General features: G+C 43.7%; 2 protein-coding genes and 1 long non-coding RNA gene across 4 annotated transcripts; 1 reads left to right on the forward strand and 2 right to left on the reverse strand.

The window, feature by feature from the left end:
- Positions 1-2,779: 2,779 nt before the first annotated feature.
- LOC129334252 (complement component C6-like) lies at positions 2,780-41,434 on the reverse strand. 2 transcript variants are annotated; one of them, XM_054986194.1, is made up of 18 exons: positions 41,324-41,434; positions 38,217-38,376; positions 36,679-36,835; positions 36,160-36,304; positions 33,202-33,343; positions 32,136-32,268; positions 27,671-27,871; positions 25,552-25,792; positions 23,248-23,370; positions 22,104-22,270; positions 20,863-21,088; positions 18,903-19,074; positions 13,590-13,701; positions 10,702-10,834; positions 10,329-10,520; positions 8,239-8,329; positions 6,879-7,120; positions 2,780-4,114 (listed from the first exon to the last, which is right to left on the reverse strand). In XM_054986194.1, exons 2-18 carry the CDS (start codon positions 38,357-38,359, stop codon positions 3,933-3,935), a joined length of 2,802 nt encoding a protein of 933 aa, XP_054842169.1. In that variant the 5' UTR covers positions 38,360-38,376; positions 41,324-41,434; the 3' UTR covers positions 2,780-3,932. The 2 variants fall into 2 exon arrangements, with proteins under 2 accessions (XP_054842169.1, XP_054842168.1); XM_054986193.1 differs by having other exon boundaries at positions 38,217-38,432.
- Positions 41,435-41,476: 42 nt separating this feature from the next.
- LOC129334250 (complement component C6-like) lies at positions 41,477-87,079 on the reverse strand. The gene is made up of 18 exons (XM_054986192.1): positions 86,985-87,079; positions 81,691-81,862; positions 78,672-78,828; positions 77,647-77,791; positions 76,319-76,460; positions 75,176-75,314; positions 73,140-73,340; positions 68,579-68,819; positions 66,413-66,535; positions 64,892-65,058; positions 61,388-61,613; positions 57,008-57,179; positions 54,465-54,576; positions 52,573-52,705; positions 51,952-52,143; positions 50,287-50,377; positions 48,674-48,915; positions 41,477-42,846 (listed from the first exon to the last, which is right to left on the reverse strand). Exons 2-18 carry the CDS (start codon positions 81,834-81,836, stop codon positions 42,671-42,673), a joined length of 2,805 nt encoding a protein of 934 aa, XP_054842167.1. The 5' UTR covers positions 81,837-81,862; positions 86,985-87,079; the 3' UTR covers positions 41,477-42,670.
- Positions 86,279-108,322, forward strand: LOC129334253 (uncharacterized). The gene is made up of 2 exons (XR_008597499.1): positions 86,279-86,319; positions 108,266-108,322. It is a non-coding gene; the product is annotated as an uncharacterized LOC129334253 (long non-coding RNA).
- Positions 108,323-109,218: the final 896 nt, after the last annotated feature.

The raw sequence follows: 109,218 nt of genomic DNA on the forward strand, positions 1-109,218 counted from the left end.
AGCCCATATGGTCTGAAACATGTTGAGCATGTGTGTTTGTGTGACAGTGAGAGAATATCCATCTTGTTTTCTCCAAAAGGGCCCAGTCATAAGTTTAAAGAATTAGTCTGCAGAGAAAAAAGACAATGGTTGTTGTGGATTTTCCAGGCTGTATTGCCGTGGTCTTGGCATTGTAGTTCCTGACGTTTCGCCAGCAGCTGTGGAGGCCTACAACAACCATCGTTCTCCGGCCGTGAAAGCCTTCGACAAAAAGACAATGCTCATGAGGAACAGTATTTTACCCAAACGTCACTGTCCAAAAGCAAGAATTGAGCACAAATGCATCAATAGAAGAATTTATCTTTGTAGGAACAGTAGAAGAATATTCTGGCTGAAGAGCCTGGCTTTGCCCTTCTTCCCACGTAAACCATTGTGGGATTTTTCTGACAAGGTAATAAGAATCAGCTTGTTGTGTCTTGCCTTTCAGGTTTTCCTTCAGCTCAAAAGCTGGGCTTAGCTTTATTAATGCATTTGCCAATTTTCCATCACTTTACAATGACTGTTCGTCAAGTAAGCCATCAGGGAAACTTCTCTGCACAGGAGAAATGGGTAAAACGATCAGTCCAAGGTATTTTAGCTATGCTCTTTATCGAGGGAAGAAAACATTGTCCATGCTGAACTAATGCTGCGGGAAGTGTCCCGGGATTTCTGTAGGCAGAACATTAGGGAGGGAGGGTTACAAGAGCAGGAAGCCTTGCTGCAGAAAAGATGCCTGCTTGTTATACAAGGGCAAACAATAAGCTCCACTCTAGGGCATTCATTGTAGAAAGGAGGGAGGGGCTTTCTCTTGGAAAACTTCTACTAACCTGAAAGGTTGGACAAAATAGTCTGATAGAATATGACCGCTCATGTCCCAGATGTTGTGATTTTTCACAGTGAGGACATCTTAGCTTTGAGGGAGGGAGCCAGCCAGAATTTTCTCTAGGAAGAGCTTCTTCTGAATCACAATGCAATGGCAGTGACAATGTCGGGACATGTACTATGGGATGATGCTTCAGAACATCAGTACAGGGTATGCTGGTAGCCCCTCCCCATCTTCCTGCCAGTTCACATATATTTTGTACATCTATCTTGATGAAATATATGACCCATCTGTTTTTTCTGCAAATCCCACACTTCCTTCACCTCAGCAAGGCCCCATTCCCTTCCGATATACAGGGACAGGATATATTGGGTCATAAGGGAAACACAACTATACAGTTGTAATAACCTCCTCTAAAGATGGGGTGCCCTGACTTGGATAGTCCAGGCACAAGCCCAATCTTGTCAGATGTTGGAGGCCTTAGATAGCAATTCAATGGGAGACCTCTAAGGACGACCAAAATTGCAATGGTAACCCACCTCTGTTCATCTCTTGCCTTGAAAACCCCAGCAGGGATTGCCATAAGTCAGCTATAACTTTGATGGCACTTTCCACCACAAGAGAGAGGGTAACATGAGAACCAGCATGGTTTAGTAGTTAAGAGTGTCAGAGTAATTACAGGGAAAAGTTGGGTTCAAAGGAAGATTCAAATTCCTCCTTTGCCATCATCTCTCAGTGAGTATCTTTGGGCCAATCATCTCTCTCAGCCTATCATACACAGCAAAGTGGTTATATGATAGTGGTTTCACGCAATGATTCTAACATTTCTAATATTTCTGTCTGCTGGATTCCTCTCTAACTCTGGTAAAGCAAACAGTCACAAAGGGAAAATTGTACCTTGAGAGAAGTATCAGTAGGATTACTGAAGCATCAATGTACCTAACAATCAACATAGCCCCATCTGTGGATACTTAAATCTGTGGATTGGGGCCAAGTAGACACAACAAACTTTGGGGAACCCCCAGGTTTGCATACAAGTTTGAAATCTGTGTACAGGGTTAACCAAAAAATGCAACATTTCTCCTTTGGAGCCATTGCCTTGAAAATGAGGCATCAAGGCTACAGGTGAGTATGGGAAGGGGGCAGGCAGGCACAATGTGCGAGCAGACTGATAGAAGAGCGAAATGGCAGGGAGTGAGGTGGGAGGTGGGACAGAAAAAGACGGGAAGAGGAGATGGCAATGGAAAGGGTAAAGAAAAAAGGCTGGGGTCTTTGTCAGAGGTTAGAGGACGATCTGGAAATTTCTCCTTGAGTTTCTCATGGCTTCTTTCCTGTCACTGACTCAATACTTGATTTATTTACATTTGAAGTCAGGCCTGGGCTGTGACTCAGCCATATACTCTAAAGATGCCTGATCCTTTAACCCAGGGAAATCTGTCTTCAGGAAAATAAACTAAATCAAACCTTTATGCCAAGACTGTCGGTCCAACCAAACAAGATGCAAGTAGATCATTGATTGTGTATTCCCAGCATCTTATTTATTTATATATTTACTTCATTTGTACTTTCCTCTTTTCCTAATGGGGACCCAAAGCAGCTTGCATCATTCTCCTCTCCTCCACTTTTACCACTCAACAACCCCATGTTAGGCTGAAAGTGTGACTTTCCCAAGGTCACCCTGCAAGTTTCCATAGCCAAGTAGGTATCTGAACCCAGGTCTTCCAGATCATATTCTGACATTCTCACCACTATATCATATTGGCTCTTAAAGCTTAATTAGAACCCTATGGGCCCACTTCAAAATAGAAGGGAGGGAGCATGTATAAACCAGAAAAAATCCATTTAATATATTTTATTGGCCCAACCAAATTAGCAGAAAATTGTGCAAGCTTTTGAGCTCACCATAGCTCTTTGTCAGGCTTGATATTACAATATTTTAAAAGACAGGGTAACAGAATCCTCAGGCTATAATGCTAACATCTGATCTTACAGGCATCCTTTGTGAAATTTATTTATTTATTTCATTTATACCATGCCTTTCTCCCTAACGGGGACCCAACTCAGCTAATGTGGCCCAAGGTCACCCAGTGAACTTCCATTGCAGAGCAGGGTTCAGTTCAACACTCTAACCATTACACCACACTGATAGACAATTAGCTTCTTTACTTTGTTGCTAAAATATAGATTTATAGCAGGGTCTCTTGGAGGCTGCATTAATTATAAACACAAAGTCCATCCAGAAATCATCTCAGTTGCCAATCGAGATCACAGTTCCCTTGTAGGCTGAGAGCCATAGGAAGTACTTATAGTCTCGATATTAACAAATGTTTAATTTAAGGTGCTGCACAAGGTAATATAGTCAATTAAAACCAATTTAGGTAGTATTATCTTGTTTTGAGTACACGTCTGCTTTTATTCCATTAACAATTCCCTCTCTTTATTTTGGCTGAACTTAGGTATCCTTGAAGTAGAAAAAGTTGTACAGCCATACTGGTCCACACAAAATCCAAAAACAAGAACAAAAAATGTGTAATACTTTTTGACCTCACCCCAGAACCACAATTTGGCAAAAAAAAAGAGAAACAAAATTTGGCAGTTGTCTTTCCCCCTTTTAAATAGCTAATAACACTGTGAAGTAACTTCTAATTAACAAAACTGAGGGAACCAAGGACTCTTCCAATATTTTATTATTATTTGATTTTGATCCTGCTTCTCCTCCAAGGAAATTGTACAGGTTTCTGCCTTCCCCTTCTTATCCTCACAAGGTTAGGAAGATTCAGAGAGAGAGAGAGAGAGAGAGAGAGAGAGAGAGAGAGAGAGAGAGAGAGAGAGAGAGAGAGAGAGAGAGAGATGAGCCCAAGGTTGCCCAGATCAAATGCCCCAAGTTTCCCTGGGTCCTAATCTCACATGCTAACCACTACACCACAGTGATTCAGTGCCATTGGAGCATAAAAAAGAATATATATCTTTCAATAAGTGTGATAAATACATAACCAAGTGTTAACATTCACTGACATTTATTCTAGAGAGAATGTTACTGAAATACATTTGTTTGTTTCCTTCTGTAAGAGTGAAGGCATTCAGTTCCATTTTAAGGCAAACACTTCCCAGGATACAACACTTCTGTCCTCATCTTGGCACATTTCATCGCCCCCAAGGTACAGAGGGTGGAGGTCCTCTTTCGACGCCCAGAGCCAATCTGGATACAGTAGAACTGGCCCTGATCCTTTGGGCACTGGTTTGGAAGTAAGCAGATACACTCCAATCGGTGTTCTGTGAATAGAGCAATTTTAGGGTCAGCTGTGAATTATTTGGCTTGTTTTCCAAGGTCAGTATTATAATACGAGCCTATGATCCTATTAATAAAACAGCTATTAGGCTACCTCCCCAGCCCCAGTCTTTTTGATACTTCTGATTGAATTGCAATCAGCAGCAGATGCTATCCAGCCCTTTTTCAGGTTGCCCACTGGCCTGAGGATAAAAGAGTGAAAATGGGCAGGTGCAGCTTTTCATGGGATGAAGGTAAATAACATTCCATTAGGCTTTTTGTTAAAGGAACAGGACAGGATTCTCCAGGCCAGCTGGCAACTCTAGGCCTTCTATCTATGGCTGCCTCATCTTGAAGCCGTCGCTTCTGCCAGTGGCTTTCACATGGTATACAATTTTCTTCTCTTTAGTCCCAACCTATCAATCATTTTTTGAAAATCAACTCCAGTCCAGAATGAATGGTGTTTATGTGGGTGTACTTGTTGCATGGGTGAGACGGAGAGATACAGAGAGATAGAATTTTTGCTTCAGGTGTGAAAATGTCCTCTTCTTAAGGCTAAAACAGGGATGGTCACATCAGGAATAAAGGAGAGGAAAAATTAAACCAGACAGGCCATCTCTTTCCTGGCAGAAACTTATCCGTGTGTTTTCAGCCAAGGCAATTTATGAGAAAACCCACAATTGTTATCACCCCAGTTGTACAGTAAAACAACAACTTGCATAACAGACACCGACATGGAGTTTCACTTTCTCGGAAACTGAACACTTAACAGCATGTCTCTTACTCTCTCCTTCACTGAAGCCGTAAATCAATATGGATGTCATGCACAGACTTTTCGTTTTGCACGTTTCACCCTTTCAAGCCAAATACACCAGTCCAATTCATCTCAACTCAAACATTAATCTTTGTTTTTCAATGGGACTTCTTCTCGAGAAGTACAGGGTGGCAACCCAAAAAACTTTTTACAAAGGATATTTCATAGAGTTGTGGTTTCATCATTCTTGAACAAAAAAGCAAACCAAAAAAAAAAGTTGTTAGCTTTAGTACCAAACCTGATGCTGCAGAGGCAGAGCTACAGAAGCCGGGGGGGAGGGGGGGGTGAAGGTTCTGATTTGAACCACCAAGTATGTACAGGTGAGACATGAAGAATTCCACTCCCGCTGAAAGCGTTCTTCCCTGCAGCCCTGTGCCATAAACACCCTGTCTTCATTCACTTCTAGAAGATGAGACTAGTTGAGCAAGGAGATAGGCTGCAGGGAGTGGGAAGCATGAGGGTAAAGCGCTCTTTGATCACACACCACCTTTCGCTTCTAAAATCCACACAGAGACTGGTTTTGTTGTGATTGCTGTAGATCCAAGTTTAACACACAAATCCCAATGGAAAGGTCAAAGCAAAGCCCCTGCCCGCATGGTTGCAGCACGATGGGATGAATCAACAGCTTCCCAGAAACTAATGAAGGGATGTGAAAAAAACAACAGATCTCTCAGCCTTCTTCTGAACTGATATTATGGGATGGACACAATAAACCCAAACCCAGAAGTGAACTGGTTTGGAAACAACAGGTCCTAAGAACATGGCTTTTACTATGGAAATTAGACTTGCTGATTCAATATATCCAGTCATTACAATCTGATATATTAGGCCTCCACCGAGGTATTTCTTTGTGCTATCCATAGCCAAACAGGAGTTAATTTTCTGGTACACAAAGAGAATACCAAAAGCCAACAAAAATACTGTTTGTTCGCTTTCAGATAAATTGAGTAGGGGAAAGAAGCAGAAATAGAAACAGCATCAGTACCCTCTAAAGTCAATATGCCCTTGCAGGTCCCCAGGGCTACTTCTTGCCAGCTACCTCCAGATTCTTTTTCTCCAGACAAATTCAAAACTGCCAGCTTTTAAAGCAGAGACACACAACACAAATTCTATCATATTGGAAAACCCATCGACCATCAAAGGCCTTGAATCAGAACTAGATTGGGGCACGAACTGGGAAAATGCTGAACTGTGAGGTTCATGGTTCGTTGTGTTTCACGAACCACAAACTTTCATGAACATGCCCCAGTTCGCGAACTGGTTGGTTTGGTTCGTGAAGATGTCACTTCCAAGGCAGCAGAAGGTCTGAAGAAAGCCCATCCTGCCCCCCCCCATTGCCTAGGAAACAGATTGATCGGTGCCAGGCTGTCTGCAGTGATGAACTGAAAAATGAACCAAATGAACCGGCCTAAAGTTTGTGGCGGTTCATCAGAAATGGGTTCTGACAAACCACCAGTTTGCAAACAACAAACCAGCCCAGTTCATGACGAACTTTGGTTTGTATTTTGGTTTATGCCCATCTCTAATCAGAACCTTATTCACCATTATCAAGTGCCAAGCTAAAAAAAAATGTTATTAGGCAGAGGGGCATTTTGCAAACACAAAGATCATACTTACATATGTGTGTGTGTCTCTGTGTATGATCTGTTATGAAAATGGCCCCTGAATTAGTTGAATCATGTCATCAGTTCATGCGGGTACTTAACACTGCTTAATCTGTTGGTGTACAGGGCTGCCTTTGGTGTGCTCTGTGGAAGTGACACAAGGCCTGTAGTTTTAATGGTTGGGTTCCCTTAAGGAATGTATCCTCCAGTACATTAGACCTCAAGTTTAGACCACAATGAGATATGAATGAGATGTGTCATCATTTGGAAAATTTACCACTCAAGAAGACCCAAGTGTCTGTTCATGAATCTCTGGAAACAGGAATCAGTCCACCTTTTTGTTTTGCCTACCTGAACATGTTTCCCATTCATAACACTCATCATAACCACAGGGCTCCTTCCTCGTGCTGTTTGCTGAAAGACTCGCCCTCGCAATGGCCCAGTTCAAATCGGCGTTGTCATTGCAAGGGCCAAGATGGAGGAAATGGAGCCGATCCTCTCCCCTGCACTTCTCTGCCAGATACTGACAGCCAGGTTTTGTAAAGGCTTGATCCGATGTGACATTCAGTACACAGATGTTTTCTGAGCTGAGACTGTCAAAAGGGAAAGGTTAGCAGGCAATGGGATTCTGTTACATGGTCTTCCTGCCCAGGTGACCACCTGATTCCTCCCATGCTGCACTACTGCGAATTCCAGTAATCAATAAATGTTCTGCGCTTCATGTGTAATGATGGCTTCAAAAAACACTGACCCTTTGTGTTAATGTTATCTTCCGCTCTGCATTGGGTCTCTTCTTGCTGCTCTGAATGCAAAGGCATTCACAGCAGCAATATAGCACCCACAGGGCTACAGTGATATGATAATTCCTGATTAGGGGCTACACTAATTAAGGGCTTCAGATTAAGGGCAACATCCACAGGGCTACAGGGATATGTCAATTACTGATTAAGAACCTCCCCCCTGCCCCAGCCCTTCACCAGAATGGTGGGGATGGCAGCCACAGGCGGCTGGGATAGGGGAAATGGAATTGACATGGGTAGGACTGGGAAAGATCAGCACTTTTGCTTCTCCATGGCAACCACCCTGTTTTGACTGTGATCTTTCCAAAAACGTCATAGGAAAATAGGTTTAGGACAGATCACAGCAAAGCCAAGGAAAAGCTGCAAAATCATGAATGCAGCACAATGCCATGTGGAAGTTTTTTTAAAAAGCTTGCTGCATATTACGTCTCAAACTAGACCAAAACATCAAGATGGAAGAGAATGAGAGCCAGAGGTATGTCCCAAATGTTTAGTCTCCAGACAGATGTTCAGGTGACATGAAGGATGGAGAAGAGACAAGGGCCGATTCCGCACAGCTTACCTGAAGCTGGAACGTTGCGGAACATGCCAGGAAAAACGTGGAAGATCACGTTTTCTCGCGCGACATCGCACAAAACTCACGCAAGAAAACGTGATCTTCTGCGTTTTTCCCGGCATGTTCCACAACATTCTGGCTTCAGGTAAGCCGTGCGGAATCGGCCCAGGTATCATTACAACTCCATCTTATACAGCCTGGCAAAACTTGTGACCTGCCCCAGACAACCCACCCACCATGGAGGGCTTGATATCCCTTCTCTTTGTTGCCTGCCTGTATTTGCAAAAAAAAAGAAGGCTACCCCATTGCTGACAGGTTAGAGGCAGGCAATATCTGGCTCATCCTTCCTACTTACTCACAGTCCTCCTCGGGAGACATGCACACACATTGGGACTCCACCTCTTTCTGTCCAAGCCTGCAGTTACCTCTGGAACTGATTTGCTCACCTGAAAGAGAATTTGGCAATCGTCACACTGTGACGGCTTGGCATGAGCTGAACCATATATCGCTGGCATCACTGCCTTGTCTGCAGGCAACGAAAAGGCCCCTTGCTTTCAGCAAATTCAAGAGGTTGCAAAGGGAAGCAAAGGGTGGCCTCCGCCCATCTTAAGAGGTGGCGGCCCCTGCTGGAAAATCAGCTGCGCTTCCCTTTGACTTGGTGACCGGCAACATGTAAATATGTAAAATTTCATCTTCCCAGCTTGCCAGGAAGATGAGTAGACTGTAGGATCATAGATAAGAAAAAAAAATGGATGAATGAGGTTTAGAACAGACCTGCTTAATCTGTGATCTACCGAGTTTTATATGTCACCAATCATGTGTTTGTGGCCTGCCAGGGAACTGGCAAACCTTTTGTTTTTACAGTCCCATGAAGGGGAGGTCAGGAGGTTTATTGGAGAATCATAAATTCTGCAAGTTTGATTTATAAAGTGATACCTGTTCAGCCTTATATGGAGTATGAAGCAACCAAATAGCAAACCCTTCCCTGGTTGTTGTGGGTTTTCCGGGCTGTATTGCCGTGGTCTTGGCATTGTAGTTCCAGGAACTACAATGCCAAGACCACGGCAATACAGCCCGGAAAACCCACAACAACCATCGTTCTCCGGCCGTGAAAGCCTTCGACAAAACCCTTCCCTGTTCCTTCTGGTGGCCATGGGAGGTCAGAAAAACTCCATGGCTGTTCCAAATCTCCACCTGGTGCCGCCACTTCTTCCCCTCACTCTCCAGCAGTGCCAAAACAAATCTGCTGCCACCAATGACTCGATGAAGCCACATCTCTAGCACTCTGTGTCTGCACTGGCATGTACAGGTTCCGCCTAATTGCCACTCCTCCCACTACACTCCTACGAGCATGTGCAAGAGAGGTCTATCACAACTTTGTAATTTAGAGCTAACATGCTCCAGAGAGGGTGAGCTTTTCTGCTCCCCTTTGCCATTACCGCACTTCAGATAGCAAGATGGAATAGATGCGGTGTTTTTCCAGAAATCAGACCTGGAACATTTAAAACATAAGGAAGTTGAATAAATGAACAAAAAGATTGCACATGCCCTGTTCAAGCATTTTAGGTTGAGCAAGGGAACAGAGAAAAGGTGAAAACACATAGCCCTCTTTCCATACACTGTATTTCCTAAATGATGTTTATATAAGACAGGTTAGCTTTACCTGAAGTAGCAGTATTTTAAAGTTCTTCATTACTTTGAGCCCTGACCTGGATAGCCCAGGTGAGCTTGATTTTGTCAGATCTCAGAAGCTAAGCAGGGTCAGCATTGGTTAGTACTTGGATGGGAGACCTCCAATCAAGACCAGGGTTGCAGAGCCAGGCAATGGCAAACCCCTTCTGATAGACTCTGATAGACCCTCCGCCAAGGGTTGCCATAAATCAGCTATCATTTGAGGGCACCACACAAACACATTATCTTAGACCTCCTGGTTGGGACTTTTCTCCATTGTCCTTCACTGCATGAAAGACTGAGTCCCTAGAGTCCCTAGATATAAGCTTAATCTATCATGGCTTGTGCTCCCAAGTGAAGAGCATGTTGCAAGAGAACTTCTCCTTTGTCTGCTGAGTTTCAGTAACCTGTCTCTCCCCCCCTCTGCCCCTTGGGATGACCTTCTTGTCCCTCCCTGTCTCAAAGAAAGAGTTTTCCTTCTATCACTTCCGATTTCAAACATTATGGTGTGAGGTCAAAAGCTATTGTCATGCTACAGCTAGTTCCATTGGTGCAACTGTTTGAGTGCTCTGTATTGAGAGCTTGATGGCTCCTTTCTTCAGTTCCTTTCCCTCCAGTACCTAGTAGTCAACTCCTGTACATGGACATGGAGCAGTCACAATGGTTGAAATATTGGGGAGAATTCTTGGATGGATGACATTTCTCCACACCAAGTACAAACCAAATGAACTATCACAGATGGAAAATACATGACAAGCCATATCAGGTACGTACGTTTCTTGCAAGACAGTGATTCCAGAACAGGAGGGTTCCAGGAAAGGTCATCCCCACAGGTGTATTTCTTTGGTCCAGTAAGAATGAAACCATCTGGGCAGCTCACCTGGATGGTTTCCCCAATCTGGTATTGAAATTTAAATGGGGAAATTGAGATGGCATCAGAAAACAACGGCCTGGAGCAAGCTGACGCTGGAAGTAAAGAAAGATCAAGTTAAACTATTCAAGTTAAATAAGTCATGCTTCATCTTACCAACGGCTTGCATGACAAGAAATAATGTAGGGAAGCACTGTATCTTGAACAAGGTAGGAAGGAACTGTGAGACAGATTATATTTAAAGGACTTTATTAAAGCCATTGTTCTGCTTCTTACGTTGGCATTCGACACCATGCTGATTCCATGTTTTGTCTGGAAGGCACCTAAGGAACTGGTACCCTACGAGGTCATGTCCATTCAGGCAGATGACTTCGGCCTCTTCTCCAACTGAGTAGTAAGTTTTCTCATTCTGAAATTGAAGCAAATAATGCATTAAATGGAATATTCCATGATATGAGCTGAGTTAAAAAAAACCTAAACTTCTTTTACTTGCTGAAAATATCTACACTTACATGTCCATTTACATCTGCACCACCAGAATAGTTGTAAAGCGGCAACTGGGTTTGGCTTAAAGAAGAATGATCTGGGATCATCCCTTACTATACCTTTCCTTAACATAGTGGATATCAAGGTGTTGCAGACTTTAAGGTTAACTGGATATGCTATTTAAAATGCTTAGCATAAGCTGTCTGAGAAACTTTAAAAATGCAAGCATGCATTTTTCCTCACTGCTCCAGAGATTCAGAGTTTTGGCCAGGGAGAGAGAACTCACATACAGGCAAGAACCAGATCTGCTGAAAACTATTATTACATTGAATTACGAATAAATTGATTCAATGCCCAGAACAATCCTAGAAAGGACTATACAAGGTTTGCTGCAAATATTCAGCTGAGGTATGCTCCGAGGAACCTCACACCTTTAGAAGGTAGGGATCAGAAAGCTGAATAAAGTCAAACATTGGCTCATGTAATTGTATTTATATGAGCTAGCAACACCCTTTTAGCACTCGAATATCTCAGATTTAGAATTCAGTGAGACTATCTTATCTTTTCTGCAAAGGCTCTGGAAAGAATCTTAAGAAGTTGCCATTTTAAATTCAAGTTTAGAATAAGAAATGACATGTATGCCTGTTTACTTTGACTTATGCTAGTGTTACCTCTACATTCGTGGTGTCTGAAGAAGGCAGCTTTGGCTCTCGAAAGCTTACACCCTGAAAATCTTATTGGTGTCTAAGGTGCCACTGGACTCAAATCACTGTAATAGCTTGAGGGTTTAAGGCTGGGGGATGGAGTGGAGATCCCTGAGGTAAATTTCTTTAAGGCTCAGGGATTTCCACTCCTTGTGGAGATAAATTTACTGAGGTAAATTTTCTTAGGGCTGAGGGTTCTCCTCTCCTCCTTGTATCTGACTCTCAAGCTTACACTCTGAAAACTTTGTTGGTCTCTAAGGTGCCACTGGACTCAAATCTTGCTGTTCTACTACAGACCAATATAGCTACCCATCTAAAACTATTTGTGATTCTTGTTCACTTAATCAAGAATAATTAGATTAATTTTAAGTAAATGTTTTAAATACAACACAAACTGATCTTTGGCTGGGATATAAGGGTTTCACCCAGTACCTAGAATAAATAAATAAATTTCTGATCTGCTTGGTCTGGAGACTGGGACCAGTTAAAGAATGATCATTAGCAGGAATGGTCATTCTCACATAGCACTGTGGATGAGTGGTTAGTGCATTGCCTCAAGACAGCCAAAGAGACTTTGTTTACATGTGGCTGGCTTGAAATAATGGCTCCTCACAAGAGGGTTTCTTAACTGTCACAAATGTTGAACTTGGACCTTTCAGTTTTATTCTTTAGAGGCATAGGAGACCTCCCCCCAAAGAATTAAGCCATCAAATATGGCTTAATCTTTTCCAGAACCATATATTCCTGTGCAAAGTTTTCCCAGCCTATTTGAAATGTAGTTTATTTTTAGCTTTAGTAACACTGCTGGCGCCTCCTTTGAGGCAACCCCAGCAATCGCCTCCAGTGCTGAGGCGCCGGAGGGGGCGCCAGGGGTGGGGGCATGTGCTGTGGAGCTGGCGGCAGCAGCGTGTGGGCAGCTGACCGGGAGGGATGGAAAGATGCCCGCGCGCTGCCCAGGATGCCTGCCATGCTTGGCCCAGCTCTCTCGTGCTGCTGCCGCCGCCAACATGTTACCCCAGCCAGGAGCAGCAGCCACGGGCCAGGCATGGCAGGCATCCAGGGTGGCACGTGGAGCAACGGAGCTGGAGGGCTGAGAGGATGCACACACACCTCCCCAGCCACCTGCCATGCCTGGCTGGGCCAGCAGCCTCTCAGCCCAGCTGTCCACAACCCCGCAGTCTGGGTGTGCATGTGCATGCGCACGCGCACGCGCATGCACAAGGGGGCAGGAGCAGTCCTGAAGCTGCCCTCCCCAGCCTTAGGTGCCAGAAACTCTGGTGCCAGCCCTGTTTAGTATTATGCAGTCCTACATTCATACATTTCAGTCATAGCTGTGCTGCATCATGGATTCTGTAGTCAATGTAACTAAGAAACCCACAGAGCAGCACAACTGTGAGTCTCTCTACACAAGACATCTTACACAGGGATGCTCAGGTGAAAGATCTTACACTTCTTTTCCCATTGCGGACACAATGCACTGCTAGGGAGACAGAGTACACTTGAATATAAGACCACACAGAAAGTAAGTCACTTGATTGTCCCTGAGTAAGATGTCTTGTGTAGAGAGACTCTGTGAGAGAAGTGTACATGTGCAGTCAAGTTCTGAAGTGGTGGAATCAGTTCAGATATTTAATCCTGCTCCCTGCCCACATTGGCACATAATTGTTAATTCCTGAAGCCAATTGCAATTTGTCCCAATTTTATGAGAGCCTTTTTAAAGTAATCATCTTGTAAGTGCATGTATGGGGAAACATAATCAAAGTGATTACCTGTTTCCCTGGAACAGAGCTGTGAGTGAGTCTCAGGAACAGGTGTGCAGCGTGGCTAACCGGCACAATATTTGTTTGTACATTCTCACAAGAATATTTATAAAAGCGATCCTAAGATTGCAAAACAGCTCTTAAAGATTGGTGTTAGGGGCTGGACACACTAGGCCTGTCTCAAACCCTTCTGTAGCTGGCAAGTGCTCCTCACCCGGATAAATCCATTTTCTGGTGGTATTGGCGTCAGACATCCAGATTCAGATTCAGGCTCGTACATTTCTATCTCTCTTCGGCCTTCATCGTCATTTACACACGGAGCCCCCCTGAAATGGTTGATCTTCCAGTCAGGAACATGGTAAAAAGACTCTCAAACAAGAGTCACAACAAGCCTGAAATTTGGAACATCTCAAAACCTTTCAGAATGCAGAGGGTGGGGAGGTCAGCAGCTGCTGGGACCCTGTGACCAGCCAACCACCTCGCAACCCAATAGCACAGCCATCCTCACAATTCTTAAGCACCTAGAAAGGTAAGAGGCAGCAGTGCAGAAGTTCTTAGCTTGTACACCCCATCTCTTCTAAGTTAAGAAGCTCACTAAGGGACTCCAAAGTCACAGAGCCAGTACAATTCGAGCTGCTTCCACATGGCAAGGCTTCTGTGTTGCTTCATCACCACTGTGAATGGAGAGGAATGCATGTTTGCAACAGAGAGTTTTTGATATACTTTCGCCAACTTTTTTTCTAACTTCTCCCTTCTACACATACTCCACAGTGATTCTGCATTACCTCTAGGGACCTAATTGATGAGCCATTCCCCTTTTTGATTTGTTTTTTTACACATGTGCTATAATGCTATAATACCTCTATTAACATTTGAAATAGATGGGGAAATGGATTGTCATAGAACTATAGCAATTAATGATTTTTAAAGACTCAGAAGGAAAAAATGCTTGGAAAATGGTGACTGCAAGAGGGTAATGGTAGGGAAATGGTGTTGATGTGGACGGGATCCTCACAGGGCAGAAAAATGCACACCACTCCTTTCAGACAGCATGCTAATACAAGCTAATGCACTTGGACTGTGTTCCTTTCAAAAAGGACAGCGTAAAGCAGGTTAGGGAAAGAGCATTGTGAGGATGGGGAAAACTTCTAAACAGCAAGATGATTATTGAATGACATCATACAGAAATGCAAAAAAAAAATGTGGCCCAGTTTGGAAGTCAAGGTGGGAGAAAATGTCTTTGTGAAAGTAGTCTTAGAGCGGAACCACAAGTGACAAAAGGCACAGGTTGGACACTTGTCAGCTTCCCTCAAGTTTTGATGGGAGATGTAGGCAGCTTGGCGGAATGTTGGACAAGTGACAGTTGAAAAGTCCATTGGACAGCAGACAGAGACCCAAGCTGCAAGACTAGGATGCCTACATTTTCCATCAAAACTTGAGGGAAGCTGACAAGTGTCCAATCTGTGCCTTTTGTCACTTGTAGTTCCGCTCTTAGAATGCTTCAGTTAGGTTAGCTTTTTAAAAGGCTGTAACAGTACAAGGATGTCAGTTTTGATCTGCAAAACCCTGCGGAGAGTAAACCCGGAGATGAATGATTAAACAGCATAGTATCCAACAACATGTGGATCTGGTCCTAGACTCATCCAATCCCTGCCTGAACCACACATGCACAATCACATTCAAGACCCGAGGCAGTAAACACAATGTAGCTATTGCAGCCCCCACTCCCAACTTTTTAAAGTGATCTTAAGAACACATGATTTGTGACATTCATACATATGGAGAAAAACCACGTCATGTGTAGTGACAATGCATGCAAGACCAAGGGGGAATGTGCAGTCTGTGAAAGAGTCTAGCAAAGCAGGAGGGAACGCTAAAGCCTTGAATTTATTTTTAGTTACAAATCATTGAGTAGTAATGGAGGGTCCCATTGAACCCAAAGGAGCTGAGTTCCATGTTTGAATGAATGTCAATGTCAGATTTTAAGAGAAAAGAGAAATAGAGCACTTGGGGTGGTACTGTGGCTCAATGGTACAGCATCTGCTTTGCTATCAAAAGGTCTCAGGTCCAATCCCTGGGACTAAGCTACAAGTGACGCCAGACATGTCAGGGATGCAATTTTACCTGGGAACTGTAGTTGAAAACAGCATTATGTCCCTAGCGTGGGGAGGCAGGGGAGGGGAAGAGCTTTTCAAAGACAGCTGCGTGGGATCACTGGGAGAGAGCAACTTTGCAATCTCGATGGAAAGATGAACTACCAGCTCTTCCACTCCCCTGTCTCTGCACTAGGGACAGGGTCCTGTATTCCTCTCTCCATTGAGATTGCAAGAAAATAATTTTTAAGTTCGTCTCCCCCTGCAATCCTGCACAGCTGTCTTTGAAAAGCTCTTCCTCTCTCCTGCCTTGCTGTACTAACACTGTTTTTAACTACAGTTCCCAGGTAAAATTGCATCCCCAACACATTAAAAAAATGTGTCTATGCTAAAAAATACCTAGCTTAGCTCCCAGCATCTCCACTTAAATGGACCAGGTAGTAGATGATGTCAAAGGCCTCTACCTGAAACCCTGAAGAGCTGCTGCCAGTCAGAGTAGACAATGCCACTGGCTCTGAAAGATCTTGAATGATCTGACTTTAGGATTGCTAGCCCCTCCCCCATCTTTAAAGCAGGGGTCAAGAGGGCTCTCTAGGAAGACACATGCGCCCCAATCCATATGACTCGTGTGCATGTTCTAGAGACCCTGATGACATAGTTCTGGTTGAAAACCAGAAGCTATGGGGTTTCAGCAGGGCCAAAAGTGGCCCTAAACTAGGGATGCCATTCCCCCACTGGGGACGGGGGACCCCCCTCTCCCATCCTCTTCCCCCTCCACCTCTACTTGTCTGGCAGGGAAGGAAAGGTGGAGGAATGCCGCCCCAGGCGCGCTCTCAGGAGCAGTGCAATAACATCCCTCCCAGTGGTGATGTTATCATGCCACCTGCACTTCTCAGCAGTCCAATATTGGTTCTAAACAGGCCAAATTGGGCCCATTAGGGCCCAAATCAGCCCACTGTGAAGTGCATATGTACTCCCATGCCTGCGTAATGACATCGCATAGGTGGCAGAGAACACACGCTTTGCATGCATGAGAGGAGCATCCGGGGATGCCAAAAAGGTAAGTGCCAGGTCCCTTGCCCTCCTACCGGGAGGTTAGGGAGAGTTGGCAACCCTACCCTAAACAAAGCATTGTCAATATGTTTGGGGACAACTTGGTGCTCCTGAGGACCCATAGCTTCTGGTTTTCAACCAGAAGTACATAATGAGGGCTTTTGGAATGTGCATGCACCATTTTGCGGCATGCTCCAATGGCTCCAACTTGCCTTCCCTACACATTTCCCACTCACCAGCCAGGAAAATGGGGGAGAGGGGTGAAAGGTGGGGGTTGGGGATGCCCTGCTCCCAGCAGGGGGCAGGCAACCCTATCTGATTTAGCTTACTGTGTTCACATGAGAAGGATATTTTTAGAAAGGATATCTTTCTAAGTGACGGAAAGAGACAATTGCTGAAATGGATGCAAAGACTGGCTATTTAGCCGACTAGAGTGAAGGTCATTATACTCATTGCAGGGGTTTCAGAAACAGAAAGGCAGCCTGTTAACATAGTATGATCAGATAAGTTATAAGCCAGTTTTATTCCAGCTCATAGAGAATGAGAAGATATATAGTGCTGATAGCAGTAATATTCTAAGGTTGTATGAGTGGCATCAGACATATTTCCTGCACAATACTCAGTTTTGATTGTTGGAACACACAAGTAAATAAGGCTGCCTTTACAGCTGCCTCCCCCCTCTCAGCCCCTGCACCAAGCTGAGAGTTTCAGGTGCCAAAACGAGATTGACCTATCTCGATGCAGCATCTGTTTTGTCAGACTGCCCATTCCTCCACACTGCCATTTATGCCTTTTCCCCAGTATATGTATGTGATTCAACCCCTCCTCAGAATGCATCTTTGGCCTGAGCCTATAGTTCTCATTCCAAACCAAAACAAACCCTTAAATACAAAAATCCAGGCAATCATTTGCCACTAGAGCCTGTACTGGTAGTTTGATCAAGGAACTGAAACGGGCCATAGGCAGGTTTCTTTCTCTACTGCCCTGTGTGTCTAGAACCAAACAACCTCCTCTGGCTTCTTTAGGCTGTAAGCTGTTTACAGGACTAAGGACTTCTCAGTCAGAAACTTGAAGGACTGTCTCCTTCCATATGTTCCTGTGCACCAAATACGGTCTTCAGGAAACCATCTGTTTGTGATCCCACCTCTTAAGATGGGCCCTAGAGTTCTCTGGGGATTACAATTGATCCCCAAACTATGGAGATCAGTTCCCCTAGAGAAAATGGCAACTTTGGGTGGCAAACTCTATGATATCATATCACCGCTGAGTTCCCTCCCCTTCCTATACTCATCCCTCCCCAGGCACCACCCACATACATCCAGGAATTTCCTAAAACAAAGGTGGCAACCCCATAAGGTGGCCTGTCGGTTGTCATCCAGAGCCTGAGCCTTTTCCATTGCAGCCCTGCTCCATGAAATGGCGTCCCTGAAAAAAGTGAGGGAAGCTCCCACCTTGGAGCTCCAATGATTGCATGTTTGCTAGGGCTTTTGAGGGAGTTTGAATGGCATACATCTTTTAAAGCGGCGGGAGAGATTTGGGAGTTGCTATTTTATTTTAGATTCAACTGTAAATGTTTTTAATCTGCTATTGTAAGACACCTTGAACTTCAAGGAAAGGTGGAGTAAAAATAGGGGTGCCATTCTCCCGCCCAGGGCAAGTGATCCTCTGCTTCCACTCACTTGGCTGGAAGGGGCATGCTTCCTGGGGCATGCTCAGGTGGTGTGTCGCACCCACAGCAGCCCAATTCTCCCCAAATTGCACCCCACAGTGGGCCCGATTCAGGCCAAATCACGGTCCTTCCCATCTCAGAAACTCCAGAACATTACATGTAGCCCACAGCGGGCTAATTCGTCCCCCTGGTAAGCACAGGAGTGCTCGGAGGCTTCCCCTTGACCCATGCAATGATGTCACTTCCCAGAAATGACATCATTGCACAAGCCAGGGATGCAGAAACACAGCAAAGGTAAGTGCCGGGTCCCAGATATCCCATTGGGGGAGTCAGGGAACGTGGCAATCCTAGGTAAAAAGGTTTTAATAAACAAATTTCTCAATCAAGTATCTCCCGGAAGAAGGGGGGAATATCTCCTTCTGCTGAAATCTCCATCTCTATGTCCTTCCAAGCTAGTCGCTAAATATCGGGTTCACACACACACACACACATACACACACACAAAAACCCCCTACAATTGCATCCTCGTGTAACTATAGGCATTTAAGTTCCTCCTCGACTCCTCTGGACTCTCCCATTCCGTCCCTCTCTTTCTCTGTCTCCCCTGCATCAAAATTAAAATCAGCGACTCAAGGCTGTCTGTCTCCTTTGTCAGAGTATTCTTTAAAAAGCTGTATCAACCATACGCTATAAATATAGGTCTCATACTCACCTGTCTGCAAGTAATGAGACATAGCACTCTTCTTCCTCTTCCCTTTCCCCTTCACAAGGTTTTCCTCCATTCTGGGGTGTGGGGTTGTTACACAGCCGGGTCCTTCGCCTCTTAAAAGTGGCATCACAGGGACTCCAGGCAGACCAGCAGCTCCAGTAACCATCTACTGCAACTAGAATCCAAATAAGACTAATTTAAAGACCAATGATATGACCAGAAAGTCTCTAAGGGTTGAATAATATACAGCATGGATTTGTCTAATCCACTTTCTGGATTGGTGGTTTCCATATGGGGAGGGGCTTGTGTGGTTTCCCGGTTGCTGGTGGGGCTGCAGATAAAGTGCAACAGCAATGGGGCTTCCACATGGCATGTTTCCCCCCCCCCCAGCTTTCAGGTCCACACACCCCATCAGGCCTTTCATAATTAAAAAAAACCAACTCTAGAATATTATTATACTGATATACTATAGTGACAGTAGGCATAGCAGGTTCTGTCAATTCCTAGCTTTCATTTTTTAAAGTAAGTCTCTAGAAAAGGCAAAAATATGCCTTTTCCCGTATATCTTTTTTTTAACGAAAGCCGAGAATTCAGAGTACCTGTTACACCTATTGTTACAATGGCATATCAATATAACAGTAGTTATAACAGTATCAGCTAAGTTTATGGTGACCAGTTTTTTTTAACCACATTCCATGAAGGCTAGCATCTTCTAAGATGTCTAGTAATTCTTTTCTTTATTGAGAGGAGTGTATTCAAAGATCTTGGTCAAATGTAGATGTCGCATGTAGATCAGACTTAATAAAATTGCTTAAAGTGCAGTCCTAAGAACATTTTCCTGGGAATAGGCCTCAGCGGAATAGACCTGGTTGGGAATCTGAGTTGACCTACTTAGGATTGCTCTCTTAGTAGGGTGGCCAGTCTAGATTCTCTCTAGATTCTGGTGAATCCTAAAGCATTCCATGATGTGGTGATGTCACTTCCAGGTATACTCTCAAAAGCAATGTAGTGGTGTTGCAGGATGCCATCTCCCCATTTCCCACATGCCACTTCATTGAGGGTCTGTGGTGGATGGGGTAGTACCAGTAGCAGGTAAATGGTTATCCTGTCTCTTGGTCACCTTAAGAGTGCATTGTACACAGCTATCTCAAAGTCTCTGATTATAGGGTAAGTTATTCAATGGCTCTTACTGAGTGTTCAAATCAGTTCATGAACATTTACTCAGGAACTCTTATGCCAGCCTTGTAAGGTAAAGCAGCATTATTAGTATATTTGCACAGCAGTGGAGGGCTGAAGAAGAGAGATCATAAGCTGATGAAATCATGGCCAAGGTGATATTTGAACTAAAGATTTCCTGGCTCTTTTAGAGTAAAAATACACGTTACTAAGTACTTAGGGACACTCAAGTGAACCTCATTTCACGTGTCCCCCCTCTAATTTCCCATGCACTTGCTTTCACAATCACACTTAAATTTGTTCCATATGAACACGTTCAAGTGTTCAATATCAGTTCCTCTTCAACTGCTAAAAGTATCCCAGTTTCCCCCACGTCCATTCATTGAGGTGTTCATCTTGACACTTCCTCACACCTTAAAGAAATGCAAATTGGCAAGTCAAAGGAGCCTACAGTACTTGTTCTTGCAGCAAAAACAAAGCCGAATTGGCACTTTGCCCTCTGGAATCACTTGCAGATGCAGTCACGCAAAGGGAGCGCCTGTGAAAGTGGCAATCACATGCGCCAAGCAAAAACAGCTTGCATGTGAATTGAGGACTACATATACAATCCTGCACTTGAACATTCCTGGGTACTTAGTAATGTGTATTTCAATTCTCAGTCACGACCTTATACCTTGGTAGACAACTGAACTATAATAAAACGGGGACAACTCTAAGAGGTACTACTTTTGGAGTGTCCTTTGTGGGTAGATAAGATGAAGCATGCTAGAAATTTTACTGTAAATACCTGATGTGTGATCCGGTGCTCGTATCTCACAGTTATCGCCATAAGTTCCAGCCTGACACACACAGAGGCATTCAGTTCCAGACAAAACAGGCTGCCCATTGTTGGGACAAGGAGCACACCGACATGGGTCATATCTCTCAGTATATTCTGAAAGAGCCCTCCTGAGATTTCTGCGTTTTGTTACAGCACACGGAATGTTCTTTACCAAATCCAAAATGGAGGCCACCTATGAAGAAAACGTAACAGGATTCTCAAAACCTTACCATCATGGTAAACAGGATTGCCAGCCTCCAGTGGTACCTGGGTGAATTACAACTGATATGTAAGCTACAGAGACCAGTTCCCCTGGAGAAAATGGCTGCTTTGGAGGGTGAACTCTATGGCATTATACCCCACTGCAGTCCCTTAGCTCTCCAAACTCCACCCTCCAAAGGATCTGTCCTCCAAAATTACCAGGAATTTTTCAACCCTAAGATTTGGGTCCAGTAGCACCTTAGAGTCTTTAAGGAGCTACAGGAGCCAAATCTTGTTCTCCTATTGCAGATCAACTTTACCTTACATCCCCCTGTTCTTAGAACAAAGTCTTGAACAATAAAACTGCAGACTAACATGACTACCCACCTGAAACTACCAAGCCAGTGTTGTCAACCCTCCCTAACATAAGCAAAAAGTTGTATGAACTGTAGTGTGATATAGTGATGGACATTTACTGGGGGAGGGGGCTAGGCTCAAGTTAGGGTTATCAGCCCCCCTCCCAGGGGGGCAGGAAATCCCTCGCTCTCTGTTTCTGCTATTTTACACTTTCCCTCACAACTTTTCCCTCACCAAATATCACCCCTAAGCTGCTAAAAAAATAACTTAAAGGTGCTTGTAAATTTTCCCATATGGGAGGAAAAGCAGCTTGGGGATTAGAAATGTGAAGGGAAAGAGCTAAAATAGCCCATTTTCTTCAATGCCTGTTTTCCTCTTTACGTTGTAGCCCCTGTAGATGAAATTTACCTATCTCACAGAGTTTATTGTAAGGAGAAAATTGAGTAAAAGACAGTAATGTAAGCTGCTTTGGGTCAGCATGGGGGAGGAAGGGAGGGTATAAATGAAGTTAAATAAGTAAATAAATAAATAAATAATCTATACTTTAAAAAAACTCAGAGAAAATTATCACAGAGCTACACATAAGCTCCAACTCCACCCTAAGTTTCTTTCTCCTCTTTACTCCGTAGGTTTTGTTTTCAGTGACTTACCTCAAACTTAACCACAACTGGATTTTGCTTTGTTGAGCCCAGCCAATCAGAAAAGACAGTTTGCCCTGGGAAAGACCCTTTCTTTTGCCAGGCTAAAGCTGCAGCATATTGAGCCTGCCCTCCTTTTACCAGGGAAATAGACCGTTCAGATGATTTCAAAATGGAACCTGAGAAGCAAAAGAAGGCAAAGTCATTCCATAAACACAGCAGCACAAACACAACTTCCAGAGCAACTGCGTGCCCTTTCTAGCAAGCTCCCCTCTTGTTTCATTTTTTAAAAAAATGATGATTATATCTAAACCCTGTTTGTCCCAGCAGTCTCTTACCAAGATTACTTATCAGGTCCTCAACAATTCTGCAGCATTCATCGTTCCCATAATACTCAATCTTGTCCACTGACGTTTCATTTCTTTGATTTGCCCCTATCCCCTTGCTAGAGAAGAGACAGGGTGGCATAGGAGAGCGCAGTTGGGTTCAAATCCCAATTTTGTCATGAAACTAAGAGCAGAACCACAAGTGACAAAAGGCACAGGTTGGACACTTGTCAGCTTCCCTCAAGTTTTGATGGGAAATGTAGGCATCCTGGTCTCGCAGTTTCGCTCTCTGACTGCTGTCCAATGGACTTTTCAACTGTCACTTGTCCAACATTCCGCCAAGCTGCCTACATTTCCCATCAAAACTTGAGGGAAGCTGACAAGTGTCCAATCTGTGCCTTTTGTCACTTGTGGTTCTGCTCTAAGGGGATGCCTTTGCGACAGTTACTTCCTCTCTCCGCCCAAATTTCCTCACAGGGCTGTTGAGAAAATAACATGGTGATGTGGAGAGCCTTTAAAATTATGTAATTCCTCCATAGTCATTTGTCTTTTTGATGTTCAGCTGTAATCCTGCTTTGGCACTTTCTCCCTTAAACTTCATCAGTAGTCATTCGAGTTTTCATTATTTTCTGCCAATAATGTGGTGTCATCTGCATATCTCAAATTGTTAATGTTCCTTCCACCTATTTGCACTCCACCTTCTTCATTGGCTATGTCTTCAAAAATAAATTTTGGATAAAGAAATCTCCCTCCCCATAACAACACTAAGTCTAACAAGATTTCATAATATATAAAGCAGAGACTGAAAAGCCCTGAAATACAACAGTTACCTTCATAGCGCTCTGTCATTTGACTCTTGGAGCAATGATAAGTGACCTCTGTGTTCTTAAAAAAGAAAGTGTACTTTTTTGTTTCTGTCCGCACACACTCTTCCCTTTCTTTCTCTGTTAAACCTAGATATTATTCAACAGCACAAAAACAAACAAAATTTATCAACTAAAGCTTGATCTTCCAACATGCAAAAAACTAAGAGCATCTGAACCTGACTAGATAGCCTGTTTCTTTTTTACAAAATGGAACATGGAAATGACATCATGGTGTCAGGGCAATGCTGATTGGCCCCTATTCTCCCCTCCCCCTGCCCAACTGAGCAGCAGCAGGCGAAACAGATGGAGGGCAAGAGGTAGTTTCCCCAATCCGACCATTTGTCTATTAAAGTCAGTATTTCCTGCTCTGGCAATGACTCTCCAGGGTCCCAGGTGAGGGTCTTTCCCATCACATATTTCCTGCAGATTTGTTTCTATGCACATACAGACGCTCTACCATTGAGCCATGGCCCCTCCCAACAGGGCTGCTGAGAGCCACTGTGGGCTTCCTCATACCACATGTGGGACCCTGCTGCGCAACTATGTTGCTACTCTCCCCATGACAGCTCATAAGTATTTTATAAACCTAGTCCCTTGCTTGGCAGCTCTCATGCCTAAGACATTTCTGCATTGTACAGTTAGAATTCTGGGAATGTTTCCTTCCATTTTCTTTTGAAGGGTATGAGCTTATCAATGTTAGTAAAACTGAGTGTGGTCAAACAAGCTATGTACGTACAGGCACCAGATAACATTGAGATGAGATACTGGTCTTTTCTGCGTGGGGCTTTTTCATCGGTTCTGGCCCCACACTGCATTGACTTCTCTTCAGAGTTCTGCATGCACTGCCAAAATACCCTGATTCAGTGTCCAAACTACTTCCCAGACTTTTTTGCATGACATAAAATTGATCTTTCCCAGGCATTTCTTCAGCTTTTCTCCCTGCACACATACCCTGGCTTTTTTTTTTTGAAGTGCAGAATGCTTTCTTCAGTGTGAGCCCTGTCCCTGCCTTTCACCCTCCCCTTTATTCCTCTGCGTCATGATTGGTTGAACGACAGCCAATTCAGGGTTTGGGGGTTTTTTTGCGCAATGTTGGTACCTTAAAAAAAAAACTTGTAACTGCAGGAGGGAAAAATGCTGCAATATGGCTAACACAAAAACTCTGCAGAGAGCCTTGAATCCCACTTGATATCTTAAAAGTTTTCACCTGTGATTCCTGTCCTTTTTTGTCCATTCTTTTTTGGCGTCTTTTTTAAAAAAATTAAACCACAATGTTGCAAGGCTGGTGCAATAAAACACACATGCGTGCGCGCACACACACAGGTTAGTTTCCTCAGGGATCAACTGAGGAAACTGACCAGTCCTCAGCAGATCTGCTAAGGAAACTAACATGTCCTCAGCAGACCAACTGACTAAACTAATGTGTTCCCCAGAAAGCATGCAGCGGACATGGCTTTTTTCTAATGCAGAAATAAAAAGCAGGCATTCAACTCCCTCAAAGTGTGGAATTAAAGAATAAAGTGGCTCCGATGCTCATGGGTTGAATATGCAGAAAGCCTGATGTAAAGTTCACTACGTGGAAGAAGCCACTGACTGGTCGTATACTGCTCTGAGTTCCTTGGAGGAAGTGAAGAACCCAATGTTTGAAAAATAAATTACAGCATTGTGTCCTGAAATGAAAGATAAACATAGCCAACTGAGATTTCTTATGTTTTCAAATAAGTGTATAAAATGGTCCTACCCGACCTATGGCCAGTCCGTTTACTGTGCAATCCCAAGCAGACTCACACCCTTCTAAGGGCCAAGCTACACATGACAAATGACACTTGAACAGCAAGTGTATTTCTCCCTGTTCACTTGCCCTCCACTCAATCCACTTGCCATTCAAGTGTCATTCGTCATGTGTAGCTTGGCCCTCAGTCTATTGAAGTCAATGTGCTTAGAAAAGTTTAGTTCTGCTTAGGATGGCACAACTAGCCCTACAGTCCATATATTACAGGGGTGGTCCCATGGAAGCACCAAAGTGAGGAATGATGGGGATAGCAATCCTTATACCTAACAATAGGAGTATATGGCAGCTAAAGATGGAGGCTCTATTTTTGCTACCAACAAATCGTCACTGCTATCCCCATTTTCTAACCATTTGTCTGATTCTTTGATTTTATAGCTGGTTACAAAACTCTAAGGTTCAAAGATTCCCAGAATTTGGGGGTTCTAGTTGCTGAAAATGGCCAGGTTTCTACTGAAGCTATAGATGCATACACACACCTGAGGTTTTTGTTTGCTCTTCATTAAACTGATAAAGAAGGTCATATTTGCCCCCCAGTGACCCAGAAGTGTAGTAGTGAGTCCCAAACTCATCAAATATCCGGCTGTAGAGGGCATAGTTGTACTCCAGAGGCAGGCTGTTGAGGGCCTTTAAGAATACGCCAGACAGCTGCAGGTCAGATGGCTTCACTGTGAAGTTGGACACTGCAATCACCTTATGGATCCTAATAAAGTTTGAATTCTTAAAAAGAAGCCAAAAAAGTGTCATGGGTCATTGATGTTTTGTCTCTCAACCTTTTTTTTTTCAGTAGAAACCAAGTTGAGTACTATCTCTAGCAGACAATCCTGGCTATTTATAGAATCATTTAGGCCATCTTCCAACGTTTGAGGGGATCCAAAGGAGCAATGAACCTATCCTATCTTCTATTGCTGCACTTCTGGCCAGGAGGGGGAAAGAAAAGGATCTTTCAGTTGCAACTGCAAGCTGAGCTCTCTAAGCACTCTGCAATCTGCTTGTTGCATCACTCCCCATTCCCTTAGAAGAAGCAGAAAAAGTGACTGTAAGGCAAAATATGGTACCCCAAAAGAAATGGAAAGGGGACCACTCATAAAATAAAGGGAAAGGGATGGCAAATCCTGCTGAGGGAGAACTGCGTGCCAAATCAAGGAACACTGACCCAGGAAAGTCAAGTAGGCCTTGATCATGGGAACCTTTCTTCTGTCTCAGTCCCAACAATTGAAAATGCCTGTGAGGAATGTTGTAGGAACTCAGAGCCAAACTACAAGTGACGCCTGACACAGGTTGGACACTTTTCAGCTTCCCTCAAGTTCTGATGGGAAATGTAGGCATCCTGGTCTTGCAGCTTGGCTCTCTGACTGCTGTCCAATGGACTTTTCAACTGTCACTTCTCCAACATTCCGCCAAGCTGCCTTCATTTCCCATCAAAACTTGAAGGAAGCTGACAAGTGTCCAACCTGTGTCAAACGTCACTTGTAGTTTGGCTCTAAGTATCTGTCCCAACATAGAAATGCCAAGTTTCAGCTGTCTAGTGTATTGTTGCTGCCACTTTTCCCTTTTCTATACATCTCAAATTCCTTCAGATCTCCTAAACTGCTTTGCTTTGCTTCCTTCCTTTATACCAATTATGACTTACAACTGGTTACAACTTTGAGTTATACTGTGACTGTGGTATATACATGGATTTCCTCTCCCCTTTGTTTAAGTAAACAGTAGCTGCCTGGGGAAGGGAGGGGAGAATCAGGGTTTAGGCCATTATGAGGTGGGACAGGGTTCCTGTATGTTTTTCTCTCCTCTTGTATTGTCTAACTCACCTGTTAAGGTTCTTATCTCAGGCACTACTTCTGATTCCCCTGTCACAGAAGTAAGTCGGCAGTAACTAAAGATGGGGCCTTCTCTGTGGTAGTGCCCCCATCATCATTAAAAACTTACTCTTTAGTGCTATTACCAATACCCAAATGAAGTCTCCATATATCAGTTGTACTGAAAAAATGGCAATACTGTGAAGATCTCCTCAGGGCCAGCGCGCCCATAGAGGCCAAGAAGGCAGTGGCCTCAGGCGCGAGGGCCCTGGAGAGGCGCCGGAGGGGGTGTCGAGGGCAGAGGCGTGTGCCGCGGAGCTGGCGTGGCTGGCCCGCAGCTGTTGCAGCCAGCCAACCCCGTGCTGCCGCCGCCACATACCCCAGCTGGGTGCAGCAGCTGCGAGCCGCTGCCGGGGCGGCGTGCAGAGCCTGGAGCAACCTCCTCCCAGCCATCTGCAGGTGGCTTGCGCTGCATGATGACGTCATCACGTGATGCACACGATGACATCATCGTGCAATCTGTGGCACACGCGCGCTGTGCACGCACACGCCGGGGGTTCGCCATGGGCATCAGAAACCCTAGCGTCGGCAGTGTATCTCCAATGGAACTGTTTCACACAGCCATTGTTTCTAGGAGCATGTCCACAGACTGGCTTGGCAGATGTATTTCAGGAAACAATTTTTAATTCTGAGTTCCTCCAAGTCAAGTCCATTTCTAACCCAACCACATTTGCTTTCTTTGCCCATCATTCATATACTTCCAACAATATATTCTACATAGAACGATATACATCCTTACCATTGTATGGGATGCTTTGATTGCTTCACGGAAGGCAGAAGATGAGGTTGATTGTTGGTTTTGGACTGTTCCCCAAAAAGGTGCGAGTCCAGAAGAGCCTCCACTGCTTTTTGCAGAATAACTGTTTACGCTTTTACCATGTACAAAGGATTTTAGGTCTGAATAGTAATGGGTTATCAAATCATCTTCTTCATTTTTCACCTGGCAATAGACGGAGAATGTGATAATCATGTATGGGAAAGTATTTGGCACGAGGGCATAAAAATCTTTCAGCAAAAGTGCTTTGAACAGCAACAAACAAAATGAGTTTGTTTCAACGGAAAAAGATAATCCAGTTCTCCTCATGAATATTTTTGAGCAAAGTAAATTATGTGCTGAGGGGAAAAAATTCAACTCAAGATCTACTTCGTCTCAGCCAATTCCTTTCCTGATTGCATTCCCTCTCCCACGTGATTTTTGTCTTCGAAAGTCCTCGAAATCCCTTCCCAATCCTTGCTGCGTTTTGCCCATTGCTGCTTGCTTTGGTTATCTTGTTTTTTCATTGGCTATTTTATGTATTCATTCCCTTCAGGACAAGAACATTCTAAATAAAGAAAAAAAAATCTTGATTCCCTGTAAAATCGTTATCAGACATCCTAAATCCAGTATTTTTCTTTCCTAAAAGATTCCCTTGTGCATTTGCTGGAAGGATTTCAGTATGCTGCAGAGGATTCTGAGCAGTGATCTATGGCACACTGGGTGATGTTCTAGCATGCTGTTAACCAACTTGTTGCCCTTCTTGAATGGACAGTGTGGTCAAGCACACATCCAACATTCGAACTATTAACTACACATTGGTGATGAACCAACAGAGGTGGATAATTGTAGATGTGTGCTCTGTTACTCTTTTTCACACTGAGGAGATAAATGTTTGTGGAAACTCTAGGTTCCTTGGAGCACAGTTCAAAAATCATGCAAGGCTTTATCAATAAATGAGAGGCATTGGAGTTCAATTTGATCCAAAGAGACAAATCATTTGCCCTTGGAGCTCTTCCTTATAATCCTGAGCTCTTCCTTATAACCTAGTTAGATGTGTTAGGGTGTTTTATTTTCTTTGTTCACCAACCTTTACTATTCTCTTTATTTTACAAAGTTTTGAACACACGTTATTACTAAATCTGTTAAATAAAGTTTATTATTCTGCCTGGGTCCTCATGCCTCATTCAGTCACATAATAAATAAAACCTACTGGGAAAGAGTAAACAAAAGAGGTCGGTTGGGTGCTCTGGGCCTTTCTGAGGAAACCTGTACCAGAGTGGTGGCAGCCTACAGAGATCTTCCCTTGTCCCTGCCTGCTTTGACAGATGTGAAAACCAGGACGATGGGCAGCAGACCAAAAGAGCTGGAGACAGGAAACACTAGCCAAGCACTAGGAGGTATACCATAAGAAGAAACATGTCAAGAGTAACAGCCATGGAGGAATCCTCTCCATCACTGAGTGACCTCACCTCTCCATCTGCTGCTCCTCGCAGAATGCATGCAAAGAGAGGCAGAAGGCATGTTTCCCTTGCTTTCTAAGCAGCATGTCCTCCTAAAAGGCAGTAAAATGGGCAGATGTACTGGAGCTCACAACTTAGTAGAAGTAGAAAAGAGCAAAAGTCCAGTAGCACCTTTAAGACTAACAAAATTTGTGGTAGGCTATGAGCTTTCATGAGTCACAGCTCGCTTCTTCAGATACCAGTAGGAGGACCTTCATGACCCTGAATGTCCCAGCCCATGGGTTGAAGATCACCACTTTAACGGCTACCTTCTTAATCATAACTTTTTGTGATGGATTTCCTGGGGGCTAGCCATCACCATCCCAAGAGAGTCAGTTTGACGTAGTGGTTGAGAGAAGCAGGACTCTAATCTGGAGAACCAGGTTTGATTCTCCACTCCTCTGCTTGAAGCCAGCTGGATGAACTTGGGTCAGTCACAGCTCTCTTTGAGCTCTCTCAGCCCCACCCACCGCACAGGGTGATTACTGTGGGGATAATATAACATACTTTGTAAACCGCTCTGAGTGGGCATGAAGTTGTCCTGAAGGGCAGTATATAAATCAAAGGTTTAAAAAAAGAAAAAAATTCCCTTCATCACAATGCAATTTACCACCTACCCCACATTGCAGTTCCAAAATGAGGCAAATGACTCCCCTTGAGGGCCATTTTGGCATGTGGAAAAACAGCCTGGGGGGGGGGGAGGCAGGAGCCCCTCCATCCCTTATGCCATGGTCATGAGCTGAATCACAGCTGCTGTGTGGCTGCGGAGCAAGTGAAGTGTAACATGTAGTTTGGCCCTTAGCCAAATTCCAGTTGTATATGTGATCCAAACTTAAAAGACTAGTGTGAGGGCACTGATTACAAAGAAAGGAACTGCCTATAAGGAAGGGGATTTAGCACCCTCATTCATGTGTCCTTTCACTTTAACAATCAGACCACCACCCCTCTCTGATGTTGTGGGGAGGAGAGTCTAATTTGACTACTCAATCAATGTTATGAAGTTATGGCTGAGCTCATGGATGAACTCAGGTTTCTAAAGACTTGTCTCTGATTTCTTGGCTCATCTGTTTCCAAGTCACAAATCAATCAGGAATGGCCTCCATGCTGGACCAAAGAAAAGCTTGCTTACACAAATATTTTGATGTGGCAAGAACTGCAGATGTATGAATGTTCCCTATTTTGTTTCTTCTTTAACCTTATTTGCAACTGATCTAGTTCTTTGCTTCTTGCTGTTGGTGTTGTAGATTTGTTTGAATGGTGTAAACAGGTTTTCCTGTGCAATTTATACATATGATGAATGTCATTTATACATGCAACATACGGATAATGCTGACTTATTGTCATACAAATAATGGACACGCTGTCTGAATTCTGGAGATCAGTTGTAACTCTGGGAAATCTTCACACCCCACCAGTAGGTAGGCAACTCTACTCCCAGGGATGTTGTAAGGATGAAATGGAGAAGAGGAGAATTATGTAAGCCGCTTTGGATCCCCATTAGGAAAAAAGGCATGGTATAAATGAAGCAAGTAAATGAAGTAAATAAAATGTTCCCATATTTCACTATTATGCAAATGCATTCAAATAGAAGAGGACATACACATATTATCCTTAAACAGATAGGCAGCCCTGCAAAACACATTTGTGACTGGGCTCTCAAAATTCTGAGCTTAGAAGTGGAGAAGGCCAAAAAACACTTGTTGGAAACATAGGAGATTCTCATCCAGAACGGACAGAGATTGAATAAGGAGGTTAGGAAAGGTATCTAAATGTCTTGTGATAATAACTCTCATCATCAGATACCTAAAAAAACTAAAAATATGAAAAAAGTATCTAAATAATGTTCTCTTGGGCTAGTGTATTATTTCATACACTAGAAATAGGTAAAATACCTAATCCTAAGGAACAGCAACTAAAGAAAGGAGCAACACCAGAGGAACTAAACCATACTCCGCCCCCCGGATATAATTGCCATGTTTGTTTTTTAGCAAGGATTAACATTACCCTTCCACAATAGTAATGAATATAAGTTGATTAAATGTTTTTAACTGGGATTTTACTCCCTTTTTGCTGTGAAGGTGACATCAAGAGTTTTCTTTTATAGCTTGGTTTGTTGATCTCCATCGGGGATTCCAGCTCTAAGGTCTGTAGGAGGTGCTCCGCTTCTTCTGGATCTGAGGCCACTATCTGTTTTCCATTGTGGATTACTGATAATCGTCAGATACCTAAATGATGGGAAAGATGCTCTCCTGTTCAGGCTCTTTCTGCCAGCATCTGTAGTTGGAGAGCGCTACATTTTTACTGGTTCAAGCAGATGTCCACAGGAGAAATTCAAATAAACAGAGAAGGAAAATGGCAACAGGAGGAAGTGACTGGGGAAGAGAAACAGAGCTTCAGCTTGGAGGAGGAGCCAGGAGGAAGGAGGGGAAGCAGAGCCAAAGGCAGGGGGTGAAGGGCTGGCAGGTGAAGGAAGCGGAGGTAGGATCTGGGGGGGTGGGCCCCAACAGAAGAATGGGATTTTCCTTCCAATATGAGCCCTCTCAAATCCCCCTCATTAACCACCACAACATAGCCGCCCACATGAAAAATATAGTGACTTTTGTGGGGTGCAAAGGGGTTGCCACATTTTTGCTCCTGTGAAGAAAAACGAGCGACTCCAGGGCTGCTTCCACACATGTTGGATAATGCACTTCCAATGCTCTTTAGTGATCATTTAGAACTGGATTTTCATCTGTGAAACAAAAAAAATCCATTTCCAAAGGATTGCTAAAGTGCATTGAAAGTGTATTATTCAACATGTGTGGAAATGGCCTAATTGGGGTGGTGGTGGTGGCAGTCTGAAACTGTTACAACATGGAACCTCACTGTTGGTATGTTGCCTGTTGATTCCAAGTCAGCTCTGGATTGGCTCCCTGGCTTGTGTGGTTGCTGTAGACCCCATCAGTTACCTCAAAACCGACAGCCTCCAGGTTTGCAGGCACACGAAATGTAGTCCTTTCACTCTTCACCAGGACACAGGTCCCTCCATTGAAGGAATAATCCAGCACTTCTCCTCGGCTTTCTCCAGCCATTAGATGATACCTAGAAGGAAGGTCATAATTGAAGAAGAAAACAGAAATGATTGGAAGGTTTTCTTGACTTGTGCCTATTTTGTGGTGGTATTGACACTTTCCCCATATAAACAAGGCTGTGGTTATTAACCCTAGGCTGCATATCCTTTGAGTACTACAAGTGCAGGACTCCCAATGAGAGCAAAATTGCCCTTTTGTGGTTGTTTAGGGTTGGGAAATGGCATGAGGGGAGGCTGAAGACCCTTCTCCCCTGCCCCTGGTCATGATCCAACTTGGGCCTTATGGAATTTGGTGAAATAAGTTGTCCTGTAGCTGTGGGTGAGGCTGCAGGGTATGTGAGTTGGGTGAAACTCATGGGGAAACCTGACTCACGGACCAATATCTCATATAGTTCAAACCTCAGGTGGTGAGTTTCATCTCATCTGATGAAACATCAGCCTCTATTTTCCTCTGCCCATCTCTTCTCGCTCACCCCTTTGTCTCAGATCTGGAGCTCCTTATCCTTTCCCATCCAACCCTCTTTCAAAACAATACATCGAACAACACAGATGCTACTCATTGCCACAACTTCTGGCTTCCTCCCAAGAGGCTTTGGCCATTAGTTTGGTTGCCTAGCCAACCACAGTCATTAGCAGGGCTGCCAAGAAGCCAAAGTGACAGCCAAACTCTCATGAGAGGAAAGAATCTCAGATTCCAGGAAGTCTATTCCGGCACGTGTGGCATGCTGCAAGATTTTAAATGAGGGCTGTAGACAAGAGTGCGAGGGGATAAGCCAGAGGTGATGCCAAAGGCAGCAAAATGTATTGAGCTGGCACCAGTTGGTTATGTACAGCAACCCTCAGTAATTATTTAAGGAAGCTTCAATGTACCATCCTTCCTTGGAGGTCTCCACCATTATATAGCTAATCATGTGAACTCCAAGAAAAAGTGAACATAAGCGTACCCGAGGCCTATGAGCTGAACGCTGGGCAGGCTACGGGCTGGTTTGTTGCACGCTGCCTTTATCCTCCGGCAATCCCTTTCATCAGAATTGTCTCCGCAATCATTTTCTCCATTACATTCTAATTTTCTGGAAACGCAGCGTCCTATTTTGAAGAAGCGAAGCAGCATGAAATGTTTTAGACATGCTAGGAATCTATAGTCTCTGTGGCATTATTCAAAACACATTCGCGGCTAATTGAAGGAACACGGCAGGGTGATAAAGAAGGGCGTCACATAAATCTGGCACAAGAAACATTCTGGATATGAAAGCAGCAAAAGGGGACTTTGCAATGAAAGGGCACTGAAGAGAAAAATAATACAATGAGGACTTCAAGTGTTCCTGGACACTTTCAATGCCTGTATTATAATTCAGCTGGGAACAGCAGCTGCCTAGATAGAGGAACAGATCCTACCAAACAGTGTAGACCTTTCCACCCAGTAAAAGAAGCCTCAATAATAAGCATTAGAATCTATGTCATTCTATTAAGTTAAGATCTGTAATGGGACAATTTTGATAGTAATTTATTGTACTTATACAGACAGGATATAGCAGCATTTTAATGTAGTATATGCATGTTGACTAAAGTGGATTACCTCCTCCCATGCTGTCCAGCTCGCCAGTTAAGATCCAGGATTTCCAGGTCCCCTGTTATGGCAGGAAACCTCCCATTGGCAACCCTCTATTCCCACCGACAGTGGGAGAAAAAATTAAAAATGCCATCACACTAACAGCATGACATCATTTCTGGGACAAACCTGGAAGTGACAGGAATCTCAAGAAACACTATGGTTGTACTTACAGGGGCATGGCACCACTTCCTGATTTTCCCTGGAAGTGATGTCACATCATCTCCAACAGCAGCTCCCTCCTCATCCCCCCGCCCAACTCTTGCTGGTTGCTTTGTCCAGCACCTATTTTACTATATTTTAGGTGCCAGGCTGAAACATATCCCTTTACCCAGGCTTTTAGCTAAAGGATTCTTTTTGGGTGTTTTGTGATCTACTCCTGAGTCCTGACTGAGGCCTGTCATATTAATACCACTTTTCTCTGTTTTATGCACCTTTATGCCCTGGCTCTTTTAATTGGCCAGGCCTGATTTTATTTGTTTTTTCTTTTGAGTTGGCTGTTTTACTGATGAATTTCATTACCTGGCTTGTCTTACTGAATGGTTTATTGTATTGACTAGTTTTAATTATCCATGTGAGCCACCTTGAGCATGTCAGGAGAAGCATCACAAGTATTTTCTAAACAAATGGGAGACCCGTGGATCATACCTTTCCCGGGGTGCAATCTTTCTGAAACTTGGGGGGGGGGGGTCTTCAGAGGACAGTGAGGACTATGCCCCCTGCAAATTTGGTGGGTATTGGAAATTGGGAAGGTCAGTTGGTAACCCCTCGAAGTAGCTGCCAGCGGACACTGATGTTTTTGCCAGGACAGGGCAAAAACAGGGATTCCCCCCTGCTGCCTGCCAGGTGAGAGTTTAAAGGGATCTTTAAAGGGCCAGGTAAGTGGGTTTAAGGGGAGGGGGGACTAAGTGGGATGGTTGGGGTGGGGGTGGTTTTGGCCCCCATGAACAACGAACATGTCCGGGAAGAGTTCATGTTCGTCCATGATCGTTGTTCATTGTTCGTGGATGGCAATGAATGACGAACAGGGTATTTGGGTTTTTTTCCCCGTTCGTGCCCATGTCTAATCATGACTGGACTAAACTGTCCTATACACATTTACTTGGAGTACGGCCCATTGAGCTCAGTGAATCTTATTTCTGAGAAAACATGCATTGACTTGAGCAAATGGAATACTAATATCAGTTACCTTTCAAGGGAGCTTATATTGAATTTCATAGAAATATGAACCAAAAATATTTATTGTCATTATTGTTTATTTACCAGTGACCTACCAAACAAAGTGTTCCCACATGCCTACTGGCAGTAGGCAATCTCCTTTGAATTCCTGTCTCTGCTCACCAATTGCTGGTGATGAGTTGGAAGAGACAGGCTGCCCAGAGATTGCCTGTCATTGGTAGACAGGCCAGAGAAATGGGTGCAAATGCACTGTACCCCCAGTTGAAGATGTCACTTCTGGTGCACCACGCCAGCAATGGCATTGTACCAGTGCTGATTCTTTAGAAAATAGCCCAAAACATAGTGAAAATGTGTCCTACTGGAAGCGATGTTATCAGCCACTCAAAATTAGGGAACATATCGCCCCCTTTCCCACTGGTTGCCGGGGGGAACTGACATCCCTATCTAGAATAGGTGAGAGTCCAGTAGCATCTTTAAGACTAACCAACTTTATTGTAGCATAAGCTTCGAGAACCACAGTTCTCTTCATCAAATGCATCTGATGAAGAGAACTGTGGTTCTTGAAAGATTATGTTACAATAAAGTTGGTTAGTCTTAAAGGTGCTTCTGGACTCTCCACTATTTTGTGATTACAGACTAACATGACTAACTCCTTTGGATCTAGAATAGGCAAGAAACTATATGGATAGGGTTGCCAACTGATGGCTGGCAACCAGCAGAAAAGCCCATGGGAACAGGAGGAGATGGCACTTTGCTAGTGGTGTTACATAAGTTCTGGTGAATACTCCATTTCTGATGTCACATCACCGGTATGATGACAAGGTAATGCTCTAGGGTTTACCATAGAGTTTTGCCCAAATCCCAGAAAATTTCTTTGTCATGCTTCCAATATGATACCACTTCCAGGTATTCATTGGAAGTAAAGTTGCACTGCTAGTGCAGTGCCATTTTTTAAAAGCATTTTACTCCCGCCATCCCTCAGTGAGCCAGCAGGAAACGGGACACAGTATCAGAAGGTCTCCCTAGGAATGGAGGATAGGAGCAAGTGAAGATAAAGTTGCAACTTTCAGCCTACAAAATGCATAGGAAGTAAAGATAATAAAGCAGAAATTACCGTTTTCACACTGGAACTTATTCTCACAATTAACTTCCTCTATGTTACATAATTTTGTTGGGAAGCACTTCCGGAAATCTACCATCTGTTCAGTACAGGCTTGACCACCAAACTGAGATGGGTGGAGCAGAGACCTGACACGAATCTGAAAGAAAGAATAGGTAAAGAGGGTCCTTTGGTTCTGATCATGAGTTTCGAGCAGGGTTGCCAGCCTCCAGGTGGGGCCTGGAGCTCTCCCAGAATTACAACTGATCTCTCCAGACTAGAGATCAGGGTAGGCTTTGGTTAGTAATTAGATGGGAGACCTCCAGAGAAGACCAGGATTGCAGAGCCAGGCAATGGCAAACCACCTCTGTCAGTATCTTGCCATGAAAACCCCATGAGGGGTCGCCATAGGTCAGCTATGACTTGAGAGCAGGATTTCATTTCCCCAATCTGTTAATTCAGGCTTCTTAGAAATTATCTTGTATCCTCTGAAGGGCCTGATTTCCTCCTTACATACGACACAGATTTGCTTACTTGTTGTTTAACACACGGATCACATTCTGACCAGGCACCCCAGTCACTGAGCTGGCAGTTGATAGGGCATGACTGCTGGCTACATGCCCGAGATTCACTCCATGTACACAACATGCCACAAGAATACTTGAAATAATAGTCATCGTAGTTCCTGTCTCTGAAAAGTGAGGATAATTACATTAGTATTTTTAAAGGTTTTTTTCCCATGAAGATTAATATAATGATCGCAAGGACAAACATTCAGTTTCATTGCCTCACTGCCTCTAGCAAGGGAAGTAAAATAGAGGATTGGTGCCAATGGAGCATTTCAGCAGACAAATTCCTGTTTGCAGAATGCGACTTTCTTAACTCCCTTTCATCTTGCTGCATCCCAGAATGCCTCTTGAACTGCTGTTCCTTTGAACAATATTTCAAGAAGGCATTCTGGACAGCTTTGGATGGGGACACAAGAAAGATGTGCTCCACAGATGGAAATTCCTCTGACCATGGAAATATTCCATTGGATCCAAGCCATGAAGTTTTTTTTTTTAGGAATCAGTGTTTGTGGCGAGTAGGGTTACCTTTGTTCTTAATTTTAAAATGTAGGGAAAGATTGTTGCTTGAAAGGGACTGCCCATCAGAGTAGACAACAGAGGCTTAAATGGATCAGTAGCAGTGCTGTACACCAGGCATATCAGACTACAGGGCAATCCATGTAGAGGGGGAACATAACTGAATGCAATGGCCACACTGCCGCTAGAAGCCAAGCATGCTGGCCCTTCCTTCTGTGCCCTTTGCTCACACTAAACATTTGTAACAGAGGAGCAACAGAAGATCAGCCCGGATCAGTTGAAAGACTCATAATCAATGCAGATTTTTTTCTTTATAATCTTCACAAACAGGGCTGGTGCCTTCATTGAGGCAACCCTGGCGATCGCCTCCAGTGCTGAGGTGCCGGAGGAGGCACTGGGGGTGGGGGCAAGGGTGCGCTCCGTGGAGCTGGCAGCAGCAGCGTGCGGGTGGCTGACCGGGAGGGATGGGAAGCTGCCTGAACACTGCCCCTGCCACCTGCCATGCCTGGACCACAGCTACTGCAGCCTCCCAGCTCTCCCACGCTGCCGCCACCACCACTAACATGCGCCCCCGGCTGAGAGCAACAGTCACGGGCCAGGTGCAGCAGGTGTCTAGTGTGGTGCATGGAGCAACAGAGTGGGAGGGCTGGGAGGATGCATGCGCACCTCTCCAGCCACCCGCCGTGCCTGGCTGGGCTGGCAGCCTCTCAGCCCTCCCACCCAGCTGCCCCGCACTCCAGGTGCACACATGCACGTGAGGGGGCAGGAGCAGTCTTGAAGCTGCCCCCCCCCGATACCAGAAACCCTGGCGCCGGCCCTTCTCACAAACCTCCCCTGCCCCTTTGACTGTCAACAAATGACAAAAATACACAGACCTTTTCCTAATATACTTGGTATGTACATTCAAATTTGTTTGCAGTCAAGCTGAATTTCCCCATAATTGTTCTCCAGATTAACTTTTTAGATAGACAATTGACTCATACCAACCTCGATCTGCTTTGAGTTCCAGAATTGCAAGTCTTTGAGCAGCTGGACCAGGAACTCCAAGGATAATTGTCACAGAAGCACCCTAAGCTTTCTTTAATTTCAACACTCAGGAGGATAAGCAACGCCAAGCCGGTTCTTCCCATAATTCAAAATGGTCAAACTTGGACAAGATGGAGTCAGGAATGGAAATAATGGAAAGGATCATAAACCTAAGTCCTGATTGGAAGCAAACTACAATGTGACCAAGATCCAGTCCATATATGCATATGCATAACACAAGCTTTCTGTATTTGATTATAACAAACTTAATAACCGGCACCTAAATGTAATTCTTTGCTACAGATATGTGGTGGCAAATGATGGCCATTAGCATTAGCTGCTTTTAAAAAAGATTTGACAAATTCATGGGGGAATAGGTCTTCTAGTGGCAGACATTTGTACCTAAATGTTCTGAGGCAGTATTTAAATGGCTTTTAAAAAGGAATTAGAGGATAAGTCTATCCGGTTGATGGCTAAATGGAACCTTAATGCTCAAAGAATATTAGCTCAGAGAGTGGGCAGGGAAATTGTCTTAATGCCACTCTTGAAGGTGTCCTGGAAGCATCTGCTTATCTACAGTATTTCCACTGAGGGGCTCACTGCTAAATTTTTTGCACTTGGGTGGCCCCCAAAGTAGATGGACCCGTTTCCTCTATCTCTCGTTACTATGAGGACAAAATCCTGAAACATTTGGGGGCTATTAGATTAGAGAGGAAATTGTTGATAAGGAGGGTCATGGAGAAGTTATAACATTATAGAGAGCCTGAAAAGGTATGTAGGTGGCGGGGGGGATTTTGTGTCTTTCCCTATAATGCTAGAACTGGAACTCTGCACCACCCAATGATGCCAATTGATATTTACATTTCTAACCAGCACGAAGAACTTCATAGTTAACTTATAGATTTGACTGACAGACATAATGGTGGTGATAGACTGGATAATCGAAGTAGCACCTTTAAGACTAACCAACTTTACTGTAGCATAAGCTTTCGAGAATCACAGTTCTCTTCGTCAGATGCTACTGTGATTGATAGCAGAACTGTGGTTCTCGAAAGCTTATGCTACAGTAAAGTTGGTTAGTCTTAAAGGTGCTACTGGAATCTTTTCGATTTTGCTACTACAGACTAACACAGCAAGCTATCAAAAGAGGGGAGCAAATCCGGTGGACCAAAGATCAAAACTACAAAACCCACCAGAATTATAATAGTTGGTCTGCAGACCAACTTTGGAGCAGTGGGAGAGCAGAGCATAGAACTGTTGTGAATTTCATAGTCAGTCCTAATTGCTTCATGCCTGATGATGAAGTGAGTTTGCCTCACGAAACGGGTTAAATAGAAATATTGCTTGCTAAACCCCGTCGGCACCATAACGGGTTTATTTTGGGACTGTGAATCTTCATGAGAAGACACTCGGTTGGCTCTCCACCAAGCAGCGCTTTTCCACCTCGCTGGAACTTTGCACTTTACTCCTATATTTCGGACTGTGAATTGTTGATTGCATTTATTGTATTTTGTATATAATGTATGGACGCACCTTTTGTATTCTGAACACCTATTTATGTATTTATTAAGTTATTTCACTGATATTGCATTTTTACATTGCACTTTGGCACTTTTATAAATTAAAACTAAAAATTATAATTCTGGTGGGTTTTGTAGTTTTTACTACAGACTAACATGGCTAACTCCTCTGGATCTATAGACTGGATAGTTTTACAAAAAGATTAGACAAATTCCCAGAGGGCGGCTGTAGCAGCTTAACTATCCATGACAGTCATGGCACCCTTCTATCATGCCTGGACATGGTCCAGCTGAGGAGCGAGGACCCACCCCAGAGCACCTGCCATCAATGAAGCCATCAGAAGGGAAGCAGGGAACAACAGAAGTCATTCCTCTACCATGTCTGTGTTGGAAAGGAAGGACTGTGCAATGCCTGTTTGCCCCAAGCACACCAATGCTCCAGATGGGACAGTAGAGCTAGTAAAGTGGGCAGGTCAGATTTCTCTTCCTTCCCCTTCTTCTTGTCTGTTCTGCTGCTGTCTGCTTATTAACCAAGGTTGCTATTCTCAGGGAACTTCTTTTCTTCCAGCTGCTTCCTTCCCTTTGTGCTCTTTCCCTTTCTAACTCCCATGAGGGCAACATGTGTTCTCTGAATCTCCATCAGCTTCTGTAGCATAGTGGTTAAGTGGTTGGGCTGCAAATCAGCACTCTGATGGTTCAAACCCTACCGCCATGCTCAGCAGGTGTCCTTGGGTAAGCCACTCCTCTCAGCCCCAGCTCGCCAGCTGTATTGTGAGGATAATAATCACACTGGCTTTGGTTATGACTGTGATAGAGATCAGTTCTCCTGGAGAAAATGGCTGCTTTGGAGAGTGGACCCCATGGCATTATACCTCGCTGAGGCACCTCCCCTCCCCAAACCCCACTCTCTCCAGGATCCACTGCTGGAGCCTCAAATTCCACCCTCTTGAAGAATTTCCCAAGTCAGACCTGGCAACCCTACAGGAGTTCTCCATGAGGAATATTTGTATTTAGATTTAGTGATTTGTATTGGTCTTGATCCCTATGAGCTGCTATGGGAGCAAGTAAAATAGCACGATAAATATTTTTAAAAAATACTTAAACAGAGCCTCCCTGTTCAGTGACAGTATAACTCTAGATTCCAGAAACTTGGACAAATGGGGAAGAAGTCATCTTTCAGTGCCCTGCTCATGAGCTTCTCAGGGACAACTAGCTAGCTGACATTGCAAAACAGATGCTGAACGAATAGGTCTTGTGTATCATACGAGCTACCAGGTCAGATCAAGACTAAATTTTCCACCGATGGAAGGGCAGGTGTACTTTCCGACAATTCCCCCCTCCTGTAGCAGATCCCCTGAATTGCCCCTTATGCCACTCCTGGGGGGGGGGGGGTCCCCTGTCACTCAAGACCAGAATTTCAATGCGATCTATACAATGCAGTAGGAGGGGGAGAGGCGGGAAAGTTCTGCTCTTCTGATGGAAGTGCCTTCAATTAAACTTAGTCTGGATCCAACTCATGACCTATATATAAAGAAAACACAAACTTACCCGGCTGGATCAAAAACCACGTGTGGGAAGCCACAAAATACCGAATTTGCTTGGAAGAGACAACGAGTCCCTTGCTTCTGTGTTCACATTGTCTGCTCTTAATGAGCCCAGCATTGAACAACATTTAAGCAGCAATTCAAAAGAAGAAATATATTTCAGCTTTCTGACCAGAGGTTTATTTGTATTAGTTAAGTTTTAACAGAACAGAAACTTGGCTTTCAGACATTTAAGCCAAGCTGACTCTAGGTTACAGTATGGATAGATACTGAGCACATGTTGCTCAGAAAAGTAGATTGGACAACTGTTGTTTTTCAAAAAAATCCTTGGAATAACATATACAATCTTATGAAAGAGGACTTTAAAGCATCTTCCAGTTGATGCCATATATAAAATGTACCTTGCTTGAAAACATAGGGTTAAATTCTGATTAAAGTCATGATTCTCAAGGGCCATCCTGTTTTAAAAAGCCAGACACTTCTGGCCCTCCTTTTGGTAGCCAGTCAGTTCTCCAAAGCAGGGAGGAGCTTGTACCTACAGGACACACTTGGGCTGCAACCTTCTACAATCCTAGTTGGGTGCTGCAGCAACCTTCTGGGCTGCAACCTTCTACAATCCTAGTTGGGTGCTGCAGCAACCTTCTGGGCTGCAACCTTCTACAATCCTAGTTGGGTGCTGTAGCAAGGGCTCAGCCAGCAGCACAGGAGTGTCCTTGAACATGATCACACTTTTGTTACTCTATGAAGCTTCCTTTTATCAAGTCAGACCACAGGTCCTTCTAACCAGTATATCAGCATGATCAGGCAGAAGTTTTCCTTATCCAAGATCCTTTTAGCCAAAGATGCTGGGGACCAGCCGTGGGACCTCCTGCCACACACAAAGCACTGGCTTTGCCAAAAAGCTGCGTCCTTTTTGCTGTCCATAACAGGAAAAGGTCAGTCATACAGAAGGCAGGGTTTCCTCTAGTTCTATGACAGCCCATGTCAGCTGACTGAGGTGCTAAGATTCTGACAGCAGCTTTACTGTGTATGGTATGCATTTTTGTTATTTCTTCACTTTGTGAATTAAAAAAATGAATTTAATTTTTTAAAAAATACCCATGGGGCATTTTGCTCATGCTCAGAGGCACTGTCTGTTCCGTTTAGATGGAATAGAAGCTGGTTCTATTCAAAGTAAAGGCACTCCACACATACTCAGAGGCACACAGTCACATTTTTGAAAGAAAATAAGGGGTTTGGCATGGATCTGAACCCCGCACATGTTGAAACCTTGGAGATAGGAAGTGCTGGGTCAGCCAGTTAAGCCCCTGAATCAGCACCATTCTGGATAGGCTGCAAATCCCAACAGCTTTCAGTCCAAACAGCCTCCCTCGTTCAGTACTTCATTGTTCCCATTTGAGCACTTCAGTGCTCCCAGCATACAAAGATTGGCTGTCACCTTTCTCGATCCGACCCGAACACAGAAAAGATTCCCTCCACCTCGGGGGCACTGGTAAGGTAGCAAGCATAAGCACTCAGCATGTGATTCTGAGATTTAAAACAAATTAAAAAGATTAGGTTAACCGTTGATCAAATCACACTCAGACACATAATAAAAGGCTCAAAGTGTAGGACAAATTGTAGCGTATAGACAAGAATATTAAAATGTTGGGCGGGGGGGGGGGATTTGGTAGTTTGTTTGTTTTTTAAACCCTGATAGGTTATAAAACTACTAGGAGTTGCTTTACTTCACCCTCCTCATAGAGCCATAAAGGATTGCTGTTGTTTAGGTCACCTTGGGTTCTGAGATGCTCAAGAGAAAGATAGGTATACAAATATTTGTATCATTTAAATAAATAAGTAAATAAATATTTGATGTAGGATCGCCAACTCCTGCTTGGAAAATTCTTAGAGATTTGGGGGTGGTGCCTGGAGGAGGCAGAGTCCGAGGAGAGGAGGGAGTTCAGCAGAGATCTGACACCAGAGTCTACCGTCCAAAGCTTCCATTTCCTCTGGGAACTGATCTCTATATTTTTGGAGAACTCCAGGCCACACCTGGAAGTTGGCAACATTAGCTTACTGCAAAGATTACCTGGGCAGCAAAAATGGGGACAGTAAAGGGTTCTGTCCAAGCAGAACTGAATAAGCAATATAATGAAGATCACACATAAGTTAAACTGGTCAGATCTAAGCTGCTGAAAGTCAGGGAAAACAACCTCCTTTGCCTTTTTGTGCTATTTTGAATCTATGAAATAACAGGTTAAGATATCAGAGAGATACAAATGTATTTCTTGGCTCTAATACATCTTATTGTTGACTTGACATGGAAGTAACGGAAGCTATATTTATATTTTCTAACTTGGAGATCCAGTCTTATGACAATGTTTATTATATGTCTTATACCAAGGTAGAGTTGTCAGCCTCCTGGAATTACAATCAACCAATCTCCAAATGACAAGATCAGTTCCCATGGAGCAAAGGGCTGTTTTGGATGAGTCATTATAACCACTGAGCTCCAGTTTGGTGTAGTGGTTAAGAGCGCGGGACTCTAATCTGGAGAGCCAGGTTTGATTCCTCACTCCTCCACTTGAAACCAGCTGGGTGACCTTGGGTCAGTCACAGCTTCTAGGAGCTCTCTCAGCACCACCCACCTCACAGGGTGTTTTGTTGTGGGGATAATAATAGCATACTATGTAAACTGCTGTGAGTGGGCATTAAGTTGTCCTGAAGGCCAGTATATAAACTGAATGTTATTGTTATGTTTTTTAAAATTTTATTTTATCAAAGTAAAAAAGGGGATACAAAAGAAAGAAGGGGGGAGGGAAAAGTTAATAAGGTCAAGAAGATTTTGCGACTTATCACTACAAGAATTCTTAGAATACAGTACACAAAAACTTAATCTTTTTCAATATCTATCCATATAACAATAAAGATTGCAACTGTTAAGTCCCATTACTGTATATTATTCCTCTATACTTAGCGCCTCCCGCCTCCTTCTCCACACTTAGTAATAAAAATTAATAATCAAAAAGGAAAAACTCATTCCATTATTACTACAGTATTTCATATTATCTCTTTATGTAACTGATTAATATAGCAATTCTCTCTACTTATCCCTAGCTTTGTCAATGTTTCCATATCCACAAACTATTTTAACAATTAAATATTCAAATGTTATTAATATGTTACTAAATCCTGCCCTCCCCAGGCTCCACCCCCAAAATCTCCAGCCCAGAGCTGGCAACCCTACCACCTACATAACAACATCAACAACATATACCGCCTTTCAGGACAGCTTAATGCCCACTCAGAGCGGTGGTGAATTAAACCCAGTTCTCCAGATTAGAGTCCCATGCTCTTAACCACTACACCAAGCTGGCTTTCCCATGATGTCCATGGGCATGATTCCACTTGCCAACACCTTTCCTGGAACTCACCAAGTGTTTTTAGAAAGTAGGTGAGGCCCTTGCCCAGCAGGACATCTAAGAGCTAAGCTACAAGAGACAAATTACTTGAGGAGGAGCATGTGAAGGGAGTTGCAATGTTAGCTGGGAAGCTGAGTTTTAAAAGCCATTGGAAGGCTTTGTCAATTTCCTCTCTCTACAGAGCCAGGGAGATCCCCTGCTCAGAGGGTTTATTTCCTCTTTTCCTCCTGAAGGCTCTCTCAGTTTCACCTCCCCTTCTAAGAGACAAAGAGGAAATAAACAAACCCTCTGAGCAGAGATCTCCCTAGATCTGTAGAGAAGAGAAATTGACAAAGCCTTCCAATCTCTTTTAAAACTCAGCTTCCCGGCTAACATTGGAACTCCCTTCACGTGCTCCTCCTCATGTAATTCATCTCTTGTAGCTTAGCTCTGAGTGGCCACTGGAGATCTAATTGGTTGGGCAGATTAAAATAATGTTGTTTCAGCAGCAGATGCTGCCACAGTGTTGGTTTTATTTTTATTTATTTTACTTAAAATATTTGTTATTTTTTCCTCACTCCTTTTCCCCAGTGTATTAAAAAAAAAATCCCTCTTCTCCTCTGTATTTTGGCTTCCTGTGCGCATGCATGTATGTAGGGCTCTGTGTTCTGTGGCCACCATTTTGTGGTTGTATCAAGCGCCCTGTGTCAGAATTCCAAAGCTGCCCACAGGCTTGAAAAGGTTGGAGATTCTTGTCTCTTACTGTTCTTATTACATTGTTAATTTTTATGATCCACTTTGAGTCTCAGCAAGAAACATGGAATATAAATAAAGTAAATAAACAAAACTAAATAGCGGGGCAGGAGGGGGGGGTCCCTTTGGTTTTTCTTGGGTCTCTTTCATCTCTCTGTCAGGTTCTTGTAATGTACATATTTTGCCTTTGCCTTATACCTGCATATAATTTCCCTTTTTACACTAAATAACTAATTATACTACTTAACCTGCTTTGCTTGTTCTGTATGTTTGAAACTTGTATATAATGTGTGTATATCAACAAAGGATAGTAAGAGACTCAAAGGCTATTGATATTTCCCGGCACTGGTTGAGCTTTGACAATGTTTCTGAAGCAGCCATTTTTGCTTGAGAACTAAAGTATTAATTGTTGGTTTCAGGAAGGGGGAAGGGAGGCCCTTCCTTTCCTGAAGAAGTTTAATTCACTCTCCATCCTCCTCCTCCTGACCTCTGTTCGCAAAACAGCCTCCCTTCCCTTTCTTTCTTGGCAGGTTGTTGTGTGCCATATGCCAGCCAAACATTTCACAACTTTACGGGAAAAAACTGTGAATGTTTTCCCCTGTTGCACAATAATGGCTGTACAAATAACCCCATGGGCTTTTTTTACACAGAGATGATGAATTCTTCATTAAAACCCTTTATTTATTTATTATAGCTACTTGTATAATATGAATTTCTGACTGAGTGAGGAGAAGAAGATCAGAGCTCTAATGAGAAGGAGGCTGGCACTGGAAAGGCTGTCCCAAAACGTTGGCAATGATCCCTTCCTGAATCGAGAAGAGCTGTAGCTCAAGTTTGCCTTTTTGGTTTGCATGATGTTCTTCTTGCTCTCAGATATGTTAGAACTGCTGGGGGTGGGCAATCCCCCGCTCCCACCGCCCACCTCCCACCATCGCTTACCTGGCCGGGGGGGGGGGGAAGGTGAGGGAAAGCGCCTCCTGAGGCATGCTCCTGGGCAGTGCAGCATGCTACTGTGTGCCACAGAGGATCAATTTGGACCCCAAATGGGCCAAATCTGGCCCATTAGGGGCCTAAGTTGACCTGCTGTGAAGCACAGGTGCTCTCCAGGGCCCTCCCGGCAGCACTCCCATGCTCTGCAGCCCCCAATGGCCCCCAACGGGCCAATCTGGCCACTGCAGAGCCCAGGAGTGCTGCCAGGAAGGCCCTGGAAAGCTCCTGCTCTTCACAGTGGGCCAATTTAGGCCCCAAATAGGCATGATTCAGCCCCAAACAGGCTGAAATCAGCCTGCTGCGGTGCACAGGAGTGCTCCCAGGGGTGGCACAATGCCATCACTTCCAGGAAATGATGTCATCGCACAGCTTTGGAGCAGGTGACACCTCCCACCAAGAGGGTAAGGGGACCTGGCAACCCTATCAGAAACACTTACTGGCCTGCATGCTACCACCCTGCTTGGCAGTCTGATGCCTTCCAGCGCTTATGTAGCCTTCCCATCTACAGAAGTGCACTTCTGCCACTTCCAGCTGAGAAAGGCTCCCTAAAGCTGAAGAAAGGCTTCAAACTTTGCCAAGTGGAATGGTAGAATACAGCCCATTGCCACACGTTTCATGGCTGAATTGTACAATGGGAAACAGTTTCTGAGGCTAAGCCCCAATTCAGGCCATTTCCACATGGGTCATTTGCTCTGGGTTCAATGCTGTTGGGAAGCAGCATCGGGGTGCATTTGTGCACCACCCAGAGTTTCCCCAACTTTTATCGCATCTTTCCTAAACCTGCTTTGGTGTGAAGTTGTAAGAAAGATCTCAGCAATGCCTGTATGGCTGCCATGGGAGTAGGAAAATTCGCTAGACCTCTGGATATAACTGAATTTTGTTATAATACTATGAAGATCTATGTACCTAAGTTTTCATTTCTTAAAAAAGTAAGTAGCCTTTTTCATTGAAGAGATGTGTCACCCCCCCCACCCCCATATCACCATAATAAAAGGGACTAGAGACTTCCTTTCTGAAAAATGAAAGCTGGGAATTCAGAGAACCTGACACACAGGTTGATATGACGTTATAACAATATAAAGTTATTCAAGTGCTGTTTTTTTAAAAAAACTGAAAAGTCCTTGTGGTGTTTGCATGGAGGGGGAGGGCCTACACCTGGGGACTGGGGCAGGGTAACCATGGGGAAATCAGCCATATTGATTACAGTTGCCAGATGGGGTCTGGAATAATTCTGGACCCAGACACAGCACAGGTGCAGGTGGCTGGCTGGGTGTCCGGGCTAGCTAGCCACCATGCAGCCACAGGAGGCTGGCCAGGCAGCCCACTCCTACTGGTGCCATGCAGTCACAGGGGGCCAGGGGGCCCACTTCCACCAGCACTGTACAGGAGGATGGGCGCCCAGCCAAGGTTTGTGGGAGAGCCACACAACCACAGGAGTAGGGTTGCCAGTCTCCTGCTGGGGGCGGAGGATCCCCTGCTCCCACCCTCCACCCCCTGCCCCCGCTTACTTGCAGGGGAGGCATAGGCCTCCTGGGGGAATGCTCCCCTCCTGGGGGAATGCTCCCAGGCGGCGTGGCACGGATGGGGCCACTCCCATGCTCCTCAGCAGCCCATTCCAGACTGATTCGGGCCCGATCCGGGCTGATTTTTGGGACTGATTTGACCCTCCCCCCGCAGAGCACAGGAGTGTTCATGGGGGTGGCCATGACCCACACAATGATGTCACTTCCCGGAAATAAGATGTGCTGACATCACTTCCCAGAAATAAGGCGTGATGACATCACTTCCTGGAATAACAGCAAATAAGGTAGGTGCCGGGTCCCCTGCCTCCTGCTGGGAGGACAGGGGGACCTGGCAACCCTACGTAGAACCGTTGCAAAGTTTGCAAATAAAAGTTCCAAGGTTCAATCCCCAAGCTTTCCAGTCAGAAGGATTGCAGATGGCAGGGCTGACCCAAGACCTTGGAGACCTGCTGCCACTCAGAGTAACAACAGAGGCCTAGACAGACTGTTATGTTTACATGGGGAGGGCTTTCCAAGACGGGGCATGCCACTTTCAATTTTATCCCCCTCCATCTTCCACTGATTAATCACTTTGAAAATCTTTACAACAGTATTAATTGCACTAATTAATTAATTAATGTGACAGGTCTAATGATCACAAATATGATACGTTTCAACCATTAGCACATGCTAAGAGAAATGACAGGATTTGGGAGCCATACATACCTGAGCATTTTTCCCAGTCGTAGCATGTGTCATAGCCACAGGTCTCCCTCTTCGTGCTACGCATAGAGATTCTGGCCCTTTCTACAGCCCAGCTCAAGTCAGAGTCACTGGGGCAGGGGCCGGAATGCAGGAAGTGGAATGAAAGGTCGCCCAAGCACTTCTCTGCCAAGTACTGACAGCTGGACTTCGTAAGGGCCAGTTGTGAAGCTGAATCCAGCACACACAGCTCTTCCGAGTAGTGCCTGCCAAGGAACAGAGGCGATGTTTAGCTGGATAATAGAAGTAATGAGAAGAACTACATGCCACAAGGAAATGTTCCTCAGATTTGTTTATTGGGTTAGTAATACTTGAACTTGTTTCAGAGGCTGTGATTATTGTTTGGAACTGGGGTCAAATTAGATGATATGGTAGATCTGTGAATGGATCCCCCAAACAGTTTTTTATCAATTAATACGAGTCACGGGAAGACCCCAATTTGACTCTGGACTGAAGCACTGAGGAAAGGAGGAAGAGGTTTGTTTTTTTTTAAATCTCCGTGTCATTTTCCCCAACTTCAAACTCACCCCACCCCCATCCCAAACAGATGCTCTTGCCTTCACTGGAGTAAAAATATCTCTTTAGTTTGGCCTTCAGCGAACCTTGTCTAAGCGTTCCAAGGTTGTTTTAGCCATCATCAAATATGCAACAGCAAAGTCGTCTGTAGAAGCGGCATCGAAGCACTTACTGAGGTTGCATAGATTTGCCTTCAGGGCTTAAATTTAACTGCACAGTCTAGAGATACCTTGGAAACAAACAGCTGGGGCAAAACACAGCCCGCAGGCCACAGACAGTTGAAAAGTCTCAAGCCAAGTGCAAATAACTATCACAGAGCTGAATTTAGTTTACTGAAGTAGTGAGTGCGCGCACATTCTGAGCATGCCCACCAGAATCACACCTGAAAGGATCTGAAGCAAGAGGCAGAAATGAGGGAATTAATTATAATACCATTAGGAATGTGCTGGCAGATGTGGAAAGAAAACTTAAGGGGAATGAAAGAGGAATGAAAGAGGGAATGAAAGAGGGAAGAAGAACACTATGCAAATCCATTCCTAAGGTCCAGCCTCTGCAGGGAAGGTGCATGGGAGGAAAAAGCAGAAAGGGGCTAAGCATCCTCCCAATATGATGACAGTAAATGGCTTGAATATTGGCTGGGAGAGGAAGAAAGCTCCTTCTGAAGTCTTGAGAACTGAATAGTCTCTAAGCTTACCAAGCAAATGTATAGGATTGTTGGAAAGCAGACATGGAAAAGGTTTTTCAGAAAACTGAAGGAGGTATGAGGAGCAGTACTGATTATGGCATGCACACTAAAATCATATTGGTTGTGGTTTTACAGGATTCTTTTATAAGCCTACGAGACCTGTTTAACTAGAGATGACAGCGGAACAAAAGAAGAGTGTGCGTACCCAAAGGGTAACGATGATACCTCTTTCCACAGTTGTTGATTCTCAGCCTTTGTCATTAGGAAATGCAATAGTCTTGAATTTTCCCACATCCGTTTCAACCAAATGTTAGTAGTTCTGTTAGAAACATTTCTAAATGAATGAAAAAGTGTAGTTTCACAACATGTATCTTACCCACAATCCTCCGTTGGGGATGCACACACACACTGTGATCCAACCTGTTTTTGGCCGGGACTACAATTGCCTTGAATTCTAGTCTGTTCATCTGTAAGAATAAACAATACTCTTATTTTCAGGAGTAGCAAAGACTGAATACTAGAGCTCTGTAGCCAACAGAGCATGGGAGACCAAAGTTGAAACCCATCCGTGTAAATTCATATGATTTCTTGTTTGGATTTACCTACTTCACAATACAATTAAGAAGATAAGACAGCCAGTGTAATGCAGTGGTTACACTGCCAGAACAGGACCTGAGTTCAAATTTCTACTCAGCTATGAAGCTGACTGGGTAACTTTGGACCAGCCCCTCCCTCTCAGATGATAATGCTGATCGCCACTTTCGGGTCAGAATTTTCCACCAGTCCAGGGATCCTGCAGGTTTTTTGCCTTCCTCTAGGCATTGAGAAGGAGTCGTTGGGGAATCCTGTGAATTTCCTGCATTGTGCAGGGGGCTGAACTAGATGACACTGAGGTCCCTTCCAGTTTTATGATTCAGGTAAGATCATAAATGTATTGTACCTTGTTCTTGGGAGATGCAGAGTGCTTTTTCTTCTCTGCCCAAGTTTTCAAAATAGTGCAGGCTAAATACATACTTGCATGCACACATGCGCATTCAGAGAGGACAGATAAATGTGAAGCACAATTACATACAGATATTTATGTATAGCTCCCAGTTCAAACAAATCAAATACCTCATCAGTGATTGACAACCCACTCTGGATCACAATAATTATCTCACACTGGCCTTGAATGGTAGACTTCTCTTACTTACAGGCAGCCCTTCAACTTAAAAATAAGTTCTTACCAACAACAATAGGCCACTGAACAGACACACAGACCCTGGCTGGGGAATCTAATTAACACAGTGGGAGAACATTTCAACCGTTAATTGGTGTGGCACAGCTAAAGGCCAGGGTGGGAACCTGAACTCTAGACATTTAAAAAAGCCTTTTTGATAGACATAAAAAAATTGCAATATTCAGAAACCAGTGGGAGAACATTTCAGTCTACTAGGATGCTCTGTTCTGACCTCAAGGCCCCCATTCCTTCAACAAAAGATCTTCAAAAGGGAGACTCCAGTGTCAAATGAATGAATTGGGATTCTTTAAGTGGTTTCATAACACTTCCCCTCATGCAAAGGGAACCAAGATTTAAGATGTTTATATCCTCTATCTTAACCAAACTTGTGTCTTCCGATGCTTTACAAGCATTAGCTAGATTAGCAGAACTAGTGAACAGTCTCTGTATTTTTCTGATTAGATCTGAATATTACATCATTACATTTCATTCTGTGCTTCCTATATTTTATGGCTCCTTGATGCTGCTTCTCAGTGAGTACCCAAAATGATCATTCTTGCATCCTCCACTTAATCATCATAACAACCACCCCATGAAATAAGTTAGGCTGAGATAGAGAGCCATAGGACCAGGGTCACCCACTGAGCTTCTATGGCAGGCTTGGGATTTGAAATGGGGTTTCCCAGATCCTAGTCTGACTCTCTAACCATTACACCACTCAGACTCAATAAATAAAACTCTAGATGTCATAATGCAAGATCAAAAAAAAAAAAGACACACACTGGAGGAATGGAGATTTGGGTGTTCTCTAGTCCTTGTTACCTCTCCTGCAGGTGAGGGGTCTCAGAATAGGAGGTGACCAGGATAAGTCTTTCCTACAAGCATATTGTGTGTGGCCAGTTAGGACAAAGGCAGTAGGACACGTTAGCTGGATGGTTTCCCCAATCTGGTACTCGCTTTTAAATGGGGAGATGGAGACCTGGTGAGATACTGATGGTCTGGGACAGGCAGATGCTAGAAGAAAAGGAGCTTTAATTAGCACATGATGGAAACAAGCCAGCAACTTTAGCATGGGATAAAAGGTATAATAAATTTTTTCTCTACGTGTGGCTGAAAGATCAAAACACACACATATACAAATATAAGTCCAGGGCATTTTTTCTGTTGGTATACTATACCAGCACCTCTTTCAGCTAGAGGGGCTTGGGCTGGCTGCACTGGCATACTCCTCCCCCCCCCCTTTTTTTACACAAAAGCACTACATGTATTTTTAAAAAAGAACCATTTTGAAAATTGGCATTCTGATCCACTGGGATTAGTATGACTATGGAGTTTTCATCCTTTGAAGATTACATTTCAGTTTTCTTCTGTACACACACACAGAGATGCCATTATCATTTACATTCACAGCTTAATTGCAAATATTTTTCTGGTCCTCCTTACGTTGGCATTCGAGAAGCTGCTGTGCCCATGTTTGGTCTGGCAGGCAGCGAAGGAATTGATAGCCAACCAGGTTGTACCCGCTTAAACACACAACTTCAGCATCTTCTCCAACAGCATAATGGCTCTTTTCGTTCTGAAATATTTGGAAAAGGTTTGTTCACTGCAAGAAAGTGTGGCAATCAGAATGGGGTTTAAAAGCATGTATTTCACAAAATGTTGCATCACAATGCTGTGTATGCCTGTTCTTCATACAAAAAAGCAAGAAACCAAAACATAAGGGCACCAATGCAGAAGACAAAGAAGGAAGAGGGGAGAGAGAAACCCCAAATGGTACCCTAAAATTAATATTTTAATGCATTCTGAACTTCTGAGCCCTTTTGAGATTTTCTTCCTATTCTTGGTCTTCAGCATTGCTGCCCCACTCTTTTGGGGTCTCTTTTTTAGGATGATACCAAGTCCTTTGAGAGATGGTATCAGACTTCTTGATAAAGTCTAATTAAGCAGCTTCATGCTGGAATCTCCCTTTAATTTTCTTTTGCTGGAGAATGTTGAGTCTGAAATGCCCCTCCTCTCCTGTTTCTGAATATTTGCAATGTCAGATTTGTGTCCATTTACTCTTCTGGTGTACTTTGGTCACATCAAGAGAAAATAAGACTCATTGAAAAAGACAATAACGCTAGGAAAAGTTGAAGCCAACAGAAAAAAGGAAGATCCAACAGGAGCTAGATTGACACAGTAAAGGAAACCATGGCCTAAGGCAGTTAGTGACTGGCTATTTTGGAGGTTGTTAATTTATAGGGTCACCATAAGTTGGAAGCCATTGACAGCGTATAACATACACACAGAGAGACGGACTGACATGTTTGTCCTAGGCAAAGCAAAGCATAGAACAGTGTTGTCACAGGCCCCTAAATACTGACATTCCATTTCACTATGATAGCTAACAGCTATCCTTTCTTTATTAATGTCTTAACTAGACATAGGCATGAACCAAAAAAATTTAACGAACCAGTGGTTCGTGGTTCGGTACCGACAACGAACCTAAACCAGCAAACCGCAACGAACATTTCCTGCTGACGAACCAATTTGAGGTTTGTGGTTGGACTTAGACAGCCCATGTTCCCAGGAAGTGTTTAGCAGTCTCTCCTCCAGCCAGCACCCAAGTTTGGTTAAGATTGCAATAGGGATCTTGGAGTTATACTCTCTCCAATCCGAGGCCCCCAGGAAACTCCCATTTGACACAATTAAAGCCACCAGTTGACGTTGGCCCAGTGTACAAGGGGTTGGCCATCAGAACTGCCTATCAGGGTTTATAGGGATGAGATTGGAGTGTCCATGGCAACAGAACACCCCCCTCCCCCTCCCTCCCCCCCGGGTGTCTTCTCCCATGTAACCAATTGTAACCAATTTGCAGCTCCGTGGTTGGAAGGAAGACCTGCTGATCAAGGTAAGCTGGGCTTTGATTCGGGTTTCCAGGGTGACAGAAGGAGTGCAGACGGAGTTCAGGCATTCCCCAGCTCCATCTCCAAGGGAACTGATTGATGGTGCCTGACTGTCTGGCTTCACGAGCCGCAGGCGAACACAATGAACTGGGCTTCTAACGAACACTGGTTCGTTGGCCATGGACCTTCACAAATCACCAGTTCGCAAACAGACAATCAGGCAGTTTGTGGGGTTTTTTGGTTCGTAATTCGGTTCATGCCCATGTCTAGTCTTAACAGTCTTGAAAGCTAGTGAGTTTCATCAATAGGTAGCAGCAGCAGACAGAATAGGACCAGAGCCACTAATTTTGGCCAAGTGATATTATGTACACTACAGCATGAATGGTTAGGTGGGTTCCCTCCCCCAACACATACCCATGTTAACAAGAACCAGTATACATAAGCACTCACTCTGATGAATCCATGTTCCGGTGGGTCTGGTTTAAGGCATCCCAATTCAGGCTGGCCAACAAAAATGTCACTCTCCCTTTTGGCTTCATTGTCATTTATACACAAGGCTCCCCTAAAAGAAATGAATCACAGGGAAAGGCTATCTTGTTGGATTCCCTGCTGTGAGACAGGATCCTTTATAGATCACACTTTACAACTGGATCAGCATGACATCAGTCAGCAGTCAATGTTGCAGAAAGCAGCCTGTGCAGGCAAACAGCTCCACAATGCCAAATGCAACCACACAGTAAAACCAAAAGTCGAAATGACATCAGTTGTAATAAATTAAAGAAATAAACGAACACCTGCCCCCCAAATTAGGAAAATTGAAAAAGAACTAAGTAAAATGCTTTAGAAATTGTGTTATTGCATTGCTTTCAAAGCAAAAAATAAAAGTTGTATTCAGAGAGTTTAAAAACATTTAAAACAGAGAAAATGTTCCACTTTTTCTCTAGTCAGCTGTAGAGATGGACACGATCCAAAAAAAAAATACCGATTAAGCCGTTCATGGATCCGGGCCGCTGCTGAACCCAGGCCACCGATTCTAACCGATCAAGTCCCATTTCTGATCCGGAATTGGGAAGGCCAAAGCGGGAGGGCGCCCCACTGTTTCCAGTGATATAGGAACAGTGGTTGGTGGCAGCGGCTGCCAGGCCCGGCGGGCAGGGGGAGGCAGCAATGAGCTGCCTCCCTTCAGGGAGGGAGGGGACAGTCACACACACACACACACACACACACACACTTAGAGGGGGGGAAGTTTTTAACCTGGCAACAAGCCACCTCCCCTCAGGGAAGGGACATTCCCAGGGCTGGATCTACGGTTGCCAGCACCCAGGGCAACCGTAGTCAGGCTCCTGCGCATGCGCGTGCGCTTCTGGGCTGCCCCCCACGCCCACGCAGCAACCCAGCTGTCCTGGTGCACTGCGGAGCTGGCAGCAGCGCGAGTGGCTCGGCAGCTGCCCGCGCCGTTCACCTGCCCTGCAAGACAAGGGGCGGCCAGCTTGCCTGTGCACCCCTTGTCCTGGGGAAAGACGAATGGCGCGGGCGGCCTCCCAGCCACCCGCACTGCCTTTTGCCTTTCCCCAGGACAAGGGGCGGCTGGCTTGCCCACACGCCCTTTGTCCTGGGGAAAGACAAACGGCGCGGGCGGCCTCCCAGCCTCCCATGCTGCCTTTTGCCTTTCCTTTGTGCCCATGGCTTCAGAACACCCCCTTCCCCCTCCCTCCCCTGGGTTGCTGCTCTATGGTTGGAAGGAAGCCTGCTAATCAAAGAAAGCTGGGCTTCCATTCGTGTTTTGAGGGTGACAGAAGGAGGGCAAACACAGTTCATTCCCCTGGCTCTGTTGCCCCGGGAATAAATTACTGGCGCCAGAGTGTCTGCAATTCCGAACAGAAACCGATATATCCGATCAAGTCCTGAACAAGCAAACCCCCGACTGCTGGATCGGTTGCTGTGGACAGAACCGATTAGCTGAGTCATGATGGTGCAAATGCCAAAATCGGGTTTTTTTTTTAAATCGTAATTCAGATCGTGCCCATGTCTAGTCAGCTGGGGGGTTTTTGCATCAGAAACCTGTCTGACCAGAGAAAGCAGCTGTGAAACAAAAAACGAATATATATTAATGGACAGTGATCAGGGCCTGCACCAACCCTCTTACTTACTTACGTCATTTATAGTACACCTTTCTCACTGAGACTCAAAGCAGATTACGCGGTTTGAGTTAGTACAATCAATATCACATTTCTATATACATGTAATGGGTATACACATACAATCTGCAAGATTTAAAAAGGAAGGGAGAAAGAAAGAAAGAAAGAGAGAGAGAGAGAGAGGTTTAAAGGTTTAACAGCATTGAAACAAAGCATAGACAGATTCCATGGTTGATATATTAAACAACATAGGAACTACCCAGTAAGATCATACTTATAGCAACAGTAGTGAACTATATGGTCCTTCATTGTTTACAGAAATAGTAGTGACGTCCTTGGTCCCTCCTTATCCCTTTACTGATGGGTTCCCTATCCTTTTTCTGATGGATCTCTTGAGGCTCTTTTCTTACAATACAGCCATCCCATCTGAGCAAAAAGCCCTCTTAAACAATTCGGTTTTGCATTGTTTATGGAAGGCCAGGAGAGCAGGAGCTTTCGGCTTTTAGAAAATGAACAGAATAATCAGGGTTTACCCCATAATGAACTGAAACTTTATAACTCAATTGGCAAGCACACATGTCCACCTCTGTAAGCATTTTCAGCTCAATCCAACGCAGAATTACTGCTATCTAAGGTCATGGAAATGGATGAACTTAGACTGGAGTAACAGGAGTTCGTCTGGTGGCACATTAAAGACTAACAAGTTGTCTTTCCAGCATTAGCTTTTGTGTTAACTAACATTACAACTGAAGAAGCAAGGTCAAGTCCACAAAAGCTAATTATCCAGAACAGTGGCCCAATGGGAAAAGTCCTGGTAAGTTAAATATATCCCAAGATGTATTCCTGTCCTCTTACCTATCAGCAAATATTGAAACGTAGCACTCTTCCTCTTGCTGCTGTTCGCCTTCACATGGTTTACCTCCGTTTAGCGGAGAAGGATTGTTACACACTCGACTCCGACGTCTCTTATGAGAAGCATCGCAGGGACTCCATGCAGACCAGCAGCTCCAGTAACCATCCACAGCAACTAAAACAGGTGGAAAGAAAAAGCATTAAAAACACCGGGGGGAGGGAGGGGACCATAAATATCTCCATGCTTCTGTGCACATGCTATTAGTAGAAGTGGCACAAACCATTCTATAAGCAGGGATGCAGAGAACACACTGAACATAACTTGGGCACAGGTACGTATCAGGAGATGCAGTCCCCAAGATATGTGGTTCCCAAGTAAAGAAGGGCTTTAATAGAATCATAGAATCATAGGGTTGGAAGGGATCTCTAGGGTCATCTAGTCCAACCTCCAGCACCTTGAACTGCACCCAGAATGTTGCAACCAATGGACATGTTACTAGATGATGAAAGCAACTCGCTCCTGATAGAAACCATCTTCTAGGACAGCCCCTTATAGAGTTTGCTACAATTGTCCAGTGTAGTGGTGGATACAGAGGCATGGATCAGTACAGCTAAATGGAAAAAACAGGTAAGGGAACAGCCATGCCAATACAAAACAGCACTCCTAGCATCTGCCCCAGGTTGCTTATTCATCTTCAAGGCTGGGTCTCACAGCACCCCCCCCAGGCCCTTCATGTGACTAACCAGAGGCAAGCTAACCCTGTCTCTCTCTCTCTCTCTCTCTCTCTCTCTCTCTCTCTCTCTCTCTCTCACACACACACACACACACACACACACACACACACACACACACACACACTTCTCATCTTTCCCAATAAGCATCTCCTCCTCGTCTGGATTTACCAGATGTGACATTTTCCATGTACACTTGCAGGTACACATAATTGTACTTGTTTGTCTGGTTAAACTTAAATCCATTGCTCTCATTAAATGTGTAAGAGTGTGAAGTGCCTCCATCTCCGTCTTTCCTTCACCAAACACTTTCTCTCTTCCCTTTTATGCCTCAGTAGAGAGAGCAAGATCTGGGCTGCTCACCAAGGACAATGGAAGGCATGAAAAAGAAGAGGATACAGTCAGTAAATGGTGAATGCAGTGGTGGCAGCTACATTTCATGTTGGCTGTCAACAGATGGCATGTACACATTTTATGGTGGCAGCAGGTGTATACAGATATGACACTTATGGGAAATGTGGCATCTGGTTAGGCCCTCAATTCTAGTTTGTTTCTCCTCAGCTGCAGTTTCCAGATACTGGTTCGGAATTTGTGGTGTAGTGGCTCGAGTGGCAGACTAGGATCTGGCCGATCCAGGTTCATTTCCCTGTTCTGCTATGGAAGCTCGCTGGGTGAGCTCAGGCCAGTCACAAAAACTGTCAGCCTAACCTGCCTCATCAGGTCTATTGTGAGGAAAAGGGCAGGTTATAAATGAAGGAAGATAAAATAAATATTAAAAGCCCAATCAGCAGATATAAGTAGACATGGGCACGATCAAAAAAAAAATACTGATCAAGCTGTTCGTGGATCCACGCTGGTGACGAGTCCAGATCACCGATTCACTCTGATCAAGTCCCGTTTCCGATCTGGGATCGGAGGAGCGCCCCCCCACACACACTTAGAGCAGATGGGGGGAAAAGGTTTTAACCCTGCGACGAGCCACCTCCCCTCAGAGAGGGGACATTTTCTCTCTCTCTCACACACACATGCACTTAGAGCAGAGCGGGAAAAAGTTTTTAACCCGGCGTTTTCTCACACACATGCACTTAGAGCAGGGGGGGGAGTTTTTAACCCGTCCCTGCCTCCAAATAGAGAGAGAGAGAGACACCCCGTCAACAGGTTTCAGCCAGCTTTTTAAAAAAAGCAGGGATAGAATCCTCCATCCCACCCAATTTTAAAAGCAAGCAGCCAGTCTTCCAAAAGCATATTTTAAACAGGAAGAAAGTAAAACCAGGATCCACACAGATCCTCGCGGATCCTATGGTTTTTTAAATAGGAAAAACACAAATGAAACATCAAATCACATACCAACTTCTTGCAAAAAGCAGGCACTGGGCTGAGAAGCCAGGAGGAGAGAGATATCTCTTTTCAGTTAACTCTTTCAGCACTGAACGAACTCAGGCGAGGAACGCAAAACAGCTTGATAGCTGCTCTCAAAGCAAGGGTTTTTTGAAAAAGTTAACACTGAGAAGAGCTTTTCCTCGCTAGGGGAAATATTATCAAGTTTCAAACAGAGCTCAGGCATTCCCCTGCCTCTGTTGCCAGGGGAACAGATTGTTGCCGCCTGAATGTCTAGCTTCCCAGTCCTATCATGATCGCCCCGGAGTCTTGACTGCTGGATCGTGTGCTGTGGAAGACAACGATCCACCAAGTCATGAATGGGAGATTGCCATTATCGTGGGGTTTTTTTAATTGTAATCCATATCGTGCCCATCTCTAGATATAAGTATAATCTACGTACTAATTGCAGCCAACCCCAAAGATTTTCCCTCAGAGGGAACAGCCCGTATTCCAGATGGCCAAATGTTTATATGGTTGAAGAGTGCTTCCTTCATCACAGTCACCATTCCAAGGTTCTCTTAATCCATCTCACTTGAGTGACTTTCTGGAGACCTGGATATAGAAGGCCTTTTCTAATTTCTATCTATCAGTCATATTTTTATCCCACCTTTATGCTGAGAAAATCAAGGCTCTATATATGTTCTCTTCAGCATTTTCTCCTCACAACAGTCTCGTGAGATGGTTCAAGCTAATAAAGAATGACTAGCACACATGAACCCACTTATTTTAATGGCTAAGCTGGGATTTCAACTTGTCTCTTTAGCCTAATACTCCTATTACTAAACAATACTGATGCTCTTCCCTCTGTTTCTTATGATTTTGGATGGGGACAAAGTATCTGAGGCTAGACCTTGGGTGCTGCCCAAAAAAGGGCTAGGAGAAAGGCTGACACATCCACAAAACTACTAGCCTTTGCTTTCCCATCTCCCTCCAGTGACTGCCTCGCTTTCTTCAGCCGCAGATCCTTTTCCAGGGCAGAGCACCTCAGCTGCCACTAACCACTAATCCCCACTCCTTCCAGCTTGGTCATGTTTACTTCCAGACACATTGACTAGAATAAGAGGTGGTGGTAGTGGTATGATTCCTCACAAATCAGCACATTTCTCAAAAATACTCTAATTCAGTGGTTCTCAACCTTTCGTACCTTATGTTCCACCAATCACTCCATCTAAGAAGCTAAGTCCCACAATGAACAAAAAGCCCACTTGTCCCAAGAAGGACATTAATATGTTTACAGGCATTCTGTTATTATATTTATCATTTATGGTAAACATTAAAAACAAAAAATTGCAGAAACACAATGGATAATCCCTGCAAGCAGAGTCAGCAGAAACTGGTATAACAAAACCACTTGCTGGCAGACAGGGGGAATAGGAGATTAGGAGGAGCACCAAGTACCCAGGGTTACTGCTAGCATGCCAAAAGTTCACAGACAGATAATCCACGGCAGGTAAGGTTGGCAAAAGATAGCATATCGCAATTGCAGGTGAACATGGGGATTCAGAGAGAGCAAATTCTTAGTAACAGGAAAATCCTGTTTCCCAGCTAGACTACGGCCATTTTCACACTGCTTACCGGCCACAGAATGTAACACCGAGCTCCTGGAAAGACGGCTTCTTCTAGGCACAATTCTGCTTGAGAATGGCAGTTCTCGCACGAAAGCACGCCAGGAAGACACTATCGTTCCGGGAGCTCGGCACGATGTTCCGTGGCCGGTAAGCAGAGTAAAAACAGCCTACCTCTGCTTCCCACTGATGGTACATGCACCACCAGTTAAGAACAAGTGCTCTTGTACAGGGGTCCCCACCATGGACAAGTTAGCAACCTGGTGCCACTGACCCCATTCCTGGTGCCCACTGTTTTCAGAAAGTGCACAGGGCTAAGTGGGACTTTTGTCCAACAGGGATTAAAACTGGCTATGTAGCTTTTTAAAAATTTGCTTTGGTAGAAGTTGTCACCACAACACAAGGATCTTCACAGCATGGCTGAAAGTAAGCTGTGTGTATGCAAGAATATATTCTCAAACAATATGTTCATTTTAAAAGGCATCCTGTTAAACAGAGCTTCTGCTGGAAATTTTGAAGAGTTGCTATTAGAGTTAGGCATGACCTTAATCCCTGACACTTTGTGGTTGGCTTTGCCTCTTGTGGCAGCCATTTTGTGGTGGAGCCTGTGTCAGAATTCCAGAGGTGCCCAAAGGCTCAAAAAGGTTAGGGACACCTGCTATAATTCATATTGTTACAGTGACAATTCTATCATTACTACACATACCGGATTTGTAATCAGGTGCACGTATCTCACAGTTATCTCCATAGGTTCCAGCCTGGCACACACAGAGGCATTCAGTCCCAGACAGCACAGGCCTGCCATTATTAGGACACGGAGCACAACGACATGGATCAAATCTTTCCATGTATTCAATTAGAGCTCTCCTGAGGTTACGACGCTTTGTCACTGCGCAAGGGAAGTTCTTCACCAAATCCAAAATGGAAGCCAACTAAAAAGCAAGCACACAGGAGGAACTTAAGACCAGGATCATGTATATTCCATAGTTGGCCTTGGTTTCACCACAGGGAAAGCACAGCATGCAACATTCTAACAATCTGATTTATTCTTGTATTTTAAAAGTACCTCGCCTTCACGGTTGTGAAACTATTTGGGAAAATCTTCAAGCTATTGTTACTAAATTAGATAGAAGTCCCGATGTCACTCTGATCACCTGCTCTAAGGTCTTTTCCACTTCTGCATACCTGATACTCCTGTACACTTGATGCTGCTTGGGTAATCCTGCATACCTCATGCACATTCCTGCCATAAGAGACATTTCCAGACTCAAAATCCTCAGTATTGATTGTCAAACCAAACCTTTGGATCAAAATTCAAGATGACATGAATCAAGGTGTCTATCCTAGCCAGGAAATTTGGGTCACCAGGCCAAGGCAGGCCAAATTTTGAGGAAGAAAGGAACAGTTTGATTAGGTCAAAATTGTATTGTCGAAGGCTTTCACGGCCGGAGAACGATGGTTGTTGTGGGTTTTCCGGGCTGTATTGCCGTGGTCTTGGCATTGTAGTTCCTGACGTTTCGCCAGCAGCTGTGGCTGGCATCTTCAGAGGTGTAGCACCAAAAGACAGAGATCTCTCAGTGTCACAGTGTGGAAAAGATGTAGGTCATTTGTATCTACTCAGGAGGGGTGGGGTTGAGCTGAGTCATCCTGTAAGAGTTTCCCAGGGTGTGGAATGCTAATGGCGGGAGGCTTCACTGTATCCTGAGGAGGTTCTTTTGCATATGGATTGGTACTTGATGTGCTAATCTTCTCTGCAGGGCTATTGTCGGGGATAGAATGTTTTAGAATGTTAAGAACGAACAGAGCATGGTTTCCAGTTCTGAAAAACGCTAACAAAACATTCTCCCGCCATTAGCATTCCACACCCTGGGAAACTCTTACAGGATGACTCAGCTCAACCCCACCCCTCCTGAGTAGATACAAATGACCTACACTGTGACACTGAGAGATCTCTGTCTTTTGGTGCTACACCTCTGAAGATGCCAGCCACAGCTGCTGGTGAAACGTCAGGAACTACAATGCCAAGACCACGGCAATACAGCCCGGAAAACCCACAACAACCATAGGTCAAAATTGTCAATAAGATTTGAAATAGGGTTTCCAGTGATTTAATAGCAAATAAGCAATTTCTTTATTTTAAAAACGTAACATCTCAGTGTGCATATTCTTAAAAAAAAATAAACGTCATACAGATTTAGTAATTTCAATTTTTTAAAAAATGTAACATCCCCAAAACAAATGAAAGGAAAAAGGAAATTTATTTACTTCGTTTATACTGGCCTTTCTCCTCAAAACAGCTAACATTCTGTTCTACTTCATTTATCCTCACAACCTTGTGAGCTAGAGTTTCTGTTGACTGATGTGGGTTTTTTTGAATATATACTGTGATTAAAAATGCAGGCTTCTAAAGCAAAAAGGAGAGGGGCTGGATGGGTGAGTAAAACATGCTGTGATTGGATGGTAGCTGTATCCTAGGAGGCAGAATGAACTGCAGTTTTATTCAGTCTAGTTCAGTGAGTCTGGCAGAGGGTCTAGGTCAAAGACTCTGACAGGTTCAGTGAGTCTGTGTGGAAAAGCCTGCATGAATCTGTGTTTGAGTGGGTGAGAGGAATGTTTATTCTGATGGAAATAGGCCTTTGTGACTGTTTATTATTTCTAGCCTAAGTGGCAACTGTGTGGAAAATTAGTCTTTGTAACTGGGCCTGTGAATAAACATTTAAGGATCTATATCTAGGGCTGTCAGGTGTTTGGTTTTCACACAGACGTTCTGGTATTTGGTGGGGACTGTCCAGATAGGGATGTCAGGTCCCCCTACCCTCTTGGTGGGAGGGTGGGGACATGGTGCTTACCTTTTTGCCATTCCTGGGTGCTCTTCGCATACATAGCGCACACTCCCGCCTATGTGATGATGTCACTTCTAGGAAGTGATGTCATCACACAGGCATGGGAGTATGTGTGTGCTTCCCAGTGGGCTGATTTGGCCCCAAACAACCCGATGAAAAGCATAGGAGCGTTCTTAGGGGTGGTGCAATGATTTCAATCTCAATGGTGACATCGTCACGCTACCTTAGGAATGTCCCCAGGGCAGTGTTTCCCCACCTTTCCTCCCCCATGACCCAGGTGAGTAGAGGATGCCCCGCTCCCAGCAAGGGAATGGTATTCCTATGTCCAGGGGAAACATTCTCCAAATACCAGACGCCTCTCTCCCCCTCTCTCTTCTTACAGGCAGTTCTGTGTTTGCTGGGCCACCTAGCCTTCTGTGTGGCACCAGGGGGAGTGACCAGCCTGACAAGAAGTGGAAGAGGCATGATGATGTCACTTCCAGTAGTGATGTCATCACTCTGAGCCAGCAAAGCTTGCGTGCAAGTAAAAGAAAAAAATGTCTCGTGCCCCCCCTCCCTGGGGCCCAGTATTCTTCCAGACCCCATTTAGCAACCTTATCTATATCTAATTTGAAACCACCAAGATTATGAACCTATTCTGAAACCATTACACTTATCAATACTCTACAACTATTATGGATATGTACTTATAAATAAATTCTACTTTCGGTTAAGCAAACACCTGTTTCATCTGGAATATAGGATCCTTTTTTTTACCTCACAGTCACCCCTACACACTGACCATTCTATCATACTACCATATATAACTAAGCCATCCTATAATACATGACAAACTGAGGAGATCTAAGGTAAAAGTCTTTGGTGGCAGTGAAAAAGTCATTTTGAAACCCAAAGCAAGAATGCTGGCCATTTCAAAGCCTGATAGCGAGGTGCCATTACAGGAGTTAAACAGGTCACATAAAAGGGGCAAAAATCCACAAAGGACTTTGCTGTTGAAAGTCAGAAAGACTTTTATCTTCTTTGCAACCCCACCACCCACTCTAGCTTTTGATCTACATCATACTTGAAGAAGTCAGACTTCACCACTCTTCTACATTAAATATACATTAAATTAAATAGATAGCAAATAATATATTGACATTATTAAGACAAGATCATGGAAAGTTCTTGGCCTCTTTGTCCTGTTTGATTGCTCTCCATGCCAACTGGTTGACCACTTTGTGAAACAGAATTCTGGACCAGATGGATCCAGCAAGTCACCTCTTACGTTGGACCTACATTCAGAAAAGAAACATCTTCATGTGCAGAATCAACCATTCTTCCAGTCTCTCCCCACACCTCGGTCACCTTTGCAGCCATTTCCTTACCTCAAAGTCAACAACTATCGGATTGTCCTTGGTTGATTCCAGCCAATTAGTGTACACAGTATGTTCTGGAAAAGACCCTGTTTTTTCCCAGGCAAGAGCTGCGGCGTACTGTGACCTCCCACCTTTTACTAATGAAATAGACTTTTCAGAGGACTGCAAAATTGAACCTGTAACAACACTTGAAATTAGCAATTTTTCACACGTTTGGCCACAATGTGTACAACCAAATTCATAACATTCATGCACAGTTATACAGAGCCCTGTGGCGCAGAGTGGTAAGCACCAGTACTGCAGCCCAAGCTTTGCTCACAACCTGAGTTCGATCCTGGTGGAAGCCGGGTTCAGATAGCCGGCTCAAGGTTGGCTCAGCCTTCCATCCTTCCGAGGTCGGTAAAATGAGTTCCCAGTTTCCTGGGGGTAAAGTGTAGATAACTGGGGAAAGCAATGGCAACCCACCGCATAAAAAGTCTGCCAAGAAAACGTCATGATGTGACGTCCCCCCATGAGTCAGTAATGACTTGGTACTTGCACTTTTACCTTTACCTATGCATAGTCATAAGAAAAAATAGTTTGCAGATCACACTTTGTGTAGGTAAATGGGTGTGTGTACATATACGTGTCAAATATTTAATTCTTTCCTTCTTCCAAAGATGTTTCCCTGACCTCAGTGATCCTACTGGAACTGCTGTTTATCCAATAGGTGAAAACATACATATTGTCCATACCTTGTCTGTTAACAATATTTTTTTTAGACTGCAATTTTGGGAGATGTTTTGAATTTAGGGGGAAAGATATGGAAATATTTAAGAAAAACTTTCTGATATTTACCAACACAAAAGGCATGGCAGATCTTAACAGGATCTTCCAGATTCACTCTGGTAACTGGTATAGAATTTCAGTTCCCTTAAAAAAAAACTCATTTCTAGCCCTTAAGACCTGTCAAAATATGAGAAGCCAGAGGCAAAGCAACATTATTGTAGGGATGAGGTTTCATACTGATGAAATCTCATTTCCCTCATTCTGATGATTGGTTGCAAATAAACCATATTATGTGGAACAGGTAAAGTTATTCAAATGAACTTAAATGTATACAAGTTGCAGAATAAAGCTCTCCTTGGCAGAACACCTGAACTACCATGAGAAAGTTTAATTTCTGTTCTTTAGCACAGAATACATTGTGCCCCTTTTAGAGGCATTTGGCGGTATTACCCAACTGGATAGAAGATGACAGAAAGCTAAAGTACATTCCCCACTCCTCTGCTTGAAGCCAGCTGGGTGACCTTGGGTCAGTCACAGCTCTTCCAGAGCTTGCTCAGCCCTACCCACCTCACAGGTAATCGCTGTGGGGATATTAATAACATACTTTGTAAACTGCTCTGAGTGGGTGTTAAATTGTCCTGAAGGGCAGTATACATATCAAATGTTATTATTATTATAGCAGTCTTTGCAGTCTGATGTTCACCATGACAGACCTGGACCATTATGAAGGCTAGTTTGAAATAAATTTCCTTTCATAGTCACCTTCATGTTGCTCGGTCATTTTATTGTTTGTGCATTTTATATGTACTTTCTTTTTCTTTCTGAAAAAGACCCGTCTAGTCGTTTCTGTCCGAACACACTCATTTACTTCTTGCTCTGTTAAACCTAGAGGGAGAAAAAATAATTAACTTGAACATTCACATTCTAAACAAATTTTCCTAAAGGTCCGTTTGCCTGTGGCATAGCACAAGCATTCTGCAAGCATCCTCAGCTCAAGCAGTGGCAGATACACCAGTAGGGTTGCCAACTCCACACTGGGAAATTCCTGGAGATTTCTGGGCCGAGCCTGAGGATGGCAGGGTTTAGGGAGGAGAGGGACTCCAGCAGGGATGTGATGCCACAGAGTCCACCCTCCAACCCTACACATCAGGAGCCATTTTGAGAAGCAAGCTGCACTTATGGTGTACTTAGGTTTGCCAACCTCCAGGTAGTGGCTGGAGATCTCCCAGAATCACAATTGATCTTCAGACCACAGAGAACTGTTCCCCTGGAGAAAATGGCAGATTCAGAGAGAGGATTCTAAGGCATTATACTTCACTGGGATTCGTCCCCTCCCCAAACCCCGCCCTCTCCAGGCTCCACCTGCCAAATCTCCAGGAATTTCCCAACATGTTACTGGCGGCCCTAGGTGTACTGGGGTTAGGCAGAAAAAAATACCATGTGGTTTTGGAATAGATCATCTAATGTCAGGAGAATATAGGTAGTACAAACTGACTCCTTCCCCCACTTCTGGGGTGAAGGGGATGGGAAGTGGAAATAAAGGAAGTTTTGTTTGTGTTCAGTGTCTCCCAGAAATTTAAATATTTGGGACTGCTGACTTTTCCTCTCATTGCATCAGGTAGGTAGCCATGTCGGTCTGCACTACAGCTGCAGGATATGAGTCCAGTGGCACCTTAGAGACCAACAAGATGTTCAAGGTATAAGCTTTCGAGAGTCAAAGCTCCCTTCTTCAGAGTGTGATATGAACCTAGTCTGAAACACTAACAGATGGCTGCTGTTGAACAATAGAGACCAGCCAGGCCTGAGTGAGCCATGAAAGTTGCTTCAAAGCCCAAACACCCCTGAAAAGCTCCCTGCCCTCTCCCTCACTCTTTCACTGACAGAAACTTGAGTTCTGGCAATAGTGTTGTGGTTGCCTAGCAACACCCATAGAAGGCATTTATTTATATCTACAGGTAGCACCGGTATTAGTTCGGAGGGTTTTAACCCAAGAGTGTTTTTTTTTAATTTCAGATTTTTCTGCAAACCTAGGGCTTTTCTCAGGTGTGTAGAAAGATCTGTCTTGTCTGTCCATGGCCCCAGTTTCCGGATTTAAGTGTCCACAGATGTGATCATGTTGCAAATTAGATAGATGATAGTGAGTAAGGAAATCCAAGTCTCTGTTAAAGTGAGGATGACAGATAGTGTTTAATTTCATGGTGTATTCTAATTTGGAAATTTCACATTGTAAGAGTAGCCACTGGGAAATGAAGGGTAGTGAGAAACCACTTTCAGAGAATGCTTCCTCCCTCAAAGAACTGCAATTCCTAAAGTTCCCTGGGGAAAGAGTGATTCTTAAATCAATTTAAATGTTGACATTCCCTTTAAAATACTCTCTTCTTGTCCATTGTGAACATAGCAGTTGTACAGGGTCAAACCAGATGTGCGTTGACAGTTCCATGTTTAGAGCACCCAGATTTTCTTAAAGGTTAATTCTCCAGCATACGGAGGCTGGAGATACAAATTACGGTGTGTGGATAGAGGGGGATTAAGCACAGGGAGAAGATTCCTGCATGCAACAGTCCCAACCTGGATTGGAGCCCCTGTGCACCCGAGAATTAAAAAAATTATTGCGAGCTCCAAATATACAACCCTCTCAGTTTGGGCCCTCTGACTTAATTGCGTTTTATTCCACTCCTGTCTTTTTCATGAGAAATTCAACTTTCTATTCCTTAGGACTCTTTAAACATTTACAGAAATGTTTCCTTTGTTCCAGTCTATTTTATTATCTAACGAGAAAGCTTTCTGGGGGGGGGGGGAATCACCATCACTGCACATACTAAAATCATGGACAATGCTTTTCCTCCCCTGCCCCATGGGCCCATTAGCAGATTAGCTAGTAGTAAAATGGCTAGGCAGGATGTTTTCCCTTCTCCAATGGCTCTGTACCTGAGTTTTTCAATTCCTCAGCACTGTATTGATAGAGAAGGTCATATGTGCCTCCCATTGACCCAGAGGTGTAGTAATGAGTTCCAAAGTCATCAAATATCCGGCTGTAGAGGGCATAGTTGTACTCCAGAGGCAGGCTGTTGAGGGCCTTTAAGAATACGCCAGAGAGCTGCAAGTCAGACGGCTTTACTGTGAAGTTGGACACTGCAACCACCTTATGGATCCTAATAAAGTTGGAGTTCTGAAAGAAGAATAAAAGAAGATGTAAGTAGTCAGCCCCGGCCTCCACCATGTTTAATATAAGACTGTGATATAAAAATCACAAGGCCCCTGGATTAATGCTGCCAGATCTGCAGCAGGGGAATTCCAGCCAGAGTTGCTGAGTCTGGCTTGGGAGATTAAAGGAAAGTTCATGCAAAATGCAGAGGACCGAGGTGATTGATTTACAGTCCCACCAGCTGTGGGCGTGAGCTGTGATAAAAAAGGGTCTTGTTGAGTCACCACACTTAGCACATTCCAATACCCTCCTTCCATGACTGCACACCCACCCTAAGATCGAGGAGCAATCAATCAGCACTGATAAGTTTCTAATTTGTCCCTTGGAAAATGCCATCCCTATCTAAATTCATCAACTCAGCTCCAGGACCATTAGTTAGCAAACTGCCTTTTTACAAACCACCAGAACACTCTGCATTTTCTTTATCACACCCTGGTAGCAATCAAACCTTTGTCATTCCCAGGAGATGACCTTTAAGGCCTTTTGTTCCAACAGCCGAGGGGGCTCCCCAGCCTCCGGACGAGTTTTGTCCTATAAGAACCAGGGTTATTGCCCCATTCAAACCGTGCACACTTTCCTGGATCCAAGCACACTATCCTTAGGGTTACTTACCCTAAGATTCTCTCTTGGCCGAGAACCAGGGACGTTTAAAGCTCTCTTCTTCCGTACACTACTCTACTCTCCAGATAGGTAATTATTGCCCTGAAATCCCTCAAATCTATTCCACTTTCACCACTGCTTTTCCTAGGCATTTTGTGTGTTTGTGAATAATCTCGTGTGTGTGTGTGTGTGTGAGAGAGAGAGAGAGAGAGAGAGAGAGAGAGTGTTTCCCCCTTTAAATAAAGATTCTCTTTCATTCAAGACCATAAGCCTCATTTGCTTCCTTGGGGAGGTGATCCTGCAAATACTGGTGGAGTTATCCTGCAGTTACCCTTCTCTCATAGCCTTCCTCCTTGCCACTAATTCCCCCCCACTTACTCACAAGGAGCCCCATTCCTAGTAACAAAGGGCTTCTGCACCTTTATTTCACCCTACTTCCAAGGAGCTCAAGTCAGGAGACATGGTTCTTTCTCCCCGATTTTATCCTCACCAACTCCAAGTTCACCTTGCAAGCTCCAAGGCTGGTTGGGGCTTTGAACCTAGGTCTCTCCTAGTGTGACACTCTTTTACACTCAATACTGTGTTCTCAATGATGAGACTATGATAAGTTAAATATCACCTGATGCTACAGGAAAGTTCACAAGCACATATTCCTCACATGCAGTACCATTCTAAGCAGAGTTACTCCAGTCTTTCAATGGGATTAGAGTGGATAGACTGGGCTTAGATTTCAATGTGCTCAGACTGGAGTAACTCTATTTAGGATTGTACTGATGATTGCTTAATCACACACCACTTGTTGACCTGCATCTGAAAACACATGAACCGGCTCCCTTAAAAGAGGATTCGAAAATTCTATCTGACCCCAGGAGACAGACCAAATACTGTATGGTAAGAACAAAAGAATTCTCTTGCTGCATCTGACCAAGGCTTCATCTAATCCACAACTCTTTCTTCAACAGTGGCTAGCTAGATGTTTGGGAAGACCACCAGCTACAAAACATGTTGCTTGTCCCCTGTGTCTTTCACTCACAGGTATGCTGCCACTGAACTCAGAAACTTCATTTGGCTATTATCAGTTAATAGACTTATCCATCATGGCTATTATCAGTTAATAGACCTATCCATCATTTTTTTCTTATCCATTTTGATGTCAAAAGAAGGTATTTTTACTCATTAAAATATTTGTATCAGCCATTCTGGTTGGTTCGGAGGGAATAAGAAATTAAAATAATAAAAACAAAGGAAGCTAATAAAAATGGTCCCATTATAACCAACTGAATAAGTTCACCCAGATTTAAATGACAACAACCCACCAATATTCCAGCATTACAGATTTAAGAATTCATCTGCCCAATAATGATCAGCAGAGTCTTTGGGAATAGCTAGGTTTTATATGCTGTCCTAGAAGCTAGGAAGAAATGATCCCATGTAGTAACAACAACAACAACAACAACAACAACAACAACAACAACAACAACAACAACAACAACCTTTGATTTATATACCACCCTTCAGGACAACTGGTTTACAAAGTATGTTATTATTATGTTATTATGTTATTAGTAGTGGGTGGGTGGGGCTAAGAGAGCTCAGAGAGAGCTGCGACTGACTCAGTGTCACCCAGCTGGCTTCAAGTGGAGGAGCGGGGAATCAGACCTGGTTCTCCAGATTAGAGTCCCACCGCTCTTAACCACTACATCAGACTGGCTCTTGCCATGTACACTATTAGGAAGCCTATTCTGTAACAGGGGAGCAGCCACCAAGAAAGCTCTGCTTCTACACAAAGCTACTGGAATAGTTAAAAGGAGATTAGAGTGCTTGCCACATATTATGGTGATGAATTATATCTGAGGTTTGAGCTTTTCTTCTTTACTGATTTGTAGTTCCTTTCAAATTACAGTTGTTCTGAACTGAATCATTCTGTTTACTTTCTGTAAACAACGTCCCTCCCCCAATTTCTCTTACTAAAATTTTTCCTTACTTAAAATTCTTGGCCATTGTTTCTGCTTTGACATAGAAAATATACTTTGTGTGCAAGAAAGAAGCTTATCTCTACAATGCACACACAAGGAACAATTATGCTAACATTTTTTCACTTGGGAAAAGAAATTTAGCCTTTTATTAAATAAATGCCATCACACACTTTAAATATATTTTTTAAAATTACATTTGCAATATCCAGCCTTGCCACATCTTAAGCTATTATGAACTCATTTAGGATTTATAGGTGCACCTTAAATAGAAAACAAAATTGCTGCACTGTGATAAAAACCTATTAATGTAGAATATGCTTTCTTAAATTCATCTTAACTGCTGCCAGATGTATTTGAAACACAGACACCCAAGCTGCCATGATCTTTGCCCAGAATTTGGCTTTCACTGAGGAGGAAGCATGGCTCAGTTATAGAACATCTGCTTTGCATACTGAAGGTCCCAGGTTCAGTTTCCAGCATCTCCAGGTAAAAGATTGAGATAGTAGCTTCATGTGGTCAATATTCTTGAATTGTATGCAAAAAATGATTGCCATAGACACAGTTCCCATTGCTGGATTCCTGTATCTAGCAGCAGGTCTTTGACAACACTCAGAAACTGTTGGAAAATTAGACGGGTTCTTCATAACTACCCACAGATGCTTTGTAGTACAACTTATCCTGTTTTAGATACATTGCAATATATGTGCATTTTGAGTAAGACAGATACATAAGAACTGCTTTGCAGGATCAGGACAAATGTTCATCTAGTCCAGCAGCCCATTTCTAATAGTAGCCAGTGAAATGCTTTTGGGAAGCATAGTACTCCCAGGCGCCTAGGGCAGGGGTTCAGGAGTCAGTCATGGCGAAGTTGCAAAGACTAATCAGGGGTTCCAGAAAGCAAATATGCCAAGTCCAGTCAAGTATCAAAGGATCCAGGCAGCAGGTCCAATTCCAGTCCAAGATCAGGGGTTCCAGCAAAGCCAATAGTCAGGTCCAGCCCAGAGGTCAAGGTTCCAGAAGCCAGGTAATAGTGAGGTCAGTGGAACAGTTGTCAAGCATGCTTGTTGCCAGGGCTTTTTTTCAGCTGGGATGGAGTTCCAGCAGCTCTTGAAAATGGTCACATGGCTGGTGGCCCCGCCCCCTGATCTCCAGACAGAGGGGAGTTCTAGAACATTGTGTGAGCTTCACAGACTCTGTGCATGCACCAAGGCTTGTGTACTTCTTGACCTGCTACAGACAAGCTCTTGTTTGCTAAAGACATGTTTCCTAGAATTTTACAGTGGTTGTATTTTTCCATTGTAATGTATACAATATCATCAGCTTCCCCAGCAGCTTTAGCAAACAAGGAAGGATCACTCTTGTTTAGAAGGTACTCTGATGGCTTTGTTAGGAGTTGGGGGGGGGCTCTGATTTCTTTCAGCAAAAGTCTTTTTCAAAGAGGAAATAGATAAACCATGTATGAAAAATATTTCTTTCCTCTCATAAGCAAACTGAATGACTCCCTTTTAAATTCTAAACTAATCTGGTTTGATAGATTCTAGGCCTCAGATACTGCTTCCTGCTTTCTTTCGATACATATAATTCAGCACAAGAAAGTTTTTTTGTGGTCGTTGGATAATAAAATGGAGCCATTTCAAGAGCTGTCATTAGCCTGAAGTCATCAGGTGTCTCAGACAGAGACTAAAAGACAAAATAAAGCCCAGTCTACCTTTTTGTAGGACGCCTGGATAGCTTCCTTGAAGGAGGATGAAGAGGTGATCTTTACTTTTTTCTTTTTCGAAAACAGCAATGGGATTCCAGAAGAACTTCTGCCAGAGCTAGAGGAAGAACTGGCTTGAGAGGAAGTGGAGTGCAGGGGAATCAAATCACTGTAGAAATCAGATTCTACATAATCTTCATCATTCTCTATCTATAAGGAGGCAAAACACAAATGAAGATTTCATTTTTTGAAGACGAAGCAGGAGAATTTAAAATAGCGGGATTCCCTCCACACCCCTTGTGAACAACAGAATCATGACTAGAGATGGGCACGAACAGCAATATGAACAAAATAAAGCCACGAACAGCCCAATCTGCTGTTCGCGAACAATCTGTTTGTGAGGCCCCATTCTAAACGAATAGGTGGTCATTGTAAGTCTCGTTCGTTGCTGTTCGTCAAGCCAGACAGTCTAACACCTGCAATCAATTCCCTTGGCAACTTAGGCAGGGATTGTCTGAACTCTGTCTGAACTCCTGCTGTTGCCCTGGAAACCCCAATCTAAGCCCAATTTAGCTTGATAGGCAGGTCTTCCTTTCGAGCGTGGAGCTCCAAATTTGTTACAAGGGAACAAAGAGTAGAGGGGAGAGGGGCTCCCAGCTCTGGCTTAGTTTGCAGACAGTGGAGAGGGAGAGAGTTGCTGTTGGCATTTTGATAGAGAGAATGCATTGGAGCTTGAATTTTCTTTGTGTGTGGTGGGATAGGGATCTACCCCTTCAAGTTCCAGGGCTGCTGCCAGGCTCTGGGCCAAGCGATTATTTATTATTGCCTGTTGCCTGCTCAGGTAAGGTTTCTGGGAATGGTGCGGTAGGGATCTACCCCTTCAAGTTGCAGGGCTGCTGTCAGGCTCTGGGGCCAAGCTATTATTTATTATTGGTACCTTTCCTGGTGCCTGCTCAGGTCAGGTTTCTGGGAGTGGTGCAGTAGGGATCTTGACTTGGATGATGGCTGGAGGAGAGCCTGCTGGCCTCCACAAACAGCCAACCATGAACATGTTCGTGAACAGGGCCATGTTCGTGGTTGTTCATGAGTCCCTGTTTGTGGATGGCAACGAACAACGAACATCATGTTTGGGGTTTTTTTCTGTTCGTGCCCATCTCTAATCATGACAAGAGGAGAGGAGAGTGTAGGAGATGGGAAAGTGTATTGCATTGCTCTGGGGAAAGTGATTAAAAGCCACAAGGTGAGCATGCAACAACTCCGGTCATAGATTCTCCCTGTACAATGGCGCCTTTTAGAGGCTATGTCTACATGTTGTCAAATATATCCTTGCAAACATGACACTAGAAGTTTGCTTCATTAAAAAAATGCCTAGAGGATTCTATATAAATTTCAAATTCTACCAATCCCTGTGTAAAATGGCACTCAAGTAGAAAACTGCCAATACAACTTTGGTAAGACTAGATGTGTATCATACATCTTAAAATTATTATTCGGCAAGGTTTGCCTGTTTACCAAGGGCTTTTGATGGAGTATGAGCAGCATACATCTTTTTGGGGGGGAGGGGGAGAGGCATTCAAGGTCTTTTACTCTATCGATTTTAATCTTTAACTGCTTTTTTGTAAGCTGCCTTGAGCCAAAAGGAAAAATTGAGTTTTAAAACATTTAAAATATGAATGGAGAAAGAAAGAAAGAAAGAAAGAAAGAAAGAAAGAAAGAAAGAAAGAAAGAAAGAAAGAAAGAAAGAAAGAAAGAAAGAAAGAAAGAAAGAAAGAAAATCATGCTTTTATATCCAAGATCTGGAGTTTAGGGTTGCCAGGTCCAGGCTAGGAAACTCCTGGAGATTTGGGTGGAGCCTGGAGAGGGTAGGGTTTGGGGAGGGGAGAGGCCTCAGAATGGTATAATACCATAGAGTCTACCCCTCCAAAGCAGCCATTTTCTCCAGGTGAACTGATCTCTGTCACCTGGAGATCACTTGTTATTCTGAGAGATCTCCAGCCACCACCTGGAACCTGGCAACCCTAAGTTTAATATCTATTAACGGTTACCTGAAAGCTGACAGCCTCCAAGTTTGCAGGAACACGAAATGTTTTCCTTGTATCATTGCTTTTGACCAGTATGCATTTGCCTCCATTGAATGAATTCCCAAGGACTTCTCCTCTGCTCTCTCCTGCAAGGAGATGAAATCTAGAGAAAGAAAAATACTTTAGGAAGTCTGCTAGACAGAAAACACCAATTCCCCAGCCAATCAAAGTTTTCCCCCTGCTAGAATAATAGATAACTTTGCAAAAAAAATAAATCTAAAAGATTGTATCCCTAAACATATTTATCCGAAGTGAGCCCCTTAGAAAAATCAATGGGACTTTTGAGTAACTCGGAGCATTAATCAGAATGTAAGTGAATAAACAAGATGCTTATTTACTGGTTTATGCCTGTTCTATCATGTCATTTTTAGGCTTCCCATGTATTATGAATGTCATCTGTTTTGTACAAAGCCCAGTCCATGTGTTCAAGCCGGATTCAGAAAATTGATCTGTTTGAAATGTGGTGCTGGAGGAGAGTTTTGCAAATACCATGGATGGCCCAAATAAGTGGGTTCTAGATCAGATCAAGCCTGAATTCTCCCTAGAAGCTAAAATGACAAAACTGAGGCTATTGAACTTTGGACACATCATGAGAAGACAAGATTCTCTGGAAAAGTTATTAATGCTAGGAAAAGTGAAAGACAGTAAGAAAAGAGGAAGACTTAAAACGAGATGGCTTGACTCAATAAAAGAAGCCACGTTCTCCCGTTTGCAGGATCTGAGCAAGTCTGCTAATGATAGGATGTTTTGGAGGTCTTTCATTCATAGGGTTGCCATAGGGTGGAGGCGACTTGATGGCACAAAACACAAGGTAAGTAACATTGCTCCTCCCCTATGTGGAGGGGTTATGGCTCAATGGTAGAGCATCTACTTTCCATGCAAAGGGTCCCAGATTCAATCTCTGGCATCTCCAGTTAGGAAGGAAAAAAAAGATATGGAAGAACTGACCAGCTGCTGCAAGTCTGCATAGACAATACAGACCTTGAGAGACCAATGGTAGGATAAGGCAACGTCATACATTCACCCTTAGCCATGATTCAGTCTTAAGAAAACTGTAAATGAAATAAATATCTTGCACATAAACAGAAGCAAGAAAGAACAAGTTACCCATGGCCCATTAATTGTACACCAGGAATGTTCTCATGTCTTCTGTTGCACACGGTTCGTATGCGCCCACAGTTCCTTTCATCCGAATTGTCCCCACAGTCATTTTCTCCATTGCATTCCAAGCTTCGACTGAGGCAGCGACCTGTTGCAAAGAAACAGTGGCATATCAACAGGGATATTTTCCCTGCCGAAGGAGTAGAAGATGGAAATATCCTTTATATCTAATCATTCTTCAGAATTTACATTCATTTAAAAGTCTTTGCAAACCCAGAACATGTAGAGTCATGTGACAGGAAGCTGGGGAGCCAAAGTTTTGATTTCATCAGTGTCAAAGCCAGAAACATGGACAGCAGAGACCACAAGAGCTGGGAACAGTGGGTTGAAGATCACCAGTTTAAAATATTTGTACCCCCACATTTATACTGCTTTAACAGTGCCATCCCAAGCAGAGTTACATCCTTCTAAGTCTGTTGATGTAATGAGCTTAGAAGGAAGTAACTCTGCTTAAGACAGCACTGTAAGTGACCTACAGCAAAAAAAGGCATTTGTAAAGCAATTACCATTCTTAACCATATTTATTTATACCCCACTTTTCTTCTCAGTGGGGACCCAAAATGGTTTACATATTTCCCCACAACAACCCTGTGAGGTAGGCTAGGCGGAGAGTGTGTGTCTGCCCACAGTCCCCCAGCAAGCTTCCACTGCAGAGTGGGGATTCAAACCTGGGTCTCCCAGATCCTAGTTTGGCACTGTAACCCTACACCACACCTGCTGAAGTGGCTGCTGTTGAACAATAGCAAGCAGTCAGGCTTGAGTGACTCAAGTTGTGTGATAGCGCACATAGCCCTGTCTGCTGCTAGGTCTAGCCCCAATAAGTCCTCCCGCAAAAACCAATATACCCCTCGAAAGAGCCCCCTGTACCCTCTGCTTATTTCTGGCAGAAACCAGGACTGGAAAGCTAGCAATAGTGTCCAGTTGCCTAGCAACAGTCACTGAGGGTATTTGTTTCTTAAAGCTACAGATGCAAACCTGAAGTGTTTTCCAGGTTTGTAGAAAGGTCTGTTTTGTCTGTTCATGGCTCTGGTTTTAAATATTCGCAGATTTGGCCATGTTGAGAATTAAATATACGGATACTGGCCAGTAGGAATTGAAAAGAAAAAAGAGTTGGGTCAAAAAGTCTTTTCCATTAAATGTAAAACCTGAAATGCTTCATATTCCGTCTTGCTTTTCCTGCCCCAGCAGGTCAAGTATCTCAATTTTTTAAAAATAAACAGCCTTACATTATTTTTATTCTTAGCCCAAGGAAAACAAAACAAGCAACAACTTACCATTTTCACAGTGGAATTTATTCTCACAATTTACTTCTTCTATGTTGCAAACTTTGGTCGGGTAGCACCTCCGGTCATCTACCAGCTGCTCCCTGCAGGGCTGCCCTCCAAACTGAGAGGGCCGGGTCAGAGTTCTGACACGAAACTGAAAGGCAGAACGAGGCCTTAATTGGGTTCAGAGGAGAGAACTTCCTCTAGGCAGCTGAAAGAGCATGCAGAATAGCTTTTTATAAAGCGGGAAGACATTTATTCATCCTCCTTCTTTGGTCAAGAAACACTTTTTAACACTTAGCATTTATATAGTACAACTTGGAGTCAGATCAGCCTTCTCATGATGCAAAGACCACCGATGGAGTGCAACTTTCCTGCCACTTTCCTCTCATAGTAGCCTAAAGTGCCCCCTGAAACTAGTTCCTGGATCCAAGCTTGGATATATGTAACCAATGCAAAAACAAAACAAATTATCCCAGATACAACCCCCAACGCATGCACACTACATAAACAAGAGAGGCTGTTCTAGGGTTGCCAACTCTGGCTTGGGAAATTCCAGGAGATTTGAAGATGGAGCCTAGGACAGGGGTGGGGTTTAAGGAGGGACCTCATTGGGGTATAGCCATAGAGTCCACTCTCCAAAGCAGCCATTTTCCCCAGAGGAACTGATCTCTGTAGTCTGGGGATCAGTCGTAATTCTGGGAGATCTCCACTTCAGGGTTGGCATCCCTAGGCTGTACTGATTTATACAGGAAAATCTTGAGTGGGGGGAAACAAAATAAATCATCAATTCTTTAATATGAACAGAAGCAAATGTACCCTCCTGTATGAACTCGCTCAAGGAAAGAAAGGCCATTCCCTTGTGCTTATATGACTGTAACCACACCTCTTTCATCAAATCTGTCCCAAGGTTCCTTCACATGCCGGATCCTTTCCTTTGCCTACATTGCCTTGAACATATACAATGGCCTGGTCCTTTTTACTGCTGCCTTACTCTTCTACCTACCACCTCCCTGGTATACTTTTGCACCTACTTGTTTTCTAACACATGGGTCACATTCTGACCAGGGACCAAAGTCTCCAAGCTCACAGTTGATAGGACACATCTGCTGGTTGCAGGACTTGGATTCCTGTGTAGTACAAAGCTGGCCACAGAAGTTTTTCCTGTAGTATTCATCCATCACAATTTGCCTAGGATACAAAAAAATCACTGTCATGACCCTGTGTCCTTGTCATGAGAAGTAAAGGGATTTCCAACAAGAAGGCTACTAACTCAGAGGGATAAAGGACACAGATTAATGTGTATTAGCTGCAGCAAGAAGCTTTTTGACTGAGCGCCACCTCCCCAGATATGTCTATGAGGCTAGGAATCACACTGGTCCACAAAGAATAGATGTTTATGGTCTGATCAGACACAGCACTGGGAGAGAGCTTTGATGAAGCCCTTTGGATTTTCCCATGCTTTGATGAAGAGAAGAGAGGGGAGGAGACAAAATTAGGGCTGCCAGTTCCCACCCTCCACCTCCAGCCACCACTCACCTGGCTGGCAGGAGGAAAGCTGAGGGGACAGTGCAGTGTAAAAAACGTCACTCCCAGGAATGATGTCATCGCACACGGCCTGGGGATTGGCCTGGTGCAAAGTGCAGGAGCGCCCCCAGGCCCTGTGCAGTGATGTTACTCTTGGAAGTGACATCATCATGCGTGATTTGCACACATGTGATAAGACAAGAAATGTGATTGCCAGACCCACCCCCCACTGAGAGAGTAAAGTGACCTGGCAAGCCCAGACAAAATGGCCAAATTTTACATTAGATATAAATGTAATGTAACAAAAGCTGGATTGTCATTTTTATTAATGAAAAAGCAGGTTGCAAAGAGGTCTGCTTTTCAGTAGAGGAGCAGGAAGTGGGAAAGCAACTTCATTCATATCACAAATCATTGTGTTGCCAAGGGGCAAGGGTTCTTTGTGATACAGAGAACACTGAAAACACTTTTGGAAAGAAAATAGATTTATTCAGGGGTTTTTTTCTGGGAAAAGAGGTGGCGGAACTCTCAAGAGGGAAATGAGGAAGAAACACAGGATTCTTTGAAATCATATTATTTTCTAGCACTATCGCTGAATATTTTCAAGAGGTGCCGGAACTCCATTCCCCCGCGTTCCCCCTGAAAAAAAGTCCTGGATTTATTTAAGTAAACTAGAGAAGTTTACAGAAAAGAAACCATGCATACAGAACAGTCACTGCAATATAACAACAACAACATTTGATTTATATACCGCCCTTCAGGATGACAACACCCACTCAGAGAGGTTTACAAAGTCTGTTGTTATTATCCCCACAACAAAACACCCTGTGAGGTGGGTGGGGCTGAGAGAGCTAGAAGCTGTGACTGACCCAAGGTCACCCAGCTGGCTTCAAGTGGAGGAGTGAGGAATCAAACCCAGTTCTCCAGTAGAGTCTTGCGCTCTTAACCACTACACCAAACTGGCTGGGGCAAAGTCCATATTTTTATAGCAAAAATTAGCCCTGAGGCTGGAGAGTATTTCAGCCATTGGGACGAAGGACCTTAAAGGTCATCTCCTGAAAATGACAAAGGTTTGAGTACCTTTTATTGGTGCTAGCAGGGTGTAGCAAAAGAATTGAGTTGGTTTCTCCTGGTGCCGTACAAAGAAGCGGCAGTTAATTAAATGTTCTCAGAGTTTAGCTGATGAATTTAGAGATTTGATTAAGCGCTCCCAGGATGAAGTTTTAAACTTATCAGAGCTGATTGATGGCCCTCAGTTGCAGGACAGGATTTAATCAATAGGGAAAATGGAGCTTGGAATGTACCGGGGATGACTATTATTGTCAAAGAAAGCACATTCCATTCATGACTCATTCTCTCGGGCAGGAGCTGACAATGTTCTTCCAGCTGGGCAGTTTACTAGTGCAGCTTGTTTCCTAATGCGAATTATGGCACATCAGGTTCAGTGGCTTTATGATTTGTATCAAAAGCAGTTATAAAAATGGTGGAGGCTGGACGGACTGCTCACAAAACTGAAGCAGAAAAAAATGCTCATAGTTAGAGGACTGAGCAATCTTCTTTCCCCCTCAATTTCTCTTCCATTCAAAAACAGTCCCTCCCTATGTTGCTTTTATTTTGTAATTTTAAAAGTCCACAGGAGCTTAAATACACACTTTTGTGTATCATGCATATCACATTTCTCAGAATGCAGTCTTAAGGCTACCATCCCAGGTAACCATGATTCCCATCTCTGCTCACTTGGGAGCCTCTAGACTGCTGCAGGAAATTGCTGCTAATGCTTGCTTTTTTCTGCAGGAAGATAGTCACACAGGGATTGCTCCCTGTTGCTGTTTGTCTAGAAGCTGTAAGCAGGCAGTGCTAGAAATCTCCGTAAATGGAGGCATGAAGGAAGAAAGGGTAATAGGTGTTTACCACATAAGCACACTTCCGTAGGTCCAAGATGCACACACCACTGTCACAGTCACATTTCAGCTGTAATTCAATCACTGTTCTATATTTCTGCAACAATTTCTGACAAAGATCAGTTTGAAGTAATGACTTCTCCAAGGCCAGCAAGGTGGAGGCACAAGAGTCTGCTGCATCCAAGGAGATGCACACACTACTTTCTGTATCACACTGGCAGAAGCTTCCTGAAGTGACCAAGGGTGGACCAGCATAAATGTGGAATGCGAGGCAAGATAACAGGTCCAAAACTGGGAATAACAATTGGGTAGCAAAGAACGACAAAGCATCATTGGTGGGTAATCTTTAATCACATTTTTGGATGGCGGGGGCACTTCTAAAGAAAGACACTCCTAGAAGATAAACTGGAAAAAAAAAACCCTATGTCTGAATGAGATCAATATGATGTTGCTGACTTAGGGAGGGAGCTTTGGCTCAAAGGTAGAGCATCCGCTTTACAAGCAAAAGGCCCCAGGTTCAATCCCCAGTTTAAAGGCTCATATGATGTGAAAAAAGACCCTGAAGAGTGTGGAGGACATTGACCTTGAAAGACCCTGACTATAGTTGAAGGTTGCTTCATGTCCTTACCTCTGCCTGCTTTGAGTCCCAGAATTGCAAGTCTTTGAACAGCTGGACCAGGCAGCCCATGGATAATGGTCACAATAACATCCCTCGGTGTTCTCAATTGCGGTGTGCAGCAGGATAAGGAAAAGCAAATTAACGTTTTTGTCCATAGCTGGAGGCGTGCAGCTAGCAGAGTCTACGAAGCAAGCAAAAATGATAGTAATTATAACAGCTTAATAGCTGTTTTTATAATATGACAAGCTAATGTACTGATGTGAATAACTGAAGGCTGGATCACATTGTGATAATAATTCAAAATGTAATTCAAAATCTCGGCGCCTCAGGGCCAAACTACTGATTATGTTGGGAACATGTGATTGGCTCCCCCAACATGAAATTTAATCTTAAAAATGTTACATTGGTGGGGAATATATGGATTATGACTATGGCAGTCAGAAGAGAAGGTTAGCCTTTCCTTGATGCTGTTTCCTTCATCAAAACTGTCTGCCCAACTACTTTTAGCTCCCTTAAGGGAAGAAGACAGGTCCTATGCCTGTCTTTTTTATGATACAGAGGTTAAAGACAGCCTGGGGACAGTTTTTTTGTTTTAAATCAGGGAGCTAGCACAGGGGGGAGTGTTAAAACCACAGCACCACACTATATTAGAACTGTATCTCTGCAGCCCAGTGGCTTTTTGAGAAATCGGGGGAACAAATCACAGATCTCCAGTGTCTCTCAGCTGAAACCCCAGAACCACTGATGTGCGTTCCAGTAAAGATGGTTGCTGTCTCTGTCATGAGAACATGGGTTTCAGTATATACAGGGCGGAGGGGGGGCGGTTTCTGGGGAAAGAGGTGGTGGAACTCTCGGAGGGAAATGAGGAAGAAACACATGGGATTCTTTGAAATCATATTTTCAAGCACTATTGCCAAGTATTTTCAAGAGGTACTGGAATTCCGTTCCCCCACATTCCCCCCGAAAAAAAAGCCCTGAGTATATAAGAAAAGAGGGCACAGCAGAATAGAGTTTGCAGAGAGATTTTTTCCCCTGCACAAATACAACCCCTTATGTTCCTCATTTTCAAGACTAGAAAAGAACCTTCTTCCCTCACCCTGACGGGCCATGATTTCAGCCATTTTCACACGTTCTTAAAGGGACAGCACACAAACAGAATGCTGGGCCGATTCCAGACGGCCCTCCGCATCCCGAAACGTCGCACATCGTCGCGCGGAAAACGCGATATTTTGCGTTTTCCGTGCGACGACACGCAACGTTTCGGGATGCGGAGGGCCGTCTGGAATCGACCCTGGTGATGTCTCCATTTGCAAAATGGATGCAGGCCATTTTACTTCCATTTTTTCTGAGCTTTTTCTGGGACCGCGGAAAGTGCATTCCCAAAAAAGGTGCTGAAAAAACAGAAGCCAAATGGACCACAACTGTTTTACAAATGAAGACATCTGGATTAATGAGGAAAACCCACCAGCATTCGGTGAGGGGGCCATCCCTTTAAGGGCCTATGGAAATGGCCTTCATTATACTGAGCTTCAATCTTTTCCCATGCAAGCACAAGTCGGCTGCACACGATGTATTAGTCCTTATAGTAGAGTTGCAGCTCTGCATTTTCAGGGGGTGTGAGCTGAGGAGGGCAGAACTCCGGGAAGGGAATATTGCTGACTGAGTGGCATCACTTCCAGGTGATCACACAGAAGTAATGTCACTACCTCCACCCCCCCCACACACACTAATTCCCCCCAACCTCTATGCACTATGGATAACCAAATTACAGAACGACTGTTTTCTGTCTTTAATGAAAAGGACAAGCACATTGGTTTTTGAACAGCTTAGGAAAGGTTATTGCAGAGAAAATGAATACCACATACTGTGGATGGAATTTAACTAGGGATCGCAGACCCGTGGTGGGGGTGGATCCCCCACCCCCACTCCCCACCCCCACTTACCCGAGCAGTGGGAGGCGCGCGCCTTCCTTGCACGCTCCCCTGTGGTGTGGCACGCTCCTGTGCCGCTGAGATCAGGCCTGTTTTGGCCCAGCTCAGGGCCGCTGTGGAGTGCGTGAGCACTCCTGCGCTCTGCAGCACTCAAAACAGGCTTGATCACTGCAAACAGGGCCCGTTTTCAACAGCTGCAGAGCTCAGGAGTGCTCCTGCGCTCGGCAGCGCCCCAAAACAGGCCCATTTTGGTGTGGATCAGGCTCGTTTTGAGGCGCTGCAGAGCGCAGGAAGCTCCTGCACTCCGCATTGCCCAAAATGGGCCTGTTCTGCCACAGATTGGGCCTGTTTTGAGGTGCTGCGGAGTGCAGGAATGCTCCTGTGCTCTGCAGCACCTCAAAAATGGGCCCAATCCGTGGCAGAACAGCCCGTTCCCAGCACTGTGGAGCACCAGAGCGCTCCACAGTGCCTGAAAATGGGCCTGCCCAGGGGGCACGCAATGACATCACTCCTGAAGTGACGTCTTGGGGGGGCACATGTGCGCTCCACATGCGCTCACCCCCCTCTCCGCAAAGGTAAGTGCCAGGCCCCTGTCCCCCGCTGGGAGGTTGAGGGGGCCTGGCAACCCTAAGTTTAACATTCAGATATGTGTAATGAAGGAGGCATAGGGCCTGGAGTTTTCTCAGAATTATGACTGATCTCCAGACTACAAAGATCAGTTCCCCAGAAGAAAATGGCTGCTTTGGATGGTGGGCTGCATGCCTTACACTCTGCTGAGGTCCCTGCTGAGTTGGCAATGCTACTCATATGCCCTGTTTTTAGCTGTAAAATGTTGGAGGAACTCTGCTTGTAAATGTTAATTCCCTGCCGCTACTGCCCACAATACAAAAGTGGGCATATCAAATATTGGCTAACAAAACTCATTCATATTGAACAATGATCCTGAGGAGTTAGCCGTGTTAGTCTGTAGTAGCAAAATCAAAAAGAGTCCAGTAGCACCTTTAAGACTAAACAATTTTATTATAGCATAAGCTTTCGAGAATCAAGTTCTCTTCATCAGATGCCTGATCAAAACTGGGCAGATACAGAAGAGGAGTTTTGATCAGGCATCTGATGAAGAGAACTTGATTCTCGAAAGCTTATGCTATAATAAAATTGGTTAGTCTTAAAGGTGCTACTGGACTCTTTTTGATATTGAACAATGAACATTTCGGTTAGAAATCTGTTCTCTTCAGGATGATATATATGTCATAATTAGAAATCCTTCACCATCCTATATCTATGTAAGTTAGTATTACAGTATTTTAAAACCATTTTTACCTCAGTTTACAACATTTCAAATATTTTTACCATATCTAAAAGGATTGCAGAGGTTGGGGGAGGTAGGGATGTGTTAGCTTTGTTCTGTGCTTGCCTGGCACAGACAGAAATTCCTCTGTCATGCTTCTCATTTAGCATCTTTTCTTTAAAGACCACAGTGTGGCAGATTCAAATGGGCTTACCTCTTTCCCCCCTCACAACATGTAGAGTCACGTGGCCCAAGGTCCTCCCTTGAGTTTCATGGTCTACATAACAATTTGAATTTGATCTCCAAGTAGGGTTGCCAACGATGGGTTGGAAAATTCCTGAAGATTTGGGATGGCTTGGGGAAAGGATGAACCTAAACAGGGTATAATGCTATACAGTCCACCCTTCAAAGCAGCTGTTTTCTCCAGGGGAACTGAACTTTGTCACAAGGGGACCAGTTGTCATTCCAGGAGATCTCAGGGCACTACCTGGAGGTTGATGACCCTACTCCCTGCTATACTTAATGGTTGAGTGGTCAGGTTTGAATAGGGTTGCCAGCCTCCAGGTGGTAACTGGAGATCTTCCAGAATTACAACTGATCTCCAGGCAACAGAGATCAGTTCCCCAGGGAAAAAATGGCTGCTCTGAAGGGTGAACTCTATGGCATTATATCCCACTCGGGCCCCTCCCCTCCCCAAACCCCACCCTCTCCAGGCTTCACCCTCCAAATCTCCAGGAATTTCCCAGTCTGGACCTGGCAACCCTAGGTTTCAAATAAGCACTTTGCTGGTTTGAAACCCACTACTGCCACAAGCTCAGCAGGGAGCGGGGCGTAAGCCAATTCTCTCAGCCCCAGCTCTCCAGCTGTATTGTGAGAATAATAACAACACTGACTTGTTCTCCGCTCTGAGTGGGTCACTAATCTGCCTAGAAAAGCAGTATATAAGTGTTGTTGTTATTTAGTCAGTAACATTATCTCCTGCCCCATACCATGTATTTCCATGCTAGAAAAAGATTTGCCAGTTTACTTACTTTCAGTGATGCTAAAGACACAGAGCAGGTCAAAGTGTAAAGAAACACCTGACAACCTTAACTTGAATGTTCCACAAATAATGATTCTTCCAAAAACTGTCTTTTAAAAGTGTTGGTTTATATTCCAGCTTGTTTTACCCTAACTCAACTTTTTCCCCTCCATATTCATCAAAAGCTGTTGGAAATCAGCTCACAAAGAGCTTTTAGTGCTGTTTCCAGATGGCTTACCTTCTGCCGCTCCATGCCGCAACGCCGCGGCTCGTGCCGGGGAAAACGCGAAATATCGTGTTTTCTCGTGCAAGTTTTGCGCAACGTCGCACAAAACTCACGCGATATTTCTTGTTCGCCCCAGGACAAGCCTCGACGTTGCGGCATGGAGCGGCAGAAGGTAAGCCGTCTGGAAACGGCCAGGGAAACATAACAACTTATGAAGCATCTAAGCCACAGAAACGTTAGGCTTAACACTTTACCAGAAAGGAGGAAAAATCATGAGCAGTGCAGCTAGAATTACAACACCTCTCCTTCCTGTAATGGTATTTTGCTATGAAAACAACAGTGGTTTGCAAGTTGCAACACACAGACATCCCTCGCAAAAGGTAATGCCAGCATTATTATATTCCATTCTGAGAGTGTAGTGATCTTTTAGAAGAGTTGCACTAAATATCTCCAAAGTCACCAGAGACATACTATAATTCCAGAGGGACAGCTGTGTCACAGTATAATCCTATGCGTATTTACCAAGGAATGAGTCTTATTGAATATAATGAGACTTACTTCCAAGTAAACCTGTGTAGACTTGCACTATTAGTCTGTTGCAGCAAAATAAGATAGAAAGTAAGTGACACCTCCAAAACTAATTAAATTTATTCCAGCATAAGCTGTGACTCACAAGCCACAGTTCAGCTCTGACTCACACAAATTTATGCTGGAATAAATTTTGTTAGTCTTTAAGGTGTCATAAGGCTTTTTTATTTTAAAGACATACTTCTTATTGCAAAGACATGCATTGTAATTATAAGTCAAGATGAGTGTACCAAAGCAGGAAAAACTTACCTTTGTAATTTGTGCAATGTCAAAGTATCCCCAAACAGCAAGCTGACTGCTAAATTCGCCTTAAGTGGTTCTGTGCAAAAGGAAACGTTTTTATGGACTCCAATGACCTTAAGGGCTGAGTTCACAACAGCCCATCGGAATGAGGAACATACAACCATGGCGCAACTCAAAGGTTTTGTTTGCATTACATTAAAATATAACCACCAACCCAGGCTTACTCAAGAAAAAGGATTAATGAAATGACTGAGCTTATTTTTGAGTAAAGAGCCACTCATATGTCAGAACAATAGCTGCATAGGTTGCGGCAACAAGAAAAGAGGAAAAGAAAAAAACCCAAGCAAATAGGGACATCTCAAATAATCCATAAAAATTAATGACAGCATTACCCTTGCTACTTGATATAGCTAAAAAGAGAAAAATGTATATTCATAAAATTTAAGTCCTGGAAACTGAACAACTTTTCTGTCTTTGCTTTAGAATTACTAAAGGTAAAGACAGACAAACATTCTGAAAGTGGTAGAAATTGTTTGAACAAATTCTCTGCTAGGGTTGCCAAGTCCGGGTTAGACAATTCCTGAAGATTTAGGAGCTGGAGCTGGGGGAGGCAGGATTTGGGGAGGGAGGGACCTCAACAGGGTATAATACCATAGAGTTCACCCTCCAGAGTAGCCATTTTCTCCAGGAGCTAATCACTGTTGCCTGAAGATTGTTTGTAATTCTTGGAGATTTCCAGCTACCACCTGGAGGTTAGCAATCCTAGGCAGCGCGCACACTCCCTGAGCTCCCTCCTCATCCCTAACTCCAAGCTCCCCTCTTATCTCCAAGAATTTCACAAGCTGGCAACTCTACTGCCTACCCTATCTGGGGCTGCTAACTTCCAGGTGTTTGGGCTGAAGTTTTATCAGAATTAACAACTGATCTCCACTACTGAGATCATCAGTTCCCCAGGAGCAAATAGCATCTTCTGAAGGCAGGCCTGATGGTCTCAATCTCTGCAGAGCTCCCTCCCCAGGCAATGCCCCCAAGTGTCTGGGAAATTCTCAGGTTGAAGTTGACAATGGTAGCCCTATCTCAGAGGACAGCAAATAAAATTATTGTTATCATTCTCCACAGAGTGAAAAAGTTGCAGCACTGTAAACACGATGGAAGTGGTTTGAAAACACAGCGGCCACATTTTGAAGCATTTGTTTTCAGGACATAAAATGTGTATTACAACTCATTTTCTCCATACTTAAAATATTACATCTTCCTTCCCACTGCACTATGTCTATCTTTACCTTATCATAGGGTTGCCAGCCTCCAGGTAGTGGCTGGAGATGTCCCAGAATTACAACTGGTCTCCAGGCCACAGAGATCAATTCACCTGGAGAAAATGGCTACTTTGGGGGGGGGGGTGAGCTCTATGGAATTATGCCATGCCAAGGTCTTTTTCCTCCCCAAACCCCACTTTCTCCAGGTTTCTCCCCCCAGATCTCCAGGAATTTCCAAACTTGGAGCTGCCAACCCTACCTTATCATGGGATGCTTTCCCCCCTAACTCTTCATCTTCCATTTTAACAGCAGCACAGAAATGAAACATGTGACCATCTGCTAAGTTTAGGTGCATTTGGTTGCTGTTAAAAGAACAATAGTAGAAAGATAGAGCGCACACACACACATACACGGCTTGAACCCAAATTCAATCTTTGGTGGCCCTAATTGGGCAGAAAGGCAAGGTGTAAATTTTATAAACAAAATATACATTGTCGAAGGCTTTCACGGCCGGAGAACAGCCAAGACCACGGCAATACAGCCCGGAAAACCCACAACAACCATCGTTCTGCCAAGACCACGGCAATACAGCCCGGAAAACCCACAACAACCAAAATATACATTTTTAAACAGAAGTGGAAAGGTTAAAAAAAAAATTGTCCTAAATATCCCCAAAGGAAATATGAGAAGTACAGTTCTGCAAATGTTTCTGAGATAAAGGCCAGATTTGTGTGTATATCAGTTAAGGAACAGAAAATTGAAGGAAAGGATTACTGCATCCCATATTTTGACGGGTTACTGTCTAAAGCATTTAGTGTACTTTATGAGAAAACCCAAAGAACCAGTCCACTGCCTCATAAAATTGAAAGGGCAAAATTCTATTTATTTATATTATTTATAGTCTGACTTTACATCAGCTGGAGCTGAGCTCTCTGAGATGTGTAAATGGTGGTATGTCCTCAGGAGAAAGGGCTGCACCTAAGCAACTGTGCTTCTAAAACGGTGCTTGTGTGGTAGTCCCAGGTGGTGGTGGCGGGGATCAGTTCAGTAGTAGGTGACTGGAGGAGATGCTTTTAGGCGAAGGGCAGGATTTGATTCAGGTGAAATTGGTGTTGGAAACAACCCTTGTGGTTAGAAAGGATATTTAAAGATACTAAAAACTTGGAAGCATGAATGGCTGCTTCCACTTAAGGTGTTGGGAAAAGATATCTATGGCAGTGGGTAGTTAAGAGTTGGTGGTAACATATAATCGTTGAAGTGTGTCTTGGGCCAAAACAAGAACAGCAGCAGCAAACCTGGTTAGCCATTTGTTTATTTAACAAAATTTATATTCTGCTTTTCTGTCCTCACAAGGGCTACTAAGGCAGCTAATAAATTAAAACACGTGTACTAAAATAACATTAAACCATTAATAACCATTATAAAACCATTAAAATCAACCAAAAGACATAATTAAAACAGTTAAAACCAGAGCTTTTAAAACATACAAAGACATAAAAACAACAATTAAAACCTTTGGCATGAAGGAGGAGTCACTGTGGGTACACCAAACAAAACAAAAATGTCTTCACCTGCTGGCTGATTGCCCCATAACTTATCTCAGAAGGTGTGAGCAGCTGAAGCAGGGCCTCTGAAGACAACAACAATGACAACATTCAATTTATATACTGCCCTTCAGGACAACTTAATGCCACACTCAAAGTGGTTTATGAAGTGTCTTATTATCCTCACAACAATCACCCTGTGAAGTGGGTGTGGCTGAGAGAGCTCTGACTGACCCAAGGTCACCCAGCCGGCTTCAAGCAGAGGAGAGGAATCAAACACAGGGCCAAGCTACACATGACGAATGACACTTGAATGGCAAGTGTATTTCTCCCTGTTCACTTGCCCTCCACTCAATCCACTTGCCGTTCAAGTGTCATTCGTCATGTGTAGCTTGGCCCTCAGTTCTCCAGATTAGAGTCCTGCTGCTCTTAACCATTATACCAAACTGATTACCACAGTGGTTGGGGAGGTTCATAACGGAGTAGGCAGTCTGTCAAATGCATTGTCCAAAACCATATAGGACCTTAAAGGTCATGCCTGGAAACAAATTGGGAGCCAGTGTGGATAGGCTGAGACTGGAGTAATATCATCTCTATGACCCACTCTAGTCAACAATCTGGCAGCAGCGTTTCCCACCAATTGAAGTTTCTGAACACATTCCAAGGACAGCCCCATGTACAATCCATTGCAGTAATCTAATCTAGATGTAGCCAGGGCATGTGCTACAGTGGCCAGATATTTTCAGCCCAGGAAAGGCTGCAGTTGGCTAACCAGGCAAAGCTCATAAAAGACACTCCTCGCCACAACTGCCACTTGCTTATCCAACAGTAGGCCTGGGTCCAAGAGCAACCCCGGACTATGGAACTGCTCTTCAAGGGGAGTGCAATGCCATCCAGAATGGGTGACACCTTAAATGCTGGATCAGACCATCTGCTTACCAGTAGCACTTCCATCTTTTCAGGATTAAGCTTCCATTTACTAGCCCACATCCACCACAAAACTGGTTCCAAGCACTGGTGCAGGGTTTCTACAGTCTCCTTGGAATCAGCTGGAAGTGCAAAATAGAAGGCTGAACAGGGAAAAACCCAAGACCAACTCCTTAGAGACCTCGTGAGAGATATGAAAGTGCCTCCAGCAGTTGTACCACCAGCTGACAAAGAAGAGATGAGTATCCAGCTCTCTGTCCACTTTACACTATTTGAAATGATGGAAGATGGTGAGCTAGACATCTATCTGACTATCTTTGAAAGGGCTACAGAAGCTACATTGTTTGCTATTTATTTGACTGGGTCTGCAAAGAAGGCTGATAAATCCTTGTTGGAGGAACAAGCCAAAGATTATTGGGGTAATGCAAGTAGCTATCTTAGAGTGCTTTAGGTATTAATGAAGACCTTGGTTTTCCAAAAGGGGGAAATCCTTGAGCCTTTGTCCACAGATAATGTTATCTTGAAAGAAAATGGCTGCAACCTGATAGCTGTAATGATTTTCAGGTGGCTGAAATAGGTATAATTGAACACTGGTATAAATAGGTATAATTGAACCGAGGGCTTTTTTCTGGAAAAAGAGGTGGTGGAACTCAGGACTGCACAATGATGTCATTTTGGGTCAGCTTGAACAAGGGGGGAGTTTTTAAAAGTTTAAATTGCCCTAGGCAAAAATGGTCACATGGCCGGTGGCTCTGTTAAGCACAACCTGGTGCCTTGAGTGTCCCTCTAGCCAATCACAATGAGAAAGACACGCCAGGAGTCCTGTTGATTGAAGCAATATAGATTGTTTAATTAAACAATGGAGGAGCAATTACACAGGAGTAGAAGGTCTCCTCATGTCCAAAGCTCATCAGAGCTACAATAGCAGTGCAAAGCTATTAATACTTTTTAGCTCATTATAATATTTGTTATCTTATTGGCTCGCAGAATACAGGGGTCCCCCACTGGCATAGAAAGGGGACCACCTCCTATCTTGACACAAATGTCTAGGGGTACTTTGACTGGAAGAAGCAACTTAGGCCAGTTGCATAATTGGAGAAATTGCAAGATTGCAATTTCCTATCTGTCCTTGGCATTATTTCTAGGACGAACATCTTCCTCCTTTCTCTCACACATCTCTTCTTATGGGCCTATTCCTGCCCCCTCCTTTTTGCCAATGTTATGTTTAACAGCGGCGCCCTGAAGTCGCTGAAGTCACTTCTTTGCAACCTTGGGGCTTGCAAGAAGTTGGGTTCTGTGGATGGAAAGGAATGTGCCCTCAGTTCTGCAGTTTCTCGCTTTCCCAGCCTTGAGACAGATTTTGCTAATTCTGGCTGACCTAATTTGCAACATTTTGCATTAACAGTTCTTGCAAAGAGCTTTTTGTATTAGAATCATACAGAATCATACAGCAGGTGTGTGACAGGTACATCTCTATCATATAGCAAGCATTGTACTGTTAATTCTCAGTTCTCACAGTGATTAACATGTTTAACATACATTCTTCTTTGGTCCTTTGTTTCAAGTGTCATTTTCTTGCAAGTTGCGTTACAAATACTACAATAGCTCCTGGGCATAGTAAAAGTGCATATAATACTGGAAGGCACAGAAATGGTATATAAAATCTCTTTCATTAAATCCATATTCCACAGCCCCACCCCCTGATCTCCAGACAGAGGGGAGTTTAATCTAAACTCCTCTCTGTCTGAAGATCAGGGGATGGGGCCATGTGACCATTTTCAAGAGGTGCCGGAACTCTGTTCCACTGCGTTCCAGCTGAAAAAAAGCCCTGATTGAACAGTTTGTACATATTTTATTACTTGGAGGAAAGGCATGGGTTTTTACGCATCAACCAGTTGTAACCTACTTTCCTTTCTCTGTAACTTAACAGCCTGTAAGCCATTTGTCAAAGTATTTCACAAGTAATTTATAACTGCATAGATAAATATGGCTAGATCACATGTATACTTTATCTTGCCTGGTAGTAAAATCTTTAGTTTTTGTTGTTCAGAAATGTTCTATAGATGTTCAGTCCAGGGAATAATATATTGGTTGTGAAGTGAATTATAATGGGGGCAGCTAAAAATTATATGGGTGATAGAGTCAACTTGATCTTTACAATAACGTTTCTCAGGGAGAATTCTACTAAAACAGCCCTTCATCTTGGCAGAAGGTAACACATTGCATCTAGGTGACATTAAAGAGTTTTGGAACTGCTAAATAAAAGAAATATTTAGCCAGTTCAAACATTTTCTGATAAAATAAATGAAAGTAAAGTGTTTCCTATCAGCTTTGAATTTTAGCATAGCCCAATCTTTTTGAAATAATCAGTTTCATACAGTTAACAAAGATTTTTTTCCAGTGAATCCCTAGGATTTAAGTTTAGGTTTAATATAGCAAGAATCAATTGGGATAAGCCAAGTTACTAGTTGCAATAAAGATGGTAGGGCCATGTTAGATTCAAACTGATAATATTGAAAATTCTGCTGAAAAGTTAGATCAATTGGTTGGTCTTCTTTCTTCTGCTTTGGCAAAGCCAATTAAGATATATAGAACATTGATCATGATTGCCAACAATATAAATTAGAGCTAAAAAAAGCCTACGTTGCATGGAGGAAGTTTGGAACTTTAGAAAGAAGAAAGTCATTCCTTGTATTGTCGAAGGCTTTCACGGCCGGAGAACGATGGTTGTTGGGGGTTTTCCGGGCTGTATTGCCGTGGTCTTGGCATTGTAGTTCCTGACGTTTCGCCAGCAGCTGTGGCTGGCATCTTCAGAGGTGTAGCACCAAAAGACAGAGATCTCTCAGTGTCACAGTGTGGAAAAGATGTAGGTCCTTTGTATCTACTCAGGAGGGGTGGGGTTGAGCTGAGTCATTCTGTAAGAGTTTCCCAGGGTGTGGAATGCTAATGGCGGGAGGCTTCACTGTAACCTGAGGAGGTTCTTTTGCATATGGATTGGTGCTTGATGTGCTAATCTTCTCTGCAGGGCTATTGTCGGGTGTGGAGTGTTTTGTTGGCCTGGTGTTTTTCAGAACTGGAGCCCATGCTCTGTTCATTCTTAAGGTTTCTTCTTTCCTGTTGAAGTTTTGCTTATGCTTGTGAATTTCAATGGCTTCCCTGTGCAGTCTGACAAAGTAGTTGGAAGTGTTGTCCAGTATTTTGGTGTCCTGGAATAAGATACTGTGCCCTGTTTGAGTTAGGCTATGTTCAGCCACTGCTGATTTTTCAGGCTGTCCAAGTCTGCAGTGTCTTTCATGTTCTTTTATTCTTGTCTGGATGCTACGCTTTGTGGTCCCGATGTAAACTTGTCCACAGCTGCAGGGTATACGGTATACTCCTGCAGAGGTGAGGGGGTCTCTGCTGTCTTTTGCTGATCGTAGCATCTGTTGTATTTTTCGGGTGGGTCTGAATACTGCTTGAAGGTTATGCTTTTCCATAAGCTTTCCCATCTGATCAGTAATTCCTTTGATATATGGCAAAAACACTTTTCCTGTAGGTGACTGTTTTTCCTTGGTTGTTTGATTCATCCTGGGTTTGATTGCTCTTCGGATTTCATTTCTGGAGTAGCCATTTGCCTGAAGTGCGTGGTTTAGATGATTAATTTCCTCATTGAGAAAGCGCGGCTCACATATCCGTCTTGCACGATCCACTAATGTTTTCATTATGCCTCTTTTCTGTCGGGGGTGGTGATTGGAGTTTTTGTGTAAGTACCGATCAGTGTGAGTTGGTTTCCTGTAGACCTTGTGACCTAACTGAAAGTTTGCTTTGCGGATGACCAAGGTATCCAGGAATGAGAGTTTCCCCTCACTTTCTTTCTCCATTGTGAATTGTATGTTCAGGTGGATGTTGTTGAGATGATTCAAAAACTCCCTCAATTCTTCCTCCCCATGGCTCCAAATGATGAATGTATCATCCACAAACCGGAACCATACACTGGGTTTGTGGGGTGCTGATTCTAGAGCTGTTTTTTCAAAATGTTCCATGTAGAAGTTTGCTATAACTGGGCTGAGTGGGCTCCCCATGGCCACCCCATCCATCTGTTCATAGAATTCGTTGTCCCATTGGAAGTAAGTGGTTGTCAGCCCAGTTATAGCAAACTTCTACATGGAACATTTTGAAAAAACAGCTCTAGAATCAGCACCCCACAAACCCAGTGTATGGTTCCGGTTTGTGGATGATACATTCATCATTTGGAGCCATGGGGAGGAAGAATTGAGGGAGTTTTTGAATCATCTCAACAACATCCACCTGAACATACAATTCACAATGGAGAAAGAAAGTGAGGGAAAACTCTCATTCCTGGATACCTTGGTCATCCGCAAAGCAAACTTTCAGTTAGGTCACAAGGTCTACAGGAAACCAACTCACACTGATCGGTACTTACACAAAAACTCCAATCACCACCCCCGACAGAAAAGAGGCATAATGAAAACATTAGTGGATCGTGCAAGACGGATATGTGAGCCGCGCTTTCTCAATGAGGAAATTAATCATCTAAACCACGCACTTCAGGCAAATGGCTACTCCAGAAATGAAATCCGAAGAGCAATCAAACCCAGGATGAATCAAACAACCAAGGAAAAACAGTCACCTACAGGAAAAGTGTTTTTGCCATATATCAAAGGAATTACTGATCAGATGGGAAAGCTTATGGAAAAGCATAACCTTCAAGCAGTATTCAGACCCACCCGAAAAATACAACAGATGCTACGATCAGCAAAAGACAGCAGAGACCCCCTCACCTCTGCAGGAGTATACCGTATACCCTGCAGCTGTGGACAAGTTTACATCGGGACCACAAAGCGTAGCATCCAGACAAGAATAAAAGAACATGAAAGACACTGCAGACTTGGACAGCCTGAAAAATCAGCAGTGGCTGAACATAGCCTAACTCAAACAGGGCACAGTATCTTATTCCAGGACACCAAAATACTGGACAACACTTCCAACTACTTTGTCAGACTGCACAGGGAAGCCATTGAAATTCACAAGCATAAGCAAAACTTCAACAGGAAAGAAGAAACCTTAAGAATGAACAGAGCATGGGCTCCAGTTCTGAAAAACACCAGGCCAACAAAACACTCCACACCCGACAATAGCCCTGCAGAGAAGATTAGCACATCAAGCACCAATCCATATGCAAAAGAACCTCCTCAGGTTACAGTGAAGCCTCCCGCCATTAGCATTCCACACCCTGGGAAACTCTTACAGAATGACTCAGCTCAACCCCACCCCTCCTGAGTAGATACAAATGACCTACATCTTTTCCACACTGTGACACTGAGAGATCTCTGTCTTTTGGTGCTACACCTCTGAAGATGCCAGCCACAGCTGCTGGCGAAACGTCAGGAACTACAATGCCAAGACCACGGCAATACAGCCCGGAAAACCCCCAACAACCAAAGTCATTCCTTCTTTTGAAACCTAATCAAGCAAAAAAAGAGGGAGCATGCAGAAGCAAAATCAAAAAGAGTCCAGAAGCAGTTTACTCCAGACTTTTCTAATTACTTAAAAGAAAAGAATGACGGAGCCATTTGGTAAGAACTTAGATCTTTTCAGCGAGGTGACAACTTAGCATCTGATAACCCATTGTCCTCCTGGAAATGCTACTTTGAAGATATGTTTAGAGGTATTGTGAGAGGCCTCTTCTCTTCTTTCAGCATTGATATCATACAGTTATCTGGTTGGCTTCCAGTGTCCTCATGTGAAGTTCTAGCTATAATTAAACAAATGAAAACTGGAAAGTTTCCTGGGTGTGGCTTTCTACTGGTTGAACTCTTTAAGCTAGACCCATTATGTTGGGCAGAAGTATTAGCCCCCTTATTTACAAAAATTAACCAAATTGGAGTAATTCCTGAAAGCTGGAAATTGGCATGAATTACCCCTATTTATAAGAAGGGGATAAGAGTGGATCCCTCTAATTATAAGCCAGTTAGCTTACTTCCTGTATTGAATAAAATATATGCTGCTTTTTCAATGAATAAATTAATAGAGTGGATGGAAGAACACAACATAATTTGGCAAGAGCAGTTTGGCTTTTGAAAAGTCTGTAAATGCATACACAACACTTTGATTCTACTGACCCTTGTCAATAAATATATTAAAACCAATGGAGAATCTATATTTGCTGCCTTTGTTGATCTTTGAGCAGCTTTTGATTTGGTACCCCACGCTCGTTTATGAGAAAGTTGAATTCCACCTCTATTCCTAAGCGGCTACTAGCCCTGATTAAGAATTTATATACTGGGAATGTTCTACAGTTAAAAATCTTCAATATGAATCCATCTCCGAGATCAACAAAAATTGGAAAAGGCGTACAGAAAGGATGTGTCTTAGCTCCACACTTTATTTAATTTATACATAAATAACTTCTTCCCAAATGTGCAAAATAATACTCATTAATAGTTACCATACTTTGCAAACCAACCACTACCAATGCTTTTATATGCTGATGACTCACTTTTCAGCTGAACCTCAATTGGCTTAAAGAAAATCACGAACGATTTCTGCATCTTTTGCACTCGAGTCGAGAGTTGTTGACAATTAATTTTGCCAAAACAACGTTCCTGAGATTCTCTAAGTCAAGGTGTTTGAAGAAAAAATTCTGGCAAATTTATGGAGAAACTATCAAAGAAGTTAGACAGTTTAACTATCTCAGTATAATGTTTAATTATGACTTATCCTGGAACTCCCATATAAAATCTGTCATAAGAAAGACCCAAATGACATTAACCATTCTCAACTCTTCTTACATGTTCAGAGTAATGCCAATCACCACCTTGGGGTCAGGAAGCAATTCTCCCCAGGCCAGTTCAGCTAGGGATCCTGATTCCTGACAGTGTTTTGCCATCTTCTAGGCATGGAGCAACGGTCACTGGGTGTGTGAGGGGGGAAGGGGAGGTACTTGTGAATTTCCTGCATTGTGCAGGGGGTAGAACTAGACCCTGGAGGTCCCTTCCAACCCTATGAGAGCCAAGCTACAAGTGACGCCTTACACAGGTTGGACACTTGTCCGCTTACCTCAAGTTTTGATGGGAAATGTAGGCGTCCTGGTTTTACAGCTTGGCTCTCCATTACAGCTGCAAGACTAGGATGCCTACATTTTCCATCAAAACTTGAGGGAAGCTGACAAGTGTCCAACCTGTGTCAGGCGTCACTTGTAGCTTGGCTCACAGTCTAAGAAATTCTTTTATACCAAAGGTGGTCAACTGTTCCCTCTTTTGCTGAAGTTATAGAAAGCCATCATTCTTCCCAAATTGCTCTACACTGCCCCAATCTAGGTCAACAGACCACTGGATCCTCTTGATAAAGTCCAGCAAATTTTCTTTTGTAAGATCCTTTCTCCTCCTCCCAGTGTACCCTCGTCCATGGTGCAACTAGAACTCAAATTTCAACAATAGCATAGTCTCATGCTATCAAGTTCAGACTATTACTCCGTGAATCTAACAAGTTAAAACCAGTATAATTTCAAGATGCTATCACATTAATAGAAAATTATGTGGCTTCTGAAATAGGAAATGATCTCAAGGTGAAGAGGGAAGAGAGGGGTAGTTCCACCAAAAGATTGCCTGTATGTACAGCTGTCTCAGATTTGACTTTGAGAGAACATGGATAGGTAAAAAGGGCAGGAAGAGTTTTTTGCTCATTATGTGACCAACAAGATCCATTGCCAGCAATACTGCCTATCTCCAGGATGTGACTTTAGGGGTGATGAATGTGACCACATTACATCTCAAATAAGGTGGAATGACTCCCAGGAAGCCCTCGAACTTTATGTTACTGTAGGAACATGGAACGTGCAGGCAATCCTTGCCTCTGGGAGCAGATTTTGTGTTATAAAGTCAGACTTGCTGATGGGCACTGGAAGTCAAGGGATAGACTTGAGAATGATGTGTGTCTGGTGGCAGGGAATGGTGGGAGACAAGAAAGGCCAAGGTAATTTGGAAGGAGCTATTCTCAGAATTATGGGTGAGTGTCGTCCTCGTCCCCACTCCCTGTTCATTTTTCCTGGGCTCAGACTGGCCCTTTATCTGTACTAACAAGAGAACCCTTTCCATATCCGACTGCAAAATGCAGCCTGGCAAAGTCTTGGTTTCCTTATTTAATGAGACGGCTTGGTGGGAAGAGCCAGTGTCTGAAGGAAAGCAAGAAAAGACCCTGCAGAGGATCAGAGAACCTGCCACGACAGAGAGTGGAAAGTTCTGTTGCCTGGAGCTGAAACAAAGGGGGTTTTTTATGCCAACATGTTCTAAAAAGTTAAAGCAAAGTGATAGCTTTGCATTAAATAATTTCCAAAGTTTACTGATAATCTGGGAACAGGATGCAAATACAGCCTGTAAAATATCAACTACTGAAGGAAGCCTCAAGAAATGTGCTCGAGGACCTCAAAGGAGGACTGATTCTAGCACTAGGATGTGAAATCAGGGGCCTGCAAGAACCAGTCTTAAACTCTCGGACCCTGACCTAAAACAAAACTGAGTTTATAATTGAACTCTGTTCCACCTCAATCCCAGTTCCCAGCTTGGATAAATTAGCAAACTAAATAAATTTCATTGATTTTTTTTTGTCTCCATGCAATTTGTTCCCATAATCACAAGGAAAATATAGTTAGGCTGTTTGTCTCCTTGTGTGAATGATCCATTACATTTTTAGCCTGCTGTTTTTAGCCTGCAATCCTGAGATCACATACAGAGTTCTTACTTTCCCACCCCTGGTTTGATTCTCCCAACAGTCCTGTTAGGCAGGCCAGGTGCAGAGGCAATGTGATGGGCAGGTTACAAAATGAGCTTGGAGAGGGGAGGGCATCTTTACCCCGGTCTCTTTAGTCCTATTCAGTCTTCCTATTATACATCTCTGCCCTTCTAACCCATGCATTTGAGAGCCAAGGAAACATTTTTTTAAATTTAAAAAATGCTTCATACCGATATAGAAATGACTGTCCATGTTCAAGTGTCTGCTACTGACTAGCTTGCCTTGGGGAAATCAGGTCACAAGCCTTAGTCCATCAGCTCACTATATTGTCAATCAAGCTTGGAACTTCTCCTGGGAATCCAGAATCCTCTTTTCTATGTTTTTGGGCACTCTGATGTAGTCAACAGCTGGGCTACAAGAGGTGGTGAGCCTCATGCGCCCCTCTTGCTGGCATGCTGTACCTGTTCTATAGCCCCCAGGTACTTTTCTGCTGCTCCTGATGGTCTTCCACTATACATACCGTCATGAAGCAACACGGCAGCTAGAACTCCTCATTTGCTGTCATCATGACTCATGACTTCTTAGCTCCATGCTGTCCTGGGGTGGGAGATCAATTATAGAGGCACAGTATGGTACCATCCTTATTCCTGACTTGAGCTTTCACCTTCTCTTTTATGATGGAAGAAAAGGACAAGAAATAAGGGCATTGGAACATCTGCAGCAGTGTACTTCCTTGTATGTCAGCCAGGGAGACAGGGATGCAATAAGACTTTGGATGCTGATAAAGATAGCTAATTGCATCCCCAAGGAACTTTAGTGTCAGAAGGTTATGTAAGCAGTCAGCACATGAAAAAAAATATTTAGATTGTATAGCTAAGTGTTTTTATTTTTTATTCATGCACCTGGACGTATTCATTGAACAAAGGGAATGCAGTTTCGTATTATGCTAGGAAACAGTAAAGTAACATAGAATTGTTTCTTGGGGTTTTCTGAGAAGGGCTCTCTTGTCCTTCCTAGAGAATTAGCAGAAGGACAAACCTGGGACAGGTTATTGCTCTGCAGCCAGCAGACTGCTTTTTTGAAATAAAATCTCATGGGATGGGTATCTTAGCATTAGTGAATGACTCAAAAATAACTTCACTTTTGGATCTGTGGAATTTAAGGCTACTGTACACCATTGTACTGTGTGTGGACCTAACTCCCCCATCCTTGAATTATATTGAGAAGATCATATGACCTTTTTTGCTGTGGCCACCAGGAATAGGGTAGATGTGTTCCTCCAGCTTGCCCGGTGAGATGCAAATAAAAGGATAGATGCAGTGATTTGGATCAAAATCCTGTCACAAGCAAAGTGCAAGACAGGATAGGGCTCTGTAGCAACAAGGGGGAATTTGGTATAATCTCTCTCTCCCTGTTCTGTGGATACAAACCTCAAGCAGCAGAGGACTCTTAGGAGTGCTTAAAGTAGTAAAATAGAAATGGGAGGTTAGTTAGAAGAGTAGCCATATTGGTCTGCACTAGAACAGGGAGATTTGAGTCCAGTGGCATCTTAAAGACCAACAAGATTTTCAGAGTGTGAGCTCTCGAGAGCCAACCTTCCCTTCTTCAGGCATGGGAGGTAGAGAGCCAAGCTACAAGTGATGCTTTACACAGGTTGGACACTTGTCAGCTTCCCTCAAGTTTTGATGGGAAATGTAGGTGTCCTGGTTTTATAGCTTGGCTCTCCATTACAGCTGCAAGAACTGGATGCCCCATCAAAACTTGAGGAAAGCTGACAAGTGTCCAACCTGTGTCAGGCATCACTTGCAGCTTGGCTCAGAGCTGAATGGTGTTATTTTGGGGTTCTAGGAAGCAGTTCCTGCCATGTTCCCTTCAAGAAAAGACACCAGATGGGCTGGAAAGGTCCCAGCAGGGTTTTTGTACGCCAGACTCTCTATTATGAACAGTGCCTCACAAATGTCAACAGATCGAGCGGTATGACTGCAGGGACTTTGAAATCTAGCTGTATGATGGGAAAAGCAATGAAGTAATGTTTGCAATGGTATCTGTAACATTTGGCAAGCAATTTGTTTTGGGTCTGGGGGGGAATTGCTGAAACAATAAGCATTAGATGCATACAAAATGTGCTTCCTTGTGAAGTGTTTTAATTGATCTTTAATTGCTCTCAAAATGTCATTACTCCAGAGAGCAGTGAGCATGCTCACCACAGACCAGTTGGTGGGTATTCTTGATTTACAAACTATTTTTTTAATTTACGTGGTGAGTCCCCTGAATATAAAGAAATTATTGTCTTGTCTATGAGGGGAGAGAGGTCATTTCAGTGTCCTACCACCCTGGATGGCCCATCAAGTTTTGCCATCAGAAGGACTGAAAACAAAGTTAGGACCAAACTGTATGAGACACTGGAGAACTGGGAGTTTGTGTGTTTTGACCTACCATGTATGACAGCCTGGTTGCCCTCAGTTATGTATTGACTCAAGCTGCCACCAATCAACTCCTCAAGGTTGGTGTTGAAGGCAGCTACGTGAACCATATCTATTGCTCTTTATTGGCATGTCTTTCACGCCAGTCTCTGTAAAGTTCCCACCTTTGTGCTAATGCTGGTAATGGCAGCACGCAGTTCAATCCCTGCTTAATCTTGGTCAAGTTCAGGGTTTTTTTTCAGCTGGAACGCAGTGGAATGGAGTTCTGGCACCTCTTGAAAATGGTCACATAACTGGTGGCCCCACCCCCTGATCTCCAGACTGAGGGGAGTTTAGATCACCCTCCACGCCATGGCCTCTGTCTGGAGATCAGGGGGCGGGGCCACCGGCCACCGGCCATGTGACCATTTTCACTGAGGGCGATTTAAACTTTTAAAAACTCCCCCCTTGTTCCAGCTGACACAAACTGATGTCATTGTGCGGTCCTGAGTTCCACCACTGAGTTCCACCACCTCTTTTCCCAGAAAAAAGCCCTGGTCAAGTTACCAGTTCTAGACCGGCTGTGGTGGGACTATATCTTAACACCATCCAGGTCTCCAAATAGAGACACAAATTTATCTCTCTAAACAGTCTTCAGCTGGTCTACTCAGAAATAAGCCTCATTTTATTCAATGGGGCTTACTCCCAAGAAAGTGTCCTTAGGACTGCAGCCTTAGTTGATTAAAGAAAAACAGAGGTAAATTTGGAGGTAAGATTTAGCAAAGAGATGTTACTGTCGAGAGGCAGCATTGGTAGGGAAGAATCAGAGGCTGAGATGAGAGAATGGCCAAATCTGCCCCTACCCACTTGTTTTCCTTAGATGAGCTTATTTCCCAACTGGAGAAAATTGTCTTTGGTTGAAAATACAGAATGTCTGGATTACTCAATTTGCAGGAGTCCAAGAACAGTCCCCGGAACACAGTTCTCATAATCACAATGGGTTTCCTGAAACATTTCTCAACCACTGCAGGAAGCTGAGGTCCACTCTTCCCCTTGAATAATCAAGTCACAGATTTACAGTCACAGAAAAGACATTTCGAGACTCATTATTTTCATTCCTCCCCCCCCCCCTCTCCAGTTTCTTTTTAACTTCTCTTCAGCTTTTTAAAACTTTTCCTTTTTTGCCTGCAAGTTGTTGAGCAGAAAGAGTCAACATTCTGTCTGCTTCCATATCATTACTGCAGTAGGGGGGGAAATGTCAGAAAAATTACCAGTCAGTTTTTTAAAAGCTACTACCATATACAATTTAGAAAGCTGTTTTCCAAGGGAAAAAAATTATAGGGTTGGTTTAAGTACCTTATCACAAAGCATAAGATATTACATATGGATTAGGTCTTACCTCTACTTAATTCAAATTTCATTGTAAGTTACATATAGAAAAGTCCTAGTTACTTCTGCACAAGAGTAGGATTCCACATTATGGTGGAGATTTATCAGATATGTTTTGAGTACTTCTTGGAAACAATAGAAAGCTTGCAGAATGATCTACCAGATTCCTGTGGGAGCCACAGTGGTAGACTGAATGGATCTAAATTCAATCCGATAAAACAGTTATTATATTTTGGTACTGACCATGCTGTGCAACTGTATTTAGGGCATTTTATGCCACTTTTCCAGGAACCTGGCCTAGGCGGCTTGCAATTTTTTATTTTTTTTAAAATTAAAACAATATTAATTAAAATCCAGCATTAGAAAATCCAGCCCAACATAAAAAACATAAATCATAAAAACAGACCACAGGCATCTTAAAATAACAGCTTCCAGAAAAAAACTAGTGTTAAAAAATCAACCACTTAATTAAAAGCAATGTAGGTGGCAGGTGAACCTCAAGGGTTCCCATGTCCTCTTAGCCTTCCAATGGCAGGCAGAGCCAGTGCTTACCTTTCTGGTCTTCCCATGATCTTCCTTGTATGCTGCAACCATGTGATGATGTCACTTCCAGGAAGTGACGCCATTGCGCAGGGGAGCACGCAGACTTCGCCGTGGGCTGATTTTGGTCTCAGAAGTTTGGTGCCAAAGTCAACCTGCAGCGAAGCATGTAAGCACTCTCAGGGCTGTGCAATGACATCACTCCTGGAAGTGATGTCACACCACCCCTGGAGGGCACCCAGAAGTCCCATTCCCACACCTTTCCCCCCACAGGCCAGATGAGTGGTGGCGGGGGTGAAGATGAAAGTGGGGGATCCCCCACTCTGACTGGGGAAATGGGATCCCTAGGAAGGCCATGCCACAAGTGAGGTGCCACTACTGAAATAGCCCTGTCTCTGGTTGTCCCCTGCTTCACCTCTGAAGGTGGGGACACAGAAAGCAGTGAATGGCAGATCTTAACTGATGGGCTGGATGATATGAAAGGAGGCAATCTTTCAAGTACTCTGGCTCCAAGCCATTTAGGGCTTTATAGGTAAGAAGCACTTTGAAGCTTTATAGGTAAGCCTAAAAACAAGTGAGCAGCCAATGCAGCTCTTTCAGCGCTGGGGTGATATGCTCTCTTATCCTGCTCCTGCCAATAGTTCCGCAAGAAACTGACAAATGGCTCCACTAGAGAAAGCTCTCTGCATGTCTAAGTTTGGGGATGTTACAGATAGGATAGCCAACTTCATGGGGAGGACCAGAGTTTTCCAGGAATTAACTGATCTCCCCACTACAGAGATAAGTTCCCCTTGAGGAAATGACAGCGTCAGAGGGGGAACGCTATCACTTCCTCAGTGAACCTCTCCCCAAACTCCACCCTTCCCAGTCACTGCCCTAAATCTCCAGAAATTTCCCAAGCCCAAGTTGGCAACTCTAGTTACGGAAGCAGAATGAAAGCAGGAATTGTAGTTCACTATTACTACATATTGGGGCACTGCATGTGACACACAAAAGGACCTACAGTGGAAAAGAGCAAGAGTCCAGTAGCACCTATAAAACTAACAAAATTTCTGGTAGGGTATGAGCTTTCTTGAGTCCCAGCTCAAATCTAAAAAAGTGCTTTGACGTCCTTACTCTTTCTGAAAGTTGTTGTTTAGGACCAATAGTGAGAATCTTCTCTAGTTCTCCAGTATTCTTTTAAAAAGCAGAGCATTAATTAGTGACACAATCTAAATGTGGATACATAGTACCATAAACTTTACATCTTTCCCTAACGCTAATTTCCAAGATCAACCGTCATGTCTGCCACTCTAAGACTGGTCTCGTATTTCGTGTGAAAAGCCCGAATACATAAGGATTACTTTTTCAGCTTCAGTCAAACTGACAATGGTTGTACACCTATCTGTCATAGCAACGTGGGAAAGAGAGAAGGTATACCTTTAATTTATATAATGACATACCCACATTTATATAATGATACGTGGAGGTATTTTTAGTTTTGGTTCCTGTAATTTTTGTTCACAGTGTGCTTGTCAAACCCACATCCCTAAAGCTGTATGTGGCTCTCTGACAATGTTAAGGCAGCCTGCCAGGTCCTTGATTAAACTCTGTTTGTGACCTGCTGGCAGCATCAAGATTCATTGATCCGTGTTGGTACCCCGCTGTGACTCTACCATGCACCAGAGAGATGTACTGCCTACGTTGCAACAACATGGAACACACCAACAGAGCAGTTGCAGTTGACAAAAAAAGGACATAAGCCTTCTCCATTGTTATGATTTTGATGCTCTTAAGAGCATGTTATATGGAGTAAGAGCATGTTACATAGTGTCCTCTGAGTGCATGCATTTGCCTTTGTGGGAAAGTGAGCATATTTTTCAGTATCAGTACCCTCAAAAATGTGAGTTTCTTATCATGTGTTCTGAAGTTCGAAAACATACACATTGTCATATTCATATGAAATGCAAGAGCTACTCTACCACAGTAGTTAAGTGGTTGGGTTGCGAATCATCACTCACCTGCTTCAAATTCCATTACTACCAGGAGCTCAGCAAGTGGCCTTGAGTAAGCCATTCCTCTCAGCCTCAGTTCCTCAGCTGTACTGTGGGAATAATGATAACACTGATTTTGTTCACCACTCTGAGTGGGACACTAATTTGTCTAGAGGAGCAGTATGTAAGCGCAGTTAGTAGAGATGGGCACAAACCAGAAAAAACGAACCATGCGGTTTATGGTTTGTTGCGTTTCAGGAACCATGGACTTTTACAAACTTGCCCCAGTTCACAAACCGGTTCATTTGGTTTGTGAAAACGTCACTTCCAGGGAAGCAGAAGGTCACTTCCGGGGCTGCAGAAAGCCCATCCCCCCTTGCCTAGGAAATTGATTGATTGGCACCAGGCTGTCTGCAGCGACGAACCAAAAAACAAAACAAATGAACCGGCCTAAAAGTTCGTGGTGGTTTGTCAGAAATGGGCTCTGATGAACTGCCAGTTCGCGAACCACAAACTGGCCCAGTTCGTGATGAATTTTGGTTCATATTTCAGTTCGTGCCCACCTCTAGCAGTTGTATTATTATTATTATGGTGACTGTGTACATTGAAAAGATTGCTCACACAGCATACTCTCCTGGTACATAAGGCAGGAGTGCCAAAATCATAATGACTTTAAAGAGTTCATAATAAGATCCCTACTGAGTCGAGCATGTTGTTTCTCACAGTGGCAAAGCTCAAGCAGCACATAACAACTTTTACTGTTTTTAGCCCACAGTAACTGGCATTCTGTGGCCTGTCTCTGAACATGGAAGTTCTATCAATTAGTTATCATGGCTACCTAGTCATCACTGGAGCTATCCTCCTCCGGGTTTAGAGCTGTCCAAGCTAATGATCATCACCATGCCCTGTAGCAGCAAAATCCAAGCACATGGTTGATTGCAAATACTCCTTTTGTCCGGCTCTGCCAGTTAGATCCCCAGTTATTTCACTGAAGACACTTCAAGAGTCCAGTTAAAGTTTCTTTATTAGAGATCCATCAGTATCAGTACACTCAGACAGCAACATTGGCAGAAGTGACATAAATGGGCAAAGCAATGTTAGTTATAGGGCAGGGTTCCTGCCTTGGGAGAAAGACAGTTAGAATTTAGGTGCGCAGGACCTAGAAGGTTGGGGGCGGGTAGGGGAGGGGAAGACAAGGATGAGCTCACTTCATGTCTCAGGGAGATACGGCTCCAGCCGACACTTCAAGGACACTTTCCCATGCCAGCCAAGAAAGTGAAAGCAGCCACCTGCAAGATAAGCTACTCATGGGTACACAGTTAGACAGTTACACAGATAGTTCTTTACACATTCTCAGAGGCCCCAAATACAGTACAGAGAATAATAGGCACACATGGCAGATAAGCAGGGTGTATCTGACACCTTTTGTCATTTCAAACAGTATTGCAACTATATTTGACACACTGCTACCAATTCTTCTTCCATTGTGAGAATTTCCTTCTCTTAAAGACTTATGCATGCCTTCAGAAACTCATTTGTATGTGAGAAGCTTTATTCAACTCAGAGACTAGCAATGTGGAATGGATACTTTTCTTACAAAGGAGGAGTTACTATAGCCCAAGGCTATAATTTCTAACTAGTGTACCTATGGTAAACCCCTCTGGAGGCACAGAACCAGACTCTCTGTTCACTATTTTCCTCCATAATATGTGAGGCTGTTAATTAAAGCAATTGTTCTTTTCTGGGTGACAGCAGTTCCCTATATTTTCACCTATTTTATTAACCTGGACTCTCATTAATAATCAAAATTCAAAGGGTACAATTATTAATTTTTTCTTCAAGCCGAATATGGTGTCTCTCATGATTTCCTAAGATTCATGCTCTGATTTGTTATTAATTAACTTGCCAGTGACCTATAAAGGGAACTATATGAATGCCAGGGTCCGAACCCTCCTTTTGTATACTTATGCAAAGTGTTATGTTTAGAAATGCTGTACAGACTGTAAAATATGTCCCTCAAAGGGGAATCCCCGTTCTTTTCCCATGTTAGTTCAGCAACTCTCCTTTTGTGCATGAAAAGGTAGTCTGGGGCATGTACTTTGGTGCCCTATCAGACATTATAGTAGAGTTTTCAGGTGCCCAAAACTCGCTCAAGGCAGATTATAAAACATAAAAACAATGCGTAAAACAGCCAATAAATAGTGCAATAAGATTAAGGTTACAAAATTAGAAAACCACGCGATCAAAAACAGTCGAAGGCATGGCATATCACCAACAATGCAGAAAAATGAGACAGTTGTTTATAAATGTTTCTTTCGCCAGCAAAAAAAAGCAGAAAAATAGTTTACAATGGTAGAAGACAAGCAGTAAAAGTAAGATGATACATACAATAAACAGCACAAAAGATTACAATATTATTACCTTATAAACACACCCTATTGAACCATTCCTCTATACTACAGTATTATTCCCTTTATAAACCTGGCTTCCCTCTTCCAAACATTTCTGCTTTGCATTTTCTTGCAGAATGATAGGAGCCTTCCAGACCTCCTCAGGCTGGCCACTCCACAAACTGGGAGCCACGACAGAGAATGGGCAGTTGCTGATCTTACCCAGTTGCAAAGAGGCACCTTCATAAGGCTTTGCTAAAATGAGCAAAGCTGTCTAGATGGAACATAACAGGAGAGGGTGTCTTGCAGGCACATGGGTCCAAGGCGAGTAAGGGCTTTGTAGATGATAACCAATACCATGAATTGAACCTGGTAACTGATGGGTGGCTAATGGAATGAATGTAGAATGGGTGTGATATTGATGCACTGACCAGTTATGGTGTTCTAAATCAACTGGTGTTTCTGAGTTGTTTTTAAGGGCAGACCCATGTAGAATGTATAACAGTAGTCTAGCCTTGAGGTTGCTATTGCATTGATCCATATGGACAGATCTGCCAAATCAAGATAGGAAGCCATCATCTGGGCTAAACGAAATTAGAAGAAAGCATTTTTGCAGCTTCTTGCTTCTCCAGTAGAAATGCTGAGTTTAGCGTAAGCCCTAGGGTATTAACTTATTGCTGGGTACTAGAGCACTATTACATTTGAGAGAAAAATGCTGAGACTCATAGAAGTCAGATTTCTACATGCAACCCTCCCCCAAATCCTATCCTTTATTCTATTCCAGTACTCCACCTAGCTGAAGGAGGAAGGGTATAGTCTACAATTGGTACCTCTATGAAGCTGCCTTTTTCCTGGCCAGAGCTTTGATTCCCTCAGCCCAGAGTTGTCTACTCTGACTGGCATGTGCTTTCCAAAATCTTTGAAAGAGCTCCTGCCCAGCCCTAGACTGAGACTACTTTTTTTTACTGGAGATGGAGGACTGAGGATCAAACCACACAAGATAGTGGGAGGTCTTTGATCTGATCTCCAGTTTTCTTTTTAAAAGTTCAAAGCAGCCCTTGGTAGGGGAAATTGGGTTAAAGAAGCTAT

Source organism: Eublepharis macularius, chromosome 8 (assembly GCF_028583425.1).
Source record: "Eublepharis macularius isolate TG4126 chromosome 8, MPM_Emac_v1.0, whole genome shotgun sequence".
Lineage (NCBI taxonomy): Eukaryota > Metazoa > Chordata > Lepidosauria > Squamata > Eublepharidae > Eublepharis > Eublepharis macularius.

Excerpts from the sequence above, each read along its gene's own strand:
- LOC129334250 (XM_054986192.1), bottom strand. The coding sequence starts at position 81,836 with ATGGACAAAAACGTTAATTTGCTTTTCCTTATCCTGCTGCACACCGCA. Across the intron at positions 52,144-52,572 it reads GCAGCTTCTCGAATGCCAAC|CATCTGCCTGTCCCAGACCA; the intron begins GTAAGGAGGACC and ends CTTTTCTTCTAG. Across the intron at positions 48,916-50,286 it reads TCCCCAACGGAGGATTGTGG|GCACTACTCGGAAGAGCTGT; the intron begins GTAAGATACATG and ends GTTCCTTGGCAG.
- LOC129334252 (XM_054986194.1), bottom strand. The coding sequence starts at position 38,359 with ATGGGAAGAACCGGCTTGGCGTTGCTTATCCTCCTGAGTGTTGAAATT. Across the intron at positions 32,269-33,201 it reads GTTCAGCTCATAGGCCTCGG|GTATCATCTAATGGCTGGAG; the intron begins GTACGCTTATGT and ends CCTTCCTTCTAG. Across the intron at positions 7,121-8,238 it reads TCTCCCGAGGAGGACTGTGA|TCTCAGCTCAGAAAACATCT; the intron begins GTAAGTAGGAAG and ends CCCTTTTGACAG.